Source organism: Episyrphus balteatus, chromosome 2 (assembly GCF_945859705.1).
Source record: "Episyrphus balteatus chromosome 2, idEpiBalt1.1, whole genome shotgun sequence".
Taxonomy (NCBI): Eukaryota; Metazoa; Arthropoda; class Insecta; order Diptera; family Syrphidae; genus Episyrphus; species Episyrphus balteatus.
The window spans coordinates 64,514,324-64,633,474 of record NC_079135.1 but is presented as its reverse complement, the minus strand read 5'-3'; the positions used below and the strand labels follow the sequence as shown (position 1 = coordinate 64,633,474).

General features: G+C 31.9%; 1 protein-coding gene across 2 annotated transcripts; it reads right to left on the bottom strand.

Annotated features, from left to right (window-relative positions):
- Positions 1-40,362: 40,362 nt before the first annotated feature.
- LOC129911061 (plexin domain-containing protein 2) lies at positions 40,363-91,901 on the bottom strand. 2 transcript variants are annotated; one of them, XM_055988715.1, is made up of 10 exons: positions 91,730-91,901; positions 59,553-60,079; positions 52,853-52,975; positions 52,601-52,793; positions 52,330-52,539; positions 52,108-52,259; positions 51,965-52,037; positions 50,540-50,898; positions 50,423-50,437; positions 40,363-41,161 (listed from the first exon to the last, which is right to left on the bottom strand). In XM_055988715.1, exons 1-10 carry the CDS (start codon positions 91,821-91,823, stop codon positions 41,093-41,095), a joined length of 1,815 nt encoding a protein of 604 aa, XP_055844690.1. In that variant the 5' UTR covers positions 91,824-91,901; the 3' UTR covers positions 40,363-41,092. The 2 variants fall into 2 exon arrangements, with proteins under 2 accessions (XP_055844690.1, XP_055844691.1); XM_055988716.1 differs by lacking the exon at positions 50,423-50,437.
- Between the last annotated feature and the right edge of the window lie 27,250 nt (positions 91,902-119,151).

The following is a 119,151-nucleotide window of genomic DNA, read 5'->3' as shown; positions in this document are numbered from 1 at the left end:
TCTATAGAAAAAAAAAAACCGTTTTTTATTATCACTTGATCCATATAGATCATTAATTAAAATGTATTACAACAGCTACATGAGATCTTGCTTTTCATCAGGATCACGAATCGTGATCTTGCTTTTCATCAGGATCACGAATCGCGATCTTGCAAGATCTCATGTAGTTGTTGTAATACATTTTAATTAATGATCTATATGGATCAAGTGATAATAAAAAACGGCTATTTTTTCTATAGAAGAAATGGAGTTGTTTACAACCAAAAGTACTTAGCAGTAGATACTTAAGGCCAAAGGAACACAGCTATTTGTATACCTTTGGACACATGTATCGTGTTCTAAGACAAAATCGCATGTAACTCTTGAATTAAGATTCACCAAATTATAATTTATGTACCAAAATGCTTGTGGTCTTTTTCTGAATAAATGTTCCAAATTTCAGAATTTGGTGAATCATACTTTTGAAGTAATCATCTGCGGAAGTTCAAAAATGTTCCAAGACAGATCAGTGTCCAAGACTCATGCGAAAAAAAAAACAAAATCTTTCTTGTGAGTAACTTCCACTGAATGTTAGTTCTGGGCTAGTGAAGATGTAAACAAACTTTTTTTTGTATTATAAAATAGCATTTTTTTTGTAACTCGCATTGGAAATTTTCAAATCAAAGTGTATCTTGTAAATGAAAAACGTCACCTGAACGCATTGTCATAGTATACATTTATATTAAGTGCGTTCAATGTGAAAAAATCTGAATTTAGGTTCAGTTTTGGTGTGTTGAACTCTGCCATTCTCATTCGTGAGGTTTGTGTCCATGATTAACAAATGCTTTTTTTACGTTACGTCACGTTTGTTAATTTTTCTATTTTAGTTATTATTTAATAAACTATGATTCACCAAATTATGAAACTGATGAAATACGATTCACTAAATTGACACTGAATTATGGAGAATTTTTTTTTGAATTTCATGACCAAGTGCTGCTAACTTTACGCCTTACGTAATTTGTTAATAACTTTTAAACTATGATTCACCAAATTGTAAAATTGATTCACTAAATTTCACCTAATTCTCACCTAATTATTTGCATAAAAAATTTTGAAAATCCCCACTAAGTGCTGCTAAGTTGATGGCGGTGATTTTTCAATCGATTGAAAAATCACATGCGGTGGCTACACAATGTTGTGCCCAAACACGTTCCACTTTTACATTTTCTAGGAACAAACGTCAAAAAGAGGAAAAATTTATCAATGGAACTGTACTGCCCTCAGAAAATTCAGTTCCCTTCGTGAGCATCTTTCCCCTTCACTCCTCATCCCTCTTGCCTACAAACCCTTCAAGCAAGAAAACTGAGTTCAACAAAGAAACTCCGACCTCAGACCGCGAAAATCGGGCTTGCACTCACACACTTGCAACCCTTAAGCAAGAAAACGGAGTCCAGAAAAGACAGTCCGACCTCCGACCGAGAAAAGCGGGGTTGCACTCATACACTTGCAACTTTTTGTGTATGAACACAAAGTCTAAGAGAATCGTGGTGAAAACTGAGAAAAGGAAAAAAAAGTAGACAGACATAGCCAACAAGAGCAAAAGCGTCATTTTGTTATTTTTTGTTGAAGTGTTTAGTCGCGTCGTGTCTCGTGTCGTTGTTAATAAAATATAAGTATAATTATAAACAATTATATCAAACTATTAACAATATGGAAACAAAAAAAGGTATGTTGTATATATCGCTCAAAGTGTTTGGATTAAAGTGATGTGTTTCTGTTTGTGTTGAAGATGGAATCTCTAATGATGAAGAAAAAGGCAGAAGGTGAAACATGCGATTGGGCATCTAAAGAAACACCAGCAACAGCAGCAACAACAAATAAAATAAAATGAAAAAAATGTATTGTATTTTATATTGTATATATTGTGAAAATTTTGTTTGCCAAAATTAAATAAAAAAAAACAGTTTCAGTGAAAAAAAAAAATAAATCTTGTTCTTTTTTTGGTCGCAAATGCGATACGTCATCCCTTTTTTATTCCTCTTTCTGGTAGGTTTTCGCTGCTCCGACTCAGGTCCGCCTTCGGCTCCGTTTTCTCGGAATGGAGATTTTCACCACACCAATACATATGCAATCGACTTCGCGGTGATTATAATTTCCATACTAATTTGAGTCGCCTTCGGACCAGTTTCTGATCCGAAGTCGGACTCAGCTCCGCCTCAGGCGGAGCGGATTCGGACCGAGGTCGGACCTGTTTGCTTGAAGGGAACTTTTTGTGTATGAACACAAAGTCGAACGAGAATCGTGGTGAAAAATGAGAAAAGGAAAAGAAAGACAAGGCCAACAAGAGCCAAAGCGTCATTTTGTTATTTTTTGTTGAAGTGTTTGGTCACGTCGTGTCTCGTGTCGTTGTTTGTATAATAGGTGTGTTTTTTGTTTATCTATATAGATTTTGTGCAAAAACACGACATCGAGATTTTTGAAAACAAAAACTTTATCTGTATAGATTTTTGAAAAATCCAGATAATTATCCAGATTTAACTTTCTCTCGATAAAAACAGTAGTGCCAAGGTACTTTATTTGTTGTGCTCATACAAAAATATCTGAAAATATTAACAAAAAAAAAAGCGGAGAAAACGAGCTTTGAAAAAAAACTCTCATAGAAAAAAATAATCAAAAATTTGTTTGACATGGTTGCATTGAAATGTTAATATCTCGAGATATACGCAATGCACTTTTCAGATAAAAGTCTTAAATGGATCCTGATAAGATTGTTGAACAGATATGTATATAAAATTACCAAAGTTTTTTCGAAAAATTAGAAATAAAAATAAAAAAGTTTTCACATTTGATTTTTAAAAAATCGAAAAAAAATTCAATATGGCTACTTTCAAACGCTTATAACACAAGAACGACGCAACTAATGTTAATGGTCATGGTCTTAAAATGTAGCTAAGAATATACAGATAATTTTTGGTTTTTTGTGAAAAAAAATTTTTTGAATCCAACATGGATGCCATGGCCATCATTGTATATATATTTCTATAGTACTATCATGGAACGCAATCTGGTATTCTTTCATGTCGCCACTTTTTTGAGGTGGCGCTAGTGAAAAATTTTGTGGAGAGTTAAAATTGACAGCTAAAGAGAGAAAGAGAGAATGAGATTTTATTTGTCGATAACATTTGTGGGAGTAAAGAGATGAACACGAATTTATTTTTGCATTTTAAAAAAAGGGGAAATTAAGAACACATAATCAAAAAATATGGGAAAAAAACTCAATACATTCACAATCTACGTTTGGTAGAATGGTTGAACGGTAAAATGAATTTATTTTTATTTCTCTGTGTGGAACTTTTGATTTGGGATTTGAAGGCTAGCCTTGAAGGTTGCAATGTATGTATGTAGTAGTTTAGTTATCTTAAAGTAATGAATTTTTTGGGTAAAAGGAGCAGAAAAGTCTTTAATTGTGTATTTATTTTAGTGCAATTGCAATTTCACTAACATTTTAAAGGGGTGTTCAGATTAACAATGAAATTGTATTAGCGCAACGTAAATACAATTTCAGTTAAAGCAATCATTTTTTTAAAGTCTGATAATAATATTGATTTTATTTGAGGCACAAATGCCAACTGAATACTTAGTTTTTATTAGATATGGATAGGTATGTTTATTTTTATTGCAACAGAAAATTAAAGGAAAAGCTAGGTAATGGTAAGGTAAATAAAATGTTCAATTTTAAAAATATTTTTGGGCAAAAAGTTGAATTATTGCTCATCGATAAGTGAACAATTTGTGCAATTTGTGTTTTAAAAAACTAAATTGAAAAATTTCTGATAAATTAATGTACCTAGATATTTTGTAAGGAATTAGGATTTTTAACGAACTAGTTTTATTTTTTATGGGATAAAATGAATTTTATAGGTATTCATTGAAATTTTGTTGTCCTATTGTAATAAAGTTACATTGCAATCGGAAAGTCAACATTTTTTTTAACATAACAAAAATTTAACTGACCAGAATCGAAACTTTCTGCATCATTTTTGCAATTCTTCAATTTAAATAGTTTTGAAACATTTTACTTAGGTAGTTTAAAAATAAATCAACTTTTTTTGGTATAGCGTATTCTTTTCCACATCACCCAGATAGTGTTGCCGAAACATCCAAATATTGACTACAGTGTTGAAGTTTTTTTTAGTAGGTATCAATATTAAGTATCGAAATAACGATGTTTTGACAACACTACACAGAGGGGTAGAATACCAGATGCGTTTTTTTTTATCGAGGTTTCCCCAGTAGGCCTAGTCCTCGTTTTATTGCAATAAAATAAATAAATAAATAAATTTTGTCAAGGACTAGAAAGGTATATATATAATATATCACATGCATTACTTCATTTTTGGTATGTGTATGAAAAAAATAAATAAATAATATAAAAAGTAAATATGGTGTTTTTTTTACAGAGGTATCCCCAGTCGACCTAGTCCTCATATCATTGTTACTTAATAAATAAACATAAATAATATAAAAGGTAAATATGGTGTTTTTTTTATCGAGGTATCCCCAGTCGACCTAGTCCTCATATCATTGTTACTTAATAAATAAACATAAATAATATAAAAGGTAAATATGGTGTTTTTTTTATCGAGGTATCCCCAGTCGACCTAGTCCTCATTTGATTCTTACTTAGTAAATAGGTAATAAATGAATAAATAAATATTTTCAAGAACTAGATACATATGAATGTGCGAGTGTATTGAACATGCATTAATTAATTTTTTTGTTTTTTTTTTGTTTTTTTTTTGTTTTTTTTTTTTGTTTTTTTTTTTGTGTTTTTTTTTTTTTTAATTAGTTTGTAGCTAAAATGGAAATAAAGACTTAATTTAAGATCAAATAAATATTTTATTTATTATTTATATTTCTTTTAACAGTATAATTTATAAAACAACAATATTAAACATTAATATAAAAATTTAACTGGCTTTTTCCCCGTGCCTTTGAATTCTAAATTGTTTTTTCTTAAAGTAAATATTATAAGTCCAATAAGTATAAATCTTGATATTAATTCTTGATGCGGTGGCTTATTTTCCTCTGGATTCTCGATCGCTTCTTTGCAGCTTGGTAGATATCTTTTTATGCGGTTGAGGATGGTTGGATTCCAGGTTTGAACTAATTTATCCTTAAATATGTTCACCTTTGCTTCATTTTCAAAAATAGTTTGTACTTGGTTTACAGTTTCTTCGAAAAGTATCGAAGGAACTGTAAGGTTTCCAAACTTTGACGATGGAGCAATAGTCGCGTATGCTCTTAGCTCAAGAAGAAAAGTTTCTCTTCTCTCCTGGTCTACTTGGTCTTTCATATACTGATTGCATTTTTCACAGCTTTCGAGTTTCTTTTTTAATTTTGTTGCAGCAAATCCAGCATAATATAACTTACCTGCATTCTGCAGTTTTTCTGAGCAAGTGAAGGCATCGATTGCGCTATAATTATGTTCCGACTGCACCTGAGATTTTCTAAGTCCGAAGTCAATTATGCCACTGTCCAAGTTGATGAGGTTATTTATATAGCTGGTGTCGTCATCCACATCCATATCCATATTATTATCGTCTACATCCATTTTGTCAGCATCGTTATCATTATCATCATTCCCATCATCCTCATCATCTTCGTCCATATTGAACTCTGCTTGAATTATAAGTTTTTTTCCCAAAACTAAATTCGATACTCCGTCTTGAATGACAAAATCCATTTCCTTCCGTTCTTCAGCTAATTTTTTGTGTATCTCTTCAAAATCAACTCCCTTGAGAAGTGTTTCCGCTGCAGCATCGTCGTACCCAGAATGTGCAGCCGAGCACATGTTTTGAAATATAATTTGCTTGAGGTTTCTTATGAACCTCCAAGCAGAGGGGTTTTTCTCGTACGATCCTCTATTGGACCGCACCATCGAAAATAAATTTTCCGCCACATCAGTATTGAGGTGAGCAAGTAAAAGATACTTCTGGTTGTTGTCTCTCTGTTTTTGGTATGTCCACATCTGCTCTATCCCCATCAGTGTTTGCTGCAATCCTTTGAAGCAAGGTGGAATTTTGTGGTATTTGGACGTACATACCCATGTTGCAATCCATTTTCTTGCATTTATTAATGAGTTTATTGTTTCTGTGGAATCAGAAACAACCTGGGCATTAGGATTCCTTGAATGAAGCTGTCCTGTGTTCAAGTGGTCGAAGAGGTCATTCATTCTCTTGAAAAATGTAGCTGTGGAGTTTGCAATTCTTATCTCTTCGTCGTTCTTGAAGCAACTGTGGCACTAAAAACTTGAGTGGCATATTTGACTTTTAGTTTGTCATAAGTGCCAGGTTCTACATGACTTTTCGTCAGCTTGTACAGAACTTTAAATGTTCCCTTTGAATCCTCTTCAAAAACCTTTACCAGTATTTTCCAATCGATGATATCCTGTCCTGCATGTATCTGGTGTTGCAAAAGTATATTCCGTATACTTTTGAAAAGGTGGGGGTAATCGTACAGGAGGAAAATTTTTTGGTTCTCTATTTCCACCCAGCATTTATTCTCCAGTGACTGGGTTACTGTTAATATGTTGTATGCTCTTATGTTTGGTCCTCCTTGGTCGCAAGTTGTGGCAACAATGTTAAGTCCGCATTTTATTACTCCTGTAATAATGACTTTCAACATTTTACTCAATGTTTCTCCCTCTGGAGATCCAACATAGTAGCAAATAGTTTGTTTCCAGTTTTTGTTGAGTCCTCTCAATGTAAAAACTAGAATTTTATTCGCAATTGTCTCTTTCCGTCCAAACTCTCCGTAGTCGGTGAATCCATACACTAAGTCGTCCTTCATGTTGTACTCTAACTCTCTCTTTATAGACATTTCGTCAAAGAGCAGTACACATTTTCTATCCATTGCCGTCATGGCTTTAACTTTTTCGGCGAGCAAATCCTTGACTCTTTGGGTGAACCCGGTAGGTAGACGAATTTCCGAATGCCATCGGTAAATAGTGCTTACCGATGGCATTTTAAAACCCGTACTCACCATAAACTGGTAACACGCTGGAGACTTATAGAAGAATTTAAGAAATAAATCTTTTTCTTCATGTTTCCAGGGTGCTCCCTGTTTATGGAAGAGTTGCGAATTGACGAACGTTTGAACTTCCATGCTCAAATTTTCCATTTGATCATCCACTTTTTTCCGTAACTGGTACTCAGGATTTCGTTGCAATCGCGTTGGAGTTCGAAAAAGGTTTCGCGCAGGCATTCGCGGCGGACTTTTTTTTTGCGGACTTTTTTTGTACGAGTGTTTGTGGTGCGAAGGAAATTGTGAGGGAGATATATCGACAGAAAAATCAACAGCAGGCAAAGAATAATCTTTCACGTATGTGTTGTTGGAAGTAGTAGCCAAGTTTTGCATTGGACTGCAGGGCGATAATACGGGTTGAAAAAGTGGTGCAGTTGCAGATGTAGATGCAGTTACATCTGCAATTGCAAGTGGCAGTGCAATTGAATGTTTGGATTTCCGAGGTCGCGTAATGGGATTAAATTTTGTTTTTTCGGCGTTCGGTTTAGTTGCAGGTGCATTTGCACGAGCAGTAGCAGATGCAGATGCAGATACATCTGCATATGCAGATGCAGTTGCAGATGCAGATACATCTGCATATGCAGTTGCAGATGCAGATACATCTGCATATGCAGATGCAGTTGCAGATGCAGATACATCTGCAGATGCATATGCAGTTGCAGATGCAGGTGCTGATGCACGTGTAAGTGCAGATGCAGGTACAGGAAGTCGCGAAGGTTTAGATTGGTTCGGGTTGAATTTAGTTATTCCGGCGTTCAGTGTTGGTGCAGATACAAGTGCGGGTGCAGGTTCACATGCAGTAGCAGATGCAGATGCAAGTGTAGGTGCATTAAGAAGTGCAGGTACCGGTACGGGTAATCGCGAAGCATTCGGTTGTCGCGGAGGTCGAGGGGGAGGTGGGGCATATCCGGCATTCAGTATTTCGGCACACGAATTATCTTTCACGAATTCCGTACATTTGCAAACCGACGGAAAAGTAATTGGCACGGCTGTCTTTACAATCTTTGTTCGCCATGATTCTGGCCTTCTGTCTCTCACATAGAAGTGCTTTACACACATATAGGATGTTGCCGGAGGATCCTTTATATGTGAAGCACATCCATGTTTGATCCAAATTGGCCTTCTATAATCAGTGGGAACTTCGAAGAAAGGCAAAGTACGACTTCGCACGCTTAAACAATTTTTATAGCAGCACCGACTCATTTTGTAGTTAAAAATTAAGTGAAGGAAAAAACCGATAGAATTAAATAGATGCAACGAATGAATTTACCGAAAAATTAAAGCTTCTAATTAATCAAAATTAATAACACGTAAATTGAAATTGAAAAATTTAATAAATGCCTAAAGAGAAAATAATTTTATGTTTATACGTTGATGAATTTATATGAATGAAAACCTATATAAAGTATAATTTTATAATTGTGTATTAAAGAAAGTAAGCGATCCAATAAACAAATATACAAAAGCGATGAAAGGATTAATTATGAAAGCAAATAATGTTAATTATTAAATAAGTTTAAAAGCAAGTAATGTTATCAAGTAAATAGGATCAATAAGTATGTATTGCAATATATTTATTTAAATAAATTTAGTATGAAAGCAATTAATGTTGGCAGGCAAATAAATAAAAATAAAAAAAATAAATGCACGAAATTGAAGAAAAAAGCAAGTAAAGCAATCGATAATTAGGTATATGAATATATGAATAAAATAAAAAGAAGCAAATATTATAGCACTACAAGTATTAAAAAGTAATATGAAACCTTATTGAATAAATAAATATTAATGCAAAATAAAGAAGTAGAAGATTCGTTTAATTATAAAAAAAAAAAGTAAAGAGAAATATGAAGCAATAATTTAGAGAAAGTTAGAAAAATTATATAATAAAGTAAAAAAAAGTTCTTTTTAGAACTAGGTAATAAGTGAGGAACACCCTATGGATCGTATAGTTTTAAAAAAAACTTGTCGATTCCAAATATGCTAAAACTCACTTAAATATGGTCCAAATAGCAATAAATTGTCTTTTACGTTGGCAAGAAGTTTTAAGAAAAACTTTTTTCACCTTGCAAATAACACTACTCACAATTTAAATCACTTTTTAATTTAAACCACAACCAATATCACATGCAAGATCACAATAGAAATCAACCGCACTGTAAGCAAATCACAGATTTTCTGATTTTTTAACCATTTTTTCCTTTCACTGATTCAAAAAGGGCGCGAAAAATTGTTCTATAATATGATTTTCATGTATTGTCCCAGTGTACGCCCATTTCTTATTGTATTACATCAACTCCATGAAAAATACCGTTAGGTTTTGCAAGGAGAAAATCGTCCTTGCAGACATTATTGCCACTTTGGTAAATTTATTTCATAATTAAAACTTCAAAAACTTGATATATTTTATTTTTATTCAACATATTTTGTTTAATTAACATTAAAACTACATTTTAAACTCATAAACCACATGGATTGATACATTTGGGTGAGTTTCAACCGTCTTTGAATGCTTTTACGAACCAAAAACAGGATATTTTTATATAAAGTCGTCTTAATGTTTTTTAAAAGATGGATAGAAATGTTCCTGATTTCATTACGACATTCCTCATTGCTAGTAAATATTGTGAAAAGATTTTTTAAAAAATATATTTGAATTTTTTAATGGTACCTACCTGCATACCTAAGTGCTCCAAAAATTAATTTACGTTTTAACTTTAACAATAAATGTACATATTAACATGAATTGTTTCAAGTTCATACGTTTTTATACATTTACCAATTGAAACTGAAATAAAAGCAATAATATTGAAACAAAAAAAATCTTTTGTCAATAAATTTGCTAAAAGTAATTTTTCCAAGTGGTAACATTACTCCATTCTGTCTTTTTTTCAGTTTCTTCATATCTTGCTCATTTATACATACAAACACACCAAACGCCAGGATGTAAAAATGAATATTCCCCCTTATATAAAAAGGAAGATAAGCAAATGTCTCTGTCTCATACATTTCATACATGCCTTCTCACTTTTCTCCTTTCGTATAAAATTCCCCTTCAAATCTCTACAAATTCTGCTTTTTCAAGTCACCACCAGAGTTTCCACGATCGTTCCTCTCCACGATAGTACTATAGAAATATATATACAAATATATATATATAATGATGGCCAAATATATATACAATGATGGCCATATGAAAATTTTTGTTTGCATCCAACATGGATGTAATGGCCTTCCCACTTCGGAGTTAAAATAAAAAAAAAAACAAAAGCAACATTTTTGACAGACAGCTGCCAAAGTATATGTACAGTGATGCCAAATGTTTGCATGGATTTCAAAAATCCCGATGTCGTTTTTTTGCACAAAATCTATATAAGGTGTGTTTTTTTGTTTATCTATATAGATTTTGTGCAAAAAAACGACATCGCGATTTTTGAATTCGAAACAATTTACGTGTTAAAAACAACAAAAACTTTATCTGTATAGATTTTTGAAAAATCCAGATAATTATCCAGATTTTACTTTCTCTCGATAAAAACAGTAGTGCCAAGATAGTTTAATTGTTGTGTTCATACAGAAATATCGAGGTTTGAAAAAAACTCTCATAGAAAAAAATAATCAAAAATTTGTTTGACATGGTTGCATTGAAATGTTAATATCTCGAGATATAAGCAATGCACTTTTCAGATAAAAGTCTTAAATGGATCCTGATAAGATTGTTGAACAGATATGTATATAAAATTACCAAAGTTTTTTCGAAAAATTAGAAATAAAAATAAAAAAGTTTTCACATTTGATTTTTAAAAAATCGAAAAAGAACTCAATATGGCTACCTTCAAACGCTTTTAATGGTTAATGGTCATGGTCTTAAAATGTAGCTAAGAATATACAGATAATTCTTGGTTTTTTGTGAAAAAAACAATTTTTTTGAATCCAACATGGATGCCATGGCCATATGAAAATTTTTGTTTGCATCCAACATGGATGTAATGGCCTTCCCACTTCGGAGTTAAAATAAAAAAAAACAAAAGCAACATTTTTGACAGACAGCTGCCAAAGTATATGTACAGTGGTGCCAAATATTTGCATGGATTTCAAAAATCTCGATGTCGTTTTTTGCACAAAATCTATATAGATAAATAAAAAAAACACAGCTATAGATAAACAAAAAAACACACCTAATGTTAGTTTATTAATTATAAACAATTTTATTAAATTATAAACAATATGGAAAACAAAAAAGGTATGTTTTATATATCGCTCAAAGTGTTTGGGTTAAAATGTTGTTTCTTCTTGTGTTGTAGATGTAATCTCTAATGATGAAGAAAAATCTAGAAGGTGAAACATGCGATTGGGTATCTAAAAAAACACCACCAACAGCAGCAGCATCAAATGAAATAAAATGAAAAAAAAATGTATTGTATTTTATATTGTATTTATTGTGAAAATTTCGTTTGCCAAAATAAAATAAAAAATAAAACAGTTTCAGTGAAAAAAAAAATAAATCTTGTTCTTTTTTTGGTCGCAAATGCGAAATGTCATTCCTTTCTTATTCCTCTTTCTGGTAGGTTTTCGCTGCTCCGGCTCAGGTCCGCCTTCGGCTCCGTTTTCTCGGAATGGAGATTTTCACCACACCAATACATATGCAATCGACTTCGCGGTGATTATAATTTCCATACTAATTTGAGCCGCCTTCGGACCAGTTTCTGATCCGAAGTCGGACTCAGCTCCGCCTCAGGCGGAGCGGATTCGGACCGAGGTCGGACCTGTTTGCTTGAAGGGAACTCACTGCTTAGGCGATTGAAAAATCACCGTGCAGCCAGGCACTTTGGTCCGTTCTTTTATTGAATATAAGGTGTGTTTTTTATTACCACCGGGCTTAACTGGACAAAAAAAACGCCTCGGGGCTTAGCGAGAAAAATTGGCAGCACTGCATATTAAAGATTCCGAAATCAGCTGACACAAACAAAATATAACCCTTCAAGCAAGAAAACGGAGTTCGGAAAAGACACTCCGACCTCCGAACGAGAAAAGCGGGGTTGCACTCACACACTTGAAACTTTTTGTGTATGAACACAAAGTCGAAGGAGAAATAGTGGTGAAAAGTGCAAAAAGGAGAAATAAAGAAGGAAAGACAAAGGCAACAAAATGACATAGCGCCATTTTGTTATTTGTTGCATTGTCTCGCGTGTCGTGGCTCGTCATAAATTAATTTTTATTTTTATAATAATGTTAACAAATTGGAATATTTCAATCAAAAATAAAGGTAAGCATTGCTGAAATGTAGCATAGAAATTTTCTTGTTAATAATTAATCATTTTATGTTTTTCGTAGGTAATCTTCTCCGGCTTTAAACCACCACCAACATTCAACAGCTACATAATTATGCAATTATTTGTTGAATTATATGGAAGGAAGATCAAACACCACTCCAGCCGCTGGCCAGTACAGGATATATCAACAGAAAATTATCAAAATATGTTTTTGTTTGTGAAAATAAAATGAAAAAATTTTAGTGAAAAAAAAATAAATTGTGTTCTTTTTGTTGGTGCAAATGGCTACAGGTGCCAAAAGTCATTCCTTTTTTCGATTCCTTTTCTGGTAGGCTTTCGCTGATCCGCCTCGGGTCCGACTTCGGCTCCGTTTTCTCGGAATGGAGGTTTTCACCACACCAATACATATGCAATCGACTTCGCAGTGATTATAATTTCCATACTAATTTGAGCCGCCTTCGGACCAGTTTCTGATCCGAAGTCGGACTCAGCTCCGCCTAAGGCGGAGCGGATTCGGACCGAGGTCGGACTTGTTTGCTTGAAGGGAAAGTTGTTATATTTTTCGCTTTTGGGGTTTCTTGTGTGTTTTTGAAAAAAAAGTTCAATTAACTATTAAATAAATATTTAAAATAATAATTGTCCTTCCAAACATCAGTTTTGATGTTTTTAAACAAATTCTAAACAATTTACGAACAAGTTGAGTTGGTAGCACAGATTTAAATCTGTTGAAAAAGTTAAGCCCAAAGAATTCTCCGGGCTTAACAGCTAAGCCCAAGGGACTAAAGTATTGTTGCATTTAACATGTAAATTCCTTAGCCCCGACTGCGTTGTTTTTGTCCAGTTAAGATCGGTGGTAATAAAAAACACACCTATAGTTAACTATTGTTGTTATGTCAAAAAAATCGTTGTATTTGTTTTTGTTAGATTTTAGGTGTGTTTTGTTTATCTATATAGATTTTTTGCAAAAAAACGACATCGAGATTTTTGAAATCAAAACAATTTACGTGTTAAAAACAACAAAAACTTTATCTGTATAGATTTTTGAAAAATCCAGATAATTATTCAGATTTTACTTTCTCTCGATAAAAACAGTGGTGCCAAGGTAGTTTAATTGTTGTGTTCATAGAGAAATATCTGAAAATATTAACAAAAAAAAAAAAAAGCGGAGAAAACGAGGTTTGAAAAAAACTCTCATAGAAAAAAATAATCAAAAATTTGTTTGACATGGTTGCATTGAAATGTTAATATATCGAGATATACGCAATGCACTTTTCAGATAAAATTCCTAAATGGATCCTGATAAGATTGTTGAACAGGTATGTATATAAAATTACCAAAGTTTTTTCGAAAAATTAGAAATAGAAATAAAAAAGTTTTCACAATTGATTTTTAAAAAATCGAAAAAAAATTCAGGCCCATTTGATGAAACGGAACTTAAATCTTTATGTGAAACATAAACCCTAAAGTTCTACATAATCTTTTGCACGAACTTTAACTCGTGTCATAAATTCTTTTAAGTTTAACATAACTTAGGGGCAAGAAATAGTAGAACATAAGGGTTTTATGATCTACATAAGAAATTTTTATTGAGCAAAAAGCCATAAAATCCCTTAAAAATGATGTTGTCTATAAAATTAACATCAGTAATTAATTAAAGAATGGTCAACTCACTTTTATACGTTAACCATGATGCAATTGGTCGCATAAATGTTTACAGAAGTATTTGTCAATTTTTTTCCATATATTTGTCAATTGTCCGTCACTTAATTGTGACACACAAACACATTTCTAAAAAATTTCCATCACATGAATAATTTTTTTTTATCAAATCAAACACACATTTTTAATCAGTTTCACTATATTTAATTAATTTTTGCAATAAAAAACCACAAAATAACAAAATTTTTAAAAAATTTCAGCTTAATTGCTCAAAAAAAAAATAAAATTAACTGACGTTTGTATCGATTTGACATTCGAATTTGAAGTTCTCAGCGATTTCTCGCATAAAAGTTAAACATTGCTAGGTTAAACATAAATTTTTTTTAACAACTCAGAATAAACTAAGTAAAACACAAGGACTAATGTTCGACCTAGCTATGAATCAAATTTATGATCCGTATGAGCAAATGGGCCTCAATAGGGCTACCTTCAAACTCTTATAACACAAGAACGACGCAACTAATGTTAATGGTCATGGTCTTAAAATGTAGCTAAGAATATACAGATAATTTTTGGTTTTTTGTGAAAAAACAATTTTTTTGAATCCAACATGGATGCCATGGCCATATGAAAATTTTTGTTTGCATCCAACATGGATGTAATGGCCTTCCCACTTCGGAGTTAAAATAAAAAAAAAACAAAAGCAACATTTTTGACAGACAGCTGCCAAAGTATATGTACAGTGGTGCCAAATGTTTGCATGGATTTCAAAAATCTCGATGTCGTTTTTTTGCACAAAATCTATATAGATAAACAAAAAAACACACCTTTTGTTAGAAAATTTCAACTTTGATTTAGGAACGACTAATGTTACATTGTGTTGATCTGTCAAAAGAAAATTTTTTGAGAGTAATTTTATGAATGAATAAACAAGAAAGAATTAATTTGGTACTGAAATAATTCTTTTTAATTGAATTCTAAGCAAACTGAAACAAAAATATGCATTCAATAATTTCAAATATGGAAACAAACAAGAAATTCTCTTCTCAAATCATTCCCTCTCTTCCTCATTTAGTTGTGTTTGACAGATTAACATTGAAACTCAAGTCCAGGAGCTGAGTTGGAAAAAGTAACAAAATGTAACTATTTGACACTTCAACATTGGATTTAGGAACGATGTTGTGACGTCACGATGTTACACTTTGTAACTTTTTTCTCATTTAGGAACGATGAAAGTTAACTATTTGGTGTGTTTTTTATTACCACCGGTCTTAACTGGACAAAAAAAACGCCTCGGGGCTTAACCTGAAATCTTGGCAGCACTGTATATTGAATGTTCCGAAAACAGCAGACACAACAAAAATTTAGAGTTGTCATATTTTTCGCTTTCGTCATTTTCTTGTATTTTTCATGTATGTTTTACAAAGAGATACAAAAATGTATGCTACCAAAACTATTTTAATACATTTTGTCCTTCCAAACGTGAGTTTTCACGGTTTTAAACAAATTCTAAACAATTTATGAAAAAATTAGTTTGGTAGCACAGATTTAAAACTCTTCAAAAAGTTAAGCCCAGATAAATCTCCGGGCTAAGCAACTAAGCCCAAGGGGCTACGGTGTTGTTGTATTTAACATGTAAATTGCTTAGCCCAGACTGCGTTTTTTTTGTCTAGTTAAGACCGGTTGTAATAAAAAACACACCTATTGCTAACAATAGTTAACATCGTCGAATAAAAGAACGCACCACTTTTCAAATAAATTATGCCTCAATTTAAATTTCTTAGTTTATTCTTAAAAATTATACACAAAAAGTACACAGGTACATCAATTTATGTACAAAAGTACATACATTAATCAATTTATACATTAAGGGCCAATTTTTCAATAGTCAGATAAACCTCAGATAGAGATTATTCCTAGGAATAAAATTTTTTATATTGAAATTTAATCTTCTGATAGTCTAACTGACGATTAAAAAATCGGGGCTAAGGCAACTTATTTGTCACGTAACGGAAACTTATTTTCTTCGAAAGGAATATTTCAAGACGTTGCTTCATATAATTGGAATAAATTAGCGGCCAATTTCTTTCGTCAATAAAAAATAATAGCCTATTTGCAAGCGTTTTAGACCTATTTACAGCAACAAAATTAGTTTTTTTTTTCTAGTAAAAGTGATTATAATCACTATAGTGTGAACAAAATTCTTCGAAAAATTAAACACTACCAAGAGTTAAATGGTAAAAACAAATTCTGTAGATAAAATTTCGAACAACCTTTATTTAAAAGATATAGAAAATATTAGTTTTTAGTCTTTTTATCAAAATATTTAAAAAAATATAAGAAACTTTTAAAATATAAATCAAGAGTAGAATGAAAAAAATTATATGCCTTTTTGGCAAAAAATAAGCCTCAATGCCTTAGCCTGAGGCATAATTTTGCCTAAAAGGCATAATTATGCCTCAGTTGGCATCGCTGAGTACTGCCAACCAATTCGGAATTTCGCTCATCTGTCAGTACCAAACGAACAAAAGAAAATAAAAAAAATATCTCCTAAACCGGGTAAAAACCAAAACAAACCAACGCGCGCAATTTTAAAGAACTGTTTTTTGTAAAAAAAAATCATACAAATCGATTTCAAGTGTTTTTTTTTTTAATAACGTTCTACTATTACTTAATTTAGTGTCTAAAAATCGAAAAAATTACGGAATTTAAAATATATTTCTATGCTGTACTTTTTGCTTTTTTTGTTTTGTTGGTTTGTTTTTGCTGGTTTGTTTTGGTTTTCGCTGAGTTTAAAACGTCAAAATGGTAACTGTAAAAAGAAAGAGAAGACAAGGACAAATGTTCGAACTTCCCTATATGGAGTGCTAGTGCTTTTATGGCGTTTTTAATTGGCAATCTGGAAGCAAAAAAAGCAAAAAGAGAATTTCTCATCTGCTTTTAAAAACAGAATCAGAAGCAGAATCACTCACACAATAGGTCTGTTTGGGTACTGCCTAAAACAGAAATATTTCTACTTTTTTCAATATTTTTAGCCCAATTCCTGTTTGGGAACTCTGGAATGGTGTGGTTTTGTACATTATTTTTGTCAAAAAAAGAAATATTTCTGTTTTAGACAGTACCCAAACAGACCTATTCATAGATTTAAATGTCAAATGTCACACTTGACCAAAAAAACAAAAACAAAAGAAATTTTGCGCGGATACATATATATCTGACACATTTCAAACTCTAATATATTTACACCAAACTTCAGAGATAGATGCTTCACGTATTTTTATATACAGAAAGTATATAACTGAGTTTTTTCCCGAGCTCCTATCTTTTTTTCAGTGGAAAAGAAGTACTTCTTTTACGTACATATTTCACCGGTTTTTTCTGTAGTTCTACGTTTGCTGGGAGGAAACCGTTTATGATTGTAGGAATATTCATAATCATTTTATTAATGTTAATATTCATTTTGTGGAACTTTGCAAGAGTTTATTTTATTAAATTTTATATTTTGCAAAACAATCGCATCAAAAAACCAACAAATAATGATGGGTGACAAACTTGACGTTTAATGGTTTGAAGTGTGAGTGCTTCTGATTTCAAAATCAGAAGAGAAATTCTCTTCTTTCCAGAAGAAGAACTGTCATACGACGCCAATTAAAGCATAGTATATACCTACTTCTGATGAAGTGAACGTGAGCACATCGCAGCCAGTGGCGTATTGAGGGGGGGGGGGGGCTCAGGGGGCTCAAGCCCCCCCCCCCAAGCCTTCAAGATCATGTTTTTATTTAGCTGATTTCATCATAATTTACATGATTAACTGAAACTTGTTCGTAAATCTTAGAGATTTAGAGGCAGCATAGATGCTCGAGCCCCCTCCAAATTCTGAAACAGCTGTTTGGGTTTGTTTGAGTAAGAGCCTAAGCTGACGATGAGGGTTGGGATAATTTTTGTTTTTCGGATTTTAGTCCAATTCAGAATTCTTTAGATCATTTTTTTAGTATTTTGACTTCCAATTACATCACTGTTAAATTATTAGGGGTATTCACAATTCAATGCAAATGGTCTTGTATCGTTGTAAAAGTGCAAAAGTGTAACATTTTCTTAAAATAAAACAACCAAATATACAGACTAAAATTTTTTTTACACATTTACACTTTTGCTATACCTACGGTGACCATCCGTCCCGGTTTACCCGGGACTGTCCCGTATTTCTACAGCTTGTCCCGGGTTTTTATTTAAGAAACCCGGGATGTATAAGTGTCCCGTATTTTGTAATTTGTCCCGTGATTGTCCCGTATTCTTTTGTATTCAATATTTTAAATACTTTGTACGGAAAACAAGAAAACAGTGGCTGGAATTTAAAAATTTTTCTAAGGTAAGAATTTCGTTACCTAAGCTGCGTATTGTGCAACGAAAAGCAAAATTTTGTGCCGGTTTTGTATGAAAATTTTCGTTTCGCCTCTAGACTAGGCTAGTCTTATTTAAATGTTCGTCAATTATTTAGTTCCAGCTTCTGTTTGTCAGGTTGCTACACCAGGTAAAATGTTTTCGAATAAAGAACAACATATGGAAGAGTAAAGAACCCATTTAAGTTTCAAAACTTTTAAGGACATGTCAAAAGCTGTGTTAAAGATCATACATTTTCAAAATCATTTAAAATAAAATTAAAATGTTAAAAAACAGCTGTCCCGATTCTGATTAAAAAAATATTTTTTTAGAAGTTATTAACAGACATTATTATTATAAATATATGAAATATGAATTATTATTAAACCATTTTTTTGATCTCTGATTTCGTAAACGACTTAAATGATTTCAACAAAAACGCTCCCATAAAATCGTTTAGGAAATCTTGATATCAAAATAAAGAAAAATTATGAAAACTCATTTAAAAAATTTTTTTTTTTTTTTTGAAAAATCAATATTTTCAAAACGATCCACTGTCCCGGGTTTCGCTTCCAGAAATATGGTCACCGTAGCTATACCCCAACCCTATTGCAAAATTTGTCTATTGTAGTTGTGGTAGTAGAAAACAAAATTTTGCATTTTTACACCTTTTTGTTAAACCGGGTCGTGAATACCCCTATTGCAAAACTTCTTATTCAATCTCAAAACGCCGTATTTGATCGTCTTAAGTATATTTACATTTTTTTTTTAATAATATTTTTCTCAAAGAAATTGGAAATAGAAATTTTTGATATCTCAAAATCTAAGTGGCCAACAGGTTTCTTTAAGTAAATTGCAGTTTGCGCTTCCGATTTGGATTGAAACAGCAACATATTACGAAAAAACATACATATATATTTCGGATTAAACATCAAAAAGAATTTCATTCAAAATTAGTTTTTGAGACTTTCACGTTCTGCATTCCACTTTTTGCGTATTCACTTGCCGAAAGTGAAATAGGCGTTCTGCATTTTTTTACTCATTTAGATTTTCTGATCGAATTCAATTCACTATGTTACTGTTCGTGAATTTGGGGGCCTTTTTCAATGAATCTGCAATTGCAGTAATTTCACTTTAGAAACAAAATAAAAATGGAAGATCCTTCAGTTTTGACAGTTAGAAGCAATTTCGAAGTTTTCGAAACCGATCGAAATGAAGAATATTGATATTTCATTTCACGTGAAATTGAAAAGTGATTTGAATTCACTGTCGATCGAATTGTGGAACATGGGCGTATATAACGAAAATATTGAAGAGTATAGCTCAAAAACTCTTGACGTGATAGGGATAAATCTGTAAACAGTTTTGGATTCAGCACATGACAAAGTTCGAACGAAATAAAGTATTTTTTTTTTAAGGATGACTCAACTCCTTGCTGTTTGTGTAAAATGTTTGGGACACGAGAGCTTTGAAAAAACACTAGGTACTCTGAATGTGAAAGGAGGAGACAGTAGTACGAATCTGTCGAGAGCAGTATAATGCTACTATACCACTTTCAGTACCGCAGCACAGCGTTTAACTCTCGATCAAAGATTAATAAAAAGAAATGAAATTTTTTTTCGCAAATTTACCCTCTAAAAAATTTTAGTAAAATTTTCCAGCCCCCTCCAAAATTTTTTCTGGATACGCCACTGATTGCAGCTTGTGAACATTTGACATTCATCGCTGGTACACACTTCAAATTCATTCATCTCATGAATACGCACCAGGCATGCAAAAGTCAATACAATTGTATCGAATTTGATACAAATATGAGTTTGTTCGAGTACAAAAATACAATTTGCCAAAATTCAACAATTTTTTAATCAGTGTCTTAAAAATTCTTTTGCAATCTAAGATTTCATATAAAGAGGAATTTGAAAGCATTAACAAACGACACAGGTCTATTTGTTAGTTTTAATTTAATCTCAGACCAAAATAAATGTTACAAATTGAGTGTAGTGACTTGTTTATTGGAAATAATTATAAAGGCTTGGCCACACCGAAGGGTACATGCGGTAGCGGTACGGGTACTTGTATGAAAAAAATTCAAAACTGACACATCAACGTTCAGATGTGGAATTTTTTTCATACAATTACCCGTACCGCTACCGTATGTACCCTTCGGTGTGGCCAAGCCTTAAAGGCTTGGCCATACCGGAGGGTATGCGGTAGCGGTACGGGTAGAGGTAACGGTACTTGTATGAAAAAAATTCCAAACTGACATATCAACGTTCAGATGTGGAATTTTTTTCATACAAATATCGTTACCGCTACCCGTACCTCTACCGCATACCCTCCGGTGTGGCCAAGCCTTAAAACTGATCACGCTGTTCTATTTATCTCCACATTAATCAGCAAATATTAGGGGTATTCACGATCTGGTGCAACAGGCCTAGTATAAATGTAAAATATTTTTTTACAATAGATCGTGAACCTCTTCTTATCTATAGTAAATATTGAAGCATGAATGATGTTTTTTTTCCTCCACCGTTGCTTCTTCTTTTTTCCATTTTTTATAATTTAATTCTTTGTTTTGTTCGGGTTAATTAATTTTCACTAATAATTTAACATCAAAAGAAACTAAATTACGAGACATGAGTAGCGACAACCATTATAAACAGAATAAAAAAGACAAACTGTTTATCATGGGCGACGCGACGGTGAACTGCCATCTGTCAAAAATAATTTTACTGCATTGTATTTTTATTTTGCAATAGGGTTAGGGTATAGCAAAAGTGCAAGACCATTGTAAAATTTCAATCCATATATTTTGTTGTTGTAGTGTTGTAAGATTTTACACTTTTGCAATGATACTAGACCAGTTGCATCGGATCGTGAATACCCCTATTGTAATCTAAAAACCAAGCACTTTTAATTTTGGGTCCTTACGATTTTTGCATTTTTTGAATTTTTTTTAAATAGCTAGGTACTTGTAGTCTGCTGTGAATATGTACTTTTTCCCACAGGTATTTAATTTTATACCGAAACTAAATAAAAATTACTCTTTTAAGCCTGAACTACATCAAAACACAAAGTCAATAAAGTACAAAAAAGTAAACACGATGTTTATATATCTCTCTTTCATTTTAAAAAAGTATTCGATTCAAAAAGCTTGAACAAGACCAAGCTTTCAATTTTCACAAAGTTTTAAAAACAAATACACTCAAACAATATTTTATATCCTTTCCGTAAGGTAGCTCTTCTATCACATAGTTCCTGTCATTTTGCGAAAAAAAAGCTCTTTTGACAAACAATTGAAATTTGAAATACAGTCGATTCCCTAAAAGTCGTACTTAATTTAGGTAACATTTTCCTCAAACTAAAATGTTTTTACCGTTTTTAATGAAACCACCTGCAGCAAAAAGATTAAATAGATTCCTCTTAGGGCCAATTTTTCAAAAGTCAGATAAACCTCAGATAGAGCTTATTCCTATGAATAAAAGTTTTTTTTATATTGACATTAATTCCTCTGATAGTCTAACTGACGATTGAAAAATCAGGGCTTAGTCGAATTTCCCTCTAACTCGAACCAATTTTCGTGTCCTGTGACAATTCGACTTAGATGGAGTTGACTGTAATTTGTTTATTTTTTCAATTTTTTTTTATTTGAAATTTCAAAACTTCAAAAACAAAGAGCTTTTTTAGTTAATTTTTTTCCAATAGATGTCAGGTAAATATATCTACATGTGATTTTTATATTTTGAGATACGCACACAATCAACAAAATACCTTAAAGGATATAATATATGGAGATATAAAATAGTGGAGTGTTCCTATACCTAATACATTGTAATGCCATTATGCATGGATAGGGGTCGCTGTCTTCGTTTTTCAGTGCGAGTCCGGTTCCGCAGCTGTAAATAAACACGCTTGTTGATGACAGCCATCAAATGAAAATAAAATGGAGGCATGCACTCATCGAAAAACTGTTGTGCTTTTCGCGTATGGAATAAACTTGACCAAATTTTTACGGAGCTTCAACAGTTCCTTTTCGTTTCCCGGATCATTGAGATAGAAATTTGTGAGAATGTGGTCTATAAAACTTTGTTTTTGGGTGAAAGAAGCATACCAATATGTTCTTTTGAGAATTCAGTTTTTTTTCAATTTTTGTTTTTTAGAATTAGAATTAGAATTAGAATTAGAAATTTTTTATTCATTCATTTACAATTTTCAATTTAAAACTAGTTAAAATTACATTTATATAAAAATAGAATAAATAATAGTTATCATCCTTTAGTTTAAAAACTAGTGATGGATGATACATGAGCAAATATAATTTTACATGAATTAAGAACTGATGTGGGGTGACAATCAGGACGGCCAAATTTATTGACTGATTTTTTTTTTTTTTTTTTTTTTTCATTTATTTCAATATCATATAAAAAAAGAAAATAATTTAAATATAACAATACAATTTTTGGAAAAAGAATAACAATTCAAATAATATTCAGTATCAGAAGTAACAATATTTCAATAATAATTATCTATACAATTTAAGTCAATTGTGAAAAGCCAGTCTTTTACTTTTTTCAAAAAAGAGTTTAAATTTTGAGTTGTTCTAATAGACATTGGTAAGTTATTAAATGATTTGGGTGCTACAACAGTGTAGAAGTTAGAGAAATGAGTTTTGTGAACAGTGGGTACAGTGACAAGATGCATATTGTTTATACGTAGATTGTAAAGCTGCGAGTTTCGACTTGGAATATTACCACTTTGCTTAAAAAATTCTTTTAATACTTTAAATACGTAAAGGTGTCTCATAGGTAGAATTCTCAATTCCTTGTATAAGGGCCAACTTTCAGTTAAACGATTTTTGTTGCAAATGATTCTAATAAGATGTTTTTGAGCAATCAACAAGAAATTTGTGAGAATGTGGTCTATAAAACTTTGTTTTTGGGTGAAAGAAGCATACCAATATGTTCTTTTGAGAATTCAGTTTTTTTTCAATTTTTGTTTTATGAGATAAATACTGTATTATCTTCCCATAAACATGGTAAAATTGTCTTCTTTGAGTTCAAAGCAAAGGGTACTTTTGCTAACAAAGTTTTTGATGAAAGAATGGCATTTCCAAATTCAGACTTTTTGGAGTCAATCCGCGATAAAGTGAATTCTTCAAAATGCTTCAATTTTTTTTAGTGCATTTTTTTCATTTTTTGTCCATTTGTGGTAAATTTTGAATAGTATAATTATATTTTTGTGTTTGTATATTTGGTAATTTTTAGTTTCCCGCGATAAATTTAGTTCTCCACAGATTTTTTAACAGACACACAGAAGTTATGACTTGCAACAGAAGATGCACTAATTTCAATGTTAAGTTCCGCCGTTTTGCCCAATTTTTTACAAATCGGGGCCTTAACAAGTCTGTCAGTTGTATACGTGCTTGAAACACGTAAAATGCATTGCCTTACCTTACCAACGTTGGAAAAAAACGTTTGTCAAAATACTTTTTTCCCTCAAAAATTAATACTTTTTATACAAAAAATGCAGCCACGAAGCATAATACCAACTATATGACTGACATTGACCATCGTGAGATTCACCATAATATACTTAATAAATAACCGTCAACTTCCTTATTTTATGTTTAACCGCTACAGATTATTCTCATCAGTTAGAAAAATGTTCATTTTGTCAAAATACTTTTTCCGACCATTGTATGTACAAAACATACATACATCTAGCAGTACTGCATACTCTTTTAGGTACATCAGCAAATAAGATAATGTAACCTTGTCGATTCCTACATACTGTAACGATGAATTACTGAACTACTTTTAAGATAAAAGTCTGAACACACTACCTACTACTGCAAAGGTAGAAATGTGAACGGACCTTTAATAATCAAGAAACTACCTACTCTCTGAACACATCCCAAAATATCCAACTAGACTGGAAGTATGAAGCTCCCCCTCTTGGAAAGGAAGTTTCGAGAAGCAAAGACGAGAACCTTCGAAGACATTCTCGAATCTCGAAATTCCGGTATAAAAAGGGCAGCGTAAACACCGACCGGATACAGTTTAATTTTGAAAGTGAAAGAGTACAGTACAAAGTGAAATAAAGTGTTGCGAATTGTTGGTAGTAAATAAAGTGATTTAAAAGTGTGTTTGTTTGAGCGAATAATAAAAGTAAATTGAGTTGAAATAAAGTGTGTTCTTATTTGAACGGAAATATAAGTGGAAATTAAATAAGTTTTATTGTGAACCCGGAATAAAACATTACATTGGTGTCAGAAAAGTGGAATAAAACTTATTTATTTGTGCGAATCAGATAATTTCGCGAAAAAAATAAAAAGTGCGCGTGTGATTTAACAATAAACAAAGTGTAAAACATTTTGAAATAAATAAAAGTGCTCGCGTTTTGAAAAGTTAAAATGGGTAAAACACTAAATCAGTTAAATTTGACTGAGCTGAAGGCGGAATTAACTAAGCGAGGTCTTCCTACTGCTGGATCGAAAAATGATCTCATTATTCGTCTACAGGATTATTTAACCCAGAAAAACGAAGATTTGGATACATTTCAATTCGAAGTTGAAATGATAGAAGAACGAGTAAGTACTAGTTCCGATATGTCATCCATGATGGCTGTTCTCCTTGCAAAATTTGAAGAACAGAAAGATCAAATTGAGACACAACGCAAAGAACAGAAAGATCAAATGGAACAACAACGTAAAGAACAAAAGGATGAACAGAAGAATGTTCTCGAACAAATAGAAAAACAACAGAGTAGTGTTCTAGAAAAAATAGAGACACAACGCAAAGAACAGAGAGAACAAATGGAAAAACAACGCACAGAGCAAAATAACCTTCTAGATGAACAGAAAACCCTCATCGAAGGTAAGCTAAATATGATCGAAAACAAGTTTGTTGCTCTTGATGCTTCCATAAAAGACGTTGCAAAACAATCTCAAGAAAAAATCGAGAAAGTTGAAGAAAAACTCGAGAAAGTAGAAGGAAAATTCGACCAAGTCGATGACAAATTTGAAAAAATAGAAATTAAAATGCAAAGTTTTACCGAAGAACTTGACAAGGTTCGGAAGATTAAGATCCGAGAAAGCTCTGGTGAGTATTCAAAGAAGAAGGAAATGCATCCACCAACCTTTGATGGACAAAGTTCATGGTCGATCTACAAGAAACAGTTTGAGGCAGCTGCCACAACAAATGGCTGGGATGACGAAGACAAATGTATAGCGCTGACTCTTGCTCTTAGAGGTCCTGCTGCTGAGTTATTACAAACTTTACCACCAGAGAAGAATGGTAACTTTAATGCTCTTGTCCATATATGCAGGAGGTCTTCCGCGTCCAACTCAATACAAGAGTCCAGAAAAGAGGAGAAACTCTGCAACAACTCCAAGCTGATATTGAAAGGTTAGCTCATCTTGCATATCCGACAGCAGGAGACGACATTATCAATCAGTTTGCGACAGAAGCCTTTGTTCGTGCTGTATCTGACATAAATCTTCAGCGAGCTATACGAACAGCTGGAAAACGTTCCCTTCCTGAAGCATTAGCGTTCGCACTAACTATGGAAGCAGCGGAACAGGCTTCTCAAGGCGTTCATCGGGTAAGAGAAGTTGCAGTGGAGGAATGCTCTTGTCAAAAACTCGCATTCCAAAGAAACCAACGAGACGGAGCTGCTCGATGCTGGAACTGTAACAAGACAGGACATCTCCAGCGGCAGTGCAGATTGCCACCAAGAAGAACTGCTTGCACACACTGTGGAAACAGGAATATTGCCCAACAACAGGTAAGCGATACAACCAACACTCATCCTCAACTTGATTCCCATTCGGGAAACGAGTAAGAACCAACTTCGAGGGGCAGAAGCTGGTTTCTGGTATCGATGGCCCCAGAACCACAATTCAAGTCTCACAGACTAAACGAGACAACAAAAGTCTGACAGTGGAGGCAACCATAAACAACAACCAACACGTGGCTACAATTGACACCGGTGCCACTGCCTCTATTGTACGAAGAGACTTGGTGAAGATGACATGGCTACATAACACCAACAGCTACCGTCTGAAGACCGCCACAGGAGAAGCAGCAAGAGTGTACGGAGAAGTTCGTCTTGAGGTCCGTATAGCAGAACTAAAGTTTTCACATGTGTTTTTGGTGGCAGATATATGTGACGAGTGCATCATTGGAATCGACTTTATGAAGGAGCATGGAATCATTTTGGATATCGGTAATCAAGTCCTGAAATACAGAAATGTAGAGATTCCAATGGTCTATGGCAGCGAAAACTCGACAAAAATTAGAACTGTCATCAAAGAAGACATGTGCCTACCTCCTTCTTCAGAAGTTTTTGTGTGGACCAAGTTAAAAGGGAACTTTGGAAGCCATCGATACCTCATGGTTGAACCAGAAGTTGAGCAAAGTTCCGAAAACATCATCATCGGGAAGACTCTTGTGGCACCAAAGAACAACATGGTACCTGTACGGATACTTAACATCAAACCGTACCCAATCAAGCTTAAGAAAGGAGAAGTTGTTGGGCAATGTGAATCTGTGGCCGCAATAACTAAGATCAACGAGGTGGATACACAGATGACTATGAACTCGGAGAAACTAAAGAAACAAATTCTCAAATCAGACAACTTGAGTCAACATCAGCTTAATGTTGCGGGAAGTCTTCTTCATGAATATGCTGATATCTTCTCTTCACCCAGCGGGCAATACGGCCGAACACAACTGGTGCAGCATCGAATCAATACAGGAGATGCTAGGCCGATTCGTCAACCAGCAAGACGTCTCCCCTTGGCCAAACAAGGTGAAGTTGAAGAAATGATAACAACAATGAAGAAAGACGGGCTAATCGAAAATTCCAAAAGCCCTTGGGCATCACCGGTAGTTCTCGTCAAAAAGAAGGATGGAAGCACTCGATTTTGTGTGGCCTACCGCAGGCTGAATGATGTGACGAAGAAAGACAGCTACCCACTGCCAAGAATCAGCGATACTCTAGATGCAATGGAAGGAGCACAATGGTTTTCGACTTTGGATTTGAAGAGTGGCTACTGGCAGGTAGAAATCCATCCAGAAGATCGGGAGAAGACGGCTTTCTCCACAGGAAATGGTCTGTGGCAGTTTAATGTCATGCCGTTTGGGCTATGCAATGCCCCAGCTACTTTTGAGCGCTTAATGGAGTGCGTTTTAAATGGATTAACCTGGAAATCTTGCCTAGTCTATTTGGATGATCGTTTACGGGAAAACATTTGATGACCATTGTGAAAACCTAAAGGCTGTATTCCAAAGGCTACGAGAAGCACATCTTAAGTTGAATCCAAAGAAATGTGCACTTTTCAAGACCGAGGTTAAATATTTGGGGCATATCATCTCATCCCAAGGAGTGAAGACTGATCCTGAAAAAGTTGACACTGTGAAGAACTGGCCAACCCCTCAGGACAAGCATCAACTTCGGAGTTTCCTGGGTCTGGCAACGTACTATCGACGATTTGTGAAGGATTTTGCGAGAATCGCCAAAAGCTTGCACCAACTTACGGAGAAGGGTAAACCCTTTAAATGGTCAGGTGAGTGTTTGAAAAGCTTTCAGGAACTGAAGCTGCGGTTATGTGAAGCTCCTGTGCTGGCCTATCCGACTCCAGGCAAACAATTCATCATTGACGCAGATGCAAGTAATGTTGGAGTTGGTGCTGTTTTATCGCAAGTTCATAACGGAGAAGAAAAGGTCGTTGCCTATTTCAGCAAGGTACTCTCGAAACAAGAAAGAAACTATTGCGTGACCAGAAGGGAACTTCTAGCTCTAGTATTGGCAACAAAGCACTTCCATAAGTACATCTATGGACAGAAGTTCCTTCTTCGCACAGATCATGGTGCGCTAAATTGGCTTTTGAACTTCAAAAATCCAGAGGGTCAAGTAGCAAGATGGATCGAGATACTTCAGACGTATCAATGTCAGATTCAACATCGAAGAGGAAAGCTGCATTCAAATGCAGACGCATTATCTCGGAGCCCGGGCAAGCAGGACTGCAAGCATTGCACACGACTAGAAGAAAAGGAAGTTGTCGCTGTTAGAAGAACGAGAGCTGATCCCATTTGCGGCTGGAGTAATGAAGAACTCAGAATGGCCCAACAGGAAGATTCGGACATCGAACCCATCCTTGCATGGAAGGAACATCAAGAGAAACCAGAATGGGCCGACATCTCCGACCGAAGCCCCACTCTAAAAGCATATTGGGCACAATGGGATTCACTTCATGTGCAAGAAGGGCTACTCAGGCGTAAGTGGGAATCCGTAGATGGTAAATCCTATGTAATGCAGCTAGTCGTACCTCAGTCAAAGGTAGGGTAGAAGGGGGAGCATTTGCCAATGGGGTGCCTTTGCCAGCCCAGGTTTTTTTCCAAACCAAAAGAATATTAAATACCGAAAAATAATTTTCTGTTGCACATTTATGATTGCAAACTTTCCACAAAGTTTGACAGCTTTTGGCTGGACACGAAATAAATTAGACGCTTGTGTTAGTTTTTTAATGTTGAGAACCAAAATATGAGGGTACATAAGCGTCGTACATTTTTAATATTTGTCTTGTTAAATTACTTTGTCATACAAATATCTTTTGAAAATTATGTGTACTATGCTGTGTAGAAGTGATTTTTTTACTGTTTAACTTATAAAAAAGTTATAAGTAAATTTTCGAAAGATTAGCTTGTGGGGTACATTTGCCATTTGTTTTTGGGTAGGTTTTGCTCTGGCAAATGCACCCCATGGGGTACATTTGCCAGAAAGGAGCTTTTTCAAAAGAGGATGGCAGGATCCTACAAAATCAATCAGTTCTTCGTATTTTCAGCTAAAAAGAAGTTTTGTTTATGATTATTGGTTTTATTTGTATTAACTTTTATATTTAGGTAACTGGCAATCCCTCCCCACCCCCGTGGCAAAGCCTCCCGCCTGGGGAGGCTTTGCCACATCACTTTTTGTTTTTTTGAATAAATTATTAAAAATAGAAACAATTAATATATCAGAATGAAAAAAATATTTAAGTGAAGATAATAAGGTCAATAATAATATCAGATATAAAAAAATTAAAACAAACGTCAAAACTTTGCGTTAAGTCAATTTTCCTAAATCCTGGCAAATCCTCCCCCTTCTACCCTAAATGATGTTCTCCGAGAGATGCACGGTGGAATTTCTGGAGGCCATTTAGGCATCAACAAGACGCTGGAAAAGCTACGACAGCAATTCTACTGGTTACGTATGAGAGAAGACGTTGAAAAGTGGTGCCGAAAATGTGATACTTGTGCCGCTAGCAAAGGACCAGCTAGAAAAATCCAAAGCAAGATGCAGCAGTACAATGTGGGTGCACCTTTTGAGAGAATTGCAATAGACGTAGCAGGTCCTTTTCCCGAAACCAACAACGGAAATCGATACATCCTTGTAGTGATGGACTACTTCAGCAAATGGCCTGAGGCATTTGCCATTCCAAACCAGAAAACTAAAACAGTTGTGGATAAGATTGTCTTTCATTGGGTGAGCAGGTTCGGAGTACCCATGGAACTTCATTCCGACAAAGGAAGGAACTTCGAATCTAAGATCTTTCAAGAGGTTTGCTCACTCCTTGGCATCAAGAAGACGAAATGAAAACAAGATATGACGCACGAGCGACAGCAACAGGGTTTCAAGAAGGAGAACTTGTGTGGTTTTACAATCCCCACCGACAAAAGGGACTATCACCGAAGCTTCAACAAAACTGGGAAGGCCCTTACACAGTAATGACCAGAATTAACGATGTGGTTTACCGTATACAAAGAGGGGTAAGAGGCAAACTAAAGGTAGTTCATTGTGACCATTTACATCGTTATAATGGTGAAAGAAGCAATGGAGTTGTTCGGGACGAACAATCCTAAGAGGGGGGCAATGTAACGATGAATTACTGAACTACTTTTAAGATAAAAGTCTGAACACACTACCTACTACTGCAAAGGTAGAAATGTGAACGGACCTTTAATAATCAAGAAACTACCTACTCTCTGAACACATCCCAAAATATCCAACTAGACTGGAAGTATGAAGCGCCCCCTCTTGGAAAGGAAGTTTCGAGAAGCAAAGACGAGAACCTTCGAAGACATTCTCGAATCTCGAAATTCCGGTATAAAAAGGGCAGCGTAAACACCGACCGGATACAGTTTAATCTTGAAAGTGAAAGAGTACAGTACAAAGTGAAATAAAGTGTTGCGAATTGTTGGTAGTAAATAAAGTGATTTAAAAGTGTGTTTGTTTGAGCGAATAATAAAAGTAAATTGAGTTGAAATAAAGTGTGTTCTTATTTGAACGGAAATATAAGTGGAAATTAAATAAGTTTTATTGTGAACCCGGAATAAAACATTACAATACATATACATATTTATTTAACAAAGAGAATAAAGGTCCTACATTCTAGTAGGTGCATGTATAAATACTAAAAAAGGCCTCAAAAATAAAGTTTAGATTTTACATAAGTAACATTTTACAAACATGGTCGTGTTTCCACCGACCGGCTTGAAAAAAATACTAAGCAAGCAGATGATTTTTTATTTGGTGTTGTCATAACGAACCAAACTATTGCCTTGAATGTATTTATGAAATGATACAGCTAAAAACACAATACAATAAAATAAAATTTATTGAAACAAATCGCGCAGCAAACAAAACCGAAAGTAAACAAAATGCAATAGTGACATAGCTTGACAATGTTAACAATTAGTATTATAATTCGGTGGTTTCCCAAACAAAAACTCATTCATAAATAATTGAAATGATGAGAAATGAAGATTTCACAACATTTTCAAAAGTTTTTCAGTAGGGGTATTCACGATCTGGTGCAACAGGCCTAGTAAAAGTGTAAAATTTTATTTTTTTACAATAGATCGTGAACGCACCTTTTCTTATCTATAGTAAATATTGAATGGAATCCATGATATGATTTATATCAGCTTCACTCTTTTTTTTTACGGAGTTGTCTTTCCACCGATGCTTCTTCTTTTTTTTCAATTTTTTTATAATTTTATTCTTTGTTGTGTTCGGGTTAATTTATTTTCACAAATTACATCAAAAGAAACAAAATAAAAAAGAATAAGAATAAAAAAGATAAACTGTTCATCATGGGCGACACGCGACGGCGAGCTGCCATCTGTCAAAAAAATTTTACACCATTGTATTTTTATTTTGCAATAGGGTTAGGGTATAGCAAAAGTGCAAGACCATTGTAAAATTTCAATCCATATATTTTGTTGTTGTAGTGTTGCAAGATTTTACACTTTTGCACTTTTGCAATGATACTAGACCAGTTGCATCGGATCGTGAATACCCCTAGTGTTTTAGGAGTTCAAAATTAAAAAGCTGGTGGGTTTAGAACGAAAAGCTTGGGGTAAACTGTTAAACTTAAAACTATCGATATTTTTGTCGAAAGTTTTTTAGAACTATCGATGTACGCGATAGTTTTTTACTATCGATAGACTATCGATGTTTAACGAACACTAATTCCCGTACATTTTGCTCGTGAACTATTTCATCGCTCGTGAAGCAAAACTCTCCACTTTCTTCTCCACCAGGGTTCACAGGAACGTTCACGGGTGAACACAAAATACAAATTTGTATGTCAGCTATTACATTAAGCCTCAAGAGGCTTGACTCTTTTTTCGAATTTTCTTTTGATAATCATTCTGTGAGGCGCGTACTATTACACGATGCCTCTTGAGTCAAAGACTCAAATTTGACATTTCTCTTTTGATTTAAGTATTGTTGTTGTTGTATTCCAACAGGAAGCAAAAAGAAATGAAAGGGAATGTTGAAAAAAGAAAAATTGGAAAAAGAAACGTCAAAAAAGAGTCTCAGAATTTTGGCCCACGACTCTCCGGTCGGATAATTTTTTGTTTTATCTTCTTTCTCTTTTTCACTCATTAAGCCCAGTACGCAGATCGCGCTAAACTAAATTTTATCTCGACAATTTTTATCTCTACACGCGTTCGCTAAAAGCCAAGATAAATTTAAATTTAAAAATAACGGCTGAATCATAGTTTCATTTACTTATACCAGCCTACATTCAATATAACATTACATATTTTTTTTACCTGCAGAATACCTTTTTTACGCTCTCATTTTGTTTTATTCCTCTTCTTTTATATATTCCAAGGCTGTTTTTGCCTCTTATTCCTTCCAGCAACAACAACAACCACAAAAATGTCTAAATTTATCTGTGAAAAAATGCGCTGAGCATTATTTCGCGAGCTAAATTGAGTGGAGACTTTTTGCAAAAGTAGTAGATGAGAATTCGAATTTAGCGCGTGAACTGCGTACTACCTGGCTAAAAATCCTCGCTAAAATTTATCTTTGGAGGAAATTTGTATGAAAGATAAATTTTAGCGCGATCTGCGTACTAGGCTTTAGTTTTGAAAAGAGGCGCGCCTCTTGAGGTTTTATGTAATAGCTGACTATGGATTCACGACTTGCTTCACCTGTATGTACTAGTCTTAAACACTTTTAGAAGCATCCGGAAGCATTCTGGACGACCAATCGAAAATGACATTAGTGAAGCATCTGTCAGAATCAGTATTTATGTCGTTATTAACATCGTTAAGCATAGTACATACTTCTGGCGAAGTGAACATGAATACATCTCCACTTGTGAACATTTGACATTCATCGTTAGTAAACACTTCAGTACACAATCAACAAAATACACACATTCCCTTTTTTCTTCAATTTTCAAATTCATTTGTTCGAAAAAGTGTAAAAAAGGCATAAAAACTCATGCTAAAATTCAAAAATTTATAAAATTCATTTGTGTGAATGTGATTTGAGATTCCCGTACATTTTGCACGTGAACTACTTCATCGCTCGTGAAGCAAATCTCTCCACTTTATCCTCCAATAAAGTTCTCAGGAATCGAATGTTCACGGGTGAACACAAAATACAAATTTGTATGGATACAAGACTTGCTTCACAAGTAAGCACAGTACATACTTTTGAAGTATGTAAATGTTCACATCGCAACTTGTGAACATTTGACATTCATCGCTGTTACACAGTTCAACTTAATTTATCTCATGAACACTCACACAATGAACAAAATACACACAATTGTTTTTTCTTCAATTTTCTAATTTATTTGTTCGAAAAAATATATAGAAGGCATAGATACTCATGCTTAAATTCAAAATTTTAATAGCTTCACTTGTGTGAAAGAGATTCTCGTACATTTTGCCATGAACTACTTCACGTCGTGAAGCAAAACTCTCCAATTTTTTGTTCACCACGAAAGTTCACAGGAACGTTCACGGGTGAACAAAAAAAAATGTATGGATTCACTTCACCAAGTATGTACTAGGCCTTATGATGTATTCATGTGAATGAACTCGTTTCATACAAATTTAGTGTTGCGGGCATCGACAAACTATACCAAGACTGGAAACTTTCGTACGTCTTACCCCCCAAAAACAGTGTTGTCTGTGAATATATGTGAAAGCCACCACCATAAACAAAAACTACCAAGACTGGAAACTCGGCGGTCAACTGACGTTTGCCTACAAGCTGCGAGGTGTGGTGAATGTCGTGAACCTATCGTTGTGTTCGTGTCTGATGTGTGGTGAATGTCGTGAATCTATAAATGTGTGCGTGTTAACGTCATTTACCAACGTGGTGGCAATCACATATATTCACAGACAGCACTGTACACAAAAGGGTTTTGGGGGGAAAGACGTACGAAAGTTTCCAGTCTTGGTATTTTTTGTTTATGGCCACCACGTTGGTAAATGACGTTAACACGCACACATTTATAGATTCACGACATTCACCACACATCCAACATGAACACAACGATAGATTGACGACACACACGACATTCACCACACCTCGCAGCTTGTAGGCAAACGTCATTCGACCGCTCAGTTTCCAGTTTTGGTATTTTTTGTTTATGGTTGCGTATGCAGCTGAAGCGAAACGAAATTTTCCATACAAAATAGGGTAACGAAATCTTGAACGAAAATTTTCGTTTAGCTTTTCGTTTTTCAGTACGCAGGGGCCCTATTTTTCGTTTTCGTTAAAATGCGACTACGTATTACGAGAATCTTTTTGCTTTAACGATGATCGTTAATATTTACGAGTTACGACTGCCATTTACCTCGTTTAACTTTTGTCGTTTTCCAAAATTATCTGAGTGAATCACTCATTTTTCGTGCAATTTTGGAATTTGTTCACGAAGAATTTGACAAGTGGAGTGATTTGACGTTTGCTTTGCATGTGTTTGTAATACGAAATAATGAATAAAATAATAACACAATTTTTTAAATTCACTTTTGGTGATTTTTTACAATACTTTATTGAATTTTTTTTGTAAATAAATATAATTTCCTTCACAAAAAAAAGTTAAAACAACCACCCAACAATTTGACAAGCAGTCCATGAAGCCAAATGTAGAAGTATTGGTAATCACTCCGTCACTCCTTCAAAATTTTGGGAGTGAAGAATTCACTCCAAAAATTCACTCCTTTTTCAATTTTGGAATTTGAAATCACTCCTTTTGGAGTGATTATATAGCTAGGAGTTTCACTCCTTGAATTTTGGAAAACCACATTTCGTTTTCGTTTATCTGTCATATTAATTGCGATTGCTTGTAGAATTCATGTGAGGCTCAAACATATATTTTTGTCGGTTTAATTTGGCCAAACGACTTTCTCGTTTTTATTGTTTATTTGTATCGTTGACTTGCCACTCGTTTCGTATTACGTAATAGACCTCCAGCTCTAGGTAAAAATTGGAGAGTTTTCACTCATTTGTCACTTACTTTTTATTGTCCTGTGCATTTTTCTTGAGCCCAATAGCAGTTTTGATGGTTTTTTCACTTTTAATTCATTTATTTCTTGTGTTAAGAATTATTTTCTGTTGTTTTTAAATTAATTTGGAATTTTTTTATTTTGACTTTGACACTCGATGATATTTTTTCGACAGCATTTTTGCTGTCGACTTTGGAGACTTAAAAATTTTTCTTTTCGCTTCAGCTGCGGTACTAGGCAAAATAGTCATTTTTAACTATTATCAGCCTTATTTATTAGATTTCACTAAACAGCTCTAAACGGCTGCATAGTTATACAATACATAAAGTTTTATGTAGCCTTTATGCAACGTTACATAAATTTCTATTTTTAAAACATTTTCTTAGCCATTATAATTATGCTAGGATTGTGTCCAAATAAGTACTAAAAATGGAAAATTAGTTCGACAAACAACTCCATCTGTCGCTAAAATAACTCCTTTTGATTCAAAAATAAACAAAAACGTGAGCGAAAGTTCTCAATGTCATATGTAGAAGAAAATCTCTAAAAAAAACACATTTCATTTGATAACAAATTGTTCACATGTATGAAAATGTAGGCACATAAGAAAAAGATGAATACACTACACACATGAATTTATATCTCGTAAATTATATCAGGAACAAATCTCCAAATTTCTTATTTTTTGATTTAGTTGACTTCAAGTTGTTCATTTAATTTAATTTTAATTGAAAATGTAATCAAAACAATAAATTCTTCAATGAAAAAACAAAAATATATACAAATATTGATATTTTTTTCTTTTTATGAAAATTATTTGATGTTCAAATGACATTTAAGCAAAATAAATTCTTATTCAGGCTCTAAACAACCTAAAAACTCGTTTAGCTTATACAACCTTTATTAAACGTTGCATAAATATTATAAATCACAATTTTTTGTTTAAATATATTATAAAGAGTACATAATGCTATGTACTCTCTATGATGAGTTTATAAATTGGGCTGTGTTTATAGTAAGAAATAACTTTTATAATAGTCACATGCCAAAGCAGTTACAGAAACCAAGATGTCGTATAGTTACAGATGACGAGATGTCGAAGCGTGCCAGTGCGAATTCAAGTTTCAAGTTGTGTGGGTACGAAAATGGAGACTTTTGTTTAAAAAAAACAGTTAAACCTGTGAGAAAAACTTTTTTCAGGATATTGTTTCAAATAAAAGTAAGAAATTAAATAATTTATTAATTATTCAAATTTATTAACTAATTTTTTAGTGAAACAAAATTCAATTATGAACATCTGACTATTTAAATAGTCACAAATAACTATTTTTATAGTTAAAATTTACTATTTAATAGTTAATTTGGAAAAAACTTCGATTTTTAATTATTTTAAATAGTTATCCCCATTAACTATGAAAATAGTTTAAAATAACTTTTTTTTTGCGTATTAGTAAATTGTTTATTTCAGAAATTAATAACAATTTATAAAATAAATCTTAAGTTTATCTTCAATTGATGTAATCTTAAATTAACTTTAAACAAAAATCGAATGCATCAAAAACTTATAAAAATCATCTTTTGTGATGCAATGATGGCCACTATTTGCAAAGAGTGAGAAATTTACAAAAGTAAAAAAGAATTTTCTTTCTAGTGCGATTTGTTTTTGCGAAAAAAAACAACAAAAATTGCCTTTGAAACAAAAAAATAAGCTTTCTGCATCATTTTTTTTTAAACTTTACTGTAGGAAAAAGTGCCACAAAACGAGTTTGAAAATTTTCACTTTTTGCAAAAAGTGGCCGTTGTAGTTAGGTATGCCTTAATATCCCTAATTAGTGTTGCATTATATGTAGTTGTTTTAGTTGTAATTATATTCAAATTTTATGTATCAGTATCAAGTTTTTTGTAGAGTTAGCCAATGAATTCTCTAATAAGCTCCAAACGGTAATTTAGTGCCGGTGGTAAATTCCCTTCACAATTCAAAATGTTCACCATTATTATATTCAGTGCGGAGTGAACTCTTTCTAAAACATTACAGACGGAATTCCTTAAGAACCGGACATACACTTAAGAAATGGATGTTTCATCTTCTCTTAAATTGCACATAGTGCGTTGAGTGTTTCTGAAAGATCCAGGATTTTTTTTTGTATAGATATAAAGAGGCTTCATTTTACATTCCATAATAAGCCTGTATATATTTATCAAATTCCGTTAAGTTGAAGAACTCTTATCATCTCTGTTGTTTAAAACGGCGTTTACAGTTCCGCACGAAAAAAGAAAATGCAAAGCATAAATTCGTCTCATCTTAAAGGAATGGGTAAATTACAATTAATTTTTTTTCGCATGCAAATTAACTTTGTGCAATCAAAAGAATCGACATCTTAGCTGCATTAAGTAGTTTTTTTTCACACTGAACTGTAATCAGGCTTTGATGTGAAAATTATACCAAACAAAATGTTTTTTTTTTTTAATAAGTCGTTAAAACAATTTCATATATTTTTTTTATTTTTATTAATTAGTCCACATCATCTGGTTGTTATTATGCATAAATATAGCATGTAATTAAAAGAAAACATTACATACTTATGTTCTAAATAGCTACCCATTAATACAATATTCCTACATATACATACATACATCTATAAAAACGTTTGTATAAGGGATCGATAAAATGTTAACTATATTTTTTTCCATTTATAAATATTTATATCAAATTAATAGGTGTTGTAAGTAGAAAAGAAACTAATACAGTTGTTAATATTTTTATGGAGGGAATAATAGATATTTATGTATGTGTAGAAGTATTTGTTCATAGACAATACAAAGACATAGTTTTGTTCTTACTTTAATTTATTTTTGCTTTTAACAAACATTATATTAAGTTGAGTACAAAACGGTTGTTTAAATTTGATTTTCGTTTTATATTTTTTTTTATATAAGGCTCGTGAATCACTAATTGATCATTTTATAAATATTTTTTTGTTTTATTTTAAGACAATATTCGTTTGTCTTTCGGTGATTGTTTCCTTTGTATATGTATAATGATGCATAAATGCCTACAAAATTTTTAATTTTCAAGTCAGCAATAAAATTGTTTTTATTTATATGTTTTACGAAACGTCGAATGCTTCAAGCTGACATGACAATTTCCCTTTTTATTATGAAAATAATTTAATTTGTGTACAGTATACAAAAATACATTTATTTTATATTTCAGTGAATATTTTTATATAAGCTAAATAATAAAAGCGATTACGGAAAAAATAAAGGGACAAAATAAAACCAATAAAAATTCAACAATGCACTTTTTCCATTTTTTGTATGAAAATGACCAACGAATGAATCAATAAAACAGGATTAAATGTAGTTGTACAGTAAAAAATATTCAATAAAGCATACCAATAGCTGAGAATGCAGTGATATTTGTTGGCATGTTTTATAAGTTTAAATTGTGGCTTGAAACGAAATAAAATACCAAAAAATTTTACTTGTCGCCATATTGTCATTAAATTTCAGGTAGAGGACGAGGTCTTCACAATTTAATAGCTTTTTTATCGTTATGTCAAATTTTGAAAGCGATGTGTAGATACTTTCGTTAATTTGCGATGAAGCACAAACGAATAAAGGATTTCTATTTATACAGTTACGGCCTCAATAGCAATGTCAACCTTCATGTTCTTTCTATTTTGCATAGATAAATGTATGTAAGTAGTTGGTTTGGCAGTCCAAGAAAATATAGCATATCACAATTTTGCTAAAAATGTTGTTTTTTATAAAAAAAAAAAACCAAAAACACTTATAAGGCTAGGGTTAACATTCTTTTAAATTTCTCAAAGATTGTGCCAAAATATCTTTATTTGACTCCAGAGAAAGATATCAAGAAATCTCATATACGAGTGGAATTCATGACAATTCAGATGACATACCAAATTGTTCGAAGTTTTTGAAGAATAGACTTTTTTAAAACAGCGCATGTAGGTCGATAAACGCGTTTGAGTATTTAAACTTATTTAAATCTATCAACCAATAAAAACTATATTTAATGTAACTCTCTGTTACTTCTCGAATTTCACATTTTTGTATAGTTTTGAAATTATTTGTAAAACCTGTTTAATTGGACCACCCTTGGGACCGAAGAAAAGTGGTCCGAATAGGAGGTGGTCCACTTATAGAGGTTCCTTTTTAATCGGACCGGTCCATTTAGAAAAAAAATTCTCTCATTCATACCTCTTACTTAAGTAAAAATGACAACAAATATAGGTACCAACAAATTTCAAAAGGCTTAATAACTTTAACATTCTTTTTCAAATCAATTTCACAAAACAATCAACTTCAAAAACTCTATTGCACTGTCAAATTGTTTCCTTTGCCAAGAAACGAAAAATAAAATTAAAAATTTTGAGAAATCCCCGCATATAACAAATATAACTTTGCAAAATTGGCCAAGAAGAAAAAAAAAAAATGGGATGCATATGTACATGAACATTGAACACACATGTTTTTTATTTTTGACTTTTGGTCCAATTAAACATTAAAAAAAACAATAAGCAAAGAATGTTATAAAAGTGGTCCATGGTCCGATTAGCAGTTGTCCCGATTATAGAGGGAAATTTGTATGAAAAATAGCAGGGAAAGCATTAAGTGCGGTCCGAATAGGAGGTGGTCCGATTATAGAGTGTTATAGAGTATGTATTTTATTTGTGTTTAGTCTGAAATACTCAAAACAGTAAAAATAATAAAAACTAGATTTAATATGTCCGTACAAGGTTGATTTAACAACTGCGGTTTATTTTATATGTCGAACCAATTTATATTTTCAAAAAAAAAAGTACTGTTAATTATAAACGAGTTAAAGGTGATTCAAATGAAAGCAGCAGTAACAAATAATATGCTAGAAGAAAACGTTCAAAGGTCCGTAGAATAGAAGATGAATTATGTTATAAACCTGATCTCAGATTAAAGCATGAGTTGATCCATTATTTTATTGAAATTTGAAAGAAAACAAGTAAATACATCACCCGTTTCTCAAATACATTGGTTTATAACACTCATGTGGCCACAAACTATCTAAAAGATGATGTATCTAAAAAGCTCCACGTTTTTAAATTGATATGGTCGGGTAAGACAGTTTACAAATAAAAACCAGGATAGTATATTTTAAAAAATGTGTAACTATCAATGTGTATAAATAAAGAAAAAATATATCAATTTATTAAATCACAAAAAAATTAAATACAAAATAATCAAATTAACGTAAAAACAAACATGCAGTAGCCCTAAAAATATTTTACAAAAAAAAAAACAATTTTTTTTTTTAAATACAATTCCTACATTTAAACTTATTTTACTACTTAGCTATTTTTTGTTCTTATATTAATTAATAATGTTTGCCATGCGCCCGTATATTGTTTGGGTTTGGTAAAACTTATAATTATATTGGAGGGCTGGCAAGCTGCCCTCTTCTCACTTTGAAACATAAAAATGGTTAAATATTAAACAAATCATACAAATATTTTTCAAATGTTTTTCTTTTAAATAATGAATTTTATACTTTAAAACATTCTGAACGAACGGAGAATTTATTCAGGACTTCATTTTAAAAAGGCATCGTGGAATGCGGATATCTTCAACATTATTTAGTAAAATTATCGTCTGATAAGTAGGGTAATTTTCTAGTTCCTCCCTTACTTGAAAGAAATTTTAGAAAAACAAAAAGTCGAACAAAATTTCGAATTGACCAGAAAATATTTTGCTTTTGATATTGATGATATACAAATTTTTTACGATTTATCTCTAAAATGAAGGTGAAATGGATTCTTGAAAGAATTGTCGAATTGCATAATAGAGGCAATGCATAATATTATAACTGCTGTTTTGTTTTTAATTTATCTATAAAGTGTATGTTTTTTAAGTTTACATATGTATAGTAGCTGCTGTGTATCTGGCTTCACCTCGCCTCCATGTCCATTGGCTTGGGCGGTACTGAAATTATGTTAATAAGTTTAAATTTATTTAATGAAAAATTAGACTAATTAAATGGGAAAACATGAAAGTGAAGGTTTCTATTATATAAATCTAATTACTTATACACATACCAAACGAATCTACGATGGAAAATCAAATTTGAATGATGGATGGACTAAACTACAAAGAAACTATTTTGCCACTAAAAAGTAAGATTTTGAATGGAAATGTTTCTAAAAGTATTTTCTAAGAGTTTTTATGAAAATTATGTGATATATAACACGGTGTAGCACTCAAAATATTCGCGGGCGGAGACCTATCACGTTTTGTTAAGCTAGTCGCACTGATTACGAAACGGTATTTAAAAAGTCCCTAACACCCCCAAAATCTGGAGTTAGGGGTAAAAAACTGTTTTTTTGACCTTCACCCATGAAAAAATCTATAGCTTCGTCAAATTTTTACCCATTTTTTTTTACAGTTTCTGATAGGAGATAAATATACCTTTTCAACAATGTATAAAACAAACCGAGTTACATGTTTTATACATTGTTAAAAAGGTATATATATATCGAAAATGGGTAAAAATTTGACGAAGCTGGGTTTTTTTCAATGGGTGAAGGTCAAATAAACCGTTTTTTGCCCCTTACTCCAGATTTTGGGGGTGTTAGGGGCTTTTTAAATACCGTTTTGTAATCAGTACGACAAGCTCTACAAAACGTGATAGGTCTCCGCCTGCGTATATTTTAAAACCTCGTTTCTACAATCTGTCATTTTATGTTTCATGAATTTTTTCAGCACAGAAAAGTTCAAGTTTTTCTGCTCCAATTGTCAGCTGTTTTTTTGATTGTGAAAAAAATAAGAGAAAATAAGATTTTAAAAGGTAAATTTCTTTAGAGTTTTTGATTATTAACAAACAAATAATTAAGGGAATGTTAAAAGTAGTAGTAAATCATTTATTTTAGTAAAAAAAATATTTTAAGAAATGATTTTTGAATTGAAAATTTTGCAACTAATATAGACAACTCGCTGGCTGAGAATTATAAGGGTGTATTTCATACAAAATACAAAAAATGAGTTTTATACACCAAAGTTTTTGTAATTTCAACGGCTTTCAGATAAAATTTAAAAAAAAATTAGAAAAAATTAAAGGCGAAGGTACAGGTAAAAAACACATACAACTTTCATGATTTCACATAAATGTATTAATATAATAAGGTTCTATGTTATTCAAATTGCAACATAGAACCAAAGACCATATAACAAGTAAAGATGTCGCACGTAGAACAAATCTCTGTGCTTGAAAATTTCTACCATCAGATTTTACCCATAGGTCCAAAACATGTATCCAAGAATTAAATTGTTGAGAAACATTTTAAAAATTTTCAATGACTGTGTAGAAAAGAGAGGGTTGATTTTTATAGATGAATTTATTTAATGGGAAAGAGCGAGATAGTAGTTAAATGTTGATACGAATAAGGAAAAGAAAAAAAAATACATACAATTGTCTACGAGAATTAGGGTTGCCAACCGTACTCTAAAAAAGAGTATTGTACTCTATTTCACGTATGTGTACTCTATAATCTATAACTCTGATAGAGTACGTCAAAATACTCTTTTTTTTACTTAGGACTGAGTGTACCACCGCATAAACATAAGCATCTTAACGTTTACAAATTGGTGGATAACTTTCATATTTCTAAAGATAGAATTGAATGAAAAAAAAAAGAGGCTTAAAACATTCGACCTTATAATTTCCAAATTTGAACAATTGTAATTTAGAGAGTACAAAACACTTTAATTTTTTACGTTGTTTTAGTACGACCTATTTGTTTTGTGTTTAGTCAAACTTAAAATTTAATTTTTTTACTAAAATTCTAATTTTTTTTTTTTAATTCAAATTTTGTTCTCTATTTTACTTTGTTTTGTTTTCAAAATATTAGATTTTTTCTTGTAAAATATCAAGGTGTTTAAAATTGAGTTAACCTTCTTATATATTTTTATTTCGATGAATTATATTGATAACTGCAAAAATTGTAAGCCATATTCTATCTGTTGTTGCCACTTCAGCATTCACTGAGAGAGTATTTTCGGTCCTGAATATGAAATGGCGAGAGGAGAGGAATAGGGCTTCGTTGAAATTGATCAAAAATAAGCTCTTAATGTATATGAATTTTGAATTTGAACGTTTAGTCATACACGATACACATATTTTAAAAAACAACAAACAATTGTTATGTACTGTAAGAAGCAAAAAAAATACATTTTCAGGACTTGAAATAAATGGTACTCTTCTTTTTTCAAATGTACTCTTTTTTTTCGTCTCTGAAATCAAATATACTCTATTCCTTCTTAAAAAAAGTTGGCAACCCTAACGAGAATGTATGAATTATTTTTTTTTTCTTAAATTAGGTATTCAGGAAAATGATAACGACACATTATTCAAAATAATAATTTCAATAAGAACAATTTTATATGTGACAAGAGTATAAGAGCTAAATTGAGTGAAAATGAATTTCAACCTTCAAATTGTCAATAGGTCCAAATCCAAATCATAATAAAGCAGAAATCCTTCGCAACATCAAAATAAGTTCTTATCTTGAGTGGGAAAGAGAGAGTTATTTTCAATACATTTGTTAAATGCGAAGGACCGAGATGTAAGTTGAATAGAAGCAAATGAAAACAAATAAGATCGTTTTGTGATGGAAGCAGGTAGGTATAGCGAATAGATTTCTTTTTTCACAACTGGATTGCTTCACACAAGCAGGGCGACGAGAGGGCTGTTTAAAAAAGGGATGTAAGAAAAAAAAGAAAAAAAAAAAGAGTTTTGTAAGTGAATAGTATAGGTGGGGTGGGTAAGTATTATTTAAGGAGGTTGATTGTTTTTTTTTTTTTTTTGAGTAGGTAGGTATATTTTTTCTTATAAAACTTTCAAGGGTAAATAGATATTTATTTTAATGTGCGTACGTAGGTGTACGATTTAGGTAATTTGTTCCGTTTTTGTAAAAATGGCATAGGTAAGAAGAGGATCTATTAGAATTTATGCCTTTTTTCAATTTTTTAGTGATCATGAAAAAAGAATCGTTTTTTTTTGTAAGGAGATTTTTTTTTCAGTTGGATTGCTTCACATAGGTAACAGGTGTCAAAATGGCTTAGTAAAAAGGGTATGAAAAAAGGACAAAAATAACTTCTGGTGGATTAAGAATGGTAAGTTTATTTTTGTGTTTATTTGTTTTCGTCGTGTAAAACTTCGTAGGTAGGTTAGGTAAGTACAGTACATATGTGGATACGAACATAGTTTTTTTTATGTGTAGTTTTTGGGGTTTAAAGTCGCCTTATTTGGTCGTCATCTTGGAAAATGTGGTGTAAAGTGTTTTTTACCGATATCTTGTGAACCGTAAGTCCAACAAAAAAATTGTCACCATCGTTTTTGTAGATAATTTATTTTTCTACAATTTAGATTTTAGTACTTTTTCCTGTAAATTTGAAAATTAGAAAGTTATATTTGAAAATAGATGTACATTTTCAAGAAAAAATTCTTTGAAGGCCAAAACTTTTTTTCTACAACATTTATTGAAAAAATACTAATGACAGTTTTTGAAGATCTTTTAATTTCCAACAATTTAATGTGCTCATTTTACAGATTTCGTTTATATAAAGCTGCTGCAATGGTTTCACAAAAAAAGGGGTAAAAATTAATTTTCGTTATTTTATACAGGGTAATTCAGGAGTAATGTGCCAAAAAGCTAGAGCATGTAGGTTGGGTTGAGACAAGAAAAAAACTGTTTGGAAAAAGAATTATTAAAAAACAACGGTTTTACCTACAGTAACGTGCTATACCTTTCTGTAAAGCCAAAAACTTCGTCTTTTCTAAAAATTTTAAACTAAACCATTTTATGGCATAAGTTTTGAAAAATTAATTTTCAAAATCACAATTAAAAAAAAATGGGAAAACAAATTTCTAACAAATTTTTTTCAAAATTGTATGTGTTTAAGTACTAAATTAGTTTTTAAAATTCGATCCTCTTATTTGTTATTACAAAAACAGAAAACTGGATCCAAAAATATCTTGTCATTTTCGAGAAATTAACAAAAAACCGAAACTACTTTTTTCTAAGAACTTCTTCATTTTCTGTTTTTACGTGGCTGGAACATTCAGACATTCAGACTTGAATGATGATATAAAAAAGTGACACAGTATTGGATTTACACCTGAAAACTTACCTGAGAATTTTTTTACTATGCCTGGGACGCCCGCCGCCCAAAGATTCTTGATGTAAGTTCCTAAAGGCAATTTTCAGGTAAGTTTTCAGTTGTTTTCAATGAATAAAATTGATCAATTCAGGGTTAATCCAATACTGTATCACTTTATTATATCCTTATTTAAGTCTGAATGTTTAAAAAATAATAGACGAATTGTAAATGTCTCATGAATAAATTTGTCAACAAGTCCAGCCACGTAAAAACAGAAAATGAAGAAGTTCTTAGAAAAAAGTAGTTTTGGTTTTTTGTTAATTTCTCGAAAATGACAAGATATTTTTGGATCCAGTTTTCTGTTTTTGTTTAAAAACAAATAAGAGGATCGAATTTTAAAAACTAATTTAGTACTTAAACACATACAATTTTGAAAAAAAATTGTTAGAAATTTGTTTTCCCATTTTTTTTTTATTGTGATTTTGAAAATTAATTTTTCAAAACTTATGCCATAAAATGGTTTAGTTTAAAATTTTTAAAAAAGACGAAGTTTTTGGCTTTACAGAAAGGTATAGCACGTTTCTGTAGGTAAAACCGTTGTTTTTTAATAATTCTTTTTCCAAATAAGTCAACTTTTCTTTAAATTGCCCTTCCCCGCTAAACGAGGGGGAATAGACCCCCCCCCCCCCTCCAAACGGTTTTTTTCTTGTCTCAACCCAACCTACATGCTCTAGCTTTTTGGCACATTACTCCTGAATTACCCTGTATAAAATAACGAAAATTAATTTTTACCCCTTTTTTTGTGAAACCATTGCAGCAGCTTTATATAAACGAAATCTGTAAAATGAGCACATTAAATTGTTGGAAATTAAAAGATCTTCAAAAACTGTCATTAGTATTTTTTCAATAAATGTTGTAGAAAAAAAGTTTTGGCCTTCAAAGAATTTTTTCTTGAAAATGTACATCTATTTTCAAATATAACTTTCTAATTTTCAAATTTACAGGAAAAAGTACTAAAATCTAAATTGTAGAAAAATAAATTATCTACAAAAACGATGGTGACAATTTTTTTGTTGGACTTACGGTTCACAAGATATCGGTAAAAAACACTTTACACCACATTTTCCAAGATGACGACCAAATAAGGCGACTTTAAACCCCAAAAACTACACATAAAAAAAACTATGTTCGTATCCACATATGTACTGTACTTACCTAACCTACCTACGAAGTTTTACACGACGAAAACAAATAAACACAAAAATAAACTTACCATTCTTAATCCACCAGAAGTTATTTTTGTCCTTTTTTCATACCCTTTTTACTAAGCCATTTTGACACCTGTTACCTATGTGAAGCAATCCAACTGAAAAAAAAATCTCCTTACAAAAAAAACGATTCTTTTTTCATGATCACTAAAAAATTGAAAAAAGGCATAAATTCTAATAGATCCTCTTCTTACCTATGCCATTTTTACAAAAACGGAACAAATTACCTAAATCGTACACCTACATTAAAATAAATATCTATTTACCCTCGAAAATTCTATAAGAAAAAATATACCTACCTACTCAAAAAAAAAAAAAAAACAATCAACCTGCTTAAATAATACTTACCCACCCCACCTATACTATTCACTTACAAAACTCTTTTTTTTTTTCTTTTTTTTCTTACATCCCTTTTTTAAACAGCCCTCTCGTCGCCCTGCTTGTGTGAAGCAATCCAGTTGTGAAAAAAGAAATCTATTCGCTATACCTACCTGCTTCCATCACAAAACGATCTTATTTGTTTTCATTTGCTTCTATTCAACTTACATCTCGGTCCTTCGCATTTAACAAATGTATTGAAAATAACTCTCTCTTTCCCACTCAAGATAAGAACTTATTTTGATGTTGCGAAGGATTTCTGCTTTATTATGATTTGGATTTGGACCTATTGACAATTTGAAGGTTGAAATTCATTTTCACTCAATTTAGCTCTTATACTCTTGTCACATATAAAATTGTTCTTATTGAAATTATTATTTTGAATAATGTGTCGTTATCAGTTTCCTGAATACCTAATTTAAGAAAAAAAAATAATTCATACATTCTCGTAGACAATTGTATGTCAGCTATTACATGAAGCCTCAAGAGGCGCGCCTCTTTTCAAAACTAATGAGTGCAAAAGAGATAGAAGATCAAACAAAAAATTATCCGACCGGAGAGTCGTGGGCCAAAATTCTGAGACTCTTTTTTGACGTTTCTTTTTCCACTCTTTCTTTTTTCAACATTGCCTTTCATTCTTTTTGCTTCTTTGTGGAATACAACAACAACAATACTTAAATCAAAAGAGAAATGTCAAATTTGAGTCTTTGACTCAAGAGGCATCGTGTAATAGTACGCGCCTCACAGAATGATTATCAAAAGAAAATTCGAAAAAAGAGTCAAGCCTCTTGAGGCTTCATGTAATAGCTGACTATGTATTTTTTTTTCTTTTCCTTATTCGTATCAACATTTAACTACTAAATCGCTCTCCCCCATTAAATAAATTCATCTATAAAAATCAACCCTCTCTTTTCTACACAGTCATTGAAAATTTTTAAAATGTTTCTCAACAATTTAATTCTTGGATACATGTTTTGGACCTATGGGTAAAATCTGATGGTAGAAATTTTCAAGCACAGAGATTTGTTCTACGTGCGACATCTTTACTTGTTATATGGTCTTTGATAGAACCCTTTTACTGATTTTTTTCAAGCAAAAAAATACATTTATTTAAGTTACATAGAACTTTTTTGCGCAAATTTTTCAAAATGAAATCTTATGGAAATGATCTTTTTTTTAAACTAAAGTAAAAATAAAAGACCTTTAATGTTTTTGCTGATATTGAACAACAGGGGTGGAATCGGCTAACTTGACAGTCAAAAACGTCGTTCGTCGTTTTTGGCTATCGACTATCAAGTTAGCGGATTTCACTCCAGGGCTTTTGCTAAACAGCAAAGAATTTTTGTATCCCGTTCTGTACTCTTTAAACCAAATTATGCACTATCCAACCTTAACTTTTGCAATAATTCATTCGTGTTACCTAACCTAGATATTCTTACATCATAATTAAATTAGAGTAATGTTTTTTGTGTGCCAAGAATTGGAAGTGATTTTTTGAAAACTTTTTTTTTCATAATCGAGGTTGGGAATTTCATAGTTCGTATTAATAAACCAAAAGTTAAAGAAACACTTAGATTCCTTAACTTAAAACAAAAGAAGTCAAAACTCAAAAAAGGACCTAAAAGGTACCTTCGGACAAACCTAAATCCGATGGCAAGATATACTAGGATAAAGTAACTGCAAACGAGATGCAGCTTTCACCTTAGTACCCAAAAAACAAAAATATAAAACAAAAAATTGACTAATTTGTAGTTGTATTTAGTGGAAAATTGAGTTTTTTTTTCAAAGGTCAAGATTTTACTCTACTAACTGAAGTGAACTCTTCGTTATTCATCTTTACAATTATATTAGTTTATTTCTATTAATAGTTTCATCGAATACAACTTTTTTTTTAACTTGAAGCAAATATACTTTCGTTATACATGGAGACAAATAAGGCACTTAGAATCAAGATGATACTCCTACTCCTCTAAAATCCAATCCTCTCAAATTAATAAGATTTCTAATGAAAATAAGTAAAATTTGTTTAAACTTTGTTAAAATCAAAGTGAACTTCATTTTAACAAGAATTTTCTTCAAGAAAATTTAGGTGTAGCTACCTGCTAGGATTGAAATGATTTTTCGTTAATTTTATGTGCATTCTTATTAAAATTAAAATATTAAACAAACTTTCAATTTTTTTTGGCATACACTTTGCACCGTAGATGATTGTTTTAAGACGACTGTCTTTTTGGCAAAAAAGCATGCAAAAATCCGATTGATTTAATACAAATTCTTATTGTTTTTAGCATGTCTTTTTTTTGTGTACCTAATTCAACAAAAGCAGGAATTGTTGTTTTCTATAAATGCAACAACGTGATTTGTGGTATTTTTTCTGTTATTTAAAATAGAATTTGACTGTTTTGTGCAAAACTTGAATAAAATTTAATTAAATCAAAGCCTTTTTCACGATGAATTTTTCATATAAAATCCATTTATTACATGTACCTAAGCTCTTTATAACTATAAGGTTCTATGTTGAACATAGAACCTTTTTCAAATTTGTTTACAAACTTTTTCATGAAAAGGTTCTGTCATTTTTTAAAAATGCTCATAGAATCCTTTTTTGTGGTGAAATTAATGTTTTTTCATGGTTTTAATATTTTTTTAGGGTCCTTTATAAGATTACATCAATACTTTACTGCTATGTAACTATTTTATCCAAAAACCAGCCTTAAAAAACTTTGAGATCGATTTTCTCAAAACTAAGGTGAGTTGACATACAACCCTATAATTCTCAGCCAGCGAACTGTCAATCTTGTTAAAAACGAAGTTGAACTTTTCTGTTCTTTCTTGTTCTGACAGTATTTACAAACTTGTGCTGCTCTGATCTGTCCTAGATTTTTTTCAACAGACCTAAGTTTGGAAGTAAATAATACATTTTGGCAATGTTTTCATATTTTTAGTTAATATAAGTATTTCCTCAATCACCGCGGACACAGTATATATTTCTTGTCCGTAGAAAACCAAAATTTTTCATCTGACTTAATCTGAAAAGCAAAGTTCATAACTGCCTACGGAAAAGGCATTATGAATAACGCAAAGTGAACGTGAGTACATAATATTATAATACAAAGCGTGAAATAAGATGCCTACTACCCCGAAAAATGAGAAAATAACAAATTTATTAATAATGTAATTCATACAAGCTTTATAGATTACAATAAATTAATGCCTATAAATGTTGAAATATAAATTAACATATAAAGCCAGGAAAAAAGAATCTTGTAAGCAAATCAAGAATCAAAGCCCAACGGGATAATCAAAACTTTTGAACGATTTAAATTTTTTTTTTTATTTTTCATATACATAACTTCTAACTTTTTAGTGGCTTTTAGATTTTTTTTTTCTTTATTTACTAATTCGAAAACAATCAAGTCCTAATTTTCTACGCAATACAAACCTGAAGATGTTTGGTCTGCATGAAAGATTTAGATAAACGTTTTATTCGGTTGGTTTTTCTTTTTCGATTTCCTTTACGCAAAATGTTTCTTAAAGAAAACTTAGTGTGATCACTTACCTGAATTAGAAGCTGTCCGCTCTTCGTATGTGGGTTGCGGTAGGCGTAAAGAACCCAAACAAGTAACGTGATAACCAAACAAATTGGAACGATAAAACCTAGTACAACACCCATACTGTGTACATCTCCACCATCTGCTGTAGAGAAATTTGTTGCAGCCTTATTTATGGGAAACACTGATTGGGAAGTGTATGAAGTCTCCGGATTTTCTTCGCTTGGCTTAACAGGAAAATATTCTCCATTGTGACTATTTTCGCCATGATCTATGATAGTTTGATTTGTAGTTTGCGCTGCATTATTACCCTTCTGTCCGATTGCAGGACATAAGTTGACAACATTTATTGGACCTCTATCGCAACCTAAAAAAATCATATTCAAATAAATTAAATTAATTAAAATTGCTCAATCCCTCAGGTTTCTCACTCTCCCATATGAAACAAATCTTAAATACATATTATAAATTAAATAAATTTCTTCTAAGCAGGCTATAGGTCTTAGTTTGATGATTTTTCTATATTTTCGTCGACGTTTCGCATGTGTTTACACGCTTTTTCAAGACTAAAAAATTAAAATAATTAAAAAATGCTAATAAATATGAAACGTCGACGAAAATATAGAAAAATCATCTAACTAAGACCTATAGCCTTAAGGTCAAGTGTGACGGCATAAGTTTTTCAAATTAAATGAAAAATTACTAGACTAAGCACCACAAGATAGATACGAAGATACGAACAATATTTCATATAAATTATGTCTCATACCTATATAATGTAAATTTAAATTTGTCTAATATGTTGCGTACAACTTTTTTTTTTATATTTGATATTTTATTATTTAATATCACTGGTCAACAAGGTTTTTGCCACAAGAACCAAAATATACTTTTCTAGTAGTTTTGGATGTGCTGAACTCGAATCTGAAGAAATTTTTTATTGGCCTCCGTTTTTGAAATATTACCGTTAGAAAATGCCAAAAAACGTCATTTTGGCTGTTTTCGAGGTTATGTTTTTATGTGGGGTAATTCATTATGAATAAATTTGTAACGGTGCCTATAAGAACTGGTCTTCATTTTTTAACTATGTAGATCTTTTAATTATGCAATGTTTTTCCTATGCATTAGGAAAGTTGCATACTTACAAGAAATCTCTTGAACCATCATTTTCATTAAAAAAACAACATTGCATACTTACAGGATTAACATATTTAAATTGAATTGGCTTAGAAATTATGTAATCGAAAATTGTTCCTTATTTGTTCTTCATTGTTCAATTACTAAAATTTTTTTTTCGGTATTTGTTTATTAATAAATAATTAAATATATTTTCAACCTTAAGTTTTTTATCTAATCAAATGGTAAGAAATGTCGGTCATTTCACGCATGACTACTCTAAACTATTTTTGAATAAAGCGTAAGGTTTATATTACCTTTATGAAGCCATTCCTGCCGTTTTCTATCAGTTCCTGTTGAACATCTGTTCAAAACTGGACACCACTGACACTATGAGATAAAAACAAAAATATTATTAAATACAAAAATGATTTTTTTTTTCAAACAATTAAGTCCTCACTTCGAAAGATGTTTGATGTTGAATACATGATGCACAGTCAGTGTAAGTTAAACATGTTGGTAGTGCTTTCAAGTAGATAACAGTCGAGTTAGTAATATCTGAGCTTCCAAAATTCACACGGTGGTATTCATAGATAGTTTTTCTTCTTGCGACTACACATTGATATATTGAAATTAATAAAGTTAAGAGACAATACAAAGAATTTAAACAAATTATTCTTACAGAAAACAACTTTGTCAATAATATACGCATCAGACAAACCAACTTTAACTGGGTGTTTGTCATCTTGAATTGCATTAATCAGGATTGGTACATTGTAGTAAGTAAAAACAATATCACCGTTTTTATGCAATGTTGTACTAAATGTAAATGTACCAACATCTTGCTTATCTTGTAACGAAACTTTTTCCCATATAACTGTAAATGCAGTGCCTAGAATAGTTTAAGAATTTTTTATTAAAAATGAGTACTTAATTGTCGATATTTTACAAACCATTATCTTTGAATCTGACGTATGAATCATTAGAAAGACTCGTGTCAAAGTTTGCCATCAGTGGTGCTATGTACTGTGTCGCTGCTAACCATGAATGGACATAGTCTCCCGTGTATAGAAAACCTCCTGTTGCAACAGTTACATTTTTTACTGGGTTGCCATAAAATGGAAAGTCGAATTTGAGTTCTACCGTCTGAGTAGGCAAAATAAATATAAATTACATTTTTTTTTAAATTGTGGCTACATATTTACCATTGCTCGTCGATGTGATGCTGAAAGCATGGAATTTGGAGTGATGTTTTTGAAAGAGCTCCAGTATTCATCAGCTGTATCCTTGCTAACGTAAATCGTGCTGTTGTAATATATATGATGGTCCTGAAGAAATATAGGGTTATATGTATTATTACATTTCAATATAATGGGAGAAACGGTTTAATAAATCATGCCAAACCAATGGACCAAGTTTTTTTTTCATTCCAAAACCAAATTTTTTAAAGCCTTCATGGCATTTTTTTTACTTCATAAATGTTTTGGTTGGAAAAAAATTGGAAAAGCAAATGAAATGGAAATGCATACACTACTGGAAAAAATTAAGGGATCAAAAAAAAAATCCAAATTTTTGGGCAAATTTCAACAGGCCGTAACTTCGAAAGAAATGGTCGTACAAGAAATCGATAAAGAAGGAAATAGCAGCTCCAAGTGTCTAGTTTTTGGATTAGAACTTTAAAAATTTTTAACCTCCGCGGATTTTGAGTAATCGTAGAAAAACCAGCAACAAAAAAATTTTCAAAATTTTTTTAGTTTTTTTTTTTTTGGTCTACGGGCGTTTTGGTGGTTTTTGGGAAAATCGAGCGCTAGATCGAAAATATTGAGGAAACCGCTAATGTTAAGTGTGCATTTTACAGTTCAATATGTCCACAAAAACCCTACAAAAAATCAAATTAATCCAGCCAGCCGTTTTTTTTGTTTCACTCGATCGAATTTTTGAAAAAATTAAAGGATCACGTTTTTTGCTCTGAAAAGCTCAATTTTCTTTTCTCATTTTGTAATGAGAAAAAAAATTGTTTTTCCTAGCTTTTTCCACATTTTTGCTCCAGAAAAAGCTTAAATTTAAAACAAAACAAAATTCCAAAAAAAAAAAAAAAAAATTTTTAAAAATAAAATTTTTTTGAATTTTTTTCTCTTGAAAAGTTTAAGAGAAAAAAAATTTTATTTTTTTAAATTTTTTTTTTTTTTTTGAATTTTGTTTTGTTTTAAATTTAAGCTTTTTTGTAGGGTTTTTGTGGACATATTGAACTGTAAAATGCACACTTAACATTAGCGGTTTCCTCAATATTTTCGATCTAGCGCTCGATTTTCCAAAAAACCACCAAAAGCCCTTTTTTTGTTGCATTTTCAAATTCATGTGAAAATAAGAAAAAAAATTTTTTTTGGAAAAGCAATGGCTAGCCGTTAAGGAGAATTCATTCAAGTTCTTGAAACCCACCTTTAACTTTCTGTGCGATTATTGGTTGCTGAGATATCGATAATCAAACACAAAGGATTTTTTTCCATTTGAAGACCGATATCTCTGCGAGAAGTGGACGTATCGAGGTGTTCAAAAAACCAAATTAAAGCTAAATGAACAAAGTATCCGATCCTTATAGTGGTTAAGCTAAATAATTTTTTTCCACGCCCGTAGACCAAAAAAAAAACTAAAAAAATTTTGAAAATTTTTTTGTTGCTGGTTTTTCTACGATTACTCAAAAACCGCGGAGGTTAAAAATTTTTAAAGTTCTAATCCAAAAACTAGACACTTGGAGCTACAATTTCCTTCTTTATCGATTTCTTGTACGACCATTTCTTTCGAAGTTAAGGCCTGTTGAAATTTGCCCAAAAATTTGGAATTTTTTTTTGATCCCTTAATTTTTTCCAGTAGTGTATAATTTTAAATCGTCTTCATAACACTGTTGCAAACATGACTTATTTGTTTTTTAATGAACTAAAAGTAGATTAGATTAGATTCTTCCTTTATTCATTAGATAAATTACAATTTTTTTTCTATTTGAAATACGGACATGACAATGCTGCCGTCTGCCGGAAATGACATTTCAGTAAAATAAATAAAATTATATAAAGAGAAGATGTATCAAAAAGATTTACAATAATAAATTATAAATATAATATAAATATATAAATAATAAATTACATAAATAAATATTATACAAAATATTAGACAAAAGCTTATATTAACATAGATATGAGGAATAAATTTGTATATAATTTTAAATTTTAAGTATTAAATATTAAATTTTTAATTTTAAAATTTTAAATTTTTTAAATTTTCAATTATTTTAAATTTTTAATATTTTAAAAAAAATTTTAAAAGTATTTTTTTATTAAATCAAGAAAAGAAGAAATATGTTTATAAACTATACAATGTCATCCACAAAATATTGATAAATGATAAGCATCAAAGCAAAGTGTATGATTTTTTGTTAATCCAGTTAAATAAGGGTTTAACCTCGGAATGAATGTTAGTAGAAATTTTTTTTGCTCAATATCTTCCTTTTGCCATTCTATAACATATCTCAAAAGTCTAGAAAAATCTCATGTCCGCTTGTCGCGATTTCAAGGTCATATCGCGAAATGGAGATTTTCAAAATTAGCAAAAATAGGCTATGGTAGTATATACACGTCATATGATACATGATTTCAAGGTATTTTTTAATGCTGATTCCAAATAAAATGCACGACTGGGGTCGCACGTACTTGCTCTTATACTAAAGTAACTCTTATGTTAAAGCTTTTTATTCCAGAAAATTAGGAAAATTTTATTATTTGATATTTTCAAGAAATTTCATAAGAAGTGTAAAAAAATAAAATCTGTTTTTATAATTAATTAAACACCGTTTTAAATGATGTTTTTCAAAAAACCAAGTATGCCATTTTATTACTTGTATAAAAAGGTATTTTTAGAAAAAAAATTTCGAAAAACGTTAGAGCCGTTTTTTAAAAAAATAATTTTTTATATATAAAAAATTTCTAACATTTTTCAAAAAAAAAGTTGGTATGCCATTTTTAAGAAATAATTGATTTACGCATAAAAACGAAATTTCAAAATTTTTCACTAACTCGTTTTCAAAAAATTGATTTTTCAAAAAAAAATTTTGAAACATTTTTTAAAAATCCAAAAATTATTTTTTTGAAAATTTTCTAAAATTTTAATATTACTTTTACTTAAACGCTTTTGTATAAAAATTTTCGTTGAATTCGGGTTAATCTTGTACGAGATATTCAAAAACCAAAAAAACCGTTCTATGGCAGGTACCGTTAATAACGGTACAAAAAATATTTTTTTTATTTCAAAAGTTGGCTCTTATGGTAAATACTAAACACAAAAATTTTAATCAAAATCGTTAGAGCCGTTTTTGAGTTATTTGGTTTGAATTGAGAAATTTGTATGGGAGGTACACTTTCTAAGAGAGATAAAAAAAAAAACAAAAAAAACCAACTTTCAGAATTCCATAAAAATCATCTGTACCAAATTTGAAGAAAATCCGTCCACCCGTTTAGGCTGTGGAAATGTGTACAGATGGACGTACAGACGCACAGACGCACAGACGCACAGACGCACAGACGCACGGACGGAATTGCGAGACCCACTTTTTTGGAATTCTCCATCATCGTAATGTTGGTTTTGATTAAAACCTCAAATTTTTTTTTCGACACGAAACCAATACTTGCCCTATTGAGCAAGTAAAAATCTAAAATCAAGACAATCTGACGTCTCTGGAAAAAATCTCATGTCCGCAAGTCCTAATTTTCTTGGTTTGAAAATAAGGTAATAAGAAAAGTTTAAATTTTTATATGTATACCAACATAAGCGACATGATTTAAAGGTATTTTTTAACACTAATGCCAACAAAACTCACAAACAAGTCAACCTGACCATCCCTGAAAAGTAATGCACCTTATTCATGTTGATCTGACACAAATATATGAAGTGTAGTTTTCCAATTTTTTAAAATCTGCACCTTATTTTCAAACCAAGAAAATTAGGACTTGCGGACATGAGATTTTTTTAGATTTTTGAGGGTAGTTAAAGAATATCCAAACAAAGATTAAAATGAAAAAATTAGCCTATTTGCACTTATTCCTAAGATGAACAAGAATCTTCTTTAGTGCATATCCTAAAATTTGCCTCTCCATCAAAAAATACCATTATTTCGTAGGTATATATATTTTTTGTAAGGGATTGTTTTGATTTTTAATAATGATGGATTCTAAAATCTTCATGCAAAATTTGGTTCATCTACCATAACTTTTAAGGGTTTTTCGGCAGTAAGTTTGCAACTGTTATAATAATATGAGTTGACAGATGAAAAACAGATTTAGATTTTTTGGAATCAGCATTAAAAAATACCTTGAAATCATGTATCTATGTGTATATACACTCCTTTTCATCAGAATAGGTACACAACTTTTCAAATGTTCAGTATTCGTTTTTTCCCCACAGTGTAGGAAAAATAATAATTTTTTGATGTCAAGTCATTGTTTAAGATGTTAGCAGAAGCAGCAAAAAAAATAATTCAAAACGTGTAGTTATTTTTCTTGTTTCTCTATGGAAAAGCATTTCACATCGAAAAATTGAGTAATTTTTTTGTTTCATCAGAATAGGTACACAAAGAGAATGATGTCAAAGTGGTCAATGAAATGAATTTGAATCAAGTTCTTCTTAAAAATGAATTTTAATTATTTTATTTTTTGTATAGTGGCGTTTTTATTCATAAAAAAATTGCAAAACTGTCCAGGAATTGCATTATTAAATCTCTTTATGCAATCTATCTGAATCTCTTCCCTAAATTGTTAAATGGTGGGTTAGGAAGTATTTTTGTCTTAAAATCGAATTATCAGTACGGGCTAGCCATTTCCAAACATTTTCAACAAGGTTCAGGGTTGTTTTCTATGGTAGATACTCAAGTACTTCCTAAATTTGCACTTCCTCACAATATTTTACAGAGCGTTTTTTGTGGTAGGAGGCGTGGTCCTCTTAAAAAATTTAGAATACTGGTTCACAAATACTAGAGAATTAAGGAAAAGTTTCTTGAATATGCATTTACAAATAATTGTGACTATTCTTCACGTTTAAAATTCATTATTTGTATTATCGTAGAAGATTACTTTTTTCAATGCCTTAACACTTCTTTTTTAACAATGAAGTTGGTCTCAAAATGGTTTCTCATTTCGCAGAATGTTAAACTGATAGTTTAACTCACCAAGGACATCAAAATTAGATGTTCGTTGATCCAATAATAACAAGAAATACCACTCAACTTTTTATGTGGTAAAGGATTTCAAAAACCTTAAAGGCATACAATTCTGTTCTTGGTGTAGTAATGGTGTCTTTTCAAAATTCAGCCATTTTAGAAGATTGGGACTAATGACCATTCTATTTACTGTCCTAAAATTACAAATAACAACTGTTTTTCACTTTTATTCTTGTCGTTAATCCACCAAAACTGGTAGCACATGTAAAAATTTACTCGTCTTAGAGTTTTGCATTTTTTTTACCACCATTCATTTTTTTTAACCCCAGAATGTTTGTATCTGAAGTCTGGATAGAGCATATTCAAAATTCGTAATTTTTTTTTATCATACCAGTACTGGTGGATCCTTCATTGTTTGTTTTTTTCTTAAGGTGTTTCCGCCAAAATCTAGCGATTTTAATCCACCCATGTTTTTCAAAATGGTAGTATGATTATTAAATTACACTTAGGAAAGTCCAGTTATTTGTTTTAATGGTACATTTTCTCGAAATCCACAAAAACATTAAAGATAACAAGGGTGTACCTATTCTGATGAAGAAAAAAATAAGTTGATTTTTCCTCAAAAAATACTTTACAAGAAAAACAATGCGAAAGTTATGGTCCATTTTGAAATAATTTTAGCTGTTGCTTTTCCCGACATCTTAAACTATCAAAAAACAATAAAACCTTGTTAGGTCACGTACCACTATTGGGGACAAACGGTTAATGAACATTTGACAAGTTGTGTACCTATTCTGATGAAAAGGAGTGTATGTAATACCATAGCCTATTTTTGCTAATTTTGAAAATCTCCATTTCGCGATTTGACCTTGAAATCGCGACAAGCGGACATGAGATTTTTCTAGACTTTTGAGATATGTTATAGAATGGCAAAAGGAAGATATTGAGCAAAAAAAATTTCTACTAACATTCATTCCGAGATTTACCTCTTTTTTCTCCTTATTTTACTGATATATGGAATTTATGTCACACAAATTTTTCATTTGTTTATAATCCTACTTCGATAAATCGATGGCCTTCACATTTTTATCAATTTTTCTGTTTTCTTTATCTTGGAAAGAGCTTGAAATAATTCTTATTGAATATTCCGTAAATCGTTTTGCATCAAAATGTCAAACTAGAGATACGACCTTGTAGTTTTCGGGCGACTGTGAAAGTTAAATTTATTTGTGTTGTCTCTTACGATAAAGTCGCTCACGATAAAATGACGGAGGAGGTTGAACATGTTTGTGTCCTTTGTGCAACATATTGAACTATTTTTCAAAGACATCTTCATGCGACCATAAACAACACGTTAATTACATATATTACTTCCTCATATCAAATAGAGCAGGGGATAAAAAAGCAATTACATTTTTTTCGAATGCAAATAAATTTTAAGTAAAATAAGTAATAATTCAGTTGCATTTTTAGCCATTTACATTAATTATTCAATTATTGGTGGTTACCAAAATAGTCATCGAACGGTGTAATAAGACAAAGAACATCATCACGACAGTAGAATATAATCGCCAAAAATTTTTTTTTTAAATTTAAATGAAATAAATATTTACAACGATTTACTGAACTTCAGATACGTAAATATTTTCAATATTATTGAACATCATACTATTAATTTATGATTGTTAATTAATAAAACTTACTGAAGTTTGATTGACCGTATAGTGTCTATTTTCCAGATCGCTTAAAGTCTCATTTTCAGGTACATCGACGTTCTCAGCTATTTTATCGGGAGATTCTGTGGATATGATTAGTGTCGGTACTGATGATACACCTGACAATGTTTTCTTGGGAAAAGTGGCAGGTTTTTTTGTTGCATCTGGCTGTATTGGATCAGAAACAACAGGTGGTTTGGTAGTTAATTTATCTGAAAAATCCTTTCGCTGACCAGTACCATTGACGCCAAGCAGAGGTTTTTGGTTAACAACTATTGGAATAATAATCGATGGTGTTGCGGTTGTTGATAAAGTTACATTGCCTGGTGGTTCTTGTTTAACATCGACACTTGTAGTACTATTTGATTGTTCTGGTAATGGTGCATTTGGATCTTGTGGTACACTCTGGTAATGCGTTTTAGAGTCCGTTTGTCGTTTTTCTCTTAATTTGACTATCGAATAGGAACCTAATTCTGATAAATTTGATGAATCTGTTAAAGCATTGTATTGATATCCTGGAAAAAGAAAAAAATGTATACAAATTTAGAAAATATGTATTACGTTATGATGATATGAAGCTGAAAAATTGGTAAACAAAAACCAGTAATCATTCTCAAAATCTCGAGAACAACTTATCGCCCAGAAAATTTGCAATTGACAAAATTTATTTATCTTTTTTTCTTCAGTACATAATTTAAAACTCTCCTAAGCAAATTATGTTCTAAAAAAGGAAAGATAACACCGGCACACAAAATAAATAAAATGCACGACTGGGTCGCACGAACTTGCTCTTAGAGTTAAAGTTGCTTAAATTTTTAAGACTTTTTATATAGAAATTTGGAAAAAACACAAAATTCGTTTTTGAAAAAAAAAATAAAATAAAATCTAAAATTAAATTGCCCTCCAAAACAAGTATGCAGTTTTGATTGATATATTAACATGCATTTTTAGAAAAAAAATTTTCTAAATCGTTAGAGCCGTTTTTTAAAAACAAATTTTTTATAAATATTTTTTTTGGAAAAAAAGTTTTAAAATAAAATTAGTATGCCATTTGGTAGAAATCACTAATCAACATCTAAAAACAAAATTTCAAAAAAGTTCAATGTCCCGTTTTCGAAAATTTGATTTTTCAAAAAAAAATTTTCAAATTTTTTTTTAAAATCCAAAAATTATTTTTTTCAAAATTTTATTTTTGGCTTATATTTAAATTATATAAATGCTTCTTCACAAAAAGTTTCGTTGAAATCGAATAAGCAGTTTCGGAGATAATCGGATTTGAAAAAAACGGTTCTATGGCAGGTACCGTTAATAATGATTTTCAAAAAAAATTTTTTCTATTGAAAGATAGACTTTAGCTTAAAACTAACATTTGAATTTTTTAAACAAAATCGTTAGAGCCGTTTTCGAGATATTTCAATTTTACTAAAATCGGTATATGACAAGTACCGTTATTTTTGGTAAAAAAAAATTAATTCCAAAAACCCCTCTGGAGAGTCGCCAAATAACGCTACATACCAAGTTTGACATTAATCGGTCCATCCGTTTAGGCTGTAGCTCCTTATACAGACAGACAGACAGACAGACAGACAGACAGACAGACAGACAGACAGACAGACAGACAGACTGACAGACTGACAGACTGACAGACTGACAGACTGACAGACTGACAGACTGACAGACTGACAGACAGACTGACAGACTGACAGACTGACAGACAGACTGACAGACTGACAGACTGACAGACTGACAGACTGACAGACTGACAGACTGACAGACTGACAGACTGACAGACTGACAGACTGACAGACTGACAGACTGACAGACTGACAGACAGACAGACGGACTTCCGGGACCCACTTTTTTGGCATTGTCTACCATCGTAATGTCATGGAAAAATGTTATCTCAACTTTTTTTTTTTTGTACGAATGCATAACTTGATATATAGTACCTATATCGCAAGTAAAAAGTGTCATGTACCAGGAACCAGACCTATCTTTCTATATGTTTTTGGGCACGCTGAATCCAAATTTCAATTTCGTTTGGCCCGGTCACCCTCCAGTTTTGAGCTGTGACTGCATTTTGTTTGAATTTTTATGACTTTTTTGGAGTTTTTTTTGCATTTTTCTCAAAACTGAAGGGTGTTCGGGCAAAACGGACTTGAAATTCGAATTCAGCGGGTCCAAAAACATATAGAAAGATAGGTCTAGTTCCTGGTACATGAAACTTTTTTTTGTGTGCCGGGGATGAAAGCGACATGTCGCGAAAGTGCCAGTACACCAAAAAAAAAGTTGTATGTACCAGAAACCAGGGCCCCATTTCACCAACTTACAAATTTGTAATTACAAGTAATTTTCACAATATTTGTGAAAAAATCGATTAATTTTGTTTCACCAGTTTCTTGTAATCACAAAATTGTACTTGTAATCTACAATTTTAAATTTGTGAAAAAAATCCATTTTCTGTTTCACCAAAACTTGTACTTTACAAGTAACAAATTTGTGAGCTTTCAAGTTTCTTGTGGGTTTCTGTTTCACCAAAAAAAAAAAGTTACAAGTTTCTATTTATTTGTGAAAATTTTCTACAAGAGTCAAGACGTATGTCATTTTTGTTACAAGTTTGTAAAAACCGTATTTAGAGTGATTAAAGTGTTTAAAATGGCCTTACGCCGTTATTATTATTTTTAGAAAAGCTATGTTATTATTATTCAGGGTTGTAAAAATGCATTTGAAATTTAAAAAAAAATCATTTATTGCAAGTAAAAAAATTGCATTAAAAAAATTTTTATTGCAACTGAAAAATATTTGCATTAAAAAAAATATTTATTGCAAATAAATAAATTTGCTTTAAAAAAAATGTTATTGCAACTGAAAAATATTTGCATTGAAAAAATATTTTTATTGCAAATAAATATATTTTGCATTACAAAAAAATTATATTACATATAAAACATTATCTGCATTAAAAAAAAATAAATGCAAAATGTGTGTATTAAATATTTTTTTTAACATTCGTCAAATCCCTTACAGTTTCGACTTTTTGGCCTTAGATAAGGTTCAATAGTATAGGTAGTTGAAATAACTAATGTAGGTATGGTCAGATACCCAAAATTGTAAGAAATTCGACGAATATTAAGAAAAAATATTGAATGCACACACATTTTGCCTTGATTTTTTTTTTCTATTGAGAAAATTTGCGATACAATTTGTTTTTAGTATATTTTAATTTGCAATAAAATTTTTATTTTCAATCCAAATATTTTTCAGCTGCAATTAAATTTTTTAATGCAAATTTTTTTATTTGCAATAAATATTTTTTTTTAATGCAAATATTTTTCAGTTGCAATAAAAATTTTTTTAATGCAATTTTTTTTCATTATAAATTTTTTTTACTTGCAATAAATGATTTTTTTTTTATTTCAAAAGCAATAAATATTTTTTTAAGGCAAATATTTTTCAGTTGCAATATTTTTTTTTAAATTCAATTTATTTCAGTTGCAATCAATATTTTTTTAACGCATTTTTTTTTATTTGTAATAAATATTTTTTTTTTTTTATTTGTAATGGAAAACAAATGCTTTAAAAGTTGGTATAGCATTTGTGTTTCAAATCGAATGAAAAGATCACAAAATATCTGTTGAAAAAATTTTCCTGATCGCTATAACCTACCTCTTAAGTATGTAAAAATTCGTTCTCTTTTGATCAAAGAGGCTTGTTTTTATTTCTCATATTTGTAGTTCTTCATTATTTAAATTATTTTATTAATTTTCCTCACGATTAACAATATTTTTATTTTACTTTTATAAATCCATGGATATGGATTATAAAATAATAAATATAAAAATAATCCAGCAATACAAAAATCTTAATATATATTTACAATTTTGTTTGTCATGCCAAAAAATTTTCTTATTTGATCAAACTACTAAGATATGACAGTATTTGTAATTTGACAATTTTCCCTTTAAAATAGGTTTGCCAAATAAGAGCTCAAGTTTTAAAAATGGCAATCCTATTTTTTCATACTCGTTATCAACTTAGTTTTCATTTGAAACCAATTTTAACCTATGTCGTTATGAGTTAAGTAACTCAACGGTCACCGCTAAGACTACAACGAGCTTTACAAGTTTGTGAGATAAACTTGTTGTTTACAAGAATAAAATATATTTGGTGAAACGGTAGTTCTACAAACTTGTGGTTTTCAAAAGTTAGTTGTAATTTTTTTTTAGATAATCACAAATTTGTGAATTACTTATTTGTACTTTGTGAAACAGAATTCCATTCTACAAATTTGTACTTGTGATCTACAAGTTACAAATTTGTGCTTGTAACTTGTAGTTGGTGAAATAGGGCCCAGACCTATCTTTCTATATGTTTTTGGGCACACTGAATCCGAATTTCAAGTCCGTCACCCTCCAGTTTTGAGAAAAATGTAAAAAAGACCCCAAAAAAGGCAAAAAACTTCCTTTTTTTAGTTTTTTGCATTTTACTCAAAACTGGAGGGTGACAGGGCCAAACGCATTTGAAATTCGGATTCAGCGTGCCCAAAAACATATAGAAAGATAGGTCTGGTTCCTGGTACATGACACTTTTTTTATTTTGTGTGCCGGTGTAATTATTATATTTTCAATTAGAAAAGTCCTGCAAATTTTCTGTGAATCAAGTCGTTTCAGAGATATTTAAATTTACAATTTTATTAAAGTAAATACTGTTCTAACCACCCACCCACCCATTTTCTTCCAATTTTTTTGTGGGTAATTTATTTTTGCCCTTTGATATAACATTTATCCTAAATTTCAAAGGAAACTAATTAACTATTAGTTTATGTTTTATTTAATCTTAAAGCTGATCCTGCATAAATTTATATGTAATTTGTGTATGATAGTAATGCAAGACTCATTTTCGAATCTTCTTATTCCTAAATACATATACATACAAAGGTAAGTATCTATAAACTTCATCATTGAAGGCAAATACTTATTGGGGTTTTCGATTACAAAACGACTTGGCGCTTCGTAATCAGATCACACGTAGGAAACAACAGGTTCGTGAATACACAAAGTGCACAGTGCACCGTAAGAAAGAAATCACAGCTTAATTTTGCCTTTTCTTTTGCATTGACTGGAATAGTATTACATATATATGTACATATATGTATGTATCTAACTAGAACATATTAAGGAAATGTGATCTACGGTCATGCATGCTTAATTGAACTAATATTATTTCAACAGAAAGAAAAATATTTGTTTCAATGATTGTAATAGCAATCCGTCTTTTCTTTTTCAACGTGTCATCGACTAGACTACGCATTGAGTTGAACTTTATGAAAAACAATAAAGAAGTAAAAATGCATATTAAGGTGGTCCAAGGTTGTATGGGAACTAATTTAGCGGGTGGCTCAACCAAATATAGAAACAAAATATTTTTTGGACCACTCTAATGCGTATTGTGGCATGTAAGAGAGAAACAAATTTATAAATTAAAATGATATAAATATATATCATAAAATTAAGGCCTGAAGGTTTCCCCTATTGTGTGAGTTTGAAAATGTCAAAAAAAAACCAACACTTTTTCCCTTGATTGAAAAAAAGATCTATCAATATCTAAAAGAAATAAAATGCACGACCGGGTCCCAAGTACTTATGGTAAAAGTAAAAAGCATTTAATTTAACTTTAATTTTATTGTTAGCATTATAAGAAATATAAAAAAGGTTTAAATAGTTTTTAAAATGACGAAAACACATCCTTAAATGGTCTTTATCTCCAAATTAAGTATGCCATTTAATTTAAGAGTTTTTAGATTTTTTTTAACTTCAAATTTAAAAAACAAAATTGGTATCCTAGCCTTAAAAATTGCACTGTGTTACAAAGTAAAAATCATGTCAATTACTTTGGAAATGACATAGCAGAGGTTGTAGGTATTACTGAGTACATTTTTCGTAGACCCTCAAAATTTCAAGTTATCGTCAAAAAACCGTTATTCAATGTTTTCCAGATTTCAACGATTTTTTACTCAACCATTTTTCGGCCAATTTCAGATTTTTTTACAGTTCTAAACAGAGGAGTACTTGTTCTTTTATTATGTTCAAACACCAAATTGGGTGTAGATTTTATGGGCTGAATCTCAAAGTACAACATTTGTTCAGAGACCGTTTTAAGCTTCATTTTGTGTTTTGAAATTTTTTTTTATAAACAGTTTTATTGTTCTATTTATATTGAATACAAAAGTTTTAATTCATCAAAATTAGTTAGACATTGTGAAAGTTGTGATTTTTTTACTCGAGAAAAAAATTTCAATTTTTTGGGACAATGAAAGAAATAGTCTAAGAGCCCACAGCAAATTTTGGGAGTGGAGGTATAACCAAAATGTCAGTATGCAGTTTTATAGCCTTATGCCTTCTTATAACGAATTCAAAAGTCTGGCAGCTTTAAATCGCGGCTTTGTATTGTTTTCAGGTGTGAATTTTTGCTTCCTTAGCCTTCTCACATTGATTGGAAAACTCGCGTTGTTTAACCCCCCGAAAACTATATAAAGCCGTAATTTAAAGCTGCCAGACTTTCGAATACGTTATTAGAAGGCATAAAGCTATAAAACTGCATAGTCACATTTTGGTTATACCTCCACTCCCAAAATTTGCTGTGGGCTCTCGGTCTAAAATGAAAAATTAATTTCTCTGTTCACAATAATGTTAGAATTTTTAGATAAAATGTTATTCTTTGTAACTACGTTTTTCTTGCCCATGATAACACAAGCCGGACCTGCCTATTTTTATGTATTTTGACGTGCTAAATCCGAATCTAAAGTCAATAATTTAGCCCAAACACCCTCAAAATTTTGATCAAATTTCAAAAAATCATGAAAATTGTGGTTTTTGCAATACTTGAAATTTCTTTCCCGAATAACTTCCACAAATTTTAACTGTTTTTAATGAGTAAAAGCTTTCTTGATTTGGCATAAATAGAACAATAAAACTGTTCATAAAAAAAATTTCCAAAATACAAAATGTAGCTTAACACGGTCTCCGAACTATAAAAAACTGTGAAAAAATGTTGTACTTTTAGATTCAGTCCATAAAATCTACACCCAATTAGATGCTTGAGCATATTAAAAAAATATTTTTTAAAAAAGAACAAGAACTCTGTTTAGAACTGTAAAGAAGTTGACCCAAAAATGGCTGAGTAAAAAATCGTTGAAATCTGAAAACATTGAAAAACGGTTCTTTGACGATAACTTGAAATTTTGAGGGTCTACGAAAAATGTCAAGTGCCGAAATATGATGTACTCAGTAATACCTACACCCTCTGCAAGGTCATTTCCAAAGTAATTGACATGATATTATTTTGTAACACAGTGTTATTATTCGACACATAAAAACTAAATTAAAAAAAAATGTATTAACCTGTTTGCGAAAAAATTATTTTAAAAATCGAACATTTTGAGCCCCCGCAAACTACAAATTTTCTATCGGCCGACAGTTTATTCGGTCTCTTAATCAGTTTGAAAATTTATGAAAGTGCGCACACTACAACGATTGAGTATCGGCCGATCAAAAAGTTTGTTTGATCGAAAAAAAAGTTTGTTTTTCTACACCATTGCCTTCAAAATAAAATATTTCCTACCTAACCGACTATTTAGTCGGCTGCCTGTGTGCACACTAGGAGCCTAACCCGACTAAACTATCGGCCGATAGAAAGTCTGTAGTGTGCGGGGGCTCTTAAGGGTTTAAAATTTTTAGACATTTTTCCGATAGAACCGGTTGTATTATTTAGTAGAAAATCAGAAATCAAGAAAACGGTTTTATGACAGGTACCGTTAATAACGGTTCATTTTTTTTTAATTTCAAAAGAAGTAGGATCTTGTGTGTGTCAGTACACGTATTACAAGCTAACAGCCTCATTTAAAAAACAATTTAAGTTTATGGCACATGATCTTAGGGCTCTTTTTGATGCTGCATCTCATAGAACGAAAACAAAGATAATCTGACCTCCCTGAAAAAAATGTTTGGCTGAAAAACCACTTTGTACACGGAGAAAAAAGAACACATAAAATTAAGCGGATCCCACCTTAAATTAAGCGGATTTCTGCATGCTCTTTTGCTAAGATGACTTCCGTTTTAAATTAAGGTGACAAATCACATTCATTTCTTGAATGCGCAAATAAGATGGTCTCCCACTTAATTTAAGCGGGAGACCATCTTATTTGTATGTGGAACCATTTTAATAAAAAAAAAAGAACTGGCATCCAATGGGGATCGAACCTACAACTGTTGGGTCACTAGGCGAGTCCCTTACCATCGTACTATCTCACTGTTAGAAATAAGTATGATAAACTGCAACTAAAGCTAAAGTTTGACTATAATTTAAAATATATTTTTTGTCGGTTTTTTAAGATGACCATTCACATTAAAATAAGATGAACCTTAAATTTAACTAATTGGAAACACCTTATTTTAAGCGGATACCCTTTAATTTTAAGGTGGTGAAATTTAATATGCGAATAATCTTATTTTAAGGTGCCCTTTTTTCTCCGTGTAGTATCAAATTAAGAATCGTCATAGCAAGTTCCGGGGATAGTTTTTTGGAAAAAAAAAAAAAATGATATTTGTTATCTATGATTGACGCTCTTACTTCCGATAGGTCGAATTCTGATTGCTGGGCTTTTTCTGAATATATTTTTGGACATTTTCTTTTTTTTAATTACAAAAGTACCTTCTCTAATTTTTTCAAATCCAAAAAAAAAGTACGCATTCAATTTAATTGCTTGTATTACAAACAATAAAAAAAACTTTAAATATTTAGGAGATATACGGAGAAAAGAAGGACACCTTAAAATAACATGATGCGCACATTAAATTTCACCACCTTAAAATAAAAAGATATCCGCTTAAAATAAGGTGATTCCACTTATGTCGAATTCCTTTCAATTTTTTGAATCGCCTCAAAAACATCGAATTTTTGGTGTTAAAAAGGAACATGAAAACAGACCGAATTCTTTTTGCGATTGTATGTGTGTTATTTGACAACAATTTTTACACGAACGTCAAGCTGAAATCAAAATAATTTCTGCAAAATAAAACAGAGTTCCCTTTGATCAATAATTTTGTTTATTTTCTTCGATAATATAAATTTAATTTAATCAAAATCAATAGGAAATTGGAGACATTATTAAGATCTGAGTGAAGATGAAGTAGATGGTTAATTATTTTGGCCGTATGCTGTGGTTTTACAGAGAAAAAATTTCCTGAAGACAATCACGGGAAGAAAATTCACAGTAATTGGGCTTTTTCACAAGAAGTATGTCAGGAAAAAATAAATTTTGATCGCACATTTTTTTTTTTTATTTATTTCATATTTTTCCGCAATAAAAATACGATAAACGATTATAATTTACACTTTATTTGAAGTTGGTTTCCTCAAATAAACAGACAACACGAAGCAATCTTTCAGCTTGACGTTTAAGTAATGTCAAATGTTCCAAGTGTGTGTGCAAATCCGTGTAAATCTCTCAAAAAAGAGGGATTAAAAAAAATTCGAATTCTGCTTCGTTTGAGGCGATTTTTTTTTCTATGGAATATGATTTTCAGAAAAAATTCGCTTCAAGATCGCCGATTTTTGCATTGAAAGGAATTCGACATTAAACTTAAACCGATAAAAGCTATAAAAAATTCTTCAAAAAAAAAAAAATCTGAAAACCTAGGAGGGTACTGGTCGATATTTCGGTTTGTGAATCACTTAAACAAATTCATACAACTAAGAGAAAAAAATTATTCAACCCTTATCAGCTATCACAAATAAATATACAAATATAATACTCGATATGTTATCATTTCTTATTTTTTATATAAATATAAATTAATATATGCGAAAGCATGCACGGCACGTATCAAAAATTCAAAATAATATACAAAAAACTATATACATATGTATGGATATTTTAATCGATATCGACTCGAATAAATGGTCGCTTCAAAACCATTATAATTCTGCTTAACTAAGCAAACTCGAATACTTTTATATACAGTACATGCCTATGAAAAGAAAAAAAAAACATTCCAACACTTTTTGTGTAGAAATAGCTCCTTCAACTAGGCCAGACATCTATACATCACTGTACTGTACAATTCTTCCAACTCATACTATTTGCGACCTTGAAATAATGAACACCCTACTTCGTTCTTACTGTTATTTCGTCAGAGGCGTTGAAATCGTTCTTAAATACTTGCTTTAAGTACCACCGCAATGTTTAAATCGATAATATTATTTTTAACTTTCTATTGTTGATAAAGAAAAAAAAAAAAAAAAAGAAACAATATTGATTGCTCCAATATAAATTATAAAAAGAATTGCTTTAATAAATTGGAAAATTCATCGCATCGAACAGCAACACAAATAGGTCTAAGCTGTATGGGGTTGTCAGCATTTTGTCCATAGGTCATTGAAACGACAAATTGAAGACCCACACTACACTTGTCAAAGTGTAAACAATGTCTGATTAATCAGCGCAAAATATTGCGAAAAAAATCTCTTGTATCGGCGCCAACACACCAACTCTTTAATTACTTTTGAAAAACAAATACAAATCACTGGCCATAAGACCAAACATAACTTATGGCAATAGAATTGTATTTTGCTGTTAATTTATTTATTTATGGTTGTTTCGCTTTAGCTTGTTTGAAAGAAAACACAATATAATATAAATAAAGAAGAAGACAATAGATTTTACGACACCAATGAATTTTGAATTTGAATTGTTTTAATTTGTTAATTATAATTCACATATTTTCAGCAATTAAATCATTATGTATGTATTTTAATGTTTTTTTTTATTATCCTAGTTTTTAAATATAAGAAATTTGTAAGGTTTCTTAAATACCCTCTAATCACAAATATGAAAACCCTTTACAAGAATATTTTTCAAAAAGTAAATAAAGAAATCCAGCCTTGATAACTTCAATAATAGTTTGAGATATGCAAAAGGAAATTTGTAAGGATTCTAAAACACCCTCTAAACAATAATTTGAAAACCCGTTACTACAATATTTTTCAAAAAGTAAATTATGACATTAACTTCAATAACAGTTTTAGATATGCAGAAGAAAACCCCAGAAAAGGGTGGAAAGTTATAAAAAATTATTATATACCACATAAGCAAAAAGTTGATAAATTAATTCATTCATAAACTAGCAGTTGAAATTCAACAATAATCAGAAGACATTCAACATCTTGTTAATATACACTGGTAATGTAATTCTTAGAGCGTTCTTTTGGGCTCTTCCGTAACTAACGGTAAGTTACTTCATAATTCTCACTGATGGCTCCCCTATTAATTTTCTACTTCAGACACATAGGCTCATATGGAAGAAGAATAAGCTTTATCTCACTTTTCAGTACATTTTCTTGAGATCTGTCTCAAGAAAATGAGATAGATCTCAAGAAAATGTACACTGCGGTTCACTTGAAGGCACTTACATATATTACAAAAGATAGAAGCGATTTGTGCTGTGGTTTGGTAATTTAACAGATTTTCGGTTTTGGGTTTTCAAAGAGTAACTTATTACAAACAATATTGTTAAAACAAAAAACCAAAAACAGAAACCGTTTGGCTACTAGTTGCGTTTTTTCGCATGTCGATTTTGACGATTTTTTTTTTCAAACGTAGGTAATTAAAAATACTTTAAAGTCTATAGATTAAAATTTGCCAATGTTTCCGTATTGTTTTTTAAAATAAAAATTAATTTTTTTAACAAAACCATTTTTTTGCTTAAATTTCATAAAACAAATGATAGCAAAAGATTCTCTAGGTAAATTAAGAAAAAAAAAATATATGGGAGTGAGGGAGAATCTTCCATCGTTCAAGCGATAGATCCAATTTTCTCACAATCTGACTTCAAACACAAAAAAATATTTTGAAAACAACGGCAACACCTACAATATTTTAAAATACATTTTTAAAAGGCCAGAAGCTCATTCTTATCTCTTAAATCCACTAAATTTAATTAAGAGTTTTTGAAAAAAATAGTCCTCAAACTCAGAATTAAAAAAAAATGTTATTAAAAAAATTTTAAATGAGTTTTTTCCAAACTTTTTCTAATAAAATATGAGTAAGGGCTATTGAATAAATAAAAAATAACTTTATATTTAAATGTTGAACTTAAAAAAAAGAATAAAATGCACGACTGGGTCGCACGTACTTACTCTTGTAGTTCACAGTATCTTTATCTTAAATGTCTATTGGAAATTTAAGATTTTATTTATGGCGTTTTCGATTGGCAGTCCGGAAGCGTCCGGAATCATTCTGAAAGCGTTTTATTCGTACAAAACTGACAGTTTTGTGTGAATAAAATTTTTTCAGAATGATTCCGGACGCTTCCGGACTGCCAATCGAAAACGCCATTAGTGTCGAGAATAAAAAAATCGAAAATTTAAAAATTAAATTAAAATTTTTTTTTTCAAAAATGTTTTTAAAAATATTTTTTTTTTACATTTTATACTTCAAAATGATGTCTGTAAATTTTTAATAAAATTGACTTATGCTTTGGTGAAATATATGAACTTAAAAAACATGTCAATTTTTGAAAAACGGCAACGCCATATTTCCGTTCTCCGCATTTTTTGAGAAAAACTAAAAACGCAGTATTGTTAGAATCCATAAGTCTATTACGTATACCAAATTTAATCAAAATCGTTAGAGTCGTTTTCGAGAAAGTTGCAATACCTCGAAAACATTATATGGGAGATATGCGTTAAAAAGGAGATATTAAAAAAATAAAAAAAACGGTCCTAGGGAATAACCTAAAAAGCATCTGTACCAAGTTTCAAGCAAATCCATCCATCCGTTAGGCCCTAGCTCGATGTACAGATGGACGCACAGACGCACACACGCACAGACCGACGGACGGCATGACGAAAACCACTTTTCGATCTTCTCCATCATCGTAATGTTGGTTTTGATTAAAACCTCGATTTTTTTTTTTCTACACGAAACCAATACTTGCCCTATAGAGCAAGTAATAAGTTAAATTTTTTTTCAAAACTTCTGTTAAAAAAAATTCTTCGAAAATGAAATACTTTTTAATTTTTTTCATAAACTGTAATACATATTGACATTTCTTTTTATAATTTCAAATCATAATAAATGTGGTCTAAAAAATAAAAAAATAAATGCATTTTATATTACGAAAAAGTTTTAAAACGACCGACATGTTAAAGTTTTGTCAATAATTTTTTTTTTTTCAAAAATCTGAGTTCAATTACCATTCTTTCAAAAGCACTTCATTCAATTCTTCTAGCTTTTTAAAAATATATATTTACATATTGTAGGTGTTCCCGTTGTGTTCAAAATTTTTTTTTTGTGTTCGAAGTCAATTAATAAGAAAATTGCATTTATCGCTTGAACGATGGAAGATTGCCTCTCACTCCCATATATTTTTTTTCCTTGAATTTCCTAGACAATCTTTTGGCATCAATTAATTTATAAAATTTAAGAAAAAATTTTGAAAAAAAAAATTTTTTGTTCACAAATATCTTCAATTAAATTTAAAAAATCAAAACAGCAACACCGGCAATTTTTAATCTATAGACTTTAAAGTATATTTAACTACCGAAGTTTGAAAATAAAGATCATCAAAATCTAAGCTGTTCGGCCGGGTTTCCTAATATTGCCAATTTTTGAGCTTTAGTTACACTACTAAAAGGCAGACTTTTAAATCTAGTAAAAATGATGGACAAAATTAGTTTTAGTATAGAAAAGTGAAACTTTGAAATAATTGTGTATTTTAACAAAATCTGCGCTAAGAGCTACCATTAGGTACCACAGAAAATGCACAAATAGAAGCTAAAATTAAAAATGCACTTCTACTACACACAGTCGTGAATGGTGTTGGTAAATACGCTAGATTTGAATGAGAATATTTTGAAATTGACGTAAACTAGTGATTTAATGTAAAAGTAAAGCATGGGGCACCTAAACAAAGAGCCAAGAGAAAATTAATTCAAAAACTAGCTGCACGTTCCATAAACGTTGGCGCTAAAATCAAACGAAAAGTGGTGTTTATTTGATGTTAGTGTGATTGTTTATACCTTCACTGAAGTTATAAATGTGTACAATATTTAAAAAGCCTCAAAATGCAGAATATGACCACTATTATGGTCAAATAAGGTAAAATTAAAAGTTCATTATTTACGGTTGCATTTGAACATAACAAAAATGGTGTGGTGAGTGGTTTTTGGATGGAAAACAAACCATCTAAAATGTTCCAGAACGATATTAGTCCTATTTCTTAGATTTCGAAAGGAGGTACATTTTTTGCATCACCAACAAAGGTCGCTAAAAAGTGTAATAGGAAACAATACTTTTTATAATATGCAACAATCAATTTTTAGTTACATGGTTCGAAAATAATCGCAAACTTTGACAAGCAAATAACAGTGGAAGCTTTCGTTATGGTTAACACTATGGGTAAACAAACGTCATGAGCATTCCATAAGATAAATGCCCGAAATCACATCGCAATAGTAAAAAAAACTGATGCATATTGGATCAAGACGGAAGTTCACTGGACTTAAATATAATATCGATTGTACAAAATGTGGTTTTAGACTCTTGTCTTTATGCTCTTTCGAGCCCTGTAGTCAAAATGCATTTCGGATTTTTTCCCAGACCCGCATATAACAAAATCTAACTTTCCCGTACTATTGAGATACCTTTTAGGGCGTCTGGCAGAGGGAAGGCTGAAAAAAAACTGGCTTAAACTTACATTTTCTAAATCAGGAAAAGGCAGAGAAAGTTAATATTTGGCCATCATATGGTTACTCTGAACAAAAAAAACATTATTTCAATTTTATAAGAAAAAAACAGAAACTAGGTGTTTTTGTATGGAAAAACCTATTTGGGAAATTTTTAAGGGCGTCTGGCAGAGGGAAGGCTGAAAATTAGCTGGCTTAAACTTATATTTTCTAAACCAGGAATAGACATAGAATTTTAATTTGTTACCATCATACGGTTATACCTAACAGAAAATAAGCTATTAGGTTTTTTATTACAAAAATGCATTTCAAAATGATTCAAAGCGGTCTGGTCTGGAAAGCTGAAAACAAAACTTCTGGTACCCACAGTTTTGAAATCAGGGGATTTTTTATGATTTTTAGGTGTATCATTTATTCGGTTATACCAAAACGCCAAAAGTTGATTTTTTACTGCACTTAAAAAGATCACTGCCAGACTTTTTCCGTTGACATACTGTGGTGCATATCTAGATATGCACACACTCGAATTTCGGTTATACCAAAACTGCCAAAATATGCTGCCGGCTCTTAGACTATGATGATTTCAAATTTAATTCAATTTTTTTTTTCAATATAATTCCTTAGAAAACTAAAGTCCAGATTTTGGTATGAATTAAAAAAATTAATCTGTTCTTGAGCCAAACTGAAAACAAAAATACAAACGTTATTTTTTTTCAAAATTGGGTTCATCACAAAAAAAAATAATTAATTGTTATGAAAACAGGTATTCCAATGAAATCATTTTTTTGGGGAATTACGCGGTCATCATGATTGTGTTTAAAGAAAAAAACTAAGCAGCAAATCAACGTCTATCATTATCATATTATTAACTCATATGAGATTAAGGGCTGGTTTGTTGACACTCGATTATCTTTTAATCAAGGATTTTTGTATGGAATAATCCTTGATTAAAAGATAATCGACTGTGAACAAACCGGCACTAAGAATCAAAATAAAAAATCTGAGTTCAATTGCAACTGAAAATGTGACGAAAATCAATTTATTTAAATATTTTGTATATTTTCTTAACATCTATTTATTTTAAACAAGAAAATCGATAATCTGCAAACACTCTTAACATTTTAGCGTTTGCAAATCCAATTAAATTTGAAGCAATGAACTCGTTCATATGTATGTATATTATAGACATTATGTATGTACGTAGTTGATATCCAATATTATTTTGTTAGTATTTAGTTTTGTTGAACAGTGGGATATGATTTCATCAAAGTTTACATAAAGTATTAATTACATATTTTGCTAACTTTTCTAGAGCTTAATCACTCTATTGCTTCGTTAAGGACGAGTGTATGTAATGAATATTTTTTCCCTCTAAAACATTTGGTTTCGATCCCTGCAACAAAATCAATTGAAAAACTGTACCCTCTCTAAGCTCTAAGACAAATCATAGAGACGCATTGGAGTTGAGGTCATTTGAACTTTTAAAATTGAATTGTATTTAATCATTTCGCTTAAAATAAAAGTAATTTTCATTATTTTTTTCTTTTGTTTATGCAATGAATAAACATTTGGGCTCATTTTATAGATATTTAGAAGTTCTAGAGTTCATTTTTTAAGAATTACCCAAACAAATCAAAGTTCGTCAGATACAAGGAAAAATGTCATTTTGCCCCCAAATTGACCAACTATAAAATTGAATTTAATAAACTTACGGAATTCGTTTATATATCATTTGCAGATAATTTATTGTAAATAATTCTGTCTTTTGGTAATTTTTGTTATTAAAAAAAAATAAAATAATTTTGTATTGGGATTTCGATGTTTTACCAAACTATTTTTCATTATTCATATGGACATGAATTAATCTAATGTTGAAAGTACCATGTTTCAATATCTATATGTTTTTCAAAATAATATTTTAAAAATAAAGTTTTTGGCTGGATGTAACTAGTCCTTATCACATTGCGATATTTCTTCTTCAGTTTCAGTTTCAGTTTTTCAGTTTCAGTTTCAGTTTATTTAAAATATCTAGAGCTGTACATTAAGAACTTAATCTTTTATAGTACAAATATTTACATGTGTTTACATTTTAATGATAATATAAAAAAACTATAACAATAACAAAAAAATTATTTTGAGCTCAACAATAATAGTTATAACCAAGATAAGTTAAAAATTAATGTATATAATTCAAATTAATGTAATTCAAAAAGAAAATTTTAAAATAAAAATGCAAAAAGAAAAATCATATTTTATATTAATGCTGCGTAGAAAAGTGTTTCATTATTTCTTTTCGAAAATTTTCAATATTTATTAGTTTTCTAATTGCAATGGGTAAACTATTCCATAGTTTAACAGCATGAATGAAAAACAATCGGGAAGAAATTAAATATCTGAACTTAGGCAGAAGAAGGCTTTGAGATCTTAATGATCGCGGGAAATTCAAATTATTGTATAGATAAAAAGGTGATCTGGTTTGCATAATGGAATGGAGAAATATACAGTTTCGAGCCTTGGAATAATTTGACAATGAGCATCCGATAATGTTACTAGTGTATGCTGATATATGTTCATGTCGTCGGATTCCATACACGTAGCGCACTGCATCATTAAAAGCAACTTCAAGTTTGTGACTCGATAATGAGTTTCAAATTCTTCGTAGATAAAATGCGAGTTACTTTCGAGTGCATTCAATTTCAAATACATAACTACATACAGGGTGTCCCACAGTCACCGCCCCAAACGAAAACCATGGATTCCTGAGGTCATTTTAAGTCGAAAAACTTAAGAGGTAATTTTCTCGTTTTCGTCCCGTTTTCGAGTTACCACGGTTTTTATGATTTTTGTTCTCTTTTCCCTTATCTGGCTTTATCTTTACCAAACTACGTTTGATTTGAAAATTTTTTTTTACAACCAATTAAGAATTTATTTCAGTTTAAGTTTGTCTCAAAACTTTTTTTTCTCCGGACAACCGTTTCTCCACAATTTTGCATCAAACACAATTTTCTTCGTTTTTTAAGTTGTTTTTTACACTTTCATATCATTTAAGTCAAAAAAACACGTTAATGAGTATTGATTTTTTGTGCTTTTTATTAAAGCCCAATTTATTTTCATAAAAAAATAAGTTTTATTTCATAAAAAAGGCTACTGAAAGTAATTAAAAAAAAAATTAACAAACTGAGTGAATTAAAAAAAAATAATTTTTAAATACAAAATTTATTTAAATGAATTAAAACTTTTTCTGAGCTTTATTTATTTGTTCTTTTCTTAACCACAATAGCTCAGAAAAAGTTTTTAATTCATTTAAATTAATTTTGTATTTAAAAATAATTTTTTTTTTTAATTCACTCAGTTTGTTTATTTTTTTTTATTACTTTTAGTAGCCTTTTTTATAAAATAAAACTTATTTTTTTATGAAAATAAACTGGGCTATAATAAAAAGCACAAAAAATTAATACTCATTAACGTGTTTTTTTGACTTAAATGATATGAAAGTGTAAAAAACAACTTAAAATACGAAGAAAATTGTATTTGATGCAAAATTGTGGAGAAACGGTTGTCCGCAGAAAAAAAAGTTTTGAGACTGTAATAAATTCTCAATTGGTTGTAAAAAAAATTTTTCAAATCAAACGTAGTTTGGCAAAGATAAAGCCAGATAAGGGAAAAGAGAACAAAAATCATAAAAACCGTGGTAACTCGAAAACGGGACGAAAACGAGAAAATTACCTCTTAAGTTTTTCGACTTAAAATTACCTCAGGAATCCATGGTTTTCGTTTGGGGCGGTGACTGTGGGACACCCTGTATATTACAAATATGTTTCCAAATAGATATTAACTGTATAGTTCATCTACTAGTTTAAAATCTATTGAAAAGGCAATTGCATGCACGTAGGCTTAAAAGTACCAAAAAGTTTTAGTTTTTGAAAGATTTTGAATTAATTTTTCCCACTATATTACCAACCAACACATATTTCAAAAATGATATTCACAAACGTAATATGGAATTTTATTGATTTCGTTAATTTGGGCAAACAAAATAATAAGCTGGGATAACTTGTTGCTATGCTTTTTTTTGTATTATTTTTTTTTTTATTTATTAAAATCGATTTGGTACTTGGTTTGTGACACAATTAGCCTCGTCCGTCATCTATCTTATCTTATATGCGTCATTAATCGGTATAACAAATCCACTGACTGTTCTCAAAATAGGTTTCGTAATTAACACTTAATTGTGTACGAGCAAATGTAGGGGATCAACCGAATGTAAATGCTAATGAGAAACCTCATGGAGCTGTATTATCATTTAACATGAGGAATGTATGATAGGAGATAGTAGACGTAAAGAGTTAGGCAATCTACAATTTATTCAAACATTTATCAGTTTTATTTGTAATTGACAGTGAAAACATACATAAATAAATAAATGAAAATAGTATTGTGAAATATTTTTTTTTTTCAAAGTACCTGAGGGGATCTACTAAAGATTTGATATAGAAAATGATTTGATACGGTTTTCAGTTCAAAAATGAGATAATGAAAAATTCCGATTTTATGGTTCTTAACTCCACTTCAGGAGAACATCGATTGAAGTAATAGGTTGATATAGGGAGGTAATTGCCAAGGTTGAAGTAGATTTGGTGAATTGAGGCAATCCAGTTTGATAACTGAGAGATTCTTCTCTTAAACCATCACCGCTTAGATAGGTCGAAGAAAATTGGATTAGAAGTACGTCATTTACAACACCATTAATGTGGTGTTTTATTTCATCACAAAAGTTCAATCCCCCAGAACAGAAAAACAGCTTAATGAATAAATCCATAAATTTGCAGATTTATGTATTCCAAGTATATTAAACTCACAAAATCAAGCCTTATTTTAATCTTATCATCCATAGCTATAAAATAGCGGTAAATTTTCTTAAATCGTAAAAAAGAAATTTTTGATAGCTTTTCTAAATTGATCTCAAAAGTAAAAAAAAAATCGAACAAACTAGACTTCATTTCTTTCTAGAGCATTATTAAAAAGTTATTTCAAATGTATTCTTGAATTAATTTTTAAGTTATCCTTTGTTGAGGCATTGATAGTTTAACTCAAAAGAAAGGTTTTTGTTTTAATGAATGATATTGCAGTCACTTTAGAAGAGTCGAACAAAAAGTAGTTTGAAGCTTAGAGCATAGTTTTTGCGTGAGAGGTAATCGATTTATATTCGTGAAACTTGGGGTAACCACTTGAAATTAGTCTCAAACTGTTGCCCTTAAATCGCTGATTTCAAAAATAACCTTAACAGACGTTTTACTGTTCTTTTTCCCTGCGAAGGCACCAATACAACATGCTGTCAGACTATCGTTTTCGTCGTCACATCACCATGACTGGGGGTGACTGTAACATTAGTGTGTCCGTTATTTCCCAAAGTGATGTTTTCGGGGGAGACACCCCCCAGATCGAAAGTTTAGGGCCTAAATACGGGGAATTTAGCAAAAACAATTTTTTTGGAGGTCATTAACCCGTGCCTCTAGGGTCATACTTTCCCCATACAAATTTGTATGGGAAATTTTTAACTCATACATAAAATTTTTTTTCTCTCGAGTTAAATCATCTATTTTTAAAATTTTTGTTGATTCTGGTTGCAAAATAGTTTCTTTAAAAGATTACATTTAAAATTTCCCGTTAAAAAAATTTTTTATATTTTATTTCGGTTTTTGAAATTATTTATTTATTATTATTTATTATTAAATTATTATTAAATCAAAAATTTTAATTTTTTAAAATTTTTTTTGAAATTTTTGCCGTTTTTATGTTTAAATTTATTTTTCTCGAACTACAAAAGATATGTTTACAATATTTTTATTGAATTTTGTTTAAAAATTATTCACCTAAAAAATGACATCAAAAAAGTTGCAAACAAGAAAGGGTAAAGTATTTAATAATATTTATCTTATATAATTATGTGCTCTTAATTATGAAAGTGGACTAAGTCACTCCTAAAAATGGCATCAAATCTAGCCTAAAAGTGATTATTATTTAAGAGGTAAAGTTTATTTGAAAGCGAAATTGCAGTAAATAAACTTCTTTATTGCTCCTCTAGTGATTTCATAAAAAAAAAATAAAATTAAATCGTTATAAGAAAATTATTATGTAAGTTTTTCTTTAAACAATGCAAAAAGTGACTTAGTCCACTTTCATAATCAAGGGCACATATATAATTCTCCTGTGCGTTTGTTTGTGACCCTACTCCTTCTAAACGACTTGATAGATTTTTCTGAAATCTGGTGGGTGTGATAAGGTCCATCCGAGACAGGTTTTGTTTTATAATTGGACCCGGTAGGTGGCGCTATTGTCAAGTTATATGCAAATTCCGTATTTGGGGTCGAATGACTGAACAGATTTTTGTGAAATTTTGTGTGTGCGATAAGGTCCACCCGCGACAGGTTTTGTGTTATAATTGTCAAGTTATATGCAAATTTCGTGTTCGGGGTCGAATGACTGAACAGATTTTTGTGAAATTTTGAGTGTACGATAAGGTCTATCCGAGACAGGTTTTGTGCTATAATTGGACCCGGTAGGTGGCGCTGTTGTCAAGTTATATGCAAATTCCGTATTTGGGGTCGAATGACTCAACAGATTTTTGTGAAATTTCGGGTGTGCGATAAGGTCTATCCGAGACAGGTTTTGTGTTATAATTGGACCCGGTAGATGGCGCTGTTGTCAAGTTATATGCAAATTGCGTATTTGGGGTCGAATGACTGAACAGATTTTTGTGAAATTTTGTGTGTGCGATAAGGTCCATCCCAGACAGGTTTTGTGTTATAATTGGACCCGCTAGGTGGCGCTGTTGTCAAGTTATATGCAATTGCGTATTTGGGGTCGAATGACTGAACATATTTTTGTGAAATTTCGGGTGTGCGATAAGGTCCATCCCAGACAGGTTTTGTGTTATAATTGGACCCGGTAGGTGTCGCTGTTGTCAAGTTATAGTGAAATTCCATATTTGGAGTCCGAAAGACTGTATAGATTTTTGTGAATTTTTGTGTGTGTGATAAGGTTCATTCGAGACAATTTTTTTTATATTTGGACCCGGAAGGTGACGCTGATGTCAAAATATAAGAAAATATAAGCAAATTCAATATTTGGGGTTTAAAATCATTCAACTGTCTTAAGTTGGACTTGACTTCATGTTAATTGGCTTTTAAGATGAAATTATAATCTAATGCACACTGCTAACGGGTAATGACTGCCCAATTCATCAACTTTATTTAAAATTTAACATAGGTACACATTATTTAAATTTGTAAAGTAAAGAGTTGTATTTTTTAAGTGTGTGGAGTCGTTTAATTTAATAAAAAGATGCGAACTTTCATCTAAAAATAATCCAATTTAATAAAATTTAAACTTACTAACTAAGTATACAAATTTCGATTGTAGCCACGAGGCGTATATGATTATCAAGAAGAAAGATTTTGTGTTAAGCCTTCTCTTTATACATTTACAGCCCTATTTATAAATTCACCATAGAGAGTACATAGCATTATGTACTCTTTATAATGTATTTAAACAAAAAATTGTGATTTATAATATTTATGCAACGTTGAATAAAGGTTGTATAAGCTAAACGAGTTTTTAGGTTGTTTAGAGCCTGAATAAGAATTTATTTAGCTTAAATGTCATTTGAACATCAAATAATTTTCAGAGAAAGAAAAAAATATCAATATTTGTATATATTTTTGTTTTTTCATTGAAGAATTTATTTTTTTGATTACATTTTCAATTAAAATTAAATTATCAACTAAATCAAAAAATAAGAAATTTGGAGATTTGTTCCTGATATAATTTACGAAATATAAATTCATGTGTGTAGGGTATTCATCTTTTTCTTATGTGCCTACATTTTCATACATGTGAACAATTTGTTATCAAATGAAATGTGTTTTTTTTAGAGATTTTCTTCTACATATGACATTGAGAACTTTCGCTCACGTTTTTGTTTATTTTTTTTTTGTTTATTTTTGAATCAAATGGAGTTATTTTATCGACAGATGGAGTTGTTTGTCGAACTAATTTTCCATTTTTAGTACTTATTTGGACACAAACCTAGCATAATTATAATGGCTAAGAAAATGTTTTAAAAATAGAAATTTATGTAACGTTGCATAAAGGCTACATAAAACTTTATGTATTGTATAACTATGCAGCCGTTTAGAGCTGTTTAGTGAAATCTAATAAATAAGGCTGTTAATATTTTGATAGAAAAAGGAAATAAAAGAAATTAAAAGAAATGAATGAAATTTAAAAGAATGAGTGACTTAAAGTAATGTCAAATAAATTGAAAATTCAGCGATGAAATTTGAGATGTCGCCACAAGTGTATTGGCAAATAGCCGTATTTCTTAAAAGCCTAATTTTTGAAGTGCCGAATTTTTAAAAGGCCATTTTGAAATATTTATTGAAAAAAGTTTGAAGGAGTTGAAAACTAATTTTGTGGTGCACTACAGAAGTGAGCATTTTTATAATCTTACTTACATAAGTTCTAAAGTGAAAGTTTAAAAGTAAACTGATTTTACTAACTAAAATACTAATGAAAACTTACAAAAATGTGTTAAGAACCTTATTTCGAATTCCAAACAACCAAAAATTCAATCTGCAGTCGAATCAATCTGCATTGAAAAAAATTTGCTACTTTTCCGGAAGATTCCGGAAGATTCGATCTTTTCAAATCTCTTTTCACACACACTACAATATACAATTGCAAAACATCAAACCAAACTATAATTTGAGACAAAACAAAATTAATTGAACCAGAGCCTTTATTGGATAAAAATATAGAAATTTAAACCATGAAATTATTTCAAAATAGTAAACAATATTTTGTTTGATCTCTCACTACACAGAGAAAAAATAAGGCAGGGATGACTATGCTTCTGGTATATTTAACTTTATTTCTGGTATATTCAACTTTATTCTGATTAAATATACTAGAAGTAAAGTTATCCCTGGCGTTATGTTTTCTCCGTGTAGGACACACATAAATTTACAAAAAAAATTACTACTAATTAAATTTCCTAAATAGTCAAAATGAATTTTAGTAGTTTGTGCTCCAAATATCAACCGAACCAAGTGAACCGATTTTTTTTTTGTATTGGATAAGTTTTACACATTACAGGGCTAAAATTTGAAAATAAATACTAGGAAACGAGGGACGAAGTCCGCCGGGTCAGCTAGTTTAATATAAAAACGGCAAAAATTTCAAATAGAAATTTTTTAAAAAAATTAAAATTTTTGATTTATACACAAATTTTTGAATGCAATATTTGAAAAGAATTAAAAACCAATAAAACTGCATTTAAAATTATGTGATAGGTGAAAGCAAAAACTACGAAAACAGCTAATAATTTCAAAAACCGAAATAAAATATAAAAAAAATTTTAACGGGAAATTTTGAATGTAATCTTTTAAAGAAACTATTTTGCAACCAGAATCAACAAACATTTTAAAAATAGATGATTTAACTCGAGAGAAAAAAAAATTTATGTATGAGTTAAAAATTTCCCATACAAATTTCTATGGGGAAAGTATGACCCTAGAGGCACGGGTTAATGACCTCCAAAAAATTTGTTTTTGCTAAATTCCCCGTATTTAGGCCCTAAACTTTCGATCTGGGGGGTGTCACCCCCGAAAACATCACTTTGGGAAATAACGGACACCCTACTGTAACATAAATATGAATCGGTTACCTCTCACGCAAAAAAAAAAATTCTATCAGTCCTTAGTCCAATTCTAAGTAAGCATTATTACAAAACTCAAAGTTCTTTGATAATGGTAGATAAGTATATAACAACTATATATTCCTATCTACTCGGGCAGAAGATCATCTACTCATAAGTAGTCTACCACCTCCAAAGGAACGCGGCTTATATTGCAATCAAAAATAAGTCTCAATAAAAATGAAAAATAAATTTAAAAAAACTGCAACAATTAATTCCTTTTCAAACACTGAAAACCATAATGTTTCTATGGTTATATTTTTTTTTAAATAAAAAAAAAAAAAAAAAAAATAGAAAAATTAGCTTTAATTTAATACTTAGAGTTAGTTGAGAGCTTTGTGTGCCTGGAAATAACACTGGAATTCCCTTGTACAGTTAATTTACGTAACCCCTGGTGGTGCAGGGAAATAAGTCTCCAGAAACTAAATCCATTGAGGATTTTAGTTCTTTTATAGCTCTGATTATTTTATCCTCTGTTTTTCTTATCCAACTTCATTGCTCTGCTTAGGGTATGTAAATTGGCAGGTGCCAATGTCAACAGTTTTTTAACTAAAAAGTACTTTGCTGGAAAGAGAACTTAGCCCCACCGTTGTTCATATAAAGTATACGTCTCACAAATTTTGGCATAACATGCGTACTTAAAGAGGGTCTTATTTCAAAACATGCATTTGAAATAATCACCCCTATTACGTAAGTCGTTTGTCCTAAAACGACATGGAAACGACGTACTCTACGAGAGTCACTCTGGGATAAATTATAAATTTAACGAGACGATGATTTCTTTACTCAAGCCTCAATTTTGGCGAGATTCGTTTTTGTGTTGTTTTAGTACATACTAACGACTTACGTAATTTAATTTTTAATTTTCTCAAAAACTAGAAGGCATAGGAATATAGGAACATCGTGGGCACAAAACCAAAACCACGAACGTGCAAAATTGTAGTTTTGAGAAAAACGGCTTCAAAGTTTTGGAAACTCATGCAATCTTATGGAAACTCATGCAAGGAAATTGATAGTTCAGGCTTTTAGGCAAGAGATGGAGGATTAGGATCGACGCATTCAAGTGAAAATGTAGAAAAATTCAGATTCGCGGTTGTGGAGTTGTGCCGACGATATGGTTTTCAGTGATTGATACGGAATCACTTTATCACTTTATTTTGTATTGAAATCTAGTCTTAAAAAATAGTATTCAATGTTTTCTTTTTAAACTGTTTACTATGAAATCGATTAATTCCAAAACAGTTGATTGAAATGGCTTGATTTAAGAATTAGAATTGAATGTAAGGTTTTGGCAGGTACCATTCATAACTGTAAGTGTTGCCATTGTTTTTCAATATTTTTTTTTTAATTTAAAGTCATTTTTTAAACCAAGCATTGTCTAAAAAATTAACGCATAAACGGGGGGAGATAGAAACCCTTTCCATAGTATCTATTTTATGCTTTAAGAATACAACTACTTTACATGATACGATTTTTGATTGATTGATTGACTGATATTTGGGGTGTAAGATGTAATACGACCTTTAAGATCTATTCTGCCGTGCTAAGCAAAAAGGGCGCATATCCATTTTTGTAGTTTTGAGATAAATTAATTCTAGTGTTTCTGGATTTCGCACCCTTAAATTAAATATTTTTCAAAATTTAAAAAAAATGATATCTTTTAAAAAAGTGAATTATTTCATGGCATTCATGATTTTATTATATGTTGTGTTTTTTAAGAGAAAATGGACAAACGCCCTTTTTGCTTATTAAAACACATAAGATGTGCAATGCCGTGCTAAGCAAAAAGGGCGCATATCCACTTTTGTAGTTTTTAGTGAATTGAATTTTATTGTTTCTGGTTTTCGCACCTTTTTTAATAAGTAAAACGCATGAAGAGTGCAAATGTGCTCTTTTGGCTAAATGAAAAGATTCGGAAAAATTGCCATAATTTTGTATTTAACTTAAACCAATAAAATAAAAGGTGTTTCATAACATTTCATAAGCAAAATAGACATTAATTCATAATTAACCCTCTGTAGACACACCTCTTTTTTGTGAATTTGGTTTATACTTTTTCATATCGCTAGAACTTTTTTCGGTCTCACTATTTTATAGAGAATCACACATGATTCTCTGTGTGCCGACAGAGGATTAAAAAAATAAAATAACTTAAAAAAAAAAACATCAAAAATAATAATTCAACATACTTAGTAAATTACTAAAAATGTTTTAGAATTTTACTAAATCGTTTAAATTTTTTCGCTAATGTATGTCATTCATTTTCCAAACAAAACGTGAAGTGGTTTCCAGATATTAAGCCGGTTTTCTGGCTTATTTTTTTATCTGTTTTTCTGATTAACGAGATACCTCGGGGGATTTGTTTCACGACAGGCGTTTTGATCCTATATTTTATGACATTTGCTTTCAGAAAACTTAATTCGGTATTACGCACATAATACTTGGGTTTTAGCACCAAGGACATAATTTTTTTTTATGGGATGATTCAAATTATGACCGCTTTTTACTGCTTTACTCAAAACTCAAATTTAATCTAGAAGCTGATAACTATTTTTGTGATTTGCATAGTTACCAACAAATCTCCTTAATATTTAAAACTAGACGCGAGGTCCTTGGGCTAAACGGTGCACCATATAATGGAAGTTTTGATCGGTTTTGCACATTGTGTAACCTCAAATCAAAAGAGAACTACTTTCACTTTATTAGAGTGTGCCTAATTTATGCAGTACAAAGACAACAATATTTAGGAGCTAAATATTTAACGGTGCAAGAAACAGTTGATTTGCTAAATGGATCGAACTTGAAAAATCTTTATTTATTCTTAAAAAGTGCATATAAATATAGAATGTTATTGATAACTGAATTTGATTAAAACAAAATTGTAATGTAAACTTCTAAAACCAAAAAAAAAAATGAATTAAATTGTTAAAATATTATTGCCAACTGAGCTGACGGCAATGCCAATTCATTTTTATAATAATCATGTAATTACTTTATAAAATCAATAAATGAATTACTTACTTACTGCTTTACTTTTACAGTGGCAAAATTTGTCATTAATCTGTTAAATCTTTTTTTTACGCCAAGGAAAGCGTACTTCACTCAAATGCATTTTTGAATATTAATCACTTTCATTCGAAAAGTATATATCGCACAATCAGTACAAAAGTGTCACAACTCAAAAATCTTCATTTTTCAATAGAGGCATGTTTTTGTAGCTAGAAGTTTATTCGTCTTAAGTGTCATAACTCGAAAAACATCCAAAAATGTATGAAAATAGGATTTGTTTTGAGTTGAAGTGTTTGTAAAATATCTGCCCTAGCTAGCTTAAGGTTTTATAAAAAATTGGAAGCATTTGGGATTTAATTGAGCTTTAAAAAGCAATATTTTTAAATAAACAACAAAACTGTATTAACTCTAAATTACAACTTTTCATTTATCTAAAGTGTTGTAACTTAAAATAATACAAAGGGGATACGGTAACCTCAATCAACTAAAATGTTACAATTAAAAATGAAACAAATGATTTTCCCCAGAAAATTCAGCTAACGTGTTTCAATTCAAAATGCAACACTCGATTTTCTTGAAAATGGTATAACTAAAATGACACAATTCAAATTAAGACACTTTTAAAAACAGTTTTTTCCAACAAGAATCACGTCACAACTAAAAATATGTCATTTTTGTCAAAGGACTTTTTATTTCAAATGAAACATCTAAAACGACATTTTACCTTCTGGAATAAAAACTATTCAAATTATATCAATGGCAACTAGATAGATTTGTCCGGGAAAATTTCAAATATCTTTTTTTGTCAAAAACTGAAAAAATGTGTTTTTTGAGTTGTTACACTTTTGTACTACATGTGCGATATGTATGTATTTCAAATGGAACTTTAAGGAACTTGTCACTATCAGTACTTGGCGGAAACTCATTTGCCTGAGACCTGACACATTTGTCACAAAATTGTTATTTGTATATTTTTTCTATCAAACAAAAAGATTGCCACAGCAAATTTTTCGGGAAATTCGTGACAAATTTTTTAAAAATTCCTGACAATTCATTGTCATTACAATTTATTTTATATTAGGTGTGTTTTTTTGTTTATCTATATAGATTTTGTGCAAAAAAACGACATCGGGATTTTTGAAATCCATGCAAACATTTGGCACCACTGTACATATACTTTGGCAGTTGTCTATCAAAAATGTTGCTTTTGTTTTTTTTTTTATTTTAACTCCGAAGTGGGAAGTCCATTACATCCATGTTGGATGCAAACAAAAATTTTCATATGGCCATCATTGTATATATATTTCTATAGTACTATCATGAAGTCGAATTTAGTATTAGTTGATGTCGCCACTTTTTTGAGGTGGCGCTCAGTGTGTTTTTTTCATACAAATTCTGCTTTTTCAAGTCACCACTAGAGTTCCTAAGATCGTTTTACTTCATGATAGTACTATGGAAATATATATACAATGATGGCCATGGCATCCATGTTGGATTCAAAAAAATTGTTTTTTCACAAAAAACCAAAAATTATCTGTATATTCTAAGCTAAATTTTAAGACCATGACCATTAACATTAGTTGCGTCGTTCTTGTGTTATAAGCGTTTGAAGGTAGCCATATTGAATTTTTTTTCGATTTCTTAAAAATCAAATGTGAAAACTTTTTTATTTTTATTTCTAATTTTTCGAAAAAACTTTGGTAATTTTATATACATATCTGTTCAACAATCTTATCAGGATCCATTTAAGACTTTTATCTGAAAAGTGCATTGCGTATATCTCGAGATATTAACATTTCAATGCAACCATGTCAAACAAATTTTTGATTATTTTTTTCTATGAGAGTTTTTTTCAAACCTCGTTTTCTCCGCTTTTTTTTTTTGTTAATATTTTCAGATATTTTTGTATGAGCACAACAAATAAAGTACCTTGGCACTACTGTTTTTATCGAGAGAAAGTAAAATCTGGATAATTCTCTGGATTTTTCAAAAATCTATACAGATAAAGTTTTTGTTGTTTTTAACACGTAAATTGTTTTGATTTCAAAAATCTCGATGTAGTTTTTTTGCACAAAATCTATATAGATAAACAAAAAAACACACCTATTATTGTATATACATTATTTTATATTTTCAAAAATATTTCAAAAACTAATTAGTCGACATTTAAACAAAATTTGATCCATTTTGAAAAATTTGTTTTCAAAAAAAAAAAAAAAAAAAAAAATGAAATTGAAAAAAAAAATCCGAAATTAAAATTTTTGAAAATTTTTCTTAATTTTTAAATCAAAGTTACTGGTTTTAAGTAAAAAAGCGTATGAACCAACAAAGTTGTGCAACAAACTCATTTTTTTATTTTTGGTTCATACGCCCTTTTTGCTTAGCACGGCAGTATTGTACCCCCCTTTTAAGCTACATATATGAGTTAGTACCTCATTTTATACCTCCTCCTTTTACCTAATTCCTTTCATGAAATTGATTATTTGGGGTATTTTCAAAGAGTGTAATTTATCCTCTTCGACCTGGTAGCGACCCATATGTTTAATTCTTTGGTGTATTAGTGCATTGCAACTAAACAGGATGTGATCTTTTTCGCTACAGAATCTACATGTTGCACTATTTACTAAGCCCAAAATATGTAGGTGCCTTCTTAACTTACAGTGGCCCGTTAGGAGCCCAGTGATTAACCTGAGATTGTTCCTACTAAGACTGATACATAATACTGATACACGCTCTCGGTTGTAGTTCCTGAGAAGCATTTTCGCTTGTCTCAGTTTTGGTAGTTCTGATACGATAGATACAAGCAATTTTATTAAGAAAACAATTGAAAAATAATATAAAACCTTTTACCTGCATTCGTCTATTCTGGAAATGAATATTTTGTTTTTTTTTTTTATTTTAGATGATTTGGATCAGAGATATCTTGCATACCGCCAGAAACTTTTTTTTGGAGGTCGTCTAGGAGATCTACTACAAAAATAACGGAACCCAATATTTTTTTAAATACACAGCGAATTCTTTTAATACCTACATTAAATTTGCTATATGTACATGTATTCTTTATGTTTATATAATTAAATGCCTATCCACAAAAAAGAACGTTTTTTTTGCACTTACAAAACCGCTTAAGACGTCAAAGTCATGAAATGTTATTGTTTATTGTTCATTTCTGAATATTGAGATTTTTTACTATTAGTGAAGAAAATTAGTGAATTAGTGAAGAAAAGAAAAATAAAAGATAACTTTTTATGAAATGAACAGAACAAAACTTTCATCAGACGTTTGCATCACAAATACAAAGAAACCCAAACTTAAGAATCAACAAAAAGTATCCAAGTTTGTTTGTTTGGCATCCCAAATCGGACAGTCCCGGACCGTTCTAAGAATTACCAACGAAAACGCTATTAGACTTCTTCATTGCAATATAATTTTATGTTCTTCATTCGAAACTAAATATCTAAATAAGGTTATCTTAACTCAATATTAAAGAATAAGAAATTTTGTAACAATCCAAGCAACACGAATCTGGAAAATATATAAAGAAAAAATCATTCCAGCAAAAATTGTCTATGTACTATAATCTTAATCTTATCTAATAAAAACATAAATTGAATTGCAGTCTATAAAACAATATACCTACTTAAATATTTAATTTCAACAAACTATTAAGTTTTTTTTTTATTATAAATAAATAATATTACACACTAAACTGTACGCTGTAATACTATCTTTTTGTTTTCAATAAACATAAATATACATGTTATTATAATCTTAATTACGTTTTAAAAATAATTATTCAAAAAAAAATAAATAAATAAAAACATGAATAATGCATCAAACTGAGAACGAGAAGGTTGTCTCTCACTTGTTTCGATAAAGATGATCAAGATGATAATGGCGATGGCGAAGCAAGGAAACAAAACTGGTCGATCGCCTTCGCCATCCCCAGAGAGCGATTTAACAATCATTTAAGTCTGTGTATCAGCGATCAGTGTAGGTATATAATAGATATTTATAAAAAATATACAATCAGAGGGTACATGCAAAGCAATTTAGCCAATCATTAGAACATCATACGCTCAGAGCTATCCAGTACCAAGTACTTCATCACTTCAGCGGTAGTTTATTCATTCTGAGATCTGAGGTAGTACATACCAGTATACACTATACAGTAATTAAAATTATGATTTAAAAAACTAACTAAAAAAAAAACTTCTGTGCTCAGTTTATTGTATCGAAGACAAATGGAAGCCCTATAGAGATACCGAGGTACCGGATTGTGCATGTTTTATAGATATGTAATCCATTCGACTTGCTATTCAGTATTTTCTTTATTTAGTCCAAATTTGGTTTAACGACAGTCAACGATTCGATGACAACGGGTCATCAAAACTCAGCATTTTGGTGATGGTGAATTTGTTTTTTGATGCGCAATCACCAATCACTGTTCTTTTGTTTAAACATATGAATTCGATGGTTTAAAACAACATTACAGGAGTTAAATGAATTTTCTTTTCCAACTTTTTTTTTATTCGTATGAATCTCGTTTCCACTATTTTTTTTTTAGTCCATTATGGTAATGAGGACACGACTTTATTTGGTTGTTACGCACTATTTTCAATAGAAAAAAAAAAAACAGATTTATTGAACTTACTTTGTTCAAATTCTAATGAAACACAGAAACCGTAATTGATAAATAGAAATATTAATCCAATTGCCGTAGCACCAGCACCGTAAACTTTCGCCATTTTTAATTTTTTTTTTACAAAAATAACTACTGCTCGGTGTTGACTTGACTGGCAGAAATCAAAATCCAAAAAGTATTGAGAGTGAGTGAGGTCAAAACATGAGATGGAAAAAATTGAAGAAAAAAAAAATCGGAACTCAATGAGATTGAGAACGAAACAATAGTGAACTGCTGGAATTTCACTTCCACTTATTTTGAAAAAAAAAACAACACGAAAAATGGGATTTACACTTAACTTCATGTTCATCAAGCAGGAGTGTGATAAGTCTGCTTCTACACGAAGACGCAAGGCGCAGAAATTATCTTCGAATTTCCTTTTGATTTTTGTTTCGGTGCGTCGCGCGCTTCGTCTACTTCTACACGAAGACGCAAAGTTCAAGATGCACATAAGAGCAAGGGAGAAAGAAAGTTCGAAAAAAAGAGATGGAAGATTTTCTACCCTGTCAGCCTCCGGTCGAAAATTTTGAGACTCATTTTGACGTTTCTTCTTTTTTTTTGCTGTTTTACTTTATTTGATTTCGTCGGTCGCAGAGTTCGCTTCGTCCGATTTATATTATTTGATTGGGCAGGTTCAGAAACGTTAGGGACTAAATATTTAGGTAATTTCTCGGTCTCTGATTGGTCAGCTGTCAAAAAAAAATCCTTCCAATTTAGGTAATTTTACTGGAAAGTTAGGCAAGAAAATTTTCCCTAAAAATTGAGGAAAGTTTTTTTTTTTTGTCAAAATGACAGCAGATTGTTTTTAATTAAAGAATTAATTTAGCCAAAATTAAATTTATATGTGTGAAAAACAACTAAAAAGTGCATTATCGGTTATAATTAATTTTATTTATTAATTACAGTTTAGTGAAATTTGGTGTCTTCTCCATGCGACCGGTAAAATTCTTAAATAAATTTCGAAATTTGACAATAGCATCACATCCAAACTAATTTAGTCAATTTACTCAAATTTCCGTTCAGAAAATGACGTTGCCTAAATATTTAGTCCTTAGCATTTCCTGAACGTGCCCATTGTATTTTAACTTTTTTAATTTATTTAAATGTTTCCGTTGCACACGGATCCCGCTGGAGTTGTTTTTTGTATATTTTGGTACTTATTTTGGAATGGAAATACATACGAAAACGAGAACAAAATAAAAAAAAAATAGCTGTCTTGCATATTAGTATATTATATAAGTGCATCTTATATAGTATACTACGTGTAGAAGCTCGCGATGCACCGAAGGGAAAATCAAAAGGAAATTCGAAGATAATGGGTGCGTTCACGTACCGATCCAAGGGTATCCGGATACCTTTGTGTTGTTGATGCTCCCTCCACCTGTTTTATTCAAAAAGCTTCTTTTCAGGTTAATTTTTTTTTTTACAGCAGATTTAAGATCTATCCAACACTAAAAAAAAAAACATGTATGCTAAAAAGCTATATAATATTTAAAGTCTTAAGATAAAGGCATTTCATCAATACCTGTGTTTTTTGGCATTGCTATCCGTATCCACAGTTTAAGTTTACATGTATTACAATAACAAGACCCAACTACCGATAAGAATAGAAGCTAAGTATAGCTGCGAATTGAATTTTTACGAAGTATTTTTGTTTATTTGTTCCTTTATCTTGGTACATGCATATAACTTTTTTTAATATTGATATTTGGGGAATCCTACTGCGTATATTTTTGCCAAAAAACACAACTAATGACTGCAAAAAGAAAATGACACTACGCCTTGGTTAAACTGGAAAAAAACGCAGACGGGGCTAAACAATTTTCATGTTAAATGCAACAACAACTATGACTGCATTTTGCTGTCCCATTTAGCACAGACGTAGTAAAAAAACACCTAATAGTAAGCAATAAATAAATATAATTTGTTTAGAACCGTTATTTTTGTAAAGAAAAATGGTAGTAAAATCCTGTAGTTACCGTTATAATTTGACTTGAAAATCAAACAAATCATGTTTAATTTTTGTAATACATTTTAAAACTATATAAGAAATAAATACTTCAAAGAAAAGGTCTTTCCCTTTTGCAAATCCAAGTGAAATTTGTAAAATGTTTACTATTGAATAGTGCGGACCGCTTTTATTTTAGTACTGCATGTAAAAATTAACATTAACTAAGATGAAAAGCATACTATCGGGATATGCAAAAAAGGAATTCGCCAGGTGGCATGGAAAAATATACAACATTTTCAAAAGTTATTTTGATTACCAAAAGTGTAAATAAACAATTTACATACCTTTTTCCACTGATCGGTAGTTTTGTTACTACCTCCCAAGGAGTTTAATTTTGTAGTTAAAGCCAGCCAATCTCCCTGGCTCTTAACATTAGCGTTGGTTGTTCCGAATTGCCCCCTTGCAAATTCTAAATGCGTGGACATATATTCCACCAGCTTTTCTTTTTGATTTTGGAAATTCTTTGGTTTTTCTATAATAATGAATTAAAAAATTCAGTTTTGTTTTTAAAAAATAAAATTTAAAAATATTTACCGGCTCTTTTTTTTCAGACATCTTTCATTGATTCCTTTCTCACATTATTTTTGCTTGTGAGTAATTTTGACAGAAAAATCGAGGAATTATCTCGATAATTTTTTTACAGACACAGTTTTATTCACATTTTTCCAGGCTTCCAGTCAATTTTATTCCGAAACGTTTCAAGTCGAGAAAATTCAAGATACAGATACAAGCGAATGTGAGAAAACAGTTTTTGTACCGATTCACATTATTTTTGTTTCGATTTGCCTGTTTCATGCGAGAAATTTCTCGATGCGAGAGTTACAGAACGTAGGCACTGTGCCTACGTTCTGTAACTTAGGCGAGAACTTCTCGCATCGAAAAATTTTGAAACAAAAATTCCATACGTTTCTCTATTTGGAAAAATAACCTGTGTCTGTATCTCGATGTGAGAAGCACCCCTGTAAATTTTTTATTCCATTGGAATTATTGGAAACTTTCAAAAAAAAAGAAAATATTTGTACCTTTGGCCATCAAAGGTCATATGGACATAGTTTTACAATAAATATCCCAAGGCTCGGTAGTCCGAAGGTAGAGCAGTCGGTCGGCGAGTGGAGGGTACCGAGTTCAAGTCGCAGTTAGGGCATGTATTTTTTTCTTTTTTTTTCTTTAATATTCTTTTTTTTATTTTAAAAATTTAAGTAATACAAAAATAAATTACCGTGAACACTATTTCAGAAGTAACATCTCTTATTTAATGCAAGATTATCAAATTTTTTTCAAATATCTTACTTTCTCGCATTCTTTTTGCTTGTGAGTAATTTTGGCAGTTCAATCGAGAAATTATCTCGATAATTTTCTTACAGACACAGTTTTATTCACATTTTTCCAGTCTGTCAAGCATTTTGATTCAGAACTGTTTCAAGGCGAGAAAATTTTGTTTATAGAAACAAACGAATGTGAGAAAATGATTTTTGTGTCGATTCACATTATTTTTGTTCCGATTTGCGTGTTTCATGCGAGAAATTTCTCGATGCGAGAGTTACAGAACGTAGGCACTGGGTTAAGTAATCCTGCAGACGAATAATGAGGTCATTTTTCGATCCAGCAGTAGGAAGACCTCGCTTAGTTAATTCCGCCTTCAGCTCAGGCAAACTTAACTGATTTAATGTCTTACCCATTTTAACTTTTTAAAGCGCGAGCACTTTACTTATTTCAAAATGTTTTAAACTTTGTTTATTGTTAAAACTTAAAACATACATAAACTTTTTATTTTATTCGCGAAATTATCTGATTCGCACAAATAAATAAGTTTTATCCCACTTCTGACACCAATGTAATGTTTTATTCCGGGTTCACAATAAAACTTATTTAATGTCCACTTATATTTAAGTTCAAATAAGAACACACTTTATTTCAACTCAATTTACTTTTATTATTCTCTCAAACAAACACACTTTTAAATCACTTTATTTACTACTAACAATTCGCAACACTTTATTTCACTTTGTACTGTACTCTTTCACTTTCAAGATTAAACTGTCTCCGGTCGGTGTCCACGCTGCCCTTTTATACCTGAATTCCGAAATTCGAGAATGTCTTCGAAGGTTCTCGTCTTTGCTTCTCGAAACTTCCTTTCCAGGAGGGGGCGCTTCATACTTCCAGTCCAGTGGGATATTTTGGGATGTAATCAGAGGGTAGTTTCTTAATTATTAAAGGTCCGTTCACATTTCTACCTTTGCAGTAGTAGGTAGTGTGTTCAGACTTTTATCTTAAAAATAGTTCAGTAATTCATCGTTACAGTATTAAACGCATTATACCTTTCACACGTATTCACAGATAGGAAAACAAGAGAAAAATAAGAGAGATGTATACTAATTATCTGAAATTAAATTTGTGGGTGTTTTAGGCAAGGGGGGTACGAGTCGGCTCTCTAGGTATTCCTTCCTCGTTTATCCTGGAAATGAATCTTTTGAGTTTTTTAATTTTAGGTGATTTGGATCAGAGATATCTTGCTCACCGCCAGACACCTTTTTTTGGAGGTCGTCAAGGAGATCTACTACAAATATAACGGAACCCAATATTTTTTTTAATACACAGCGAATTCTTTTAATACATTAAATTTTCTATATGTACATCCCTACTAACAATTTTGCTGCTATAATGCTTTACAGAAGCAACAATTGCATCTGTAAAACTTTATAGAACCAAAATTGTTTCTCGGGATGTATTCTGTATGTTTATATAATTAAATGCCTCTTCACAACAAATCCATAAAAAAGAACGTTTTTTCGCACCTACAGGCCGCCTCCACAGGAGATAATTTTTGTCATGTTGACGTGTCTTAACAAGAAATGTCTTGTGGAGGCTCGCCATTTCTTGTTATGATTCAATGTTAGACAACCGTGTCTTCGATTTTGTCTGAACACGATTGTCTAACATCGAATTTGACAGATGTGTTTTTTTTTTCTTTTGGAACTGCAGTTTTTTCATTATTTTTTGCATGTTTTATGTTGAAATGAATAAGATTTCATGAATGGTGTATACTTTTTGAATTTATTTAATAATTTTGAATTTATTTAACAGGTATTATAATTGATTTTTATAAAAATAAATTGTTTATTTTTTCGAAGTCAAATGTGCCCATGATTATGAAAGTGGACTAAGTCACTTTTTGAATTGTTTAAAGAAAAACTTACATAATAATTTTCTTATAACGATTTAATTATATTTCTTTTATGAAATCACTAGAGGAGCAATAAAAAAGTTTATTTATTGCAATTTCGCTTTCAAATAAACTTTACCCCTTGAATAATAATTATTTTGAGGCTAGATTTGAGGCAATTTTTTGGAGTGACTTAGTCCACTTTCATAATTAAGGGCACAAATAAAAAACAGACCAAGCAATGGGTACATGTACAAATTGAAAAAAATTTAAAAAAAGAAGTATTCATACAAAATTGACCATATAAAATAAATTTTGTCCGCAAAAAATCATACATCATCCTCTGGCGAACGAAGCATATGAAATGAATTGTCCGAACAAAATTTGCCCAGCCAAGAAAAAAAAATTGTTATGTTGTAGATGTTAGACATTGAGTTAGAGAAAAATATCTCCTGTGGAGGCGGGGTGTAACAACTAGATATAACCCCTTAACATCTCGCATATTGCTGTCTCACTTGCAGTAGTCAAACTTTTTCGTTCAGTTAAAAAATCAGCTGACAAAATCCAGGGATGGTTCACAATCAGCATTTTAGCTAACGGGTCGGGTCGTTATTCTGCATTCCAAAATACTGTATGACCAAAATTCTGTATTTCTGTGAATACCCCTAATGCGTTTTTTTTCATTCAGTTAAAGCCTAGTACGCAGCTGAAGCGAAACGAATTTTTCCATAAGCCTGGTACGCTGCTCGCGCTAAATTTTAGCTCCCATACAAATTATCGAAAATTTTTAGCCGAGATAAAATGGATCCCATACAAGTTATCGATAACTTGTATGGGAATTTTATCTCAGCTAAAATTTAGCGCGAGCAGCGTACCAGGCTATACAAAATATTTCGTTAACGAAATCTTGAACGAAATTAAATTTGTTTTGTTTTTGCTTTTAAACTTATTTTATGTTGTTTTTTCTTGAATTTTTTTATTTGTATTTTTATTATTTTTACTATTTTATAATAGGGTAAACTACCCAGTGACTGACACCCCTGCCAGTTACCGACACCTGGCACAGTTTTTCCGTTTTCTTAAGGATTTGTTAGGGTGTAGCGTACGAAAACTATTTTTAACGCGTTCAGGCATGTATATTCCATCAGAAGACACTTTACTTCATAGTTAATAGTGATTGGTTTTGTTGTAATAAAAGGGGCAAGTTTCGAGCCTCTGTGAAGTGCATGAAACTTGAGAAATTCTTAAGAAAGACGTAAGTACAAATCATTGTTTAAACAATATATCTGTATATGGTACAAAAATTAAAATTGAATATTTTGTTAGAGAATTGCTTTTTAGATTTATTTCAATTTAAGTTATTACAAAAATAATAACATAATTTAATTTTACGTGGGGTGTTCATAACTAGAATATAATGTTCAACGAAATTCAGTGACCGACACTGGTGTCCATAACTGGCGCAATTAGACACGTTTGATGATATTAGTTATGGACACCGTTCTTTTTCTGTAGAATAGCAGTATAAAAGATCTCGCCGAATAGGCTCAATTATTTTCAAACCCCTTTTTGTCTGCTCCTAAGGCCTAGTTTACAGTTCACCGTGTAAAAAAAAACAAAAGATTCAAAGCATCGCGTAGCGCTTTTAAATAAGTTTATAAAGTGGGTTTCCTTTCGACTATGTAAAATTACTTTAAAAAAGTGTGAAAGGAATCTGAAAACGATTCATTCGATTTATGCAAGGTGTGTGTATTGTTTGACAATCATTTTCATGCACACGTTAAAAACTTAGCCCTTGTTTGCCTATTTTTATTTCCCTTAAGTTCACACATACCTACTAGCTTTTAATTTACAAAGAAAACTTCTACCTTCAAGTTTGAGGTCAAATCTTCTTTGTGTTCCTAAATCTTTCTTTTTAATTTTAAGGCATGTTACGTTTTGTCTGGGTCCTTATTCTGGTTCTGTGAAAAAATGAAATGATAAAATTTTCACCATCGGAGTTTTCATTCGACTTTTCATTTTGTCATTCCATTTTTAAGCTACCTGTCCCTACATTTTTCTACTGATTAAATAGATACGGCAATAGTCAAAACGTTAACGTATGATCGTAAAATTATAATTTTTGACGTATTCTATGGCAACTTTTAATTTTCTTGTTAAAAAAAGGATGTATTTCCTTTTCCCATCAATATTTGTGTCTTGATATATGTAGGTACGCAGTTCAACGGTTGTTTGTATTGCTCGACTGCTAATGTTTTTGTGTGGGCTCGAGCTCCTTTTTTTTTGTTATCATGGCAGGTACGTATTGTTCTTTTCACAGAAAATATTTTTCATGTTATAGAATTTTGACTTTAATTTCCATGTTTCCACTGAATCAGAATCGATAAAAACTATTTTCATCAAACTTTTTACAGAACCAGAATAGCCCACCTAAAGTAGAACAGAGAACAGGCGTCGAATCCCGGCTCACGGTTGTTAACGTATAAACGCTATGTGTACCTAACTTTTTCTTTTACCGTGATTCGACCCCAGGTATTGAAAATTAAGTTTTGTTATGCGTTGAAATGTAAGCTAGGTTTAAACTGTTATTTTCAAGTACTTGAGTGTTCGTCGGCGTCGACATTTCAGGCTATTATTTAAAAAGGCCAAAACAGAAGCAAAAGCACTCTCAGTTTTATCGCCGGTGTACGATGTTCCTTCTTGAACTAAATCGTACAACGAGAGAATGTCAGTAGTAAAACCGTCTTGTTGTTCGGTTCTAATTCAAAAACGGACATCTTACACACCGGCGATAAAACCAAGAGTGTAAATGCAGCTTAGCTATGGGTGTCCATAACTAAAAAAATTGGGTGTCCACTACTGAAAATATGGTGTCGGTAACTAAAAAACCGGTAAGGTATTACATTTTTAATTTTGATATTTTTAAGGAATTACTAAATTATTTATGCTTTCATTTTACTTAAAAACCATTTCTTATAGTTTAATTAAATTGAAGCAGTGTAGGGAAAGTTATGAATTTTCAAACACAAATTATTCCTTAAGGGTGTCGGTCACTGGGTACGTTACCCTACCCGATGTTTTTTTTTTTTTAAACATGTTCGCTGTTGACTTTGGAGTCTTCAAAATTTTTCGTTTCGCTTCAGCAGCGTACTAGCATTGAATAATTACAAATAGAAGTGACACCGCATATTACTCATGCGACCATAATGTACCGGAAGATAGATGAACTACATAGGGTTGCGCCTCAACTATCATGTATTTTGAGTTGCGTCTAAACTAATTATTTTTTAAACCTTCATAAAAAATTAATAATTATTATTATTTATTTCAAAGAGCTTATATTGATATAAGTTTTCGTATATTGAAAAGTCATATTAGGCTAGCGAACAAGGTCGATGCCTTTTACTCCTACTAGCCTAGGTTCGAATACCGGTAAAAATTGAAATTGTTTTTTTTTTTGCGGAGATTTTTTTTGACAAATTTAATTAATTTTTATTTTAGTAATGTAAACAAAAAAAAAAAAAAAAACAATCTCAATTTCCCTTCAGATTCGAACCTAGGCTGGTAAACTTAAGGGCCTGGCTACACAGTGTTGTGCCCAATCACGTTCCAATTCACATTTTCTAGGAACAAACGTCAAAAAGAGGAAAATCCTCACCCCTCTTGCCTACAAACTGACTGGTTAGGCGATTGAAAAATCACCGTGTAGCCCGGCATTAACAGACATTCACCTTATCCTCTAGGCTATCTCCACTTTTTGAACATTTTTATCTATATAAGCTGTTTAGGGTTTGATTTTGGGTTGCTGGATATTTGCTTTTGGATTGTTGGATTTGCTTTTATATTGTTGGACTTGCTTTTCTTAATTTTTTAATTCAACGCACGATACTAGAGACAGTGATAAAACCACGGAAGTTTCCCTTCTATTTGTAATTATTCAATGGTACTAGGCTTTAACCTGGTCGTAAGCCTAGTACGCAGGCCAAACGATAAGTTTTGAAGTCTCTAAAGTCAACAGCGGACATAATAACTAAAAAATACCATCGGATATTATAGCAAAGTAAAAATAATAAAAGTACAAATAAAAAAATTCAAGAAAAAAATATCAGAAAATAAGTTTTAAAGCAAAACCAAAACAAATTTAATTTCGTTCGTTTTGTATGCAAAATTTAGTTTCGCTTCAGCTGCATACTAGGCTGTAATAACATTGACTTAATATATATGGACTGCTAGAAGCATATTCAGGTTGGTTCCACTTGTTTCTTCGAGATACTAGCGCCCTAAAAAAAATCGGAGAATAAGTGCAACATTTTTGACGAAGTGCGAAAGGAACAAATATAAGGGGTATTCACGATCGGATGCAACTGGTCTATAGACCATCATAGAGTATCATTGCAAAAGTGCAAAAGTGTAAAATCTTACAACACTACAACAACAAAATATATGGATTGAAATTTTACAATGGTCTTGCACTTTTGCTATACCCTAACCCTATTGCAAAATAAAAATACAATGGAGTAAAATTATTTTTGACAGATGGCAGCTCACCGTCGCGTCGCCCATTGACTTAATATTGTAACGATGAATTACTGAACTACTTTTAAGATAAAAGTCTGGACACACTACCTACTACTGCAAAGGTAGAAATGTGAACGGACCTTTAATAATCAAGGAACTACCTACCCTCTGAACACATCCCAAAATATCCAACTAGACTGGAAGTCTGAAGCGCCCCCTCTTGGAAAGGAAGTTTCGAGAAGCAAAGACATTCTCGAATCTCGAAATTCCGGTATAAAAGGGCAGCGTAAACACCGACCGGATACAGTTTAATCTTGAAAGTGAAAGAGTACAGTACAAAGTGAAATAAAGTGTTGCGAATTGTTAGTAGTAAATAAAGTGATTTAAAAGTGTGTTTGTTTGAGCGAATAATAAAAGTAAATTGAGTTGAAATAAAGTGTGTTCTTATTTGAACGGAAATATAAGTGGAAATTAAATAAGTTTTATTGTGAACCCGAAATAAAACATTACATTGGTGTCAGAAAAATGTAATAAAACTTATTTCTTTGTGCGAATCAGATAATTTCGCGAATAAAATAAAAAGTGCGCGTGTGTTTTAACAATAAACAAAGTGTAAAACATTTTGAAATAAGTAAAAGTGCTCGCGTTTTGAAAAGTTAAAATGGGTAAAACACTAAATCAGTTAAGTTTGACTGAGTTGAAGGCGGAATTGACTAATCGAAGTCTTCCTACTGCTGGATCGAAAAATGATCTCATTATTCGTCTACAGGATTATTTAACCCAGAAAAACGAAGATTTGGATACATTTCAATTCGAGGTTGAAATGATAGAAGAACGAGTAAGTACTAGTTCCGATATGTCATCCATGATGGCTGTTCTCCTTGCAAAATTTGAAGAACAGAAAGAACAAATTGAGACACAACGCAAGGAACAGAGAGAACAATTAGAAAAACAACAGAGTAGTGTTCTCGAAAAAATTGAGACACAACGCAAAGAACAGAGAGAACAAATGGAACAACAACGCACAGAGCAAAAGAACCTTCTAGATGAACAGAAAAACCTCATCGAAGGTAAGCTTGATGCTATCGAGAACAAGTTCGTTGCTCTTGATGCTTCCATCAAAGGTGTTGAAAAACAATCTCAAGAAAAGTTCGAGAAAGTTGAAGAAAAACTCGAGAAAGTAGAAATAAAATTCGATGACAAATTGAAAGGAATGGAAGTTAAAATGCAAAGTTTTACCGAAGAACTTGACAAGGTTCGAAAAATTAAGGTGCGAGAAAGTTCTGGTGAGTATTTAAAGAAGAAAGAAATGCATCCACCAACCTTTGATGGACAAAGTTCTTGGTCGATCTACAAGAAACAGTTTGAGGCAGCTGCCACAACAAATGGCTGGGATGACGAAGACAAATGTATAGCGCTGACTCTTGCTCTTAGAGGTCCTGCTGCTGAGTTATTACAAACCTTACCACCAGAGAAGAATGGTAACTTTAACGCTCTTGTCCACGTAATTGAAAAACGCTTTGGAGATGGCCATATGCAAGAAGTTTTCCGCGTCCAACTCAATACAAGAGTCCAGAAAAGAGGAGAAACTCTGCAACAACTCCAAGCTGATATTGAAAGGTTAGCTCATCTTGCATATCCGACAGCAGGAGACGACATTATCAATCAGTTTGCGACAGAAGCCTTTGTTCGTGCTGTATCTGACATAAATCTTCAGCGAGCTATACGAACAGCTGGAAAACGTTCCCTTCCTGAAGCATTAGCGTTCGCACTTACTATGGAAGCAGCAGAACAGGCTTCTCAAGGCGTTCATCGGGTAAGAGAAGTTGCAGTGGAAGAATGCTCTTGTCAAAAACTCGCATTCCAAAGAAACCAGCGGGACGGAGCTGCTCGATGCTGGAACTGTAACAAGACCGGACATCTCCAGCGGCAGTGCAGATTGCCACCAAGAAGAACTGCTTGCCAACACTGTGGAAACAGGAATATTGCCCAACAACAGGTAAGCGATACAACTAACACTCATGCTCATCTTGAATTCCCATTCGGGAAACGAGTAAGAACCACCTTCGAGGGGCAGAAGCTGGTTTCTGGTATCGATGGCCCCAGAACCACAATTCAAGTCTCACAGACTAAACGAGACAACAAAAGTCTGACAGTGGAGGCGACCATAAACAACAAACAACACGTGGCTACAATTGACACCGGTGCCACCGCCTCCATTGTACGAAGAGACTTGGTGCAGATGACATGGCTACATAACACCAACAGCTACCGTCTGAAGACCGCCACAGGAGAAGCAGCAAGGGTGTACGGTGAAGTTCGTCTTACGATCCGTATGGCAGAACTAGAGTTTTCGCATGTGTTTTTGGTGGCAGATATATGTGACGAGTGCATCATTGGAATCGACTTCATGAAGGAGCATGGAATCATTTTGGATATCGGTAATCAAGTCCTGAAATACAGAAATGTAGAGATTCCAATGGTCTATGGCACTGACAACTCGACAACAATTAGAACTGTCATCAAAGAAGACATGTGCCTGCCTCCTTCTTCAGAAGTTTTTGTGTGGACCAAGTTAAAGGGGAACTTTGGAAGCCATCGATACCTCATGGTTGAACCAGAAGTTGAGCAAAGTTCCGAAAACATCATCATCGGGAAGACTCTTGTGGCACCAAAGAACAACATGGTACCTGTACGGATACTTAACATCAAACCGTACCCAATCAAGCTTAAGAAAGGAGAAGTTGTTGGGCAATGTGAATCTGTGTCCGCAATAACTAAGATCAACGAGATGGACACACAGATGACTATGAACTCTGAGAAACTAAAGACTCAAATTCTCAAATCAGACAACTTGAGTCAACATCAGCTTAATGTTGCTGGAAGGCTTCTTCATGAATATGCTGATATCTTCTCTTCACCCAGCGGGCAATACGGCCGAACACAACTGGTGCAGCATCGAATCGATACAGGAGACGCTAGGCCGATTCGTCAACCAGCAAGACGTCTCCCCTTGGCTAAACAAGGTGAAGTTGAAGAAATGATATCGACAATGAAGAAAGACGGGCTGATCGAAAATTCCAAAAGCCCTTGGGCATCACCGGTAGTTCTCGTCAAAAAGAAGGATGGAAGCACTCGATTTTGTGTCGACTACCGCAGGCAGAATGATGTGACGAAGAAAGACAGCTACCCACTGCCAAGAATCAGCGATACTCTAGATGCAATGGAAGGAGCACAATGGTTTTCGACTTTGAATTTGAAGAGTGGCAGGTAGAAATCCATCCAGAAGATCGGGAGGCTTTCTCCACAGGAAATGGTCTGTGGCAGTTTAATGTCACGCCGTTTGGGCTATGCAATGCCCCAGCTACTTTTGAGCTCTTAATGGAGTGCGTTTTAAATGGATTAACCTGGAAATCTTGCCTAGTCTATTTGGATGATGTCATCGTTTACGGGAAAACATTTGATGACCATTGTGAAAACCTAAAGGCTGTATTCCAAAGGCTACGAGAAGCACATCTTAAGTTGAATCCAAAGAAATGTGCACTTTTCAAGACCGAGGTTAAATATTTGGGGCATATCATCTCATCCCAAGGAGTGAAGACGGATCCTGAAAAAGTTGACACTGTGAAGAACTGGCCAACCCCTCAGGACAAGCATCAACTTCGGAGTTTCCTCGGTCTGGCAACGTACTATCGACGATTTGTGAAGGATTTTGCGAGAATCGCCAAAAGCTTGCACCAACTTACGGAGAAGGGTAAACCCTTTAAATGGTCAGGTGAGTGTGAGAAAAGCTTTCAGGAACTGAAGCTGCGGTTATGTGAAGCTTGATTCAGTTCTGCTGGTTATGAAAAACAATAAGGCCCCGGGTTGTGATGGCATTCCAGTCGAATTCTTTAAAAACGGAACAGTACAACTGAAAAATTATATTGTGGATTATTTCAACAAGATATATAATAATGCTTGCGTTCCTTCTGGTTTTAACAAATCGCTTATTTTTGCAATATTTAAAAAAGGCGATGCTTCCCAAGCAGAAAATTATAGGGGAATCTCCATTCTAAATTCTCTCAGAAAGATCTTTGCCACATCTCTTTATGTTAGGCTTTCTACGTGGATAGAAAATTTTAATCGTCTCAGCATTTTTCAAGCAGGGTTTCGTTCCGGGTTTTCAACAATTGACCACATTTTCGCACTAACTAGCATAGCCAGAAAATATATTGAAATTAATAAAAAGTTATATGTTTGTTTTGTAGACTTCAAAGCAGCCTTTGACACAGTCAACAGGCAAGCTTTGATCTACAAACTGGCGTCGCTTGGAATATCCAGAAAGTTCTTGGAAGTATATGCGAAATTATTATCTTCCTCTAGTGCAACCGTGTGGGATGGATCCAAGTTGTCTGAATGGTTCCCAACTTCTGCAGGTGTTCCTCAGGGTTGCATTTTAAGCCCTATACTCTTCGCACTATACATTGACTCCATTTCTGAAATTCTTCCGGGTGGCGTTAGCTTCGCTGGTCAGCTAATAAAGGTTCTCCTTTATGCTGATGACTTGGTGTTGCTGGCTGAGAATCCTTCAACTCTGCAGCTGCAAATAAACAAACTTCAGGCTTTCTGTGAGACATGGGATCTACATATCAACGTCTTGAAAACAAAAGTTATGGTTTTCGAGAACCGAAGGAGTAGAAGAGTGGAGACTTGGAGACTCAATAACCAGTCGATAGAAGTAGTTCCTGAGTTCAAGTACCTTGGCGTACTGTTGTCTAGCAACTTAAACTTTCGAAATCATGTGAAAGAAAAAAGCAGAGAAGCAAAACTGGCACTCAACATAATGTGGCCAAAATTCTTCGCAAACCAAAACATTGATCTGTCCTCAAAGTATAATGTATTCAATGCCACAGTCAACACTTGTATGTGCTATGGGGTGCAGGCATTTGGAGTAGACCCCTTTGAAGATTTCGAAACTGTACAAAGGTACTTTTTCAAGCGTTTATTCCGTCTACCAAACGCTACTCCTACCTACGCAATTCATGTGGAATCAGGTTTGCCACCCATTTATTTGCAAAATCTGAAAGCTCATTCTGTATTTTTAATAAAAGTAATGAAGAGAAGTGAAAATAGTTTACATAGGGCAGTGTTAACTAGGCTATTGCAAACAAATGCTTATCCTTTCAGAAATTGGCAACAGCTGGCGTTATCTCATGATATCGATTTATCTTTATCGGAAAATAACGTTAGCGACTGGCAAAATATGTTCGCAAGGGTCATAGCTAAAGAAGATGACAAAATATACGACCAGTTTTTAACAAGAGCGTCCTCATCACCTTCCAGATTTATTTACCGCAACCTTAACCACCAAATGTTAACCATTGAATGCTATTTCAACACAAAATTTTCGTCAAAAGTTATAAGCACCATTTTCAGAGCTAGAGTTGAATTATTAAATTTGAATTTCATGCCACATAGAGTCGATCTTCAGCAGACTTGTGATCTATGTAACAGGAGAGAGTCTGAAAATATTTACCACTTCATTGCTGTATGCCCAATTCTACAAGAAATCCGAAGATTACATTTCCAAGAAAGTTTTCTGTCCGTAAATAGTCTTTACGAAATATTAAATGGCGCCCGTGGTTGGCTCACCTTGTACAAATATTGCAATCATGCTATGACTTATCGTAATAGTTTTTTGTTAAATTAGTTCTCACAACAAGTCTCTATTCAATTTAAGGGCTGCAAATTATTGCTTTTAATCAAATCTTTATGTTTCAAATCATTAAAATTGATATTCTTTTTATGTTTTAAATCATTAAAATTACTAGTTTTTATGTTGCAAATCATTAAAATTGCTCAAACGTTTCTCGCTATCCCATAATTTAATTAAAAAAAAAAAAAAAAAAAAAAATTTATTTAAAAAAAAAAAAAACAAAAACTTAAAAAATTTTAAAAAATATTAAAAATTTAAAATAATTGAAAATTTAAAAAATTTAAAATTTTAAAAATAAAAAATTAATATTTAATACTTAAAATTTAAAATTATATACAAATTTACTCCTCATATCTATGTTAATATAAACTTTTGTCTAATATTTTGTGTAATATTTATTTATGTAATTTATTATTTCAAATTTATTGTAAATCTTTTTGATACATCTTCTCTTTATATAATTTTATTTATTATACTGAAATGTCATTTCCGGCAGACGGCAGCATTGTCATGTCCGTATTTCCAATAGAAAAAAATTGTAATTTATCTAATGAATAAAGGAAGAATCTCTCTTATGTGAAGCTCCTCTGCTGGCCTATCCGACTCCAGGGAAACAATTCATCATTGACGCAGATGCAAGTAATGTTGGAGTTGGTGCTGTTTTATCGCAAGTTCACGACGGAGAAGAAAAGGTCGTTGCCTATTTCAGCAAGGTACTCTCGAAACAAGAAAGAAATTATTGCGTGACCAGAAGGGAACTTCTAGCTCTAGTATTGGCAACAAAGCACTTCCATAAGTACATCTATGGACAGAAGTTCCTTCTTCGCACAGATCATGGTGCACTAAATTGGCTTTTGAACTTCAAAAATCCAGAGGGTCAAGTAGCAAGATGGATCGAGATACTTCAGACGTATCAATGTCAGATTCAACATCGAAGAGGAAAGCTGCATTCAAATGCAGACGCATTATCTCGGCGCCCGTGCAAGCAAGACTGCAAGCATTGCACACGACTAGAAGAAAAGGAAGTTGTCGCTGTTAGAAGAACGAGAGCTGATCCCATTTGCGGCTGGAGTAATGAAGAACTCAGAATGGCCCAACAGGAAGATTCGGACATCGAACCCATCCTTGCATGGAAGGAACATCAAGAGAAACCAGAATGGGCCGACATCTCCGACCGAAGCCCCACTCTAAAAGCATATTGGGCACAATGGGACTCACTTCATGTGCAAGAAGGGCTACTCAGGCGTAAGTGGGAATCCGCAGATGGTAAATCCTATGTAATGCAGCTAGTCGTACCTCAGTCAAAGGTAAATGATGTTCTCCGAGAGATGCACGGTGGAATTTCTGGAGGCCATTTAGGCATCAACAAGACGCTGGAAAAGCTACGACAGCAATTCTACTGGTTACGTATGAGAGAGGACGTTGAAAAGTGGTGCCGAAAATGTGATACTTGTGCCGCTAGCAAAGGACCAGCTAGAAAAATCCAAAGTAAGATGCAGCAGTACAATGTGGGTGCACCTTTTGAGAGAATTGCAATAGACGTAGCAGGTCCTTTTCCCGAAACCAACAACGGAAATCGATACATCCTTGTAGTGATGGACTACTTCAGCAAATGGCCTGAGGCATTTGCCATTCCAAACCAGGAAACTAAAACAGTTGTGGATAAGATTGTCTTTCATTGGGTGAGCAGGTTCGGAGTACCCTTGGAACTTCATTCCGACCAAGGAAGGAACTTCGAATCCAAGATCTTTCAAGAGGTTTGCTCACTCCTTGGCATCAAGAAGACGAGAACAACACCGCTTCATCCACAATCTGATGGGATGGTTGAGCGATTTAACAGGACACTTAAGGAACACCTGTCAAAAGTAGTCAATGATAATCAACGAGACTGGGACCGACATATTCCATTATTCTTGATGGCTTATAGAAGTGCAACACATAGTTCTACTGGACATACACCATCGGAAGTCCTATTTGGCTCAACAATACGCCTGCCAAGTGAAATAAAATTTGGAAGTGTTCCAAACGAACCACATGAAATGGATGAGTACGTAGATAACCTGAAAGGAACACTGGCTGACATTCACCAACGGACAAGGACAAATATAAAAGCGTCTAGTGACAGGATGAAAACCAGATATGACGCACGAGCGACAGCAACAGGGTTTCAAGAAGGAGAACTTGTGTGGTTTTACAATCCCCACCGACAAAAGGGACTATCACCGAAGCTACAACAAAACTGGGAAGGCCCTTACACAGTAATGACCAGGATTAACGATGTGGTTTACCGTATACAAAGAGGGGTAAGAGGCAAACTAAAGTTAGTTCATTGTGACCGTTTACATCGTTATAATGGTGAAAGAAGCAATGGACGATTATTTAAATACGTTTTGGAAAGGGAAAAAAGAACAAACAAAAAAATTAATCAAAACAAAAACCACACTGAACTCTGATTTAATAGCATTTGACATCCGAGCTATCTGACATCTGACAGTAGAAATAAATCTCTTACCCATTAGCTTAACGAGCCAATAGAAACTAATCCAGGGCCGGCATCAAGTATAAAAAAAAAGTACTGCTGAAGTAAAAAATGGCAACTATTACTCTGGATTCTGGAAGATCTTAAATCCCTTTTAAAACAACAAAAAGAGGAAATTCTTCAAAACATTAATGAAGCCACCTACAGAGTGATTAAAAATACGGATGAGAAAGTAGGAATCATTTCAGAAAGAGTGGATAAGCTGGAGAAAATCGTAGAAACACAGGGAAATATAATAGAAAAACAAGAAATTATGTGTTATAAACAAGAAAAAAGAATAGCGCAGCTAGAAGTAGGTCTCAGAAAAAATAATTTAATAATATTTAAAGTAGAAGAAACTGAATCAAATGCAGATGAGCTCAAAGTACTTGTTATTAACATCATAAACAATAGCAACGAAGACTTTCAAATAACAATAAATGACATTGAAAACTGCTACCGTTTAGGAAAAACTACACAAGAAAAAACGAGACCAATTCGTCTTACATTCAAAAGCTACGAACAAAAACAAAAGATTCTCCAAACAAAAAAATCGCTTGCTAATTACAGTATCGCAGAGGATCTCCCGAAATCGCTTCTTGAGGCTAGAAAACCTCTGGTCCCAAAACTGATCGGGTTCAAAAAACAAGGTAAAAGAGCATACTTTAACCTGGATGAATTAGTAGTAGACGGAAAAGTTTGGAAAGAAAGCACAGACTACGACTCAGAAAACTCTAGAAAAAGAACCCGCTCTACAGAAAATTCGCCCCCGCGACAATCAAAAGTTACGAACATCAGCAAACCAAAAACAAAAACAACTATAATTGGATCAACAGAACTGAATCCAAAAAAACAAGCCATAAACCCAATGAGAAAGTTTCTATCACAGCAGAGTACGAACGAATATCTGAACAGAACGCTATCGCCTAAAAACAACGAAGGTAAGGAGCCCGGTTGCAGCAATCCAACGAACTCAGAATAGCAAATCATAAAGAAAATAAACAAACATCAAATCACAAAACAACAACACCAACACCAAGACATACACCAACAGCAAAATCAACAACAGCATAAACAAAAGCAACAACAACACCAACAACACCAACACCAACACCAACAACAACAACAACAACAACAACATCAACAACAACAACAACAACGAAAACAACAACAGCGGATATGGCAACAGCAGCAACAGCTACAGCAGCGGAAGCGGCAACAACAACAACCACAACAACAAAAACAACAACCACAACAACAAAAACAACAACATCAACACCACCAACAACAACACCAACAGCCACACCAAACTCAACAGCAACAACAACAGAAACAGCAACACCAACAACTTCAACAACAAAACAAACAGCAACATCAACAGCAACAACAAAAGCAGCAACAGCAGCAAAAGCAACACCAACAACATCAACATCAGTACCACCAACAACAACACCAACTACAAATACTGCAACAACATCATAAACAACATGACCAACAAGAGCACCAACAAAAACAACAAAAACAACAACAACAACAAAAACAACAACATCAACACCACCAACAACAACAGCAACAGCCACACCAAACTCAACAGCAACAACAACATCAACATCAACATCAACAACAACATCAACAACAACATCAACATCAACAGCAACATCAACATCAACATCAGCATCAACATCAACATCAACACCAACATCAACAACAACATCAACATCAATAACAACAACACCAACAACAACAACAACAACACCAACAACAACAACAACAACAACAACAGTGGTTACGGCAGCAGTGGCAGCAACAACAACAACAACATCACCAACAACAACAAACACAACAACATCAACACGAAAACCAAAACCAACACCATTACTATCACCAACACCAACGCCAACACCTACTCCAACAACAAAACCAACAGTACCAACAGCACCGACAACACCATCAACAACATCATCACCAGCAACACCAACAAGAACAACAAGAACACCAACACCAACAACAGCAACAACAACAAGAACATCAACACCAACAACAACAACAACCACAACAACAACAACAACAACAACACCAACAACAACAACAACAGCAGCAGCAACACCACCACCAACAACATCTACAACAGCAACAACAGAATATTATTGGCAGTGTTTCAAATATTACTGAAATAGAAAATATAACTGTACTAGCATACAATATTCAGGGCCTTAATAATAAATTAATGAATGTCGATTTCTTCCATTTTATACATAAATTCGAAATATTTTTTCTTTTTGAAACATTTATAACTAATGATAATATAAGTAAATTTAGTAAATATTTTACAAATTATAAGCTACATTGGGTACCAGCAGTAAAAACTAAAAAGTTCGGGAGAGCAAGTGGAGGATCCTTATTTGGATACAGATTGGATAAAATTGTTGGCTCATACATTGAATACAATGAACAAATAGTATTGCAACTAAAAGATGAAAAAGAAGAACTATATATATTGCCAACCTATCTAAACTGCAACCACTGGAATCGTGATTTTAACAAACTAGCAGAAACAATTCAAGTAATTGCAAAAGAAAATTTAATGGTAATTGGTGACATGAATGCACGTACTGGAGACCTGAAAATTAATGAAACGAGCTTTGTAATATCATGCAAACTAAAAGAACACAGAAAATCGAAGGATACAATTTGTAACGCAAATGGATACTCTTTCGCCGAACTTTGTCAAGATACTAATTTATTTGTCTTAAACGGTTGCTTCGAAGGCGATATAAATGGAGACTACACCTATATTAGTGGACAAGGAAAATCGGTAATAGACTACTGCGCGATCTCGGGAAAATGGATGGATTTCGTAAATCATTTCAAAGTTGAACAGAAAATATTTTCAGACCATATGCCAATTGCAGTAACGTTTTCAACAACGGTGCACAATAAAACTAAATCAATTGATCTACCTCTGAAACTCATATGGAAAGAGATTAACAAAAGCAGCTTTGAAAGCAGACTAGCCCTAAATCTTGCTCAAATAGAAACACAAACTGACCACGAATCGCTAGAAAATTTAGTAAAATGCATCGTGAAATCTTACCCAACTCCTGGTAGAAACACCAAACAAGCAGGAAAACAGAAGTGGTTCGATCGAGAATGCAGAGAAGCGAGAAAACTGTCTTTCAATTTGCTGAACACAATAAGGAAGTCAACCAATGTAGATGAAAGACTTCTTCTGCGTTACAACCAAACTAAAACTAATTTAAAAAAATTATTAAGTAAAAAGAAGAACGAATACCTACAACAAACAGCACGAAACCTTGCAACCGAAAGAAACCCAAAAGAATATTGGAGGCAATTACAAATCCTAAAAGGCCAAGAACACAAATGTGGAGTCAACATTAATGGAATCGTATTGAGAGACCACTTCAAAAAATTACTCAACCAAAATACATTGAATATGCCTATACAGTATGCAGAACCATTTGTAGAAAACCAAATTCTTGATGCAGATATATCGTTGGATGAGATAATTGTGATAGTCCAACAAGCAAAAACAGGCAAAGCCCCAGGACCAGATCGTGTTTCAACTGAATTTTATAAAAATGCACCAATACAATTTCTCCAGAAAATGTGTGAAAGTTTTAACTACATTTTTAATACGGCCCAGGTACCTAACTCTTTCAAAGAAGCTCTAGTATTTCCCATATACAAAAAAGGAGACCCAAATGATCCAACAAATTATAGAGGTATCTCGTTTACAAATGCTATAGCAAAAATATTTACAGGAGTGTTACTTTCTCGTATAACAAATTGGGTAGATGAAAACAGCCATCTCAGTGTATATCAATCAGGTTTCCGCTCTGGTTTTTCGACTACTGATAATATCTTTGTGATAAATACAATTATCCAGGACTTCCAACTCCGTCAACGTAAATTATATATTTTCTTTGTAGACTTCAAGGCAGCCTTCGACACTATAGATAGAAAAGCGCTATATTTTAAATTAAATCAACTGGGAATGTCGACAAAAATGCTAAGCATAATAAAGGAACTGTACAACGGATCAAAATCAGCAGTATGGGATGGAACAAAAGCATCGGAATGGTTTGAAACCAAAACTGGTTTAAAACAAGGATGTTTACTAAGTGCCATGCTGTTTGTCCTTTTCATAGACGATGTAACATCTTGTTTACCTGCCGGAATAAACATAGCTAACAAAGTTATAAAATGTCTCCTTTATGCTGATGACCTGATTTTACTAGCTGAATCACCTGAAAGTTTACAGCTGATGATTAATAAGCTAAACGAATATTGTAATTCCTGGAACCTTATCATCAACCTTGATAAATCTAAAATTATGGTAGCAGGCTGTTCGAGAGGACGATGCTCACAAAGAGAGAAATGGTATTGCGGTAGAGAGAATATTGAAGTAGTCAAAACCTACAAGTACCTTGGAATCGATGTAACTCCAACCTTCAATATGAAACAACATCTCTCTTCAAAACTTATCACAACGAAAAATGCCATTAATATTAGTTGGAATCTCCTATTGAGAAAGAAAGAGGTACCGAATTCAGCTAAATACAAGGTATATGAAGGGGTTCTACGTTCAATGATGTGCTATGGAGCTCAGGTGTGGGGCATTCAAGAATTCGAGGAAGTCGAAAAACTACAAAGATTCTTCATCAAAAAAGTATTTCAGCTTCCTAAAAATACTCCAAATTATATGCTTCATCTCGAAACGGGACTAGCCACTCTTTATATATTCACTCTGAAACTACATGTTGACTACATCATAAAAGTTATCTCGACGTATAGTCAAGAAAGGCTGCAACACGTTCTAGGATTGTATGCTATCAGAAGGAATCATCCCTTTATACAAAAATGGAAAGAACTAGCTGAATCAGTCGACTCACCTTTGGATGTAGACATTGAAAGACCATTAGAACTCAGAAATCAAATGTATGTTATAATAAGAGAATTAGATATAAAACACAGAGAAAACTACACGAAAAAAGCACTACAATCAGAAAACCGACTCATATACCCAACTCTAGTCCATAACCTCAACGAAAATAATTATTTCAAAGACTCAAATAGCTGCAGAAAAATATCGTTGTTGTTTAGAGCGAGAGGGGAACTCCTCAACTTGAATGGAACGTCTTTTAACAATAGCGAAACCAATTACTGCACACTATGTAATCAACATGCTAGAGAAGACACGTTTCATTTCATGGGTATTTGTCCAATATTGAGAAACTGGAGGATGCAGTATTTCCAAAAACCATCTTTAACCCTAGAGGAACTCAAGGAACTACTTAATGGACCGAATTGGGAAGCAATATATAAATACTGCAATGAAGCTCTTAATTATAGAAGACTAATTATTACGGAATTTATTTAGAATATTTAAGTTACATATATGAACCTATTAGATACTATTATATAGGTCCCTCCGACAGACGCCAAATTTCGCCATTGTCATTTCATTCATTTAAAAATTGTAACAAAACAAAATGTCAAAACTGTGTTAAATAAATGAATCTTAATCTAATCTTAATCTAATCAATGGACGAACAATCCTAAGAGGGGGGCAATGTAACGATGAATTACTGAACTACTTTTAAGATAAAAGTCTGGACACACTACCTACTACTGCAAAGGTAGAAATGTGAACGGACCTTTAATAATCAAGAAACTACCTCACGGAGAAAAAATAAGGTATGAATCACCTTATTTCTGGTATATTTAACTTTAATGTAAAGTTTAAATAGGGATGACTCCCCAATAAAATGGAATTTACCTTACTTTTCTAGTTGATTTATAGCTTATGATTAACTTTACAGTAAAGCCTTTTTTGTATGAATTTCTAATAGAAATTACTAGAAAGTTAGGTACATATTTAACCTATACTATAAGGCTGAAAATACTGATTTTTAAAGTAAATTGAACTTCTCTATGGAAGGTATATAATTTAGTTATAGATTAGATCAAATAAAGTCAATTTCATTTTTATTGATGACATTTTTCTAAATAAAATTGTATGCATTTATCTTAAGTAACGTATGACCCTGTTATGTTTTTCAATAATTAAAAAAATCACCTTTTTTTATTTTAATTAATTTTTGTAAGATAAATGCATACAATTTTATTTAGGCAAATATCATCAATAAAAATGAAATTGACTTTATTTGATCCAATTGTTTGCGAATTCTTTATGAATTAATGTAATTATCCCGCACTCGTCACCTAAAAGCTTTGACAAAAAATAAAAATTAAACACAAATAATGGAGAGCAAATGGCGTACTTTTCAATGACAGCTTTAAGAGTTTTTTCTATGTATCGAGGGCACTGATCTCTTTGGGGAAAATTCCTAGAATTCAGTATTATTATTACTTTAGTGTAAGGTAAAACTTATTCATAGAATAGTAAAATTTGTAAAATATGTTTTACTAAAATCTTAAAGTGAAAAGATTCATACACTTTTTTGGTTGAAGGTATATTTGACTCTACGTAAAGAAAATATTGCTACTCGTAAGGTATGTACTACTATAATTTGTTCACCATAATTTTCTTGTAAAAATTACTTTACGGATCCAAGAAATGTTCAATACGTAAGGTAAATCTTACTTAAAATCTAGGGCTTTTTACTTTAATTACTTTACTAGTCATATGGAGTATAAAATACTAGATTCATTTTTCTCCGTGTACCCTCTGAACACATCTCAAAATATCCAACTAGACTGGAAGTCTGAAGCGCCCCCTCTTGGAAAGGAAGTTTCGAGAAGCAAAGACGAGAACCTTCGAAGACATTCTCGAATCTCGAAATTCCGGTATAAAAGGGCAGCGTAAACACCGACCGGATACAGTTTAATCTTGAAAGCAGAGATGGCAGAGTAGATTACGTCAGGTAATCTACTCGGTTAACTACGCGTAGTTAATCGAATAAACTACTCGCTTGATTTGTTTCATGTACTACCTACATTTGCTACGTGCAATAACTACATAAAAAACGTTATATTTCAAAAATATTAAAAAATAAATAGCTGTGTTTTCGTGAGAATTTGGTTTCGTAAAGTAAAACCTTTTCAAAGAAACCACCCCAAGTCCATCTGGTTTCAAATATTCTATTCAAATTTACACTATCACAGCTATGTATTTCGATTTGAATAAGACTTTGACAATTTGGTGGTAAAATTGGCATTTCAAACTACATTTTGACGTCTAGCGCTACGTCTGCTACATTTAATTACGTTAACTACATTAAACTACGTTAACTACCTCATTTATGTAGTAGACGTAACAAATGTAGGAAATCAAAAAAAATCCAATTTTTGCCATCTCTGCTTGAAAGTGAAAGAGTACAGTACAAAGTGAAATAAAGTGTTGCGAATTGTTAGTAGTAAATAAAGTGATTTAAAAGTGTGTTTGTTTGAGCGAATAATAAAAGTAAATTGAGTTGAAATAAAGTGTGTTCTTATTTGAACGGAAATATAAGTGGAAATTAAATAAGTTTTATTGTGAACCCGAAATAAAACATTACAATATATATGGACTGCTAGAAGCATATTCAGGTTGGTTCCACTTGTTTCTTCGCGATACTAGCGCCCTAAAAAAAAGCGGAGAATAAGTGCAACATTTTTGTCGAAGTGCGAAAGGAACAAATATAGAAAAACAGAGAAAGCACTACCTTTTAACGACAGATGTCATTCACTAAAAGTTTCCTCTTTTCGCCGTCTAAGGTTATACCGCTAGTAGAGCTAGAAAGATGTGGAATCATTTTTTTTTCAATTTTTGTATGGAAAAGTCAAACGACTAGCAGTCCATACATAGTAGGTCAATGGCGTCGCCCATGATAAACAGTTTGTCTTTTTTATTCTGTTTATAATGGTTGTTGCTACTCATGTCCCGTAATTTAGTTTCTTTTGATGTAAAATAATTAGTGAAAATAAATTAACCCGAACAAAACAAAGAATTAAATTATAAAAAATGGAAAAAAAGAAGAAGCAACGGTGGAGGAAAAAAAAACATCATTCATGCTTCAATATTTACCATAGATAAGAAGAGGAGCGTTCACGATCTATTGTAAAAAAATAAAATTTTACATTTTTACTATGCCTGTTGCACCAGATCGTGAATACCCCTATAGAAAAACAGAGAAAGCACTACCTTTTAACGACAGATGTCATTCACTAAAAGTTTCCTTTTTTCGCCGTCTAGGGTTATACCGCTAGTAGAGCTAGAAAGATGTGGAATCATTTTTTTTTTTCAATTTTTGTATGGAAAAGTCAAACGACTAGCAGTCCATATATAGTAGGTCAATGTGTAATAAGAAACACACTTACTGTGTAGCCACACCCTATAATAGCCTGTTTTCACGACTGCAGCCCAAATAATTTTTGAGAGAATTTTGTATTGGAGCTAAAATTTATCTCATTTATGTAATTTGAAAAAAAAAAAAAATCGGAAAATTGTTAAATTTAAGGTATAAAGCCTGGTACGCTGCTCGCGCTAAATTTTAGCCAAGATAAAATTCCCATACAAGTTATCGATAATTTGTATGGGATCCATTTTAGCTCAGATAAAATTTTTCGATAATTTGTATGGTAGCTAAAATTTAGAGATAGAATTCCCATACAAGTTATCGAAAATTTGTATGGGATCCATTTTGGCTCAGATAAAATTTTTCGATAATTTGTATGGGAGCTAAAATTTAGCGCGAGCTGCGTACCAGGCTATAACTACCATGGTATAAGAAGACAAGGTATGATCATTAGAGTCGCCATCTTACAAAATGGAGTAATAAGTTTTTGACGTTTAATTTGGCAAAGTCAAAAGCAACAACAATTTCCAAGACAAATTTGTTGGCTCAACTTTCCTTTAAACCTGGTACGCTGCTCGCGCTAAATTTTAGCCGAGATAAAACTCCCATACAAGTTATCGATAATTTGTATGGGATCCATTTTAGCTCGGCTAAAATTTATCGATAATTTGTATGGGAGCTAAAATTTAGCGCGAGCAGCGTACCAGGCTTTAGGGTCGCACGAATTTTAATACGCGAATAATTTTATGTGAAAGATTAATGGCTAAAAGTAATAAAAATAACAATTTTAAAGTTAGGAACCATGTATTTATATTTTTAATTAATTTCTTAAAGTTCATTTTTTCATACAAAATGCATGCAAATGACGACCGCGAAGAAAAAAAAATATTTTTTTCAAGTTCTTTTTACATACCCAAACTTGTCCCCACCTCAAATCCTATAGTGAGCCCAAGCAGGAGGGTTGCAGAGGGGCAGCATGCCCCCCCCCCCCCCCCCCCATAGGCATCTAACTTTTATACGCCTCAAACTTCAAATTCTTCGTGGTCGTCATTTGCATACATTTTGTATGAAAAATTTAAATATTTATTTTTTAATCATACTTAGGGGTGTTTCCTAACCTTAATATTTTAAAGGTATTCTATTGAGACCCTAAGCTCACCGTA

Excerpts from the sequence above, each read along its gene's own strand:
- LOC129911061 (XM_055988715.1), bottom strand. The coding sequence starts at position 91,823 with ATGGCGAAAGTTTACGGTGCTGGTGCTACGGCAATTGGATTAATATTT. Across the intron at positions 60,080-91,729 it reads TTCATTAGAATTTGAACAAA|GATATCAATACAATGCTTTA; the intron begins GTAAGTTCAATA and ends TTCTTTTTCCAG. Across the intron at positions 52,038-52,107 it reads AACATCAAACATCTTTCGAA|TGTCAGTGGTGTCCAGTTTT; the intron begins GTGAGGACTTAA and ends TTTATCTCATAG.